Below are 144,179 nucleotides of genomic sequence, written 5' to 3' on the forward strand. Positions count from 1 at the left end.
ATTCAATTACGCCACGGTAACCATAGTAGGCACGAAGGCCATTTTTCATATAGGCCGTTTTAAAATAAACAAATAAAACAACAATTTAATAACAGCATTTAAATAAGCAATTGCATAGTAACGACTTAGCAGTAACATCATAGCACTAAAAATGTGGAATAAAGAAATAATATTACATAGTTATGTTACGTGGGGGTTGTTTGTTAACCGATTGGTAGAGAGAGATGGTGATGGAATTATTCTCTCAAATCCGTGCATCCGTGTGGGTCAAGGAGGTTTACCAGACCTGAGCAAAACTAACTACTTCACACTAATACAACATTAATATTAAACTAAAAATAACGAACAAAAAAATTCTGCCGTACGACCCCCCCCCCCCCATTGATATTTAGTGAGATGGTAGAAGAAAGCCCTTGGGTGTTATAAAACTCGGCATATCTGGGAAAACTTCGTAAAGTGGTCGAAACTGACCAGTTGTATTTCCCTATATAGTCTTTGTATTTTATGTTAAAACATGGTAATTTCAACACACATTTTAGGGGATTTAACCTCTGTATATCTGGCTAAATTTTTGCATGCACCTCTATAGATGACCAGGCCGTATGGAAAAAACTCTTGGTCAGACTCAAAGTCCTCGAGGAGGGCTAAAAAAATGACCGCGAGTGAAATTCTCCATATATTAAGATATAAATAAATAAATTGACCAGCGACCCCCATAATATTTTGTGAGGTCGTAGACCGACCCTGGAGGGTAACAAAAAAGATTTATTACCGTCGGAAATAAACCATTATGGTCTTTAAAATTGTAAAATTGTCCACATTCCGTATTTTCTTATATACGCATAGCAACTTTTTGTGAAAAAAAGTAAACAAATACTACTTCATTCGGTCAATTTACAAGGGATGTAACTTTTTAAAATAATAATTTTTATACAATATTTTACTATTTTAAACATAAACAGAAAATTAAGAAGTATTGCATTCATTTGAGTTAAATTTGTGTTATAAATTAATAAATGTATCCTACTTTAATTATAAAAATTTACTTTAAAGGTCAATGTTATATAAATTTTCAGTTATACTATTCAGGGAAACTCTGTAGTACTAATTACCTATCGTTTAATATATTGCGAACATTCCATCAATTACTCTTAAAATATCATTACTGTTTAAACTTAAGCACTCCACATATCAGCTAATCTCTAATTAATTAAGCATTCAAATTCTCAAATTGATGTTTTGTAAACCTAAGCGAAGCTAGGCAGTAAGCCTAGTATATATATATATATATATATATATATATATATATATATATATATATATATATATATATATATCTGTGTGTGTATGTGTGTGTAACAATTGTAGTTACAAAAACGGCGTATTTGGTTGTCTACAAGGACAAGGTCAAGGCCAAAACTGAACTGAGTTATTTATCGTTATTATGTAACTACGATATAACTAGTTGTGACGTAGCTGATTTGACTAAAATAGAATTTGACTTGTCAATTTGAGGACAAACGGACAAGCTAATAATAGAGATTATGCAACTGGTGGTATCAAAATAGAATAGTTTGACATTTTCGACAACACCGGATGTACAGCTTTGCGTCTGGTTTGTATTATATAAGCAGCGTTACTTTTAGGTAGGTGAGATAGAAGATGAGCGCAGAAACGGAGTGGAAAAGTATTGAAATGTAGAAACGAAGATGGAACGATCGAAGGCAGAAAGGCTGAGAGATAGAGAATGGATTGAAGACAGAGACCAGTGTTAGTAGATCGTGAGAGAAACGGATTGAGGGGTCCCCCTCAAGTGTAATCCGCCCCTGGTTCCATATTTGTATGCCCACTAGCTTTGGTGTATTTACGTAAGGCCATCCATAACAAAAAGACTAATTTTGATCTTTACGCACCTAGACTTTGTATCGCAACTCATCCGTTTATATATTGGTTACAGTTAAATTACCTACATGCATCTCTGGTGGTTAGGAGCAAGTAGACTTACTGTTACTGTTACAGTCTGTATTATTGCAATATATACGCTGGCTCGTTCTTTACTTTCATTTCTAAACAACAGTTACAGCAAAACAGAAATGAACCTCGAGTGCGATGAAATCAGGGGCGGAACTACAGTGCAGCCAGACCCATTTAGGGGCCCATAGCCGACTATAGTAAATTTTTTATAGTTAAAAAATAATTTGCTTGCATTTTTGACTTGACGGTAAAAGTTTTTTGTAAATAACAAACATATCCACTACAGTAGTGGTGTTATACAGTAGCTAACACATGTTGTTGTGTAAAAAAAAAATATATGCTTGAACTGTATTGTGAAAGATAGGCAAACGTTCAAAACACTTCCATGACTTATTTCCCTTTTTAAAATGGTTAAATAAGGGTGCTCATAAGCTCCTTTCAATATATTTGTACTAAACAAATTAAAAAGCAATTACTTCTCTTGATTATTATTTTTTTTTAATTACATACTAAAGATTGACATATCATTATAGGAAATATATTTAAAACAAATAATACAAATACAAAAAAAAAATAAAAAAATAAACATAACACGAGAAACCATTACACATACAAACCTTTCACGTTTTATACTATTTATAGTCTTTTGAATGGCTAAAGACTAGAGCACGGGTTCCCCCTGGGGGTCGCGAAGGGCTTTCTGGGGGGGGAGGGGGGGGGGGGGATCGCCAACTGGTATACTAAATCTTATGATGAGAAACAAAACATAAATATTTAGAAGAATATCTGAAATTCGGCTTTACTAACATCACTGGAAATGAGTAGAAGCAATGCGTACTGTACAAAGTTGTTCTCAGTCATAGGGATTTTCTTACAGTTTCTAATACTGTTGACTCTCTACAAGCTCCCTACTAAAACTCAATAGTATTATCTAATCAATAGTAATATAACTTTTACATCTTATGTTAACAATGACCGATAAAAAACTTTTACTTCGGCGCCCCACGTTTTTCATCGCTTATATTAGAGTGATCGCTTGCATTATTGTGATGTATAGCATTTATTTTCTACTTTTTAGTTCAATCAGAAAACGTGGGTTTTTTTTTTAACTTTTTTAATGATAATTATTATTACTTTGTTTTGGTGTTGAGAAAAAAAATAATTACATAATTAGCGGGGGTTGAACAAGTGCAACTGTTGTAGGTATTTTACGGATAAGCTTGGAGTATTATAATTGTTCACTAAATTGAAACAGGCGCGTCCGCCGGCGCCCCACCAGGGTTCGATTTGGCGCCCTGGGCGATTCCGCCCCGGGCTAGACTGTGAGCACTTTGCATTTATGTTCGCGTTAGTGTTTTCTTTGTGCTTAGGTTGGGTTTGCGTTAGTGGTTGCGTTTTGATTTGGTTCGTTTTTGTTCTTTCTTTTTTCGTTTTCGTTTGTGTTTTTTCTTTGGGTTTGTGTCTGTATTTGTGTTTGTGGTTGGTTTTGCGTTTGGATTTGGTTTGTTTTCGTTTGCTTTTTCGTTTGTTTTTTTTCTTTGTGTTCGTATTGGTGTTTGTGGTTGTGGTTGGGTTTGTTGTTAGGTTTTTGTTTTCGTTTGCTTTTTTGTTTGTTTTTTCTTTGTGTTTGTATTAGTGTTTGTGGTTGTGGTTGGGTTTGTTGTTAGGTTTTTGTTTTCGTTTGAATTTGTAAATGTGTTAGCGTTATGTTTGCGTTTTGTTGTTTTGGTTTTGGTTAATTGTGGTTTGGGTGGGCAATGCCGGGTTTATGATCATTACCAAACACACAGGTAATGGTCTTTAACAGAAAGGTTTTTCATAGAAGCCAGAGCAGGGCCGGGACGGCTAGTCTAATATATAAAGTTCAATTCTGTATGTGACAGCCGACAGCCAGCGGACCCGTGATTACAAAGGAATAGAGCAAATAAAAAAAGACTTGATTGCCATAGCTTAATACAGAGGCGTAGCGAGGGGGTACCGCACCGGGTGACACCATTTAGGGGGGTGACACCAAGACAAAAAATAGCTAAATATATACAGAAAAGTGATAATTTCACTTAATTAAATGATTAATTACAGTGAATTAAGTAGTTTTTTTAAGAGCAAAGTGGACAAATCCCGACACGGGTAGAAGGGGGGGGGGTGACACCATGACGTAACCTGCTAACGATAAAGAAAACATGCAACATCCAGCTGAATTTATAACCGAAAATAGTTACAAATCATTTGTATTATCTGAGCACAGTTTAAAGCAATCACCGTAGGGTTGACGGGGGGGGGGGGGGGGGGGGGGGGGGGGTTACATCAAATCAACGTTGCAATATATATGCCTGAGGAAAACGGTTTGGTTGAGAATCGTAATAAGCTATATGTTAATCCATGTATGGGGTGGGGTTAAAAACATTAAATACATCCAGAAGAAAAAAAAATGTTTGAATACATAAACTCATGCGTATACACTGACTTACAAGTGTACATATATACATATCGATGTATCTTTTTTTTCTTACGGGGTGGGGGGATCAGGTGCCACATCGGGTGACACCCGATCTCGCTACGCCACTGGTATACTCAAGTACTCATCGTCTAAATTAATGATGTAAAAGTTAATATTGAAGGTGTTAGGGGTTATCCATAAAGGACGTCACGCTTTTTTGACGATTTTTACCCCCCCCCCCCTTCCCTCCGTCACACGTCACAAAAAAGCCAGACCTCCCACCCCCCCCCCCCCCCCTAAAATGACATCACACCTCAGCGTACAATTCCCCCTCAAAATTGCAGTTTAATTTTTTGTAAAACATCGATATTTTTTCCAAAATCTTGTCTGAACTCTGTCAAAATAGAGTATTTTAATCAATTCCTATTACAATTTATTAAAACAGTTTTCTAAAACGCGAAATAACGTCTAAAATACGTTTTCTAACATTGCTTTTTTATAATGCAAATTTGTGACGTCTCGCCATCTGAACCCCCCCCCCCCCATATCACACACCGTCACAAAACTACGGACCCCCCTCCACCCTACGAGTGTGACGTCATTTATGGACGACCCCTTATAAAACACATTTCATTTTCCAAACTTATAGCGTTGATTGACGGCATGTGAATTAAATAAAATTAAAGAAAATGTATCACCCTTCACAAAAATTCTAATTGTGTATGAACATTATTTTCATTTAGTCCTGTAGCACTCATTACGTCACTTGATAGATATAATTAGGAAAACACAATTACTTCCCTTTAAAAAACCATAACATTTGGGGGAGAAATACTTATTATTATTGTGTTTTTGGTGTTGGCAAAAAATAATTACATAATTAGCGTGGATTCATAAAGTGCAATGTGGTAAGTAAAACACAGATATTTTAAATACTGCCTTTTATTTACTTTTGTAACAACTTGTATATGATCCGTAGTTGTTATTATGGGTTCTTTCATCCAAGAACACGATCAACATTACTTTTTAACTTTCAACTTTATTTACATAGATCAACAAGAATAATGACGATAAATCCATCGTAGAAAAAAACGACTATCAAATTACAATCTAGAACAAAGTGACATAGTGACATCTTACTACACAGACACAGGCAGGCACACATAGTTCACCTTGCGCTCCCCTTTTATACCTTACATTCTCTCCCCTTACGTCAGTGAGCGATCTCACAAAAAGCTTGGAAAAAACATGACTAGTCGCTCATACAGTCCTTCCGTTGGCCAGGTACTCTACATTCACACAACTTCATGTTAAAATACAATATAATAATCATACCCAATAATACAGTCTGTTACAATTTTATACACTGAACCTACTGTTTATTAAATATTATTTTTTAATCAATAACAGTTTAGAAGCTACTCCTAAATGTCCCATACGTTTACTTCTATCATTCCGTTTATGGATAAGCTTTGGGGTATTAAAGTCGTTAAATGAATTGAATTAGGCGTGTCCGCTGGCGCCCCGGCAGGGTTCGATTTGGCGCCCTGGGCCAGTGGCGTAGCGAGGTCGGGTGTCATCCGGTGCGGCACTTAATGGTGTCACCCCCAGTGGCGTAGGCAGGGGGGTTACAACCCCCCCCCCCATGGACCCCTCTGTAATTTTTTTTTACTATCATAATACCACTGTTACTTACTTAAATCTATTTTTGAATCAGTATAGATGTATAATTGTATATGTATGTTTAAAAATATCATCTAAAAACTGACGTTATGTTCACTCTGAGTAGGTTTCCCCCAACCCCCCCCCCCACTTCACCACATAAAACGGGACACACCTAGGTATACGCAGGGTAGGATAATTGACCTAAAGTGACCGGACAGCGGTGAATGAAGTTGAACCCCCCTCCCTAACCCACCACAAACTGATCTGTTGGTACATTTGGGGAACCGCGTAATGACATACCAAAGTAACTTGCTGCCAGAATAATAGCTTTTGAAACAGGTAAAACTCTTTAAATATTATTTTTGCGATTACCAGTAAATAGGTGTGTGTGTGTGCAATTCAGTGATCCAACCCACACCTTATCATTATTTAAAAAAAATGATCTTTAAAGAACATAAAAAACAGTTGCTAATTAGAAAATGTGTGGTCTCAACTGTAAGACCAATGGTTTAGTTACATGTAGGCTTTTATTTAAAATCTTCCGCCAATTAGGTTTAGTTTTAATATGAAATCGAAAAGCGTGTTTTATACCAACTCTGATTTTAAAAACTTAAATTATGCCGTAAGATTTTAGCATTTATGATGACAATATATTTAATTCTGATTGTAGACAATTCTTATATATTTTTACAAGCTTTTATTATTTAACTCACTTCCTCTGTAGACAGTCTGTCGTCAGTCGTCAGTCTAGATCGAAACGCTGGAGTGAAAATTCGGTCACTTCTACTTGACCGATACGATTCACATTTGACACGTGGGTCAAGACATGGAGACAATGCACTCTGAAATTAAATTTGGATGCCGAATTAATTTTTTATGAATTAAGTAAAATTCGGACCGAATTAGTAGGCATGTCTATCCAACCACACCACATGCGTCATCACGTTCAATAGCTGCGCCATCACGTTCAGTAGGCGCGCAATGGTTTTTAGTCATGTAACACTATTGTAAATAAAACATGTAAAGTACTGAAAAAAATTTTCATAAAAAACGTTTTAATAACAAGCTTTTATTTAATAATGCACTAAAAAGTAGAAAATAAATTATAGACTACTATTTAAATAACTAGATAGAAAAACGGGGGTGTCTTCCTTAATATTAGTAAAGGTATCCAATAGATACTAAAGTGACCCACGCTTTTCTTTATAGTTATTTAAATAGTAGTCTATAATTTATTTTCTACTTTTTAGTGCATCATTACATAAAAGCTTGTTATTAAAACGTTTTTTATGAATTTTTTTTTTTTATATTTTTGTAAAAACGAATAAAGTAAAGTTTCTTTACCACATATTAAAGTAATTAGTGATATGTTTTGACATTTACAATTAAATTTGTAGAAATAGATATATTTATATTAAGAGAGTGATTATTTCCCTTAGTTCGTTTGTCTTAATTTTCTAGAAATCATTATGTCAAATTGTTTTTAGCGCAATTTCCATTCTGGAGAATTGCGTTTATTAACCCGTCATTTCTGGATGTATGAATGTATGAATGAATGGATGGATGTGTGTCCGCAGCTTTAAGTCGTATCTCCTCCTCAACGAAGCAATATCGAGGACTAGTTCCAAAAGCAATTATGTTAAGCAAGTTACCAGGATGATAGTGGGCCAAAAAAATTCCGGGTTTCTTTCATGGATTTCCCGGAAAAGCCAAAAAACCTCGAAAAAATGCATTTTTTGGCCCATATCTCGGCAACCAGACCACTTAGCGACTTGAAACATGTACCAATCGATTCCTGCCATAATTTAGAACAATATTGCCGAAGAAAGTTTTCAAAAATATCCTTTCGTTTGGTCACAAAAATATTTTTTTTTAATTAATTAAAATTTGGACCGAATTAGTAGGCATTTTATGCAACCACACCACACGCGTCATCATGTTCAATAGCTGCGCCGTCACGTTCAAAGGCTGCGACATCACGTTCGGTAGCTAGGCGCGCAATGGTTTTTAGTCATGTTACTCTATTGTAAATAAAACATGTAAAATACTATAATTTTTTTTTATAAAAAACGTTTTAATAGCTAACCAATGGTTTTACTAACCCTGCTCTTGATTTACGCTACGAGAGAGCTATTTTTAGATAACATAAGGAAATTGCGCTAAAATTGTCACTAGACTTTTTTTAATTACTTGTTTTTACAAGGATTACAAAAAAATTGTGTTGCGTTAATAATGTGTATCTTTTTTTTTTTTTTTTAAATTTAGAGTGATACATTCTTTTATTTTGTCGGCCAACATTGTGTGTTTTTTTTTCTTATTTCTCCAGAGTACTTTCAGAGTACTTTCAATTTATTTTACATCATAGTGAAGCAATGACATATATATATATATATATATATATATATATATATATATATATATATATATATATATATATATATATATATATATATATATATATATATATATATATATATATATATATAATTATATATTTATAAAATGCTGGAAGAAATTTATTTCAACCCCCCCCATTAGCTATCCTGGCTATGCCACTGGTCACCCCCAGAGGCGTAGCGACCCTTCCCGGGGACAAACTTTCAATTGTCAATTTGCACCCCCCCCCCCTTCAAACTTTCGATTTGCAACCCCACTCAAACTTTCGATTTACACCCCCACCCCCCCTCCTCAAACTTTCGATTTGTACCTCTTAAAACACTATTTAACACTCGAATTAATAACCTAATTAAGTGGAATTATCATTTTTCTCTATATATTTTGCTATTTTTTGCCTTGGTGTCATCCCCTAAATGGTGACACCCGGTGCGGTCCGCACCCCCCCCCCCCCCCCCCGCTAAGCCTCTGCCCTAGGCTATCCTATGAGCGCTATGGTACATATTTCGTTTTAAACAGTGCGATAGAATATGGACAAGAAAGATTAGTACAGTCTTTAACTAACCCTGGGCTATCATGTGAGCGCTATGGTGCATAATTTCGTTTTAAATCTAACCGGGCGCGTCCGCCGGCGCCCCGGCAGGGTTCGATTTAGGAAATATATTACTTTTCGAATTAACCCTCACAGCCAATCAACAACAACAAAAAATCGCAAACATAACACAGAAGCAAACACAAATACAAACACAAAGGAAAACACAAAGAAAACACAAAATCAAACGCAAACAAAAAAGCAAACGAAAACAAATCCAAACGAAAATCTTGAATAGAAGTTCACGAAAAGAGCATAACCAGGGAAAACTAAGGCTATACACATTGGGGAAGTCCTTTCATTTGTAGTGTGTTACTGTAGTGTAGTAGAACCACGACAGCAATGTTTCAAAGTACCCATTCATAAGAGGTATACAGTTTCTACGCTGCGTATGTTTAACTTCGTTGTAGCCTAACGGCTGACGAAGGGGTCCATTGATAATTTTTTGCATAGGGGTCCGAAAATCCTAGCTACGCCACTGAACTAAACAATAGTTTTCATGAATTTTACAAGTGAGTCTACATCTCCTTCCATGTCCGTATGTTTAGTTTGTGATATTCTATTATTTGTGCATGGATATTTAGAGAAGAGAAACATGTGTCAGTAAAAATAGTAAAATGACCCAGGCTAAAAAAATAATTATTTTGGTCCATATATGGCATATAGGCCTAGTGCCTGATGTTGCGAATTCGCGATAATGTCGTAATAACATAAAAAAATATGTCCAAATTTTAAAATAGCTATAGTTTGATGAGAGAAAATCAGCACAAATAATTTTTTTCACGCTTGGAACATAATCCAGGCATTAGCCTAAGGGGCTAAGTAAATACATACACGAATGGAATAGAAATGAAAGGGAAGCTACTCTAAACAATATTTTCTTAAGATGGCTGCTGTTTTAAATAGCAAATTTACTCTCTCGAATAGGGTTAGATTAGTTTTAAAAATTCTGTGGATTTGCTAGATCTAGTAGGTATTATTTTGTTGTGGGTTTTTTTTTTGTAAAATAATTCTGTGGATTTGCTAGATCTAGAATCTAGACTAGATCAAGATCTAGATCTAGAGTCGATCGAGATTAGTCTCAGATTGTAATGTTGGGTAATCTATCGTTTTGGTAGGGTTGTCGGCATCCGCCGAGTTCGCGGTAAAAACATGACCCGAAATCGCCCATTACTTTCTGATACCGGACCCACGAGATTTGGTTTTGCATACTAATAAGTTTTTAATTTATGGTAATTAATTAAGTTTAAAAGGTCATTTCCTAAGGTTAATTAAAAAGTAGAGTGGTTGTCCCTTAGTTTTAATGGCTTTGCGACCTGATTGCATGCTGTCTCTGCTTTGGTCTTCCCCCTGTATCAAGGTTAGTTTCAAATACGTTGGAATCTCGATTTTTTAAAAGATTCCTCTAGATGAGAGTAGATTACTGATCAGACATATCTTAAGTAATTGGAAATGAAATTTGTTTTTGGATATTTTGACTCCGACATTAGTTATACCCCTCCGAACGTAGTCACTGTATGTAGGTCACGATGCCACCATTGTTATATTTTTTCATCCCGATCTTCCTGCCTTTAAGTTTGATCAACTAATAACAGCAATCTTATGGCATGTGCAAACAAATCTAATTTTTTATTTCAAAATATATTTACATACCCATCTTTAATTTTTTCAGCTCTAGTTCTAGTTTTCTAGAATATGTTTTTCCTAAAAATCCAATTTTGTCAGACTAGACTCTACTCTAGACTGACAAGAGTCAGACCTAGATCTAGGTTACCTGTCTGTTGCTATACACTAACATTGTGCTAACTGTAATTTTAAGTATTCAAGTTCTACTTACCCTTAGATATAGTTATATGCTGAAAATCAGAATCCATACACAATTCACACATAAAAACATTGATCTGATAACTTCATTTCACTTATTACAAAATGGCTTTTATATGGACTCTACTTCACCTGCCCAAAATAACAAGGCAGTTATAGACACATTACAGTGTTCATGTCATTTACTTTAGATTTCTGACTATGGAGTTCTTTCATTCACTGTATTTATATAAAATATTGCTTTAGAAACATTTTCATATTTGCGCAGCAGTTTTATAACAAAATGGCTTAAAGATGGACTCTACTTCACCTGCCCAAAATAATGAGGCAATTATATGCACATAACAGTGTTCAAGTCATTTACTTTAGATTTCTAACTTTGTAGTTCTTTCATTTGCTGTATTTATATAAAATATGGCTTTAGAAACATTTTCATATTTGCGCAGCACACAGTTTTTTGGGGTTATGGGAGGAAGCCAACACAAAAATATAAGTTCTGTATTATTTTTATTAATTTCAACAGCATTTACAAGTTCTATATATCATTCTAGTTAAACTCTGCAAATATGAACAAAATACAACTGCAAGTAAAATAACTATGCTCAATTTATTCAGGTATACCATGACTTGTCACAATTGGCCAATGCAAAAGCAAGGGGATTCCACCCCTCACAAAAAAATTCGCCAAAAAAAAACTATTTGAGCTAGACAGAAAATCTTTTTTGTTTTGTTTTCATATTGTTGAGCTCTACAAGAATATGTAATTTTTATTTTTATATGATGATTAGTGTTTTTTTACCTAAATCCCTAGTTTTGGGTAGGCCCTACGTAAAATCGCCCGCGGCTATTAATGTACGAAAACGTTACCTCATTGTCAAGGCTTTAATAGAGGTATATTGTGATATGTTTGTGTCAAATATTATAGATAAATGGATAATAAACCTAAATCAATGGCTAAATATATCAATATAGGCCAGAAATTAACTTTAAACAGCAGTGTCTGCAGCAAGATTTGCTATATATAATATATAAACAGCAGCCATGTGTAAAATAGAGTGGCTTCCCCCTGAATCTTATAAAAATAAACCTTAAACAAGATGGCTGCTATAGTAAATGAGCATGGTTGCATCTTTTGGAAACATCGCTAGTCTTCAATTATTACGGAAAAGTTTTAATTCAATTGTTTAAAAACAGATACATAAATGAAACAAGGAAACATTTTTGTATTTTAAAAAACATAAATCCTCCTCAAAATGTGAAATAATTATTAAAATTTAAGGAGTCACCTGTTTTTCACATTACAAGTCGCGGGCGATTTTACGTACCTAAAACGATAGATTACCTAATGTTGAGATTATTATATTTAATATATTAATATTATCAGGTAAAACTCCATTTTAGCGTATTTTATTTCTCCGCTGCTTGTTTACCTCCAGTTGAGCGTATTTTATTAGGGTAAAGGAGGGCGTTAAGAGCCACACTTTTTAGCACCTGTACATTTTTAAAGATTTCTACTAATCTAAGAATTTTTTAGTATTGAAAATATGGCAAAATTATTCTAACATATCTTACACAATATAAAAATAATAACAAAGTGTATTAAATATACTTTAAATGGGTTTAATTGAACATTTATTGTCATACCCCCAAAATCAGCATTTGGGGTGAAAGGAGCCGGGCAATGGGGCAATAAGTATTATCTCCTAGTTTAGACTAACTCCGCAATAAAAATAATTAATTTTTAACCCCAAAATAGTTAATGCTGTGTACACACACTTTAACTGATACTAGCTATCACTAGGCCCCAATGGGCCCAGTCTACAATTGATACAATGGCAGGTGTACATAGGGCCTAAGCCCTAAAGTCTACTAGTTTACAGTAGGCACATTAGTATGCCTGTAGCTAGTATACTAGTGTGTAGCTGTCCAGAGTTAACATTCTTGTATGTAAAAAAGGGTGGTACTAACTAATCTGCCTTAATGCTTTCCCCTGATAAGCCATGTGTGCTATACATTACATAACATGACATGGAGGTGAGAAATGTTGAGGGGAAAGCAGTTGTACTGGTTTCCCCTTTGTTCTCCTTGCTGGACCCTGAGGGCCATAAATTACATAAGGAGATGATATCTCTGGTTGGCTGAGATCTAAGAACTAAGTCCATGCTACCTACAAAGAGATAAGTTTTATGCTGGGTTAGATACAGGTGGGGGCTGGGTATCATGGGGGTGAGAAATTGTGAGGGGAGAGCAGTGGTACTGGTTTCCCCTTTTTTCTCCTTGCTGGACCCTGAGGGCCATAAATTACATAAGGAGATGCTATCTCTGGTTGGCTGAGATCTAAGAACTAAGTCCATGCTACCTACAAAGAGATAAGTTTTATGGTGGGTTAGATACAGGTGGGGGCTGGGTATCATGGGGGTGAGAAATTGTGAGGGGAGAGCAGTGGTACTGGTTTCCCCTTTGTTCTCCTTGCTGGACCCTGAGGGCCATAAATTACATAAGGAGATGCTATCTCTGGTTGCCTGAGATCTAAGAACTTAGTCCATGTTACCTACAAAGAGATGAAGTTTTATGGTGGGTTAGATACAGGTGGGGTCTGGGTATCATAGGGGTGAGAAATTGTGAGGGGAGAGCAGTGGTACTGATTCCTCTTTGGTCTCCACCCTGCTAGACCATGAAGGTCTTATATTACATAACATGCCACCCCAGATTGTCTGAGATCTGTAACTGTAATCCTTGTTACCTACAAAGAGATAAAGTTTTATAGTGGGCCAGAAACTGGTGGGGGCTGGGTATCATGGGGGTAAGAAATTGTAAGGGGGGAGCAGTGGTATTAATGTGTCTGTTTACTTCCCTGCTGGACCATGAGGGTCATAAATTACATAACATACCACCCCAGATTGGCTGAGACCTAAGAGCATTTATTCCTGTTACCTACAAAGAGATTAGAAGTTTTATGGTTGATTAGAAACAGGTGGGGGCTGAGTCGGCTGTATTGCCCCTTAGGGGTAATAAGTACATGTACCATTTTAAAATTACCTGGCTAACATCAGATGGCTGAATTTTTACTTTTTAGCAGGTTAGAATTGTATTTCTATCATTTAGACACAAGTCTGTTTAACAATTAATACATTTTGTGTTAACTATTCCTATACAAGTGTCATATTCAGTGGTCTAATAAATGAGAAACTTGCACTTAGGGTTTCAAGAGCCACATAACAGTATCTGTTATAACTTTTCTAAACAGGCAAGCTAGTGGACAAAATTAATGTATTCATGTAGATTTAGTTATTATCTAACAAATAAAACCATTATGGTAATAATCAGTCAAGTTTTACTCTGATAATGATAAAAACTTTATAGCATGGTAAAATGGGACAAATGTCGGCCATTTTGTTTTGGCACCAATAATCACTGTGCAAAAAAAATTCACCAAAATAAAACTATTCTAGCCATAGCTATAAAAATAGTGTTAAAATGTACAACAACCAATGCTCTAATACAGGAACAAAGAATGGGCTTGAAAAACTCATTTGGTTTATTACAAAGTAAAGTTTCCCAAGTTATGTCTATTTGGAAAAAAAGTTCACAAAATGGTTTTATGGAGATGAGAAATTTTAGGGAAAGAGCAGTGGGATTAAATCCTGTCTCATCCTCTCCTTATTGGACCAAATGGGTCATAAATTACATAAAATGAATCCTCTGCTTCTCTGTTATCAAAGAACAGCAGTGGTTGTTACCTCAGAAGTAGATTAGCAGTGTTATTGGGGGTTTTGTGGGGGTGGGGTGTTGATTGGGGCTTAATACCACACGGCTCTTAACGCCCTCCTTTACCCTATAACAACAGAAACACACCAAAACATTAAGAAAACACGATTCATTTATTTGTATTGTATTTTTGTTTTAACAAATTAATAAAAATGAATTAAAAAAACAAAGAGACTGACTTTTTTTTTAGATTTTGATAATTTAGTTTTGTTAAAGTTAAAACTTGAGAAAAATCCAAATTTAGAATATTGAATGTGCAATGTTCGTGTGTCAGAATTTTCATGGCAATGGGTGAAGTACGTAAACGTAACTCACAATTGCAAGGCGGTTAAGTTTGTATTGTTACAAGTATCTCCCAGGCATGATACTATAAATAAACATTAATGAACTTACAATGACCCCAAAACTGAGGCCAACACAATTTCAAATAGCAATTGCCCGAGCTATGACGTATGCTGATAATTATAGTCAATGTGAACTCACGGTGAACCCGCGACCGTGTAAGGATTTTTCTCCCGCTGACGATTACACGAGATTCGATATTTAATTGGAACAGTTCTAATGCTTTTTATTTTTTATGTTTGTTTTTTTACCTTTTCTAATTAAAAATCACATTCATTAAAAAAATTAGTAGATCTAGTGTTTTCCTGACGTTTTTGTGTGTTTCGGTTGTGTTTGTAATAAAATACGCTCAACTGGAGGTGAACGTGAAGCGGGGAATAAAATACGCTAAAATGGAGGTTTACCTATTATCATACATTTTAGGGCTTAGCATTTTTTACAAATGGCTGCTGTAGGGGGGGAGATGGGTCCGTAATTTTGTGACGATGTGTGATGAGGGGGAGGGTGGGGGTTCAGATGTTGCGACGTCACACTTTTGCATTATAAAAAAGCAATGTTAGAAAACGAATTTTAGACGTTATTTCGCGTTTTAGATAACTGTTTTATAACGTCATTTATGGATGACCCTCTAGATGTTAAAAGTATTAGATCTAGTATTACTAATATTTTTAACATCTAGGTTTAAATTTAAAATTTTTTAAATTCTAAATGTTAAAAGTATTAGATCTAGTATTACTAATATTTTTAACTGAACAAGTTGATCAGTCAGGAGTGTTGTATGTTTTTTTTATAGGCCTAATATCTTTCTATATTTAGATTTTTTAAAAATATCCAAGAAATTTGCTAATTTTTAACGTCTTTGCTCTTAAGATCGCCTGCTCATGTTTTCTTGTCAGCGGAAGAAAAATCTTGACATTGTTAGGGGCCTATAGCATACATTATAGCAAGTACATTGATTTTTTTTTAGCTATCAGTAGGCCTATTGCATACATTATTTATAGCAAGTACATTGATTTAGCTATCAGTAGGCCTATAGCATACATTATAGCAAGTACATTGATTTAGCTATCAGTAGGCCTATAGCATACATTATAGCAAGTACATTGATTTAGCTATCAGTAGGCCTATTGCATACATTATTTATAGCAAGTACATTGATTTAACTATCAGTAGGCCTATAGCATACATTATAGCAAGTACATTGATTTAGCTATCAGTAGGCCTATTGCATACATTATTTATAGCAAGTACATTGATTTAACTATCAGTAGGCCTATAGCATACATTATAGCAAGTACATTGATTTAGCTATCAGTAGGCCTATAGCATACATTATAGCAAGTAGGCCTACATTGATTTAGCTATCAAAGGCCTATAGCATACATTATAGCAAGTACATTGATTTAGCTATCAGTAGGCCTATAGCATACATTATAGCAAGTACATTGATTTAGCTATCAGTAGGCCTATAGCATACATTATAGCAAGTACATTGATTTAGCTATCAGTATGCCTATAGCATACATTATAGCAAGTACATTGATTTAGCTATCAGGAGGCCTATAGCATACATTATAGCAAGTACATTGATTTAGCTATCAGTAGGCATATAGCATACATTATAGCAAGTACATTGATTTAGCTATCAGGAGGCCTATAGCATACATTATAGCAAGTACATTGATTTAGCTATCAGTAGGCATATAGCATACATTATAGCAAGTACATTGATTTAGCTATCAGTAGGCATATAGCATACATTATAGCAAGTACATTGATTTAGCTATCAGTAGGCCTATTGCATACATTATTTATAGCAAGTACATTGATTTAGCTATCAGTAGGCCTATAGCATACATTATAGCAAGTACATTGATTTAGCTATCAGTAAGCCTATAGCATACATTATAGCAAGTACATTGATTTAGCTATCAGGAGGCCTATAGCATACATTATAGCAAGTACATTGATTTAGCTATCAGTAGGCCTATAGCATACATTATAGCAAGTACATTGATTTAGCTATCAGTAGGCCTATAGCATACATTATAGAGTCCTTTCATATGACGTCACGTCCTCTCGTGATACCTACGCCCGCCGCCACAGTGGTGTACACCAGACGTAAACACAATCAGCTGTTCGCCAGCGCTGGACGTGTTCACCAGCGCTGGACGTGTTCGGCGTATGTAAAGAATCGCGTCCGCGGAAAAGGAAAAATATGTTAAAAAACTTGAACTCTTAGGAATTGAAGATCCTTATACTGTTATTGACAGTTTCGTAGATAATATAAATATGTGGACAAAATTTCTAAATAAAAATAAATAAAAATACTGTTAGTAATACTGATTGCGTTTAGAGTTAAAGTAGCCGAATCTGATCAAATGCAGTTCTCGATACTTTGTTTCAGGTAAGGACAGTAAAATAATAAACTTCATTTTAATTATAAAAGATAACTATTAATAAAACAAATATGCTCGACCTTCACAAATACTAATAGTAAAAGACAAAGTCAAAAGTAATAATAAGAATAATAAGATCTAATAGTAGGCCTAATACCTGGCTCCGCTGGGTAGATTCTAGAATCTACTTCTTTACTTAAATTTAATTACTTTAGATCTACATTCGATTCAAAATACACCCATAATAAATCAAAAGTAGTCATAATAGGCCTAATAAAGCATTTAATTGTCTCTAAGATCTAAAATCTCGCTCTATTATCTAATCATTTTTTTAGCAAACAAAATTTTCTGAAATTGAAATAGATTGTATGACTAGACTTAGATCTAGAATCTGCTACTTAAATTAAATTGTAAAAGCTTTATACAAGCATGTAGTTGATATTATTGTAGTAGAAGGCTTTAATAAATTACTAAGGCCTACCTACTTTGTTGTCTTTTTACAGCAATATGTATCTGATATTGGACTGAGTTTAATTAAATTCAAATTAAATTCAAATTCATATCTAGTAGGCCTAATTGGTCTACTAAGTTTTTGTAGCCTAGTAGTACAATCTAGATCATACCAGCCAACAACAAATTACCACATTATTATTATTTGGTTAATGATTAGGCTAATTTTTTTTTAAATCCACTGTTTATAAAAGAAACAAATCAAGCTAGAAACATTATAAGTGAGATGGTTTAGAATAATAACAATGGACCCAGTCTACAATTGATACAATTGCAGGTCTACATAGGGCCTACAGTCTAGTAGTTTACAGTAGGCACCTAGTGTGTAGCTAGTATACTAGTGTGTAGCTGTCCAGAGTTAAGATTCTTAATGCCTTAATGCTTTCCCCTGATAAGCCATGTGTGCTATAAATGACATAACATGACATCGAGGTGAGAAATGTTGATGGGAGAGCAGTGGGACTTTCCCCTTTGTTCTCCCTGCTGGGCCCTGAGGGTCAAATTATATAAGAAATACTATCTCTGTGGGGCTGGGTATCACGGAGGTGAGACATTTTCAGGGGAGGGCAGGGCAGACTCCTCTTTGGTTTTATTGTGGGCTAGATACAGGTGGGGGCAGACATCATGAGGGTTGAACGTCAGTATTAATGTGTCTGATTACTTCCCTGCTGGATTATAAGGGTCTTAAATTGTATAGCATGCTACCCAGATTGGTTATTACCCATGGATTATATTAGCCGTTGTAGTGTGGGTTTTGTAGGAGTTAAGTGGTCTCACGTTTGCTACAGTAGATAACCTATAATATATTACTGCATTTGATCAGCTTCGTCTACTTAAACTCCAAACGCAAACGGTATTACTAACAGTATTTTTATTTAGAAATTTCGGCCACATATTTATATTATCCACGAAACTGTCAATAACTGTATAAGGATCTTCAATTCCTAAGAGTTCACGTTTTTTAACATATTTTTCCTTTTCCACGGGCGCGATTCTTTACATACGGTGAATACGTTCAGCGCTGGTGAACACGTCCAGCGCTGGCGAACAGCTGATTGTGTTTACGTCTGATGTACACCACTGTGGCGGCGGGCGTAGGTATCACGTGATTTAGGTCACGTGTTTGCAAGGACTCTATAGCAAGTACATTGATTTAGCTATCAGGAGGCCTATAGCATACATTATAGCAAGTACATTGTGTGCACACTTGTCACCCTTTTTCCATTTTTCCGACATTTCGACAAGTCTAACAAAATTACAACAGTAACTTTTTTCTTAATAAAATTTTTCACAAAACACACTAAAATAAAAGTCTAACCGTTTCCAAATACAAAAAAACATATGCAGTGTATTAAATAGTTATTACACTTTTGCAACTTTTTTTGCAAGTGTCCCATAAGTTATGGGTTAACTTTAGCTGATGTGGTGGCCTAACTACAAGTAGACTTCTCAAAACTGTACATATAAACATGAAATCCCTTCTTAGTTCAAGTTTTCCTTGTATACCAAATAAATAGAGGTTTTATTTACATTATGTTTAACATCAGTTACTGAGAATGTATTTAAGCACTTTCCTGTTGTTTTTTTTAACCTTTAAACAAAATTAATTTTGAGAATAAAAGAGCTCCAATCTCTTTGTGTAGGTTGTGTGCTGAGAGAAATGAGGAAAAAGAAAACTTGCTGCCCTGCCCTGCTGTTTGTGTCCAGTCCAAGTGAGCAGCCTGTTCCTGTGGTGCCACCTGATGGTGTAGGGGACAAACCCATGTCTGTTAAAGCTATCAGCATTGGAGAAGTCTGTCAGCCTTTGTGGGTCAGTACATTTCTCACTAGACACTTTTCCTTTATTAAATGGCCACCAATTATCCCTATTATACCACCATTTTCCCAATAATGTCCCATAGTGCAGAAAAAATGACATCGAAAATGAAGTGACCTGTTGTATTCACCAAAACTTGGTTGTAGAGAGTATTGATTGGGTATTTTCAAGGGTACGTTTGGTGCTAATTGTTGCCTGTGAACACTCCAATGCCTAGTTAGTTTTAAAGAGTGCGTTACACTATGTACATGATTGGCTGTTCTAATTGTTGACTAAATGGAGGCGTATACTCCAGCACCTTGGCTGCAGCTACCTGGGCACTATTGTGTTTACATTCATTTTAAAGAGCACTCTACAATATGGATTGGACATTTGATGATTCAACTGAACCAGGGGTCATTGCTAGCACCCCTGCTGTAGTGTGTTATCGCTGACTTCTGAGAGTCCCTGCAATTTCCTTGACGCCTGGCCATTTGTTGTGGTGTGTTGTAACACACCATTACAGTGAGTAATTGATGTCAATTTACAATTTGTATATAAAATATATACTTTAACTAGTGTCATAGAAAATATAAACATTATATACGTTATTACTTTATTTATATATATATATATATATATATATATATATATATATATATATATGTATATATATATATATATATATATATATATAAGCAAAGTCTGCGATGTTTGTTTGTTACACCTATTAGTATTAGATCGGGTACTAGTGCAGGTACATTGCAGGGTAATTGTTCTTGCCAGATTTTGCTGTTCAATCTCTTTTTACCTGGCACATAGAGTCATTTCAATAATCCTGTTTGAAGTGACCTGAAGCTGATCTAGAGTGACCACGGTCTTATATAAACTATACATTACACGGTCTTATATAAACTATACATTACACGGTCTTATATAAACTATACATTACACGGTCTTATATAAACTATACATTACACGGTCTTATATAAACTATACATTACACGGTCTTATATAAACTATACATTACACGGTCTTATATAAACTATACATTATTTAAAGTGCTTGAATTAAATTGGCCACCTGCAGCTTATACAGCTCAATCATACCTAAACAAAGTGAGGAATTTCAACATTTAATTTATCTAGTTCTTTGATTACACACAAAAACAAAGGATAAAATGTGGATAAAAGAAAAAATGCTTAAAAGTTTTTTACACAATTTTTAGATATAGGGTGAAATTTAAACCGTCTCTAATAACTTATATTTGAGAAGGCCAAATGCAAAACTTGCTAAGTTCATTATTTGAAAAAAACAACTTGTTCTTATAGCAAATTTAGCAATTTAAGTAGTGCACAATTTTTGTTCATAAAGGTATACAGCAATCACCCTTCATGTCATGTACATGTTCCATCATCAGGTAAAATTATATCCGACCTTTATTATCAAACTGACTTCATTTTGTACATTGAGAATGCCTTAATTGAAAAATTTATAAATTCCCAAACACCAAGCATGCAAAGTATATGATGCTTAATGAGCACATAGGTCATGGCTGTTTACAAATAACTTGTACATCAAATGCCGTTGCAAGACTTGGCCAGTACGGCTAGTGTATGTATAAATAAATATATATATATATATATATATATATATATATATATATATATATATATATATATATATATATATATATATAGTGTGTGTGTATATATACAGCCAACCATAATCATTTTTTTTATTGTTAGAAAATTTATTTTCTTGCATTTTTGACATGATGGATGTTTTGTAAAAAGAATACTGTAGCTACAATTGGATTAACTTTTTTCTATAGACACCACCCGACGCTCTTGTATATTCTTTTTCCCTTTGTTTTTAAACCATCGTGACAGCCTAGTCCTCTTTCTTCTACAATCAAACACACAATCTGTTGAAAAGAGGTCGCTGGATATTAAGACAGCTTTTCTTTATAGCGTTGGTTAGGGGCCCACAATCCATTGTGATTTTACAATGTAAAATGTACTTATTGGTGGAACTACTATTCTGTACAGAGGGGTAGCGAGGGCAGGGCGGGGGGTGCGGACCGCACCGGGTAACATCATTTAGGGGGGTGACACCAAGGCATAAAATTGCAAAACGTACAGAAGAAAAATTCCTTTTTACCAGTTCCATTAGTGATCAGTTAAAGTTAAATAGTCTTTTAAGTAAAAATCTACAATTATTACAAGAGGGTGGGGGCGACACCATGACGTAATCGTGCTAACTATAAAGAAAACAATGCTATATCCAACTGTATTATTAACAGACTATATATTAACATCGTTACTATTAAGTCTGGAGTGATTAAAGCTTATACACATACATGTACCCGTATGTGGCACATGTTTAAATTATAGGCCTATGTAGGCCAACACACACACAACACGAAGTGCCGCACCAGGTGACACTAGACCTAGCAACACTACTGATTTTGTACTATCCTGTATTCTACAAATAATCAGAAAGAATATAGATCTAATAACAATAATTTCGGTTGTATGTACATTTACTTATTTTTATTTTGGGGTCATCCATAAATGACGTCACGCTTTTTTTGACGATTTTTACCTCCTCCCCTCCCCTTTGTCACAAAAAGCCAGACCCCCCCCCCCTCCCTATTTTGTAAAAAACAAAGAGATCTACTACAGTAGTGATTTATATAGTAGCTAACACATGTTGTTGTGGAAAAAAAATATATGCATGAGCTGTAGTGTGAAAACACTTCCATGACTTATTTCCCTTTTTTAAATAGTTAAATAGGGGTGCTCATAAGCTCCTTTTAATAGATTTGTACTAACAAATTAAAAAGCAATTATAATTTTAGAAAAATAGCATTTAAAGGAAAAGTATCTAAAATTAATAATATAAATAAAAAAAAATATAAAAATAAACATAACATGAGAAACCATTACACATAGATCTACACAGCTTTCACATTTTATTTTATTTTGACTGGCTGAGGATTGGAAGTGTTACGGCAAACATAAAATGAAGCGGAGATTTTCAAAACAGACTAATGCACTCACACACACGACATGTTGTTGTAAATTGTTTAAATTAAAAAAATACAAAGACATTTTTTTGTCAAAACCAGATCAGGCCAGAAATGATTATCCTATGTCAGGGGTCGGCAACCTTTTTGGACGGAAGAGCCAAAAGTTATAATTTACCATATATCCCAGTTTACAAAGAGCCACTAACACTTTTATTTTAGGATTATGATATTTTATATTATGATTTATATATATATATATATATATATATATATATATATATATATATATATATATATATATATATATATATATATATATATATATATAGCTTTAAATATAAAATAATATTTATTCAAATTAAAACATAAACTAAACATAGAATAATAAAATCAGTAATTAAATTATATATCTATAATTAGTGAATACTATTTACAACAGTTTCGCCTTGCATGCCTTTTGAAAGTTTGTTTAAACCTGGCTCATAACTTGTTTTCAGTTTCAAGCACGCCTATAGATTTTTATTAGTTGGCTTTTATACTTGGTATTATATTAATGCAAGAAAACTCTTGCTCGCATGAATATGTTGACCCAAAGATCGTCAGCACTCCAAATCAGCCAAATTCTTCACCTCACCGTAGCATCTTCCAAGACTATTCCATGCGTCACATAATAGGGCCTCAACTCGCGGCATTTTTTTAGAGCTGTCCAGTTGTACAGTGAAACGTTCATGTTTTACTGGACCTCCAAATCATCTAACTTGCTCTTGAGATCAGTAAATTTACCGCTCCACAAATGTTTGGTTTTCAAATCTTAATTTGAAGCGAACCAGCATCAATTCCGAATAGCTTAACGTTGATCTCATTTGTTTTTGTGTTGAGAGAATCTACTTTGACTATGAACTTTGATTTGCTCAAATCTCTCAGTGAACCCATCCTTCATTTTGTTTATAGTAATGCTGAAGTGATTCATGTTAATAGTAGCGTTGGTTTTATCATGATATTTTTTTCAGATTTTTCAAAATAATTTACCGTGCTCCGGGTTTTCAACAAAATGAAGTAATTTTTTTTCGAAACAATCATATTCTTCAAGCAAGGCATAGGCTGGGTTTTCCTTTCCATGCAGTTTTTTAGATTTAGCTCGTTTAGTTTCTTTTTGATCTCCACCATGAAGTTGAATGTTGCAGTTTGAGATAGACAAGTTAAAAGGAAGTACATAGAAATAGGACGTAACTAAATATTTTAATAGAATAGCGAGTGTTTATTGTTTATGTTTATTATTTTATTGTTCATTACCGAGTGTTGCAGAACAATATTTTTATGAGTTTTGAAAATAAAAATAAACAAATATTAATATTTGTGCACGGAGCTGAAGAGCCACATCTTGACATTAAAAGAGCCGCGGGGTGGCCCTTTTTTTCTACTTCTGCCACTGCTTGATCTCCATAGTGTAATACACCTAAAGTGTTTATTATCTAAATTAATGATTAAAAAATTTCCCAAACGTATAATTTTAATTTAAGTCATGTGGAAATAACAAAAGTCAAAGAATATATATCATCCTTCACAACAATTTTAACAGTTTACAGATTACTTCACTTTGTTTGATCACTAAGTTTTTTTTTTACTTCCCTTTAAGAAAAACATTACATCAGTGGAAAAAATACATTTTATTTGTTTGTTTTGGTGTTGGAAAAAAAAATTATATAATTTGCAGGGATTGATAAAATGCAATTTGGTAGGTAAAACATGGATGTTTTAAATATTGCCTTTTTAAAATTTTTATAGACTGAACGTACTGTTTACTAATTATTATTTTAATCAATAACAGTTTAGAAGATGCTCCTAAATGTCTGCTATGTTTATTTCTATCTTTCTGTTTGCTTGGGGTATTATAGTCGTTCACTAAATTAAATCAGACGTGTTCGCTGGCGCCCTGGGCTATCCTGTGAGCCCTATGGTGCAATCGCTCGTTTTTACAAATTCGATAGGCTGTGAATAAACATTGTTACTATAGTCATACACTAAATCGAATACAGGGGGACCTCTGGTGCACCATCAAGGTGCGATTTGGCACCCCGGGCCTTCCCGTGAGCGCTATGGCACTTAAGTTCGTTTTAAACAGTGCAATAGACTATGGATAAGAAGGGTTACTACAGTCCTTAACTAAATTGTTACCGGGCATCCTTTGGCATCCCGACAGGGGGCTATGTTGCCCCCCAGGTTTTCCCATGATGTTCAGTTATAACTGTGTGATAGCTTATGGATAAAATGGGGTATTTTAGTCGTTTACTAAGTTGAATCAGGTGGTTCCGCTGGTGCCCTTGCAGGGGTGCGGTTAATTAGAAAAGTATTATATTTCCTAAACCCAGGTAAAGCAGGGTAAATGCTGCTTAAAAAACATGGAAGTCATGTTCCTTTACATCTAGGTTTTTCTCAGAGCCCAGTGCAGGGCGGTTAGTATATGTATATGTGTATATATATATATATATACAAATACACATACAAGTATATATATATGTACACCTACACATATACAGTTACATACACACATCTATACATACACATATATATATACATACATACATGTATATGTATACATGTATAGACATGTATACATTTATAGACATATTTATAGAGTGATTAGGCTGTGGATAAAAGTTTGACCATAGTTCACAAAATCAACTTCAGGGCAACCCCTGGTGCCCCAGCAGGTTTTTAACAGATGCCAGTGCGGGCCTGGCCGTGGGTGATGGCTATATATATATATATATGTGTGTATATATATATGTATGTCTATAAGTATTTATATATATATATGTATATATATACGTGTGTGTATATATATACACACATATATACATCAAATACACATGTGTCCATACATATATATAAAAAGAGATTGATGGATACATGAAAAGATTTTTTCTATTTTAGGTATCTCCACAGTTTTCTGGAGAAGGTGGCTTGGGTGAAATCTTGACTTCCAGTCATGAAAACAAGTCAAGGAATGAAGGTTTGAAGAATTGGAGGTTTAAACCTCTCAAGTTTCTAACACTTGCCCCACGTGGCTTGATACATCCCACACAAACTCAGCAGACCACTGGTGTGGCTGGCCAATGGCTAGACATTGCCACCCCATCTTTGTGGTGTGCAAACACCAGTCATGGTGATACACCACCAAACACCAGCCATGGTGAGACACCACCAAACACCAGCCATGGTGAGACACCACCAAACACCAGCCATGGTGAGACACCAACAAACACCAGTCATGGTGAGACACCACCAAACACCAGTCCTGGTGAGATTACACCAACAAAATCATCTGGCTTGCCAAAGATTTTGGTGGCTGACACCCCCGAGCTAGACTATGGGTTAAAAATGAGAGAAAGACAATTAAAATATAAGGATGGGAGCTGATACAAAGACAATTAAAATATAAGGATGGGAGCTGATACAAAGACATTTAAAATATAAGGATGGGAGCTGATACAAAGACATTTAAAATATAAGGATGGGAGCTGATACAAAGACATTTAAAATATAAGGATGGGAGCTGATATAAAGACATTTAAAATATAAGGATGGGAGCTGATACAAAGACATTTAAAATATAAGGATGGGAGCTGATACAAAGACATTTAAAATATAAGGATGGGAGCTGATATAAAGACATTTAAAATATAAGGATGGGAGCTGATACAAAGACATTTAAAATATAAGGATGGGAGCTGATACAAAGACATTTAAAATATAAGGATGGGAGCTGATATAAAGACATTTAAAATATAAGGATGGGAGCTGATACAAAGACATTTAAAATATAAGGATGGGAGCTGATATAAAGACATTTAAAATATAAGGATGGGAGCTGATACAAAGACATTTAAAATATAAGGATGGGAGCTGATACAAAGACATTTAAAATATAAGGATGGGAGCTGATATAAAGACATTTAAAATATAAGGATGGGAGCTGATACAAAGACATTTAAAATATAAGGATGGGAGCTGATACAAAGACATTTAAAATATAAGGATGGGAGCTGATACAAAGACATTTAAAATATAAGGATGGGAGCTGATACAAAGACATTTAAAATATAAGGATGGGAGCTGATATAAAGACATTTAAAATATAAGGATGGGAGCTGATATAAAGACATTTAAAATATAAGGATGGGAGCTGATATAAAGACAATTAAAATATAAGGATGGGAGCTGATACAAAGACATTTAAAATATAAGGATGGGAGCTGATACAAAGACATTTAAAATATAAGGATGGGAGCTGATACAAAGACATTTAAAATATAAGGATGGGAGCTGATACAAAGATCTTGTTGAGCCAAGCTGGGATCATCATAATTAACACAAAACAATTTTTTGGAAATTAACAAAAAAGTTAATAGTTAAAAAGTTGTAAAATTATTTATTGAAAAATATTGTACATAAAGTATCCAAAACAAAAGTGCACATGAAAACATTTTCTTGGGCCTATGTGCTAGATCCTATAATCTGAGCATTGAACACTGAACTAATCTAAACATCTTCCTTCAAAGTTTCTCTCTGTAGACTTGTTCAACATGGAAGCTTGATGGCAATGAGATCAGCTGTTATTTCTGCTCCTCCAACAGGATTTGGCTGTCATGCTAGTTGAGTTCCATCAATCTAATACTCATGGCCTCTCAACTTGGCGCTCATTAGTAGAAAATATCACAAGTATTGATAGATAACAAATAAATAACAGCAGATGACCTAATGATGTTACAAAAGATGATTTTACAAAAAACTTGGTTTTAAAAACAAATATATTTAAAAGTGTGTGCTAAACAAAATGAAAATTCAATTGTCCTTTTTATTGTAAATTCCATTAGTGTGATGCCCATTAAGATGCCCATTGGTTTTGGGACCTTTCTCCCCTCTGGTCTGAAATTATAGAAAAACATTTATAAGAAACAGAGAACATTTCTACAGGTAGTTGTCACTTGTAAGTCTGGGTAGTTAGTTGGGTAACTCTAGGTAGGTAATTGGGTAACTCTGGGTAGTTAAATGTGTAAGTTTGTGACACGCAAGTCTGGGTAGGTGATGGTTGTATCATATTTGTAATTAAAAAACTGACCTTGGTTCTTCCTGTCTTGATGTAAGCGTGTACATAAAAGTTAAGGAAGAGAAGGAGAATGGTAAAAGCATAAATGATGAGAGCCCAATGCATCCATTCAGGAAAACCACAGTGAGCTATGAAGAGGGACTGACAGGCGTGAAGTATTCCCGCCACAAACTGTACCTATGATGGAAGACAAAACAAAAGATTACCTTGGCCGGCTGAGACAAGTGGTCCTGTCTGTGCGATGGTTTCATGTAGGCCTGCACATAAAAGTTGATGAAAAGACTGACGATACTAATGCCGTATAGGATGCCAGCCCACTCCATCCACAGGGGGTAATCACATTGGATGTAAATAGAATGGCTGCAGTAGATCAGACCCACAAAAAACTGAAGCTATGGAGAAAAGAGAAGGTGTGGCTCTCATCAGCACAACATGACAGCCTGACTGTACAAGTTAAGACAGCCTGACTATACAAGTTAAGACAGTCTACAAGCTAAGACAGCCTGACTATACAAGCTAAGACAGTCTACAAGTTAAGACAGCCTGACTGTACAAGCTAAGACAGCCTGACTATACAAGCTAAGACAGTCTACAAGCTAAGACAGCCTACAAGCTAAGACAGCCTGACTATAAATACAAGTTAAGACAGCCTGACTATACAAGCTAAGACAGCCTGACTATACAAGTTAAGACAGCCTACAAGCTAAGACAGCCTCACTATACAAGCTAAGACAGCCTACAAGCTAAGACAGCCTGACTATACAAGTTAAGACAGTCTACAAGCTAAGACAGCCTGACTATACAAGCTAAGACAGCCTACAAGCTAAGACAGCCTCACTATACAAGCTAAGACAGCCTACAAGCTAAGACAGCCTGACTATACAAGTTAAGACAGCCTACAAGCTAAGACAGCTTGACTATACAAGCTAAGACAGCCTGACTATACAAGCTAAGACAGTCTACAAGCTAAGACAGCCTACAAGCTAAGACAGCCTGACTATACAAGTTAAGACAGCCTGACTATACAAGCTAAGACAGCCTGACTATACAAGTTAAGACAGCTTGACTATACAAGTTAAGACAGCCTACAAGTTAAGACAGCCTGACTGTACAAGCTAAGACAGCCTGACTATACAAGCTAAGACAGCCTACAAGCTAAGACAGCCTGACTATACAAGCTAAGACAGCCTGACTGTACAACTAAGACAGCCTGACTATACAAGCTAAGACAGCCTACAAGCTAAGACAGCCTGACTATACAAGTTAAGACAGCCTACAAGCTAAGACAGCCTGACTATACAAGTTAAGACAGCCTGACTATACAAGTTAAGACAGCCTGACTATACAAGCTAAGACAGCTTGACTGTACAACTAAGACAGCCTGACTATACAAGTTAAGACAGCCTGACTATACAAGCTAAGACAGCTTGACTGTACAACTAAGACAGCCTGACTATACAAGTTAAGACAGCCTGACTATACAAGCTAAGACAGCTTGACTGTACAACTAAGACAGCCTGACTATACAAGTTAAGACAGCCTACAAGCTAAGACAGCCTGACTATACAAGCTAAGACAGCTTGACTGTACAACTAAGACAGCCTGACTATACAAGTTAAGACAGCCTGACTATACAAGCTAAGACAGCTTGACTGTACAACTAAGACAGCCTACAAGCTAAGACAGCCTAACTATACAAGTTAAGACAGCCTGACTATACAAGTTAAGACAGCCTGACTATACAAGCTAAGACAGCCTGACTGTACAAGCTAAGACAGCCTGACTGTACAACTAAGACAGCCTGACTGTACAACTAAGACAGCCTGACTATACAAGTTAAGACAGTCTACAAGCTAAGACAGCCTACAAGCTAAGACAGCCTGACTATACAAGTTAAGACAGCCTACAAGCTAAGACAGCCTGACTATACAAGTTAAGACAGCCTGACTATACAAGCTAAGACAGCCTAACTATACAAGCTAAGACAGCCTCACTATACAAGTTAAGACAGCCTACAAGCTAAGACAGCCTGACTATACAAGCTAAGACAGCTTGACTATACAAGTTAAGACAGCCTGACTATACAAGCTAAGACAGCCTAACTATACAAGCTAAGACAGCTTGACTATACAAGTTAAGACAGCCTAACTATACAAGCTAAGACAGCCTAACTATACAAGCTAAGACAGCTTGACTGTACAACTAAGACAGCCTGACTATACAAGCTAAGACAGCCTAACTATACAAGCTAAGACAACTTGACTGTACAACTAAGACAGCCTGACTATACAAGTAAAGACAGCCTGACTATACAAGCTAAGACAGCCTGACTGTACAAGTTAAGACAGCCTGACTATACAAGCTAAGACAGCCTAACTATACAAGCTAAGACAGCTTGACTGTACAACTAAGACAGCCTGACTATACAAGCTAAGACAGCCTAACTATACAAGCTAAGACAGCTTGACTGTACAACTAAGACAGCCTGACTATACAAGCTAAGACAGCCTAACTATACAAGCTAAGACAGCTTGACTGTACAACTAAGACAGCCTGACTATACAAGTTAAGACAACCTGACTATACAAGTTAAGACAGCCTGACTATACAAGCTAAGACAGCCTACAAGTTAAGACAGCCTGACTATACAAGCTAAGACAGCTTGACTATACAAGTTAAGACAGCTTGACTATACAAGTTAAGACAGCCTGACTATACAAGTTAAGACAACCTGACTATACAAGTTAAGACAGCCTGACTATACAAGTTAAGACAGCCTGACTATACAAGCTAAGACAGCCTGACTATACAAGCTAAGACAGCTTGACTATACAAGCTAAGACAGCCTACAAGCTAAGACAGCCTACAAGCTAAGACAGCCTACAAGCTAAGACAGCCTGACTATACAAGTTAAGACAGCCTGACTATACAAGCTAAGACAGCTTGACTGTACAACTAAGACTATAGAAGAAGCTCTTATGTTATGCAATAGAAGAGTTTTTACTTGTACAAAAATAATTTCCAACAGAAGAAACATTTATTTACATCCTACGTAGAATGGATTGAAATCAACAAGCCAAATATATTAGTTGTAAATGAAAAATTTTAAGATAAATAACCAATTCAGATGTAAAAAATAATCAAATTTGTTAAAAACAAAATAATATAATTAGTAGAAGCTGACAAATATTTTTTAAATTAGAAAAGTCAGTTCAAAATGAAATTGTAAAAACTCAATTTTGTAGTCAAGTACCCTGCTGATTTCTAATGGCTGGCTTCAAGAACTAAAAATTTGATTATAAGTAAGTGATTAAGTTTTGTCAAACATTAAGCAAATGCTAATTAATTGGTTATCAATCTTCAGATTAGAATGTAAAAAGTTTAGCCTCTTTAAGTAGCATACACAAAGAATTTTTCTGATCCGAAGACAATAGAGCTGGAGCTGGACATTGGATAGTTTTTAAATTATTTGCTTTCTATGTGCAGGCCTCACAAACCATCTGCTACTTGGTACACAACTGACCAACCAATGTAAATAAAGAGATGACTGGGTGTGTACACAACTGACCAACCAATGTAAATAAAAAGATGACTGGGTGTGTACACAACTAACCAACCCATGTAAATAAAGAGATGACTGGGTGTGTACACAACTGACCAACCCATGTAAATAAAGAGCTGACTGGATGTGTACACAACTGACCAACCCATGTAAATAAAGAGCTGACTGGGTGTGTACACAACTGACCAACCCATGTAAAGAGATGACTGGGTGTGTACACAACTGACCAACCCATGTAAATAAAGAGATGACTGGGTGTGTACACAACTGACCAACCCATGTAAATAAAGAGCTGACTGGGTGTGTACACAACTGACCAACCCATGTAAATAAAGAGCTGACTGGATGTGTACACAACTGACCAACCCATGTAAAGAGATGACTGGGTGTGTACACAACTGACCAACCCATGTAAATAAAGAGCTGACTGGGTGTGTACACAACTGACCAACCCATGTAAATAAAGAGATGACTGGGTGTGTACACAACTGACCAACCCATGTAAAGAGATGACTGGGTGTGTACACAACTGACCAACCCATGTAAATAAAGAGCTGACTGGATGTGTACACAACTGACCAACCCATGTAAATAAAGAGCTGACTGGGTGTGTACACAACTGACCAACCCATGTAAATAAAGAGATGACTGGGTGTGTACACAACTGACCAACCCATGTAAAGAGATGACTGGGTGTGTACACAACTGACCAACCCATGTAAATAAAGAGCTGATGGGGTGTGTATACAACTGACCAACCCATGTAAATAAAGAGATGACTGGGTGTGTACACAACTGACCAACCCATGTAAAGAGATGACTGGGTGTGTACACAACTGACCAACCCATGTAAATAAAGAGCTGACTGGATGTGTACACAACTGACCAACCCATGTAAATAAAGAGATGACTGGATGTGTACACAACTGACCAACCCATGTAAATAAAGAGCTGACTGGGTGTGTACACAACTGACCAACCCATGTAAAGAGATGACTGGGTGTGTACACAACTGACCAACCCATGTAAATAAAGAGATGACTGGGTGTGTACACAACTGACCAACCCATGTAAATAAAGAGCTGATGGGGTGTGTACACAACTGACCAACCCATGTAAATAAAGAGCTAACTGGATGTGTACACAACTGACCAACCCATGTAAATAAAGAGATGAATGGATGTGTACACAACTGACCAACCCATGTAAATAAAGAGCTAACTGGATGTGTACACAACTGACCAACCCATGTAAAGAGATGACTGGGTGTGTACACAACTGACCAACCCATGTAAATAAAGAGATGACTGGGTGTGTACACAACTGACCAACCCATGTAAATAAAGAGCTGATGGGGTGTGTACACAACTGACCAACCCATGTAAATAAAGAGCTAACTGGATGTGTACACAACTGACCAACCCATGTAAAGAGATGACTGGGTGTGTACACAACTGACCAACCCATGTAAATAAAGAGATGACTGGGTGTGTACACAACTGACCAACCCATGTAAATAAAGAGCTGACTGGATGTGTACACAACTGACCAACCCATGTAAATAAAGAGCTGACTGGGTGTGTACACAACTGACCAACCCATGTAAATAAAGAGCTGATGGGGTGTGTACACAACTGACCAACCCATGTAAATAAAGAGCTGATGGGGTGTGTACACAACTGACCAACCCATGTAAATAAAGAGCTGACTGGATGTGTACACAACTGACCAACCCATGTAAATAAAGAGCTGACTGGGTGTGTACACAACTGACCAACCCATGTAAAGAGCTGACTGGGTGTGTACACAACTGACCAACCCATGTAAAGAGATGACTGGGTGTGTACACAACTGACCAACCCATGTAAAGAGATGACTGGGTGTGTACACAACTGACCAACCCATGTAAATAAAGAGCTGATGGGGTGTGTACACAACTGACCAACCCATGTAAATAAAGAGCTGACTGGGTGTGTACACAACTGACCAACCCATGTAAATAAAGAGCTGATGGGGTGTGTACACAACTGACCAACCCATGTAAATAAAGAGCTGACTGGATGTGTACACAACTGACCAACCCATGTAAATAAAGAGCTGATGGGGTGTGTACACAACTGACCAACCCATGTAAAGAGATGACTGGGTGTGTACACAACTGACCAACCCATGTAAAGAGATGACTGGGTGTGTACACAACTGACCAACCCATGTAAATAAAGAGCTGATGGGGTGTGTACACAACTGACCAACCCATGTAAATAAAGAGCTGACTGGATGTGTACACAACTGACCAACCCATGTAAATAAAGAGCTGATGGGGTGTGTACACAACTGACCAACCCATGTAAATAAAGAGCTGACTGGGTGTGTACACAACTGACCAACCCATGTAAATAAAGAGCTGATGGGGTGTGTACACAACTGACCAACCCATGTAAATAAAGAGCTGACTGGATGTGTACACAACTGACCAACCCATGTAAATAAAGAGCTGATGGGGTGTGTACACAACTGACCAACCCATGTAAATAAAGAGCTGACTGGATGTGTACACAACTGACCAACCCATGTAAAGAGCTGATGGGGTGTGTACACAACTGACCAACCCATGTAAATAAAGAGCTGACTGGATGTGTACACAACTGACCAACCCATGTAAATAAAGAGCTGATGGGGTGTGTACACAACTGACCAACCCATGTAAATAAAGAGATGACTGGGTGTGTACACAACTGACCAACCCATGTAAATAAAGAGATGACTGGGTGTGTACACAACTGACCAACCCATGTAAATAAAGAGTTGACTGGGTGTGTACACAACTGACCAACCCATGTAAAGAGCTGACTGGGTGTGTACACAACTGACCAACCCATGTAAAGAGCTGACATGTCAAAATGAGCCTTGGACACTAAAGGGAATAGAGGCTGCTAGAGATAACTGTTCTGCCCAGTGTCTTGAGCTGCTCTGTCTACAGAGATGTACTCACCAGTTGCAGGCGTGTCAGGTACCGCTTCCACCACAAATATTTCTGAAACTCTGGTCCCAGAGCTGCTACCCCATAGTAGGTGTACATGATTACATGGATGAAAGAGTTAATCATAGCTCCAAAAAATGCTGAAATACAAGTGTAGAAAGTGTACATGATTACATGGATGAAAGAGTTAATCATAGCTCCAAAAAACGCTGAAATACAAGTGTAGAAAGTGTACATGATTACATGGATGAAAGAGTTAATCATAGCTCCAAAAAATGCTGAAATACAAGTGTAGAAAGTGTACATGATTACATGGATGAAAGAGTTAATCATAGCTCCAAAAAACGCTGAAATACAAGTGTAGAAAGTGTACATGATTACATGGATGAAAGAGTTAATCATAGCTCCAAAAAATGCTGAAATACAAGTGTAGAAAGTGTACATGATTACATGGATGAAAGAGTTAATCATAGCTCCAAAAAATGCTGAAATACAAGTGTAGAAAGTGTACATGATTACATGGATGAAAGAGTTAATCATAGCTCCAAAAAATGCTGAAATACAAGTGTAGAAAGTGTACATGATTACATGGATGAAAGAGTTAATCATAGCTCCAAAAAATGCTGAAATACAAGTGTAGAAAGTGTACATGATTACATGGATGAAAGAGTTAATCATAGCTCCAAAAAATGCTGAAATACAAGTGTAGAAAGTGTACATGATTACATGGATGAAAGAGTTAATCATAGCTCCAAAAAATGCTGAAATACAAGTGTAGAAAGTGTACATGATTACATGGATGAAAGAGTTGATCATAGCTTCAAATAAGCCGCGAGTAATCTCTCCAAAACTTTCTTGTATATTCTTAAATAAAAATGATGTTGGACGTGACACTGCCAACATAAGGGTTGGACATCAAATGCGGCTCTGAATGGGGTCAAATAGATGACACTTTACAGTTACATGAAAGTAGGTCCTTCCATTACAGTTACATGAAAGTAGGTCCTTCCATTACAGTTACATGAAAGTAGGTCCTTCCATTACAGTTACATGAAAGTAGGTGCTTCCATTAGAGTTACATGAAAGTAGGTGCTTCCATTAGAGTTACATGAAAGTAGGTCCTTTTATTACAGTTACATGAAAGTAGGTCCTTCCATTAGAGTTACATGAAAGTAGGTCCTTCCATTAGAGTTACATGAAAGTAGGTGCTTCCTCCCCCCCCCCCCCCCATCATTCTGTATACTATAAATTAGGGAGGTGCAAAATAGCAAAAACTGTTGAAATACAATACTTCTTCCATAGATACAACAGATACTACTGACCAATAGATACAACTGACCAACATATACCACTGACCAACAGATACTTACACTGCCCTCCGGCCACCCACTTGACGCCAATATACCAGATGGGGAACATGGTTGCATGATGGTAGACGTGGAGGAAGCTGACTTGGTTGTTTTTTTTTCTCAGAATGAAAAAAATGGTGTCCAGCATCTCAATGCACTTAGAGAAATAGAACCACCACAGCGCTTTAGCTATCTGAAATAGAGAAATAGAACCACAACTAACTTCTAAGATGTCCAGACGAAATACCCTCAGTGACAAAAACACATATGTGAAATAACCCCTCCCCATGAGAAAAACAAAATATGGGCACATATCTCAGGCACGTGTATTATGTAGCCTAGAGTCAAAATGCATATCTAAAAACAAGTTAATAAAAAGTCTAGTGGCAATTAAAGCGCAATTTCCTCATGTTATCCATAACAATTTTAAATCGAGATAAATCATATATTCAGCAAATAAATAATGCAACACAAGTAGTTTTAATAATTCAAATCAAAATAGAAAAAATATTTATTAACGAGAGTTTTAAAAATGTGTGGACGTGTAGGGGGTATTTAGTTGTCGCGCTCTCTATATTGCTATATAGTACTGTAGTGTATTATGTATAATGTAATTTTTAAAAAAATTTTGTGACCGAACGAAAGGATATTTTTGAAAACTTTCTTCGGCAATATTGTTCTAAATTATGGCAGGAATCGATTGGTAAATGTTTCAAGTCGCTAAGTGGTCTGGTTGCCGAGATATGGGCCAAAAAATGCATTTTTTCGAGGTTTTTTGGCTTTTCCGGGAAATCCATGAAAGAAACCCGGAATTTTTTTGGCCCACTATCATCCTGGTAACTTGCTTAACATAATTGCTTTTGGAACTAGTCCTCGATATTGCTTCGTTGAGGAGGAGATACGACTTAAAGCTGCGGACACATCCAGAAATGACAAATTAATAATCGCAATTCCAGTATGGAAATTGCGCTAAAAAAACAAAAGAATCATGTCCATGAGCCATGAGACTTACTCTCATTTCATGTGGGTCATGTGTGTAGGTGACACTCTCTCTCATTTCATGTGGGTCATGTGTGTAGGTGGCACTCACATTTCATGTGGGTCATGTGGGGGTCATGTGTGTAGGTGAGACTTACTCTCATTTCATGGGGGTCATGTGGATAGGTGAGACTTACTCTCATTTCATGGGGGTCATGTGGGTAGGTGAGACTTACTCTCATTTCATGTGTGTAGGTGACACTCTCATTTCATGTGGGTCATGTGGGGGTCATGTGTGTAGGTGGCACTCTCATTTCATGGGGGTCATGTGGGGGTCATGTGTGTAGGTGAGACTTACTCTCATTTCATGGGGGTCATGTGTGTAGGTGACACTCTCATTTCATGTGGGTCATGTGGGTAGGTGAGACTTACTCTCATTTCATGTGGGTCATGTGGGTAGGTGAGACTTACTCTCATTTCATGTGGGTCATGTGTGTAGGTGACACTCTCATTTCATGTGGGTCATGTGGGGGTCATGTGGGTAGGTGAGACTTACTCTCATTTCATGTGTGTAGGTGAGACTTACTCTCATTTCATGTGGGTCCTGTGTGTAACTGACTGGCTGACAGGAGTAACTGTAGCCCAGGGCTGTAGAACACAGAAGCAGCTGGAGAGAAAAACAAAACATTTCAAGGGAAATAATCTTAGTTTACTAGTTTATTAAGGGCAATAATTGTAGTTTATTAGTCTTTAGTCTTATTATGGGAAATAATGAGTAAGTAAAATATTAAGTAAGTTGGTGACACAACTGCTTAACCCTTTGAGCCTGCCAGGCCGGTAAACCGGCTTCAACATTAGGCATAAATGTCAGAAAAGCCCGTTTTTCGGCCCGATGATCTAGCGTCATATTCCTATTAGCCGGTATACCGTCTAATTAAATATAATTAGCGGAAGACTGACTAAAACTGCGCATATGTCTTTTGAGTGAGGGATTATGATTTTAAAAATTGATTTTTAGGAAAAGTGAAAGTGTTTACATTTCGTAGCAATGCCGCCGAAACGAAAAGCTGAGCCACAGCCGTCGACTTCATCACATAAAGTTGGTGCAAAAGATGAAGCAAAAGACCGAAATATCAACAAAAGAAGTAGAATGACTGCATCTCAGGCAATACAACTACTTATTGATTCTGATGAAGAAGATAATATTCCTGGTCTATATTGTGATGATAGTGACGTTGAATTTGAGACTGAACACAGTGACATTGAAATAGACAGTGACAATGAAACTGTTCAAGTACGTTCTGATGCGTGTGGTGTCAAAGACTTGCCAAAACGAAAAAAAAAAAATGTTTACTGGTACAAAACATGCGAAGTTTTTCTTTGCATCGGGTCCGGCAGTGATAACTGTTTTGAAAGTTATGACACAAATGTGGACCTCTGGCGTTGAACTAGTATAGCCAGGTCTCAATAATAACAAAACAATCACTTAATGTAAATTGGTTTCTTCTATAGTCTATCAAAACAATAATTATGTGTTCGTTTTATATACATTGTTCTGTTCATACATTGTAAAAAATAAAGAATTTTAGAATCTTGCTGCATTGTTGATTGATCCTGAGTCTGGATACCAAATTTGGCTTGATTATCTCCAACGGTTCAAAAGTTATAGGCAAAGTAAGAAGCAGATAAGTGAAAATTGGTTTGACCCTGGGAGCTCAGGAAATGGGAGAAATTAGGTCAGGGAGGCCAGGGCTCAAAGGGTTAATTAAAAAAAAAATACATGTGAAAATACCTAAGAAAAAGCTGCCTTATACTAATATGATGTAAAAATATTCAAATTATTAAGTTTTTTTATAGAGAAATTATAAAAGTAAAGTACAACTTCCAGTTCTTAATTGTGAAATGTAGGCGAAATATTAGGAGTGAAATTTCATCCAGATTAAACTTCACACTTAGATCGCATTACTCACACCTAGTTGCTTTAATATGAATTTTATATTTTAATAAGATCTTTTACTTTAATGTTTTTTTTTTTAATTCAGTATAATGACATTTGTCTCAATTATAGACCTAATTATTTTATATTTTAAAACGTTTTACAATGTTATTTATTTTGCTTTTGCATTTTTATGTAATTCTTATTTGCCTTTTGGTATTTATATACACACAATTCAAGTTAGACAAATTATTAATCTATAATGTTGGTATCTTGATTATCAATTATGTCATTATCAATGTGTACCCTTTTCATTCTTTGTATGTACTTTTCCGGAGTTTCAAGTTTATAAGTTTCATTTGAAGTCACGGGAGTTTCAAGTTTATAAGAGAGATAAGATGATAGATTAGATAGATAGATAGATTAGATAGATAGATTAGATAGATAGATTAGATAGATAGATAGATAGGTAGGTAGGTAGGTAGGTAGGTAGGTAGGTAGGTAGGTAGGTAGGTAGGTAGGTAGGTAGATAGATAGATAGATAGATAGACAGACAGGATAGTAGAATCTAATATATAAAGCTCAATTCTGTATGTAATAAGTTTGTCGTTGACATACTTGGATGGATTTAAGTGTTAGATAATTAAAGTCCTTATGGTCTAAATTTATGAGTTAAAAAATTAATATTGAAAGTTTTGGGAAATAATTTTCATTTATCAAACTGAAAGTAATAATTTTCGGCATGTTCACTAAACACAAGTTTTAAAAAAATATCATCTTTTACAAATATTCTAATTATGTCTTTATTTAGTCCTATAGCACTTACTTCCTTTTGATAAATTAGGAAAACACAATTACTTCCCTTTATAAAACCATTGCATTAGTGGAAAAGAATTTACTTTTTATTACTTTGTTTTGGTGTTGGGAAAAAAAATAACTACATAATTAGCGGGGATTGATCAAGTGCAAATGTTGTAGGTATTTTACGGATAAGCTGGGAGTATTATAATTGTTCATTAAATTGAAACAGGCGCGTTCGTTTAAGTGAGTGCAAAAGACTATGAATAAGTTGGGGTACTATAGTCGTTTATTAAGCTAAAACAGGCGATTCCGCCCCGGGCTAGACTGTGAGCAATTTGCGTTTATGTTAGCGTTAGTGTTTTCTTTGTGTTTAGGTTGGGTTTGCGTTAGTGGTTGCGGTTTGATTTGGTTAGTTTTTGTTCTTTCTTTTTTCGTTTTTGTTTGTTTTTTTCTTTGGGTTTGTATTTGTGTTTTTGGTTGGTTTTGCGTTTGGATTTGGTTTGTTTTTGTTTGCTTTTTGCGTTTGTTTTTTTGTTGTTATTGGTTGGTATTGGTGTTTGTGGTTGGGTTTGTTGTTAGGTTTTTGTTTTCGTTTGCTTGTTTGTTTGTTTTTTCTTTGTGTTTGTATTGGTGTTTGTGGTTGTGGTTGGGTTTTTGTTAGGTTTTTGTTTTTGTTTGTATTTGTAATTGTGTTAGCGTTATGTTTGCGTTTTGTTGTTTTGGTTGGTTGTGGTTTGGGTGGGCAATGCCGGGTTTATGATGATTACTAAACACACAGGTGATGGACTTTAACAGAAAGGTTTTTCACAGAAGCCAGAGCAGGGCCTGGCCGGGACGGCTAGTTATTATATAAATGGTACAGCCTAAATAAAAGCCAATTGAACAGAGAAGACACCGTGTGAGTACTGGTGTAGCTCATGACATGAGTGGCATCAGGAGTGAACTCATTCATGACATGAGTGGCATCAGGAGTGAACTCATTCATGACATGAGTGGCATCCGGAGTGAACTCATTCATGACATGAGTGGCATCAGGAGTGAACTCATTCATGACATGAGTGGCATCCGGAGTGAACTCATTCATGACATGAGTGGCATCAGGAGTAAACTCATTCATGACATGAGTGGCATCAGGAGTGAACACATTCATGACATGAGTGGCATCCGGAGTGAACTCATTCATGACATGAGTGGCATCCGGAGTGAACTCATTCATGACATGAGTGGCATCCGGAGTGAACTCATTCATGACATGAGTGGCATCCGGAGTGAACTCATTCATGACATGAGTGGCATCAGGAGTAAACTCATTCATGACATGAGTGGCATCAGGAGTGAACACATTCATGACATGAGTGGCATCAGGAGTAAACTCATTCAAAGTATGACAAACCTCTGAGCAAATGTGGAAGTTGATGATAACACAGACAAAGTTGTAGATGATAAGGGGCACTTTCAGCTGCAGGGCTGGTCTTTTCTCCATCATCTTGGGCAAGACCCAAACAGCCAACAGATAGGCAGCAGTGATGGCTAGTGTGGGGGTGTAGCCCCACATCAGAGGCCAGTCTGACACACGCTCATCTGGCAGGGAAACATCAGAAATCTCTCATTGCTACATCAACTCTAATCCATACTACTACATGTACCAAGGCACCACCCACAGACACATGACACCAACATCCACAGAAACATGACACCAACACCACCACCCACAGACACATGACACCAACACCACCACCCACAGAAACATGACACCAACACCACCACCCACAGAAACATGACACCACCACCACCACCCACAGACACATGACACCAACACCACCACCCACAGACACATGACACCAACACCACCACCCACAGAAACATGACACCAACACCACCACCCACAGACACATGACACCAACATCCACAGAAACATGACACCAACACCACCACCCACAGAAACATGACACCAACACCACCACCCACAGACACATGACACCACCACCACCACCCACAGACACATGACACCAACACCACCACCCACAGACACATGACACCAACATCCACAGAAACATGACACCAACACCACCACCCACAGAAACATGACACCAACACCACCACCCACAGACACATGACACCACCACCACCACCCACAGACACATGACACCAACACCACCACCCACAGACACATGACACCAACACCACCACCCACAGACACATGACACCAACACCACCACCCACAGACACATGACACCAACACCACCATCCACATGACACCAACACCACCACCCACAGACACATGACACCAACACCACCACCCACAGAAACATGACACCAACACCACCACCCACAGAAACATGACACCAACACCACCACCCACAGAAACATGACACCAACACCACCACCCACAGACACATGACACCAACACCACCACCCACAGAAACATGACACCAACACCACCACCCACAGAAACATGACACCAACACCACCATCCACAGAAACATGACACCAACACCACCACCCACAGACACATGACACCAACACCACCACCCACAGAAACATGACACCAACACCACCATCCACAGAAACATGACACCAACACCACCACCCACAGAAACATGACACCAACACCACCACCCACAGAAACATGACACCAACACCACCACCCACAGACACATGACACCAACATCCACAGAAACATGACACCAACACCACCACCCACAGAAACATGACACCAACACCACCACCCACAGAAACATGACACCAACACCACCTCCCAGAGACACATGACACCAACATCCACAGAAACATGACACCAACACCACCTCCCAGAGACACATGACACCAACACCACCACCCACAGAAACATGACACCAACACCACCACCCACAGACACATGACACCAACACCACCACCCACAGAAACATGACACCAACACCACCACCCACAGAAACATGACACCAACACCACCACCCACAGAAACATGACACCAACACCACCACCCACAGAAACATGACACCAACACCACCACCCACAGAAACATGACACCAACACCACCACCCACAGACACATGACACCAACACCACCACCCACAGAAACATGACACCAACACCACCACCCACAGAAACATGACACCAACACCACCACCCACAGAAACATGACACCAACACCACCACCCACAGAAACATGACACCAACACCACCTCCCAGAGACACATGACACCAACACCACCTCCCAGAGACACATGACACCAACACCACCATCCACATGACACCACCACCACCACCACCCACAGAAACATGACACCAACACCACCACCCACAGACACATGACACCACCACCACCCACAGACACATGACACCAACACCACCACCCACATGACACCAACACCACCACCCACATGACACCACCACCACCTCCCAGAGACACATGACACCACCACCACCACCCACAGAAACATGACACCAACACCACCACCCACAGACACATGACACCACCACCACCCACAGACACATGACACCAACACCACCACCCACATGACACCAACACCACCACCTACATGACACCAACACCACCTCCCAGAGACACATGACACCAACACCACCACCCACAGACACATGACACCAACACCACCACCCACAGAAACATGACACCAACACCACCTCCCAGAGACACATGACACCACCACCACCACCTCCCAGAGACACATGACACCAACACCACCATCCACATGACACCAACACCACCACCCACAGAAACATGACACCAACACCACCACCACCCACAGACACATGACACCACCACCACCTCCCAGAGACACCAACACCACCATCCACAGACACCACCACCACCACCATCCACAGACACCACCACCCAGACACATGACACCAACACCACCACAAACCACAGAAACATGACACCACCACCACCACCCACAGACACATGACACCACCACCCACTGACACATGACACCACCACCACCCACAGACACATGACACCAACACCACCATTCACAGACACCACCACCACCCACATACACAAGTGAACCACTTTACCTGCCACTGAGAAAGCCCAGTCATAGAACTGTTGGAACTGAGAAATTTTGTCTACAACCAACTCCATCATGTAGGACAATCAATACTTGTTAGACCACTGACAAAAATACATAAATACTTGTTAGACCACTGACAAAAATACATCAACACTTGTTAGACCACTGACAAAAATACATCAACACTTGTTAGACCACTGACAAAAATACATCAACACTTGTTAGACCACTGACAAAAATACATCAATATTTGTTAGACCACTGACAAAAATACATCAGCACTTGTTAGACCACTGACAAAAGTACATCAATACTTGTTAGACCACTGACAAAAATACATCAACACTTGTTAGACCACTGACAAAAATACATCAACACTTGTTAGACCACTGACAAAAATACATCAACACTTGTTAGACCACTGACAAAAATACATCAATATTTGTTAGACCACTGACAAAAATACATCAGCACTTGTTAGACCACTGACAAAAGTACATCAATACTTGTTAGACCACTGACAAAAATACATCAACAATTGTTAGACCATATAAAGAAATAATAAAATAAAATGGCCACGAAGTGACGTCAGTAGAATGTTCTGTGTGTGGAAAAAAAAATGGTTTGACCTACTCTAAGTAGGCTACACTGTCTAAATATAGAAAGTCCACTTCAAGTCATTCTAAAGTCTTTCAAATTTGGATCAATAGAGACCTGGTTACCTAGTGTTGTGGAAACCATTGATTGGTTTAAACACTTGAGTTCAACTAGATCAAACTCTCACAAACATCTTGCTGCTAAATAGTTCTCTTAGTTTTATAGCTAAAAATTTCTCTTAGTTTTATAGCTAAACATTTCTCTCAGTTTTATAGCTAAACATTTCTCTCAGTTTTATAGCTAAACATTTCTCTTAGTTTTATAGCTAAACATTTCTCTCAGTTTTATAGCTAAACATTTCTCTTAGTTTTATAGCTAAACATTTCTCTTAGTTTTATAGCTAAACATTTCTCTTAGTTTTATTGCTAAATATTTCTCTTAGTTTTATAGATAAATAGTTCTCTTAGTTTATAGCTAATCATTTCTCTGCGAAAGAAAACTCCAAAATCAAAAACTGCTGCCTTTTAGTTTGTTCTTGGTTGGACAAAAGCTATGGAAGTTAATTTTTAAAAAAGAGGGCTGAAATCAGAGTCAACTGCCTGTATGGTGCGTAACAAGTTGACACGCATAACAAGTTGACACGCATAACAAGTTGACACACATAACAAGTTGTTGACACACATTAACACACAATTCTTAATTGTGTTGGAGGAAATCCCTTCCAACTTTAAAATTAAGATCAAAGAATAAGAAAAAAATTAATAAAAGTAGAAAATTAAAAAAATATATAAAACATTTATAATTAAAAAATTGTTAATGCACTGAACATTTTTTTTAATTAATAAAAAAATTGCTAAGTTTAGTGAAAATATTGGTTGTTTATGGAATCTCTTACTAAGACAATCTGATACTAGAACTAGATTCTAGAACTAGATTCTAGTAGGCCTACAAGATGATTGGGACTACTTCAAGTTTAGACTTAGGGGTCATGCATTTTTTAATTTTATTTTATGATTTTTACTTCCTACCCCTACCCACTATCACACATAAAGCTCCCTAAATTGACATTACACCACAGCCTACAACCCCAACGCCCCCACCCACCCCATCTAAATTGCAGTTAATTTTATTTAAAAGCATCAATTTCTTTCTAAACTACAGAATGAGCTGAGAGTAGTATATTAATCAATTTCTATTACAAAAACAGTTTCAATTTTCAAAATTTAAATTCTAGTATTACTATCTCAACCCCTCCCCACAGGAATGTAACATTTTTATGGACAACTGTTTAGAGTCTTAGTCTAGAATCTAGATCAGGTAATCTATTGTTTTAGGTACGTAAAATCCCCCGCGACTAGTAAAGTGAAAAACAGGTGACTCCTTAAATTTTATTAAAATTATTTCACATTTTAAGGAGGATTTATGTTTTGAAAAATACAAAAATGTTTCCTTGTTTCATATATCATTTTATATGTACATGTTTTTAAACAATTGAATTAAAACTTTTCCGTAATAAATGAAGACTAGCAATGTTTCCAACAGATGCAACCATGCTCATTTACTATAGCAGCCATCTTGTTTAAGTTTTATTTTTATAAGCTTATAGCACGAGATTCAGGGGAAGCCACTCTATTTTACAAATGGCTGCTGTTTACATAGCCAATCTTGCTCTCAGACACTGGTGTTAAAAGTTAATTTCTGGCCTATATCGATATATTAAATATATTATTAATTATATATTTAGCCATTGATTTAGGTTTATTATTCATATAATATTTGACACAAACATATGACAATATACCTCTATTAAAGCCTTGACAATGAGGTAACGTATTTGTACATTAATAGCTGCGGGCGATTTTTACGTACCCAAAACGATAGATTACCCTAGATCAATATATTAATTATTAATTAGTATAATAACTTAATAAGAGTAGAATCAATTAATAGCATACTATATTTAATTTTAAGATTATATTAGGTTATAGAACACTAATAGATTGTAATAGATGTCTATTCTATAACCTATTCCTATTATGTCTACTACTTAGAAACTCCATCAAATTGTTTTGAGTTATTAAAATTTATTAAGATTATTCTCAATTTAGTTAGGAGAATTTACTAAGTAATAATTTTATTAGTGCCAAACTATCAAGAAGTTATTGCACTAGCATAACAGGGCATAACTTTAATAGTAATAGTTAATACTAGATCTAGATTTCTAGATCTAGATTCTAAATCTAGTCTCTAATATTAGAGACGACATCTTTTCCCCAAATGAACGGAAGTAGGCACCTGAGATCTAGATCTATAAAATCTCTAGATCTAGATCTAGATTTCTAAATCTAGAATTCTAGAATCTAGATCTAGATCTTAGTCTACACTCAACACTGTATCTAGAATCTAAATCTGTTCATGGAAATCTAGATCAAGAATCTAGAATAGATCAAGAATCTAGACTAGATAAAATTTCTAGATTCTAGATCTAGATCTACTTTTATCTGAAATAGCTGCCGCCATCCCAGGCTAAGTCAGAGAGCCTTAAAAAAAGCTTGATCTAGAAATCTAGGTAGGTCTAGATCTAGAAACAAGGCAAAAGGCTAAGGGTTTTTCTAGATCTAGATCTACAAAGTTATATTCACTGTGCAGTCTTTTAAAATAAAAATCACAAAATCAAAGGTTAACTTACCTAGACAAAGATGACTGAAGGAGTTTGATCTAGAGTAGACTATGTACAACGATCCGTTCATAACTAAGATAAAGCCCTGCCGGTAACAGGAAACGACATGTTAAGCGTTGCCCCGAACAACTGCAAAGCATAACAAAGTAACAAAATGCTGTTTGGTTAAGGTTAGACTCGAATACAAATTTAAAAGATTCTAAAAATATCAAAGAAGCCAAAACGGTAATTCACAATAGTTTTTCTTTTCAGTGGCCATTGGGGGCCTACTTTAAAAATTAAAATATTAAAATCTACACTTCTGTATGACTCTTCTCTACTAATCTCTATTCAGTAGTGACGGTAGCATAGATCTACTTCCGTCCCTTAACCTTAATCCTCAGGGCTTCCTTAAATTTAAATCCTAAATATTTTCTAGATCTAGATTAGATCTAGATCTAGATTTTTAAGCTCTACTTATCTGATCTAGAATATAGTCTAGATCTAGACTACATAATCTACATAAATAACATAATAATGTTCTCATGTTAGGCTACATTTTTGACTAATACTCAGTGCCGGCGCTAGGTTATTTAGATCTAGATCTAGTAATATTTAGCGCCCTAGGCCAGTGGCGGATTAAGGGGGGTGCTGAGGGGGCTGCAGCCAGGGGCCCCCGATTTTTAGGGGCCCCCAAATTTCCTTTTTCAATCATAGTAAATTTCCTTTAAAGTGAAAACTTTGTTTTTTTTTTTGCTTTTTTACTATAAAAGTAAAAGCCAATGTTTTAATATCTGAATGACAAATTTATTTCAATTTTTGATCAAAATATCAAACTCGAGCACACACTTTAGTATAAATACCAGCCCGGACAGCGTTTGCTTATAACAATAAATTGGGTTAATTTTAGCGTTAAAAACACAAACAGAGGTCAAATTCTGACACATAAATGACATGCATCTGGTGTGAATACTGTATGATTTAAACTTTTAAAAACATTTATAGGCCTTTACTTTTAGTGAACGTTAATATCGGGTTTACAGGCCAGGGATGACGTTCTTTGAATGGACGCCTGTGGAAATCCAACTTTTTGTGGGCCTCATAAATGAATGACACCTAAGAGGATGGAGGTGTGGGTTTTTTTAACGCTTATACCGTGCTTACTGTTTTAGTTGGGCCTAGTTTAACCTCTGTATGTTATTGATAATTTCCTACATAGTGTGGTTTGATATTCTTTGTTTTCTTTTTGCGTCTATAATCAAATAAGTGCCAATAAGTCTGCAAATAAGTCTGCTCTGTAACGACATTATAATATTCTCATGGATATTTACGTTTATTCAAGGTTAGTATGCATTTCCAGCTTTCTCATGCCCAATATAAAAACTTGAATTACAGTTCAATAACTATCGTGACACGGATATACAGGCTCAGGAGTTTGACTCCCATTAGCCAGGGAGGTCTCGACGTAGTGAACTCCAACTAAATGGCAAATTGTGAACTGAATCAGGCTCACTGAGATGTTGGTTTGAAACACTACATGATGGTCGCTTATCCATCCATAGGCCCTATCCAGGCTTTACTTCCCCCACCGCCAGACGCGGGAAATCGTCTTACCGTCTGGTACCCGGCTAGATCGCGGGGCAGAGGTCGGAAACTTCTACAGGCCTAAACTAAACAGTCATATATTTAGTGCTACTGACGTAGCGGATGGATCTCGCCTGTGTTTTGTGAGTGTGTGTGTCGTGGTAGTGGGTGGGGACAACATATAATCATGCTAAAAATGAGTACATATTGGTTAGATGTTAGGGGATCGGCGTGGTCGAGTCGGTAAAGCTCGTGGATGGTTAACCGAAATGTCTCGAGTTCAAATCCTCGGACAGATGAGGCTCGTTAGCTGGGGATAGCCACTCTTCTAGGAGAGACAACTCCAAAGTCAAACATCTGCTGTTGTAACTTGTTTGTTCTAGGTTGGGCAAAGGCTATGGAAACACATTAAAATAAACCGGGAGTGATCTCCCCTAATCTTTCTCGAATATTCTTATATAAAACAACAGGGGATGGGAACTCCATTTTAAATACTTAAAGTTTTTAAACTAGAATAAAATCTCGTAGAAAAAAAGGATTGCACACCAAGTGAACGCCAAATGAAATGTGCATAATAGTGCGCAATATTATTAGTACTTTATAAATTTACATGCGTTTTTTGAGAAATCGGAAATAGCGTAAATTACTACTTCGGTCAACGGAAATTACTCAAAATTTGATAGAAGGTAGAGAATTAGATCTTTTACTTACGTGTGAAATTTCATTTATCTGTCTGAAATAGTACTCAAGTTATAGGCTTTTGAAAAATTCAAAATAGAAAAAGTACCACTTCTGGATGTCGGAAATCGCTCAAAAATTGATAGGGATCTACGATTTTGATAAAATACTTATATATAAAATTTCATCAACCTAGCTGTAACGGACACACATTATCGTGTTTACACACACACACACAGACATGCGGACAAGCTTGCGATTACAAGACTTTTTCTATACTTCATATATACGAGAAAGTAAAAAGAAAAGCAGGCTGAAATCAGAGTCAATGGTCTCAATGGTGCCTAACCAGTTGACACGTATACTTAACTGTATTGGAGGGGATCCCTTCCAACACTAAAATTAAGATCAAAGAAGAAGAAGAAGGTTAGATGTTTGTATCCAATTTACCGCTCATTGAACACAATTGACAGCTTTTTAAATTAGCAGTTTTGTAAATATCGGTGTCGAATATTCCTATAAGTTATAAATAATCCATTAATATCTTGAATGGTATGCTGATTAGGATATATATATATATATATATATATATATATATATATATATATATATATATATATATATATATATATATATATATATATATATATATACATATATATATAATCAGGGGCCCCCAAAGTGTTTCAGCCCGGGGCCCCGCCCAAGCTTAATCCGCCCCTGCCCTAGGCATATATATATATATAAATTACATTATATATATATATATATATATATATATATATATATATATATATATATATATATATATATATATAATAGGCCTATATATATGCCTGTATGAATATGTATATATTTATATATATATATATATATATATATATATATATATATATATATATATATATATATATATATATAGGGTCATCCATAAATAACGTCACACTCGTAGGGGGGATGGGGTTCCGTAATTTTGTGACGGTGTGTGATATGGGGGGGGGGGGGGTTCAGACGGTGGGACGTCACACTTTTGCATTATAAAAAAGCATTTTTAGAAAACGTATTTTAGACGTTATTTCGCGTTTTAGAAAACTGTTTTAATAAAATGTAAAAGGAATTGATTAAAATACTTTATTTTCACAGAGTTCAGACAAGATTTTGGAAAAATATCGATGTTTTGAAAAGCTTCAACTGAAATTTTGAGGGGGGGGGGGGGGTTGTGGGCTGAAGTGTGACGTCTTTTTAGGGATGAGGCTGGCTTTTTGTGACGATGTGTGACGGAGGGGAGGGGGGAGGTAAAAATCGTCAAAAAAGCGTGACGTCATTTATGGATGACCCCCCATACAGGCTATATTATATATAGACCAATACATAATATATATAAATATATAAATGTGTGTATATATATATATATATATATATATATATATATATATATATATATATATATATATATATATATAGGCCTATTTGTAGGCCCATATATTTATCTACATACTATTAAAACTCAAGTTTGTTTACATGTTTGAATATTAATTTTTTTGTTGGTCCGTTTGGTTACAAAGGAGAATCTGCACTATGTGTAGAGCTGTAAAATAGTATGTAGGTAGAGAACAATTTTCTTTTTTAGACAGACTGTTAATCACACATTAATTTAAAGACGTTAATTAATTAATTGATTTATTCATTGGTAGATTAACCACATTAATTATAAAAGTTCAGAACAATGACTTTACTTACAGTGAATAGTTACGTTACGTGATTTATTTACTTTTTACTACAATAATGGCGGCTTCCATCTAGAGTTACGGCAAAATCTCGACTTAATCAAGCCGCCAACTCTATATACTTAACTTACTTACTTACTTAATCCTCATCACTCCCTGTGGAGTATAGGGCAGCAACAAATCTCCGCCATTCCACCCTGTCCTGGGCGAACCACTTTAGTTCATGCCAGGTTTTGCCAGTAGCCTGTACTTCTTCTTCCATCTCCCTCCTCCATGTTCCCAGTGGTCTTCCTCTATTTCTCTTTCCGGGTGGGTTCCACTTCAGCGCCATGTTGGGGAGTCTTTTTTTACTCATGCGTAGGACATGGCCCAGCCATCTCCATCTCCTCGTTCGAACTTCTGAGACAATGTCGTTTAATCCTGTCCTTCGCCATATTTCCTTGTTCGGGACTTTGTCGTCCCACTTTATCCTGAGGATGCGTTGGAGGGATCTTCTTTCAAAGCCTCTGAGTCGGCTCTCTCCTTTCTTGTTTAGTTTCCATGACTCTGCAGCATAGAGGAGTACAGAACGTACATTTGACTTATAGATCCTTATTTTAGTTCTCTGCTGCAGTGAGGATGATTTCCAGATCTTAGCGAGTCTGCCAACTCTATATAGATCTAGATAATAAAGTGTCTATACTAAACTATTTCAGACCATCATTATTTTATATAAATCTTTGTTTGTTTAGCTATGGATTTGGCTAATTTAAGATACAATTTAATTTGAAATATAGGTCTAGGTTATGTATGGTTTTCGCAAAATAATGCAAATAATATCATGCTATTTTGGCATTAAATCAAAAGTCAAAGCCCACCTTTGGGGTCATCTATTTATGAAGTCCGCAAATTTTTTGGATTTTGGACCCCCCCCCCCTCCCGTCCACAAACGCCCACTTTTGACGAACCCCTCCACACTGACTATAAGTTTTTGCCTTATCCTCTCCCACTATTACTCGAACTACTGCATTAAGTGTGTATATACATTGTGTGTATATACATTGTGTGTATTTAATATTACAAATATTGGTAAAAATATGTTTTATTAATCTTCGTGTCTAGATTTAGAATGGTCTGTGTTTACAAAAATAAATGATGAAAGCTTGTTTTATTGTAATAGCTTTTATTTTGAATTAAACCAATACAGATTCATTGCTAGGTTTTAAATTGTAATAAATTTTAAGTCTTTTAGATAAATTAAAGCTATATATTTATAGAAAAGTATATTATATTTTAATTTACAAGATTTACCAATCAAACGGTCACGTGTATCAATTTCTGATACGTTTTAAAAATATGTAGGAAATAATGCCCAACATCACACCAGTGGCGTAGCGAGGTCGGGTGTCACCCCCCCCCCAACCCCCCGTTAGAAAAATTTATATATATATATATATATATATATATATATATATATATATATATATATATATATATATATATATATATATATATATATATATATATATATATATATATATATATATATATATATATATATATTTGTTTATTTATTTATTTATTTATTTATTTATTTTTTATTTTTATATATATATATATTCCATATGCACTTGAAAGTATGTGTATATGTATTCAAATATTTTTCTGCTCGATGTATTTTATTTTTTTACCCCCCCCCCCCCCCCCCCACACACACACATGGATTAACATATAGCTTATTAAGATTCTCAACCAAACCGTTTTCCTCATGCATATATATTGAGTTGATGTAAACCTCCCCCCCCTTGTCACCCCACGGTGATTGCTTTAAACTGCGGTAAGATAATACTAAAGATTTGTATCTATATTCGGTTATAAATTCAGCTGGATGTTGCATGTTTTCTTTATAATTAGCAGGTTTACGTCATGGTGTCACCACCCCCCACCCCTCAACTAGTGTCGAGTTTAGTCCACTTTGCTCTTAAAAGACTATTTAATTCACTCCAATTAATCAAGTGAAATAATCATTTTTCTGTATATATTTTGCTATTTTTTGCCTTGGTGTCACCCCCTTAAATGGTGTCACCCGGTGCGGTCCGCACCCCCTGTCCCCCCCCCCCTCGCTACGTCTCTGCATCACACACCCTACAAGGAATGAGGGTCATGGAATACTAGCACTATAAAAGATGCTTGTAAGTCACACATAGAAAAATAAGCAACAGTCTTACGAAAGGACAGCGCTGGCCCTAGAATAACAATTACTTTTAAATCGATTCTTTGATAATAACATAATATATAATTTTAAAATTCAAATAAGACAAAGTATAGCTGATCCTTTATTAAAGAATAAATTGAAATCAAAATTGGATTTCACAATGTATTTACAACAAGAAATATTTTTTCTATTAGGTAGTGTTGAACAATTAATTATGTTATTTTACACGGCTTTTATTATTAGGAAATAAGGAATGTATTCATATGTTTGGTTATCCCACCGTTTTTAAAAAATAAAAGGTGTCTAAGAAAATATGCCAAAGCTGAAAATAACGAAATAATTTTTTATACATTATTTTTTAAAAGAAGTTTAGCAATCCCCCCCCCCCCCCCCCGAGCAGTTGAGAGTGTCAAAAATGTTGTTATAGACTACAGGGCATTAGTCATCCTGCTGGTGCGTTGAACTGCTTTCTGTCTGCGCAAGCTCAAGTTCCGTGGATGTTGTTTCTGTTCCACAGCAGCCAACATGTTCAGTATGACGTGTTACAGCAACTTTTGATGGCGTGTACACATTACACGATTTGCAAATGCATTTGCTCATCTCTTTAGTGAGAGTTGGGCAGAACAGATCAAAAGGAGCTTCTGTTTTGTAAGCTGCTGCTGGTCTCAGCTTGGTGGCCAGTCTCTGGGTCATGACCCTGTCAGTTGGCTGTACACAAGGGGTCATGAACCTGTCTTTTGGCTGTACACAAGGGGTCATGACCCTGTCTTTTGGCTGTACACAAGGGGTCATGAGCCTGTCTTTTGGCTGTACACAAGGGGTCATGAGCCTGTCAGTTGGCTGTACACAAGGAGTCATGAGCCTGTCAGTTGGCTGTACACAAGGGGTCATGAGCCTGTCAGTTGGCTGTACACAAGGGGTCATGACCCTGTCAGTTGGCTGTACACAAGGAGTCATGAGCCTGTCTTTTGGCTGTACACAAGGGGTCATGACCCTGTCTTTTGGCTGTACACAAGGGGTCATGACCCTGTCAGTTGGCTGTACACAAGGGGTCATGAGCCTGTCTTTTGGCTGTACACAAGGGGTCATGACCCTGTCAGTTGGCTGTACACAAGGGGTCATGAGCCTGTCTTTTAGCTGTACACAAGGGGTCATGAGCCTGTCAGTTGGCTGTACACAAGGGGTCATGAACCTGTCAGTTGGCTGTACACAAGGGGTCATGAGCCTGTCTTTTGGCTGTACACAAGGGGTCATGAGCCTGTCAGTTGGCTGTACACAAGGGGTCATGAGCCTGTCAGTTGGCTGTACACAAGGGGTCATCAGCCTGTCAGTTGGCTGTACACAAGGGGTCATGACCCTGTCTTTTGGCTGTACACAAGGAGTCATGAGCCTGTCAGTTGGCTGTACACAAGGGGTCATGAGCCTGTCAGTTGGCTGTACACAAGGGGTCATCAGCCTGTCAGTTGGCTGTACACAAGGGGTCATGACCCTGTCAGTTGGCTGTACACAAGCTGGTTCGGGAACTACTGGACCTTCAGCTGTGATTCTCATTGGACATGGAGCCGGCGAAAAACGATTGGGAAATACTTCCATCCAAGATGTGCGAAATGCACCGCAACATGACCGACTAGTGCACTTGACGCTCTGCAATGTGTACTGGGAAATTCGACAATGTTGAACAATCCAACATTCATCTACATTTTGATCTATGGCCAATGTTTCATTGGAAACAAATTCTGAATCGACCGGATAACCATCAAACTTGATATTGCTCCAGATCTCAGCCAACACCTCTCCTGCTTTTTTTCTAATTCTGGATCTACAGTTCTTTTAGAAGCATTTAAATGGTTACCGAATGAATCATGTGGCAATATCAAGCCCGCCAGTTCCCTGCCCAGTGGGGCCATTCTTCTTTCAACATAATTGTAGGCAGACATTCCCGGTGCATGTGTCATAGCTATGTACACATCTAAATTGTACTGTCGGAACCTGTCTGTACCCACAACTAGTCTTTTAGGAAAGCGTGGGTTCTCATTAGGTCCCCCATCCACGAAAGCAAGGAATATTGGCTTAATGTTGCCTTCAAGGGTAGATACCTCTTTAAAAGAATCAAGATGTAGCAAATGATCCACATCTCTCCCATGTGTAAACGCTGTGCTGCTGTCATGCTTGGTATTTATGGTGGCTATATACGTTGGCCCAGAGTGTGTTATTGCAAGCTCAGAATGCTCTGATGCTGCTTTAATTGTTCAAGCTGCATAGACAGAGGGTGTAAGCTTGTATAGACAGAGGGTGTAAGCTTGTATAGACAGAGGATGTAAGCTTGTATAGACAGAGGGTGCAAGCTTGTATAGACAGAGGGTGTAAGCTTGTATAGACAGAGGGTGCAAGCTTGTATAGACAGAGGGTGTAAGCTTGTATAGACAGAGGGTGTAAGCTTGTATAGACAGAAGGTGTAAGCTTGTATAGACAGAGGGTGTAAGCTTGTATAGACAGAGGGTGTAAGCTTGTATAGACAGAGGGTGTAAGCTTGTATAGACAGAGGGTGTAAGCTTGTATAGACAGAGGGTGTAAGCTTGTATAGACAGAGGGTGTAAGCTTGTATAGACAGAGGGTGTAAGCTTGTATAGACAGAGGGTGTAAGCTTGTATAGACAGAGGGTGTAAGCTTGTATAGACAGAGGGTGTAAGCTTGCATAGACAAAGGGTGTAAGCTTGTATAAACAGAGGGTGTAAGCTTGTATAGACAGAGGGTGTAAGCTTGTATAGACAGAGGGTGTAAGCTTGTATAGACAGAGGGTGTAAGCTTGTATAGACAGAGGGTGTAAGCTTGTATAGACAGAGGGTGTAAGCTTGTATAGACAGAGGGTGTAAGCTTGTATAGACAGAGGGTGTAAGCTTGTATAGACAGAGGGTGTAAGCTTGTATAGACAGAGGGTGTAAGCTTGTATAGACAGAGGGTGTAAGCTTGTATAGACAGAGGGTGTAAGCTTGTATAGACAGAGGGTGTAAGCTTGTATAGACAGAGGGTGTAAGCTTGTGTTTAGCAGCTATAACAAAGTCATGATCTGGAAGTCTGACTTTGTATTCCAGACACATCAGCAGTGGTGCTTGTTTGTTGGCTGCGGCCAGACCGATAGGGACTTTAGCCTTATCGTCAACTGACAAACACAGCCTGTGGCCCAAACATAGAGGAAATACTTTTTTAGGTATTCCTTTGTGGAAAATGCAAAGTTTGCATTTTCATGCAACTTTCGCTCACTGTTTTCCGGTCTCCGTAGCTTTACCGGTACTGTCTGGATATGTTTTTTGCCTTCAGTGGTGTCTAGCCTGCGGGGAATCAGTCTCAAGTACAATGCTGACCTGCTTGGAGAGAAATCTAGATTTTTTAGCTCAGCTGCTTGCTAAGTCATCCAGAGTTAAACAGGCATGCAATACTTCCGCCCTTTGCCTTTGATCTGCTGCAGCACCTCTGGTGACAATTGCAATGATTGTCTGAGGCAGATCACTCTGTTCTTCTTCCAGAGATGGACGCCCAAATCTCAGCCGGGCAAATTTTTCTAGACTCTCGTCATCTTTTCCAATATCCATAAGGAGTTATTTTAAATTTGATTGGTTTTCATTTTGTCGCTCAGCATCTTTCTGCATACGACTCAACTTTTGTTCACACTTTTCAACCAAATTTTTGGAACATTTTAGCTGCTTCAAATTTTCTGCCGTCGCCAAACCACAGTCTTTAAGCTCTTGTAATTTGACAATTCGAACTCTTTCTAGGTTCATGTTTTCTTTTCATTTTTCTTCCGTTGGTGCATTTTTTAGGGAAGCATCCACATCTAGTTTTTCTTTTTTTGCTTCTGAAACTGATAGTCCATACTCACTTGTAGAAGTGGTTAGTTTTTGTTCAGACTCTCATGGGCCAGGAGCTTGAGTTTTACCAGTTCGCTCAGTGGCAATACTTTCATCGGTCCCTCTTGATTCTAGACAATCAAGATAAAAAAAAAAAACTTAAATCAGATCTAATTAATTTTTTTATCATTTTCATACTTCAAACAAACCGAAAAATCCCATTTAAAAATAAATGAAATGCAATTCTTACCTGTATCCTTTTTGGGTAGCCTGGCCCAAAATGATAAAGATTGGGACTGATTTATCCTGATGGCGTCCTGCTGTTCAACTAATTTTTAAATTAAGCCATAGGCTATTAAACTCTTTTTGAAGTTGAATTTTCGATTTGGAATGATAAGCATTTTGATATAAATCATTTAATTTAGCGAATTTCGCTGTGTTTTGACTAGTCATTATTTTGTACACTTGTAGTCAGCATAGACACAAAAATTGCCAACATCCTGTTACAACCTCGTCGTTTTTTAAATTCGTTTTCAGTAAATTTGTCTGAAAATCATAACTCATATTCATATGACAATATATATTATTTGTAATTTGTCTAATAGTACACTACATGAAGCTGTAGTATTTTCGTAACTGCGAGGAAGTGAAATGCAAGCAAGTCTCACTAAATTAAATATATTTAACGAGCGGCCCGCGGCATATCATACGCCGCTATTTAGTTGTTGCTTTTTCTACTTTTCAGTAATTCATAATTTGTGAATTCGACAGTACCAACGCTGCCACTGAAAATATTTCTTTAAAACACTATAAGTAGCTCGTTAAGGACGATAACCCCCCCCCCCTCCTTTAAAGTAAACTCCACTTAGTTACCCCCCCCCCTACGTTTAAAATCGTTTCAAACTAAATTATCTGTCCCTAATAGTCGTCACTAAACCCGGCTCTGCTTGTAAACATTTAGCGTGAACCACAGCTCACCAGACCATGTAGGGGTGGGGCTGGTAAGGAGCGCGCTTACAGCTTGTTTTCTAGCGTCTCACAGAAGAGTATTATATATATAGATTATTTAGGTGTTTAAAAAGGGGAGACAACCAACAAATAGTGAACTTAAGAAGAGTTACGGGCAAAATATTTTTGCTTTCACACTACAAAACTAATGTTAGATTTAATGTGTGGACATCCACATTGGGCCAACCCCACCCCCTCCCCCTGTCCACACGCGTCCGCAAAAGTCATTTTGCGGACTTCATAAATGGATAACACCTTTCATTAAAACAGCCATACTAACTAATCTAGATCTAGATAGATCTAGACTAATCTAGATCTAGATAGATCTAGATTCCATCAATGAAAACGTCCCTGACAGAAGTTTCGTCCGTCTCCATATATTTATATAAGGCTACACTCCTTTTATAACTGAGTTAATTTTTAGATTAGGTCTTGGCTAAGAAATAATAACGCTAGAAGTTGTTTTTTTTTTTTCACAACTTTTATTGAACTTGTTTTCTCCTCCTTTTGTCGTCCGTAGCCAAATTTGAGCACTTCTTTGAAACGTTGCATGTGGGTAAATTTTACTTAATTGGATGCTTAATACATTTTAAAGATTTGATTAAAATTTCTTATCTAAAGTATTAGCCGGCCAGGCCGTGCATTGGCCTTATAGAAAAACTTATCTGTAAAGGACATTAACTTGTGTGTTTATCCAAATACCAGGCCGTGCATTGGCCTTATAACTCAGACGTTTTCGTCTTTTAAAAACAATTCGGCTGATCATGGGCATGACCACACTATCCCTTCATATGCTGACGTCACAGGTGAACTCTACACCTACCCAACTCTACTTCACCTGCCCTGTATACAGCTAAGTTCCGATAGGCAACTTTATCTTTCACATCTAAAAAAAAATTGAAAAAAAAAAATTAACAAAGACATGGTGTGTCTGGAACCCGTGCCACCAGCATGGGAACTTAATATACTAACATCTTAGCTATCTAGGCTCGTAGAAAATGGACGTAAATAGTGGTATATTCTACTTTTATTCTAGATCTATAACTTTTCCGTCGACAGCTGACTTGTAGTTTCTAGATCTAGAGAATTTTTTTTTGTATACTAAAATAACGTCTTTAAATTAACTTGTGATTAACAGTTTGTTTAAAAAAAGAAAATTGTTCTCTACCTAATTACGTATTGTACAGCTCTACACATAGTGCAGATTCTCGCCTGCAACCTAACGGACAAACAAATTTGAATGCAAATTTTCAGACGTGTAAGAGGACATTATTGTTGGAATATTATAATTAGCATGGATTGATAAAAGGCAATATTTTATTTATTTTATTTACTAAACGTACTGTTTACTAATTATAATTTTTATTCAACTATTCCGCACTATTATACACGCGTCATCACGTTTATTAGTATATTAGGTGCGCAATGGTTTTAGTCATGCAACGCTATTATACATTTTCAAAATTTAAAGTACTGACAAAAATATTCAAAAAACGTTATGTGAATGCATAGATTGATAAAGTGCAACATGGTAGATGAAACACAAATATTTTATATATTGCCTTTTATTTATTTTAGACACTGAACGTACTGTTTACTAATTATTGTTTATATCTTTCGGTTTGCGGATAAGCTGTGGGTTTTAAAGTCATCAGTAAATTGAATCAGGCACGTCCGTCGGCGCTCGGACAGGGTGCGATTTTGGCGCTACGGGCTTGACAGTGAGTACTATGCGTTTATGTTTGCATTTAAGTAGTGTTTATGTTATGAGTTTTGTGTTTGTGTTTTCGTTTTTTTTGCGTTTGCATTTGTGTTTGCATTGTGTTTGTGTTTCCAGTTGTGTTTTTATTTGCGTTTGTTTTTTCTTTTATGTTTGTGTGGTATCGTTTATGTTTTCTTTTGTGTTTGCATTGTGTTTGTTTGCATTGCATTTGTGTTTTCTTTTATGTTGTGTTTTCTTTTGTATTTGTGTTGTGTTTGTGTTTTCTTTTGTGTTGTGTTTATGTTGAGTTTTTTTTTGTTCTCTTCCCAAGATGGTACATTTAAAAAAGATTTACCGTGGCGGAGCACGCGTATGCAGCTAGTATATATATATATATATATATATATATATATATATATATATATATATATATATATATATATATATATATATATATATATATATATATATATATATATATATGTATATATATATATATATATATATATATATATATATATATATATATATATATATATATATATATATATATATATATATATATATATATATATATATAATAGTTGTGGGGGTTGACACCACGAAGTGACGCATCTGGTGACACCCAACCTAGCGACACCACTGGTTTAAAGTAGAAAACCCCGCCAAGTTCATGGATGGGTTGGGTTTAAGCGACGATTTTAAACTAAGTAGTACTTGGTGTGTAGCTTGAAATACTTACATTACCAAAAAAAACAAACAAAAAAAAAACAACGTGGTGGATTATTTGAACTTAAACTCGATCTAGGCGTTGTGTTATGTTAATACCTCCAACTAGTGGCGTAGCGAGGTCGGGTGTCAGCCGGTGAGGCGCAGCTACCCTTCCCGGGGACAAATTTTCGATTTGCACCCCCCTCAAACTTTCGATTTGCACCCCCCCCCTCAAAGTTTTCTCTACATATTTTGCTATTTTTTGCCTTGGTGTCACCCCTCTAAATGGTGTCACCCGGTGCGGTCCGCGCCCCCCGCTACGCCTCTGCCTCCAACCTCCAACACTCACCTTGAATAAGATCTTTTAAAGATCAAGTACCCACTAGGGTCGTCCTTTAAACCTACGACCAGTCGAGAAGGTAGATCTCGAGGATCGGCTTCGTGCACCACGTCTCTGTTTGTTAGGGTTTTTTTTTTAGATGTTTAATATGACTAGGGGTAGATTGTGGTGTATTTCTTGGTTCTTTTTTAAAATTGTAGTTCCACTTATATTGTTATAATCTTTGATTATTTTTTGTTTTTCTGTTTTGAGACTAAGGTTTGGGTTTAACGAGTCTGGGTTTAGCCTGACTTGCACCGACGCCCCAATAGTTGATTAGTCTGGGGGTGGATTTAGAGAATTTGGGTTTTAGACACCCAACCCCACTCGTGCTACCAATGTGTAAGCCCAGACAGGACATAATGTAATGAAGTGTAATGTATAGATAGATATATAGATATATAGATAGACAGAGAGACAGATTGATTGACTGAATTATTGATTGATTGATAAAACATGTCCTCAGTCATTTATTTTTACATGTATTGTTCTAAGCGATGGACGAATTTCTTAACCACTTGTTTTGACACGGCAGTCAAAGCAGTACATCAACCAGAACATGTCTGACATAGAATTACATCAACCAAAACACGTCTGACATAGAATTACATCAACCAAAACACGTCTGACATAGAATTACATCAACCAGAACACGTCTGTCATAGACCTCCATGGACTCCTTAGTGGACCTACAAGCAGGTACCAAACATGCATACTGTTCCGCCAATTCGCTTTCGTTGAAGTTTGTTCTTCTTTTTAAAAAAATAATAATTCAAAGTAAAAATATAGTATTAAAGCTTGTATAAACTAATAAATCGAATTGAAAAAAAAAGAGCAGGGAAAAGCGATTATTTCTATTTGCCACGTTTGTATTGAAGGAAATACCATTAAATCACGACTAGCACTGGATTTAGCTAGGTAGGCCGTAACGTTAGAGTCATTACATGCACCTAAAGCGCTTCAGTAATAAAACTAAAAGCCTACTATACCTATACAGTATAATAATAAAACTAGAAGCCTACGTGCTAGATTAAAGCTACATCAATCACGTCATGTGCTAGATTAGAGCTACATCCATCATGTCATGTGCTAGATTAGAGCTACATCCATCACGTCATGTGCTAGATTAGAGCTACATCCATTACGTCATGTGCTAGATTAGAGCTACATCAATCACGTCATGTGCTAGATTAGAGCTACATCAATCACGTCATGTGCTAGATTAGAGCTACATCAATCACGTCATGTGCTAGATTAGAGCTACATCAATCACGTCATGTGCTAGATTAGAGCTACATCAATCACGTCATGTGCTAGATTAGAGCTACATCAATCACGTCATGTGCTAGATTAGAGCTACATCAATCACGTCATGTGCTAGATTAGAGCTACATCCATCACGTCATGTGCTAGATTAGAGCTACATCCATTACATCATGTGCTAGATTAGAGCTACATCAATCACGTCATGTGCTAGATTAGAGCTACATCAATCACGTCATGTGCTAGATTAGAGCTACATCAATCACGTCATGTGCTAGATTAGAGCTACATCAATCACGTTATGTGCTAGATTAGAGCTACATCAATCACGCCATGTCCTAGATTAGAGCTACATCAATAACGTCATGTGCTAGATTAGAGCTACATCCATCACGTCATGTGCTAGATTAGAGCTACATCCATCACGTCATGTGCTAGATTAGAGCTACATCCATCACGTCATGTGCTAGATTAGAGCTACATCCATCACGTCATGTGCTAGATTAGAGCTACATCAATCACGTCATGTGCTAGATTAGAGCTACATCCATTACGTCATGTGCTAGATTAGAACTACATCAATCACGTCATGTGCTAGATTAGAGCTACATCCATCACGTCATGTGCTAGATTAGAGCTACATCAATCACGTCATGTGCTAGATTAGAGCTACATCCATCACGTCATGTGCTAGATTAGAGCTACATCCATTACATCATGTGCTAGATTAGAGCTACATTAATCACGTCATGTGCTAGATTAGAGCTACATCCATCACGTCATGTGCTAGATTAGAGCTACATCCATCACGTCATGTGCTAGATTAGAGCTACATCCATCACGTCATGTGCTAGATTAGAGCTACATCCATCACGTCATGTGCTAGATTAGAGCTACATCCATTACGTCATGTGCTAGATTAGAGTTACATCAATCACGTCATGTGCTAGATTAGAGCTACATCAATCACGTCATGTGCTAGATTAGAGCTACATCAATCACGTCATGTGCTAGATTAGAGCTACATCAATCACGTCATGTGCTAGATTATAGCTACATCAATCACGTCATGTGCTAAATCAGAGCTACATCAATCACGTCATGTGCTAGATTAGAGCTACATCCATCACGTCATGTGCTAGATTAGAGCTACATCCATCACGTCATGTGCTAGATTAGAGCTACATCCATTACGTCATGTGCTAGATTAGAGCTACATCCATTACGTCATGTGCTAGATTAGAGCTACATCAATCACGTCATGTGCTAGATTAGAGCTACATCCATCACGTCATGTGCTAGATTAGAGCTACATCAATCACGTCATGTGCTAGATTAGAGCTACATCAATCACGTCATGTGCTAGATTAGAGCTACATCAATCACGTCATGTGCTAGATTAGAGCTACATCCATCACGTCATGTGCTAGATTAGAGCTACATCCATCATGTCATGTGCTAGATTAGAGCTACAACCATTACGTCATGTGCTAGATTAGAGCTACATCAATCACGTCATGTGCTAGATTAGAGCTACATACATCACGTCATGTGCTAGATTAGAGCTACATCAATTACGTCATGTGCTAGATTAGAGCTACATCAATCACGTCATGTGCTAGATTAGAGCTACATCAATCACGTCATGTGCTAGATTAGAGCTACATTCATCACGTTATGTGCTAGATTAGAGCTACATCAATCACGTCATGTGCTAGATTAGAGCTACATCAATCACGTCATGTGCTAGATTAGAGCTACATCCATTACGTCATGTGCTAGATTAGAGCTACATCCATCACGTCATGTGCTAGATTAGAGCTACATCAATCACGTCATGTGCTAGATTAGAGGTACATCAATTACGTCATGTGCTAGATTAGAGCTACATCCATTACGTCATGTGCTAGATTAGAGCTACATCCATTACGTCATGTGCTAGATTAGAGCTACATCAATCACGTCATGTGCTAGATTAAAGCTACATCAATCACGTCATGTGCTAGATTAGAGCTACATCAATCACGTCATGTGCTAGATTAGAGCTACATCCATTACATCATGTGCTAGATTAGAGCTACATCCATTACGTCATGTGCTAGATTAGAGCTACATCAATCACGTCATGTGCTAGATTAGAGCTACATCCATTACGTCATGTGCTAGATTAGAGCTACATCCATTACGTCATGTGCTAGATTAGAGCTACATCCATCACGTCATGTGCTAGATTAGAGCTACATCAATCACGTCATGTGCTAGATTAGAGCTACATCCATCACGTCATGTGCTAGATTAGAGCTACATCCATCACGCCATGTGCTAGATTAGAGCTACATCCATCACGTCATGTGCTAGATTAGAGCTACATCCATCACGTCATGTGCTAGATTAGAGCTACATCCATCACGTCATGTGCTAGATTAGAGCTAAATCCATCACGTCATGTGCTAGATTAGAGCTACATCCATCACGTCATGTGCTAGATTAGAGCTACATCAATCACGTCATGTGCTAGATTAGAGCTACATCCATCACGTCATGTGCTAGATTAGAGCTACATCCATCACGTCATGTGCTAGACTAGAGATACATCCATTACGTCATGTGCTAGATTAGAGCTACATCCATCACGTCATGTGCTAGATTAGAGCTACATCCATCACGTCATGTGCTAGACTAGAGCTACATCCATTACGTCATGTGCTAGATTAGAGCTACATCCATCACGTCATGTGCTAGATTAGAGCTACATCCATTACATTATGTGCTAGATTAGAGCTACATCCATCACGTCATGTGCTAGATTAGAGCTACATCCATTACGTCATGTGCTAGATTAGAGCTACATCAATCACGTCATGTGCTAGATTAGAGCTACATCAATCACGTCATGTGCTAGATTAGAGCTACATCCATCACGTCATGTGCTAGATTAGAGCTACATCCATCACGTCATGTGCTAGATTAGAGCTACATCCATCACGTCATGTGCTAGATTAGAGCTACATCCATCACGTCATGTGCTAGATTAGAGCTACATCCATCACGTCATGTGCTAGATTAGAGCTACATCCATCACGTCATGTGCTAGATTAGAGCTACATCCATCACGTCATGTGCTAGATTAGAGCTACATCCATCACGTCATGTGCTAGATTAGAGCTACATCCATCACGTCATGTGCTAGATTAGAGCTACATCAATTACGTCATGTGCTAGATTAGAGCTACATCCATTACGTCATGGGCTAGATTAGAGCTACATCCATCACGTCATGTGCTAGATTAGAGCTACATCCATTACGTCATGTGCTAGATTAGAGCTACATCCATCACGTCATGTGCTAGATTAGAGCTACATCAATTACGTCATGTGCTAGATTAGAGCTACATCCATTACGTCATGTGCTAGATTAGAGCCATCAGATCTTTTGTTTTAGATGTGAGAGTCAGCCAGTGGTTTTTAATGAGCTCGCCTCTCCCCACCCTGGTTGTTGTGGCGGTTTACCTGATGGTCGCAACTCTGGGGCCGCGAGTCATGAGGAACTTCCACAGCCTGGACCTCAAGTCGGCCATGATCTTCTACAACCTCTCCCTCGTGCTTCTGTCCGCCTATATTTTGTACGAGGTACTAGTTTTAGCAGAGCTCTGTACAAAGTTCTACTGTACTCGTTTTGTTGCTGCCATCTCAGATGAGATCAAACTCGTTATGGTAACACATCATTGTTACCAAAGATGGATTCTTATACACGTCACCTTATTTTCTGAGGAGCGCTTTCGGGTCGCGGCGATCTGGATATACACACCAGAGTGACGAAATATTTATAAGGGTTTCATCAGCAGATAACCAATCGTGCATTTTGAGACGAGTGACCTAGTTTTTCCCACGTTTTCTTTAACTTGCTTTCTCTGTTTGTTTGTTTGTTTTTCCAATCAAATCTTGCGATCGAAATTTCTGGCACTTCCCAGTTAGCTAGCGCGCTGAAATTTTCAGGGAAGCTTTCTTTTGGATGACCATAGAATATTCAATTGTTATTATTACTAAATTGATCAATGGAAACATTTTATTGAGCATTTTAGACCGCTATATAATCTATATATATAATTCTCCTCTGCGAGCCATTAGAAAAAAAACGAGCGACGCGTAGCTCGCCTCTCTCTTGCCGCGCGCAGTGACGCGAAACGATCCCACGTCGCGACAGGCTTAGGGGCAGATAATTTAGTTTGAACCGACTTTAAACTTACAGGAGGTAACTATTACCACTGGTGGCCCTTTGAGACGTTATGGTCGAGTGGTTGGGCACACGATTGCTATCCCACTCGACACGGGTTCAAATCTATGTGTTCTAGTCAGTAACCAGCCCTCGTCCTAACCGCTATCAACTAACCTCTGACAATCATTCACTTGCGATTGAGACCGAAGAAGAAAGGGTCTCTCGTTTTTTACGAGTTGTCTTTTTACGAGTTGTCTTCGTTTACCCAAAAAAAAGTGAAAAGATAAAATCGATAGCAAGATTTCAATGCAAACAAACAGACAAAGACTAAAAAGTAGAAAATAATAATCATTAAAAAAGTTTAAAAAAACCCCACGTTTTCTGATTGAACTAAAAAGTAGAAAATAAATACTATACATCACAATAATGCAAGCGATCACTCTACTATAAGCGATGAAAAACGTGGGGCGCCGTGATTTTCTTACAGTTTCTAATACTGTTGACTCTCTACAAGCTCCCTAATAAAAGTCAATAGTATTATCTAATCAATAGTAATATAACTTTTACTTCGGCGCCCCACGTTTTTCATCGCTTATAGTAGAGTGATCGCTTGCATTATTGTGATGTATAGTATTTATTTTCTACTTTTTAGTTCAATCAGAAAACGTGGGTTTTTAAAAACTTTTTTAATGATTATTATTTCTGAAACTGAATCATTTCAATGAGGTCTTGGATGTTGGGGTGCGGGTGTGTTCACATTCCAGCCCAAACGCACCTGGGTGTGCTGTATGAAAATCTTGAGTGAACTAGAATCTCCCTCCGTAATAGGGCTGGTAAGTATGTCACCAATCAGTTCTATGGCCCATGTAGGTTTTATTTAGCCGTAGAACTGGTGACCTACTTACCAGCCCTATAGTGTCCCTATCATAGGGTGCTCTTTAAAACTAAAGAAGGCGCCATAGTGCTCACATGTGCTAAGATGGCCGCTAGCGAACTCAAGGCACCAAACCCTGAACTAGTGACGCAACAACCCTCCGAAATTTAATTCTTTTTCGCAAAAACCTTCTCTGGAGTATTAGATCGCATAAAAGGTGTAGTAATGCATTAAACACACACAGACACGCAAAAATACTTTCACTTTATATGTGTCGACTATTTTTAGTAGAGTTCATTATGAGTTCTACAAGTTTAGTCTCCCTAACAAGTGTTGAAACGAATCATTTGTGTAATTCGTCATTGTGGGCTTCAGATGTTTCCATCTTCTGACAAAAGTAAATACCAATGGATTAGTCAAGCAAATACCAATGGATTAGTCAAGCAAATACCAATGGATTAGTCAGTTTAAAGGAAGAAGACCACAAGAAGAAGAATACAAAGGATGAATACATTAATAATCTGTATCAACTAATGAATGAATCTTTTGCTTTTTAATCCAGTTCCTAATGTCAACATGGAGGAACCCAAAGTTTGAGCTCCTCTGTTTGCAGTTTGACAGCAGCACGCAGGATCTGCCCATGAGGGTAATAAGACGCAACACCGCTCAATAACACGACATGCCTTAGGATTCCATCACACCAGAGTTTCTTCCAGGCATCTCTTCGGGGGGGGGGGGGGGGGGGCTTTGCCTGAAGAAAGTCTACCATTCCCCCCCCCCCCCCCCCGAAACGAGAAGGAATTTATATAGAAAATATAAAATTTTATCAGTGTCCGCCCCCCCCCCTGGAAAATGTAGTCCTTCCCCTCCCCCTTCAAAGTGCCCCCTCCCCCTGAGAAAAAAGTCTGGAAGAAACACTGCACCACATGTGTTAGGATTACCAAACATCAGAGACACCACAGTAGACATGTGTTTCTGTAGCTTTATTTGTGTCTTCGATTAATGTGTTTCTGTAGCTTTATTTGTGTCTTCGATTAATGTGTTTCTGTAGCTTTATTTGTGTCTTCGATTAATGAGTTTCTATAGATTTATTTGTGTCTTCGATTAATGTGTTTCTGTAGCTTTATTTGTGTCTTCGATTAATGTGTTTCTGTAGCTTTATTTGTGTCTTCGATTAATGTGTTTATGTAGCTTTATTTGTGTCTTCGATTAATGTGTTTCTGTAGCTTTATTTGTGTCTTCGATTAATGTGTTTCTGTAGCTTTATTTGTGTCTTCGATTAATGTGTTTCTGTAGCTTTATTTGTGTCTTCGATTACATAAGATATTACATTTGCAGAGCTATTTTTTCTATGTGCTATAGATTTCTTAATGTGTTCCAAATTTCGGACAACAATCACCACATGAGACAATCAACACATCAGGCAATCAACACATCAGACAACCAAATTGTTGAAAATTGAAAGAATATTTGACCATGTTTACTTTGAAAGAATATTTGACCATGTTTACTTTCAGTTGCTTGGAGCTTGTTGGTGGTTTTATTTTTCTAAATTAATCGAATTGATTGATACGGTAAGTCAAACATCGGCAATTAGAATCAATCGTATCCTTTTAAACTTGTCCAACTTTTCTAGTAGTCCCAAATAGTTAAATCGACCAGTAACATTAAATTCAAACCGATCTGACTCGCCAGATGTAATTTAAAAAAAAAAATACAATTACGAGCCGACCCGCGGCGTATCATACGCCGCTATTTAGTTGTTTTATTTTCTACTTTTCAGTAATTCATAATTTGTAAATTTGACAGTACCAATGCTGCCACTGAAAATATTTGCTTTAAAACACTAACCCCCCCCCTTTTCCCCAACCCCTACCCTACACCCCCCCCCCCCCCCGTGAAAGCAGCCTCCTCTTAGTTACCTCCTGTAAGTTTAAAATCGTTTCAAACTAAATTATCTGCCCTTAATAGCCGTCACTAAACCCGCCTCTACGATTTGTAAACATTTAGCTTAAACAATAAAAAACTACATTTATTTTCCTTTAATTTGATACCAATTTAATTATCAAATTTAATCGGTAGCCTAGGAAATAGTGTTTCTTCCAGACTTTTTTCTCCGGGGGGGGGGGGGGGGGCACTTGAAATTTTTGTGGAGGGGGCGGTCAACATTTTTCGGGGGCGGGTGGGGGCGGACACTAATAAAAGTGCATGCTTACTATATAAAATCCATCTCGTTCGGGGGGGGGGGGGGGGGGGGTAGACTTTCTTCGGGGGAGGGGGGGGGGCTAGAAAATGATTAGTAAAAAAAAAAACGCGTTTGTTTTTAAATGGCTACAATTATACTACGGTGGGTTAGTTTTTAAGGAGTGTTGTTGTGACGCGATTGACTGTTCACTGCCGTTCAGCAGAAATGTGACGTCTGCTAGACATCTTCCCATACAAATACACAGCGGGTAAAATGGCCGGGCTCAGTTAGCTGTTGCCTAGACCAGGGGTCTCCAAACTTTTCAGACCGAGGGCCGCATTAACTAACAAATTTCAGTTCGGGGGCCAGTTTCTTCCAGTTTCTTTGATTTTTCTGGGCAAAGTTCCTCAGCCATCACTGTAACGATCGCCGTCTGACAGACGCAGAACAGGCGAACGCCCCGGGTTCGTTTAATGTAGTTAGACAGAAATACCCATGGACAGTATGAGCACACCTGCATCTACGTGGGCTTGTTACAACAGTCTAGGGGAACTAAAACGTAGGAAAGATGAAACTCAACTTAGGTTAAACTGACAACTACTATTTTAATTTGTGAAAAAGTATGTACAATAGACACTAAGTCAACACCAAAGTATAATTCATTAAGAGCAATAAATAAACTACAAAAATCACTTACATATAACTCAAAGATACTGAAATATATCTAACAATTAGATATCAAAGTCACAGGTAAGGCCTTGGTGAAATAACACACCTAAACAATATCTCATAATCACTGGAGTGGCCAACAACTCCTATGGTGGGGAATTAAAATATATCACCACGAACTGAACAATTCAAATAAGACCTCACACACACACACAGCACTGTGTCTCCCGGGGTCTAGGTCAAAGTCCACTAGAGACGTCTAGTTTATATCTAGGATCAAAACCAAGGGAGGTTACTGTAATGTTGTAAGGCTATTGGTCGAGGATCGGTTAAGGATCTTCAATGCCATAAGACCATTGGCCGAGGATCTGATAAGGATTAAAATCCAAGTCACATGACGTGACAGTGTTCAGTTGACCGAGGAGATCAGGTGAACTAACAACTCTCCCAAGGTCAATTACATAACTCAAGCAAACTAAATAATATAAATAAAGAAAAGACCTAAGTAGGTCACATCACCAATAAACGGTTTTTTCCGTGGACAAAAAGATCTCCGCGGGCCGGATGAGAAGACATCGCGGGCCGCATCCGGCCCGCGGGCCGTAGTTTGGAGACCCCTGGTTTAAGTCATCTTGAACAATGGTGAAATTTAAAATCTTAGGTTTCACCATACTAATTGTACTGACACAAGTCCACCGTCACCCCAAGATGTAGCCTAACGTCAAACAGTTGCTATTTTGGGGGTCCAACCCAAACCTCTCACTTCCCCTGCAACTTTTCTCGAGTGCAGTGACAAAATCTAGTTTGTTTTAAACATCTGAGTATATATTTTTTCAATGATTTTTCTGATTTAATAACCAAAATCCCACGCAAAACATTTAATTTTTTGTGTGTTTGAAAGATGAACGTTGTCTGTACTCGTCTGATGTTAGTTTGAATGAGGCGAGACTAGTTTGAATGAGGCGAGACTAGTTTGAATGAAGTGAGACTAGTTTGAATGAGGCGAGACTAGTTTGAATGAAGTGAGACTAGTTTGAATGAGGCGAGACTAGTTTGAATGAAGTGAGACTAGTTTGAATGAGGCGAGACTAGTTTGAATGAAGTGAGACTAGTTTGAATGAGGCGAGACTAGTTTGAATGAAGTGAGACTAGTTTGAATGAGGCGAGACTAGTTTGAATGAAGTGAGACTAGTTTGAATGAAGTGAGACTAGTTTGAATGAAGTGAGACTAGTTTGAATGAGGCGAGACTAGTTTGAATGAGGCGAGACTAGTTTGAATGAAGTGAGACTAGTTTGAATGAGGCGAGACTAGTTTGAATGAGGCGAGACTAGTTTGAATGAAGTGAGACTAGTTTGAATGAGGCGAGACTAGTTTGAATGAGGCGAGACTAGTTTGAATGAAGTGAGACTAGTTTGAATGAGGCGAGACTAGTTTGAATGAAGTGAGACTAGTTTGAATGAGGCGAGACTAGTTTGAATGAAGTGAGACTAGTTTGAATGAGGCGAGACTAGTTTGAATGAAGTGAGACTAGTTTGAATGAGGCGAGACTAGTTTGAATGAAGTGAGACTAGTTTGAATGAAGTGAGACTAGTTTGAATGAAGTGAGACTAGTTTGAATGAGGCGAGACTAGTTTGAATGAAGTGAGACTAGTTTGAATGAAGTGAGACTAGTTTGAATGAGGCGAGACTAGTTTGAATGAGGCGAGACTAGTTTGAATGAAGTGAGACTAGTTTGAATGAAGTGAGACTAGTTTGAATGAGGCGAGACTAGTTTGAATGAAGTGAGACTAGTTTGAATGAAGTGAGACTAGTTTGAATGAAGTGAGACTAGTTTGAATGTGGCGAGACTAGTTTGAATGAAGTGAGACTAGTTTGAATGAAGTGAGACTAGTTTGAATGAAGTGAGACTAGTTTGAATGAGGCGAGACTAGTTTGAATGAAGTGAGACTAGTTTGAATGAAGTGAGACTAAAAAGTTTTTATCGGATGTATGCCTTCACTGCTCGCGTACTCAGGCCCAGTGTCACCTATAAGGCGAACTAGGCGGTCGCCATAGAGGGGCGCTAAAATGGGTAATCGCTATTATTAAAAAGTTCTTAATAACTAATAACTTTGATCATGTTATATAAACTAAAGGTTAATCTTCAAAGGCGATCTATTCCGGTGGCCAAGACGAACTTTCAATTTTGCGCCCCCTCTTCGAGTTTGTGAAAATGCCCCCCCCCCCTCATTTGGAAAGGTCGGGGCGCTTTTTACCATTTAATTTGCCCGTTTCTTTTTGGTAATACACATTTTGGCGCCCCCCTTTCGGTCGGGGCCTGTGACGACCGCCCCATCCGCCCTCCCCTAGCCACGTCTCTGTTACTATAATGAGATAATTATTGTATTTACTCTAAATATTTTAATGATTATCTAATTTAATGTTGATTTAGTGATAATAGGGCTTGTAAGTCTCGGTTTCTCTTACTTTGAAATTCATAATTTTCCGCGGGCATAAATGAGATATTAAAATTGGATTATTTCAGACCAGAAATGAGTTTCAGCCTATCATGAAATAGGTTAAGTGGTTTAATTTAAAATTTAGAGTCTACTTACATTATATATATATATATATATATATATATATATATATATATATATATATATATATATATATATATATATATATATATATATATATATATATATATATATATATATATATATGACATATATATATATTTGGGGCCCGAAAAAATCGCTCGGGGGGGGGGGCGGTCAAATAAGTTTTGCCTAAGGCGCTAAATAACCTGGCGCCGGCACTCCGCGTATCGAAGAGTTATTAATCAATGACGTCATTACAGGGAGAGATTCGAACATTTTCTGCAATGTGAAACGTGGAGGGGGGAGGGTTCTGGAAGTTACGATACGCTGAAGTGTAAACTGTTGAATCACAAACATAGGTCTGCTCAACTTAGTTATAGTGAAGGGATAGTGGTGAGATGGTGGTGAGATGGTGGTGAGATTGTGGTGAGATGGTGGTGAGATTGTGGTGAGATGGTGGTTATATTGTGGTGAGATGGTGGTGAGATGGTGGTTAGATGGTGGTGAGATGGTGGTGAGATGGTGGTTATATTGTGGTGAGATGGTGGTGAGATGGTGGTGAGATAGTGGTGAGATTAATTTTAGGTGTTGGGTGGTCCTGCATTGATGACGATGCTTGAAGATGCGGATGGGGGATGGAGGGGGGGGGGGGGTAATGAAGCTAAAAGCTTTCTTAATAGTGTAAGCCCTGCTAGGGGGGGATACCTAAAATCTACCCTTCTAGGCTTATCTAACTACTGTCCGGTCAGTGCAAGTCCGGCTAAACCCAGACTGGTTAATAACCTAACCTTAGTCTAAATTAAAAACAAAAAAACTTAACAATAATATAAAATTTATTTAACAAAATATGGAACCAAAAGTTATAAAAAAAGAATAGATAAAAACTGACACAAAACAGAACCAAACGAAACAAACTTTTTACATCAAACAAAACACCCAATTTCGGACTTCGTCCAGGACTATGACGAACACAAACACAAAATAAATACGGCTGGATGGTGCGAATTTGCTATTCTTTTCACTCGATGACCAGAGAGACTTCCTGCTCTCTTCACCGCTGCTTTCCACACACCAAAAAGACAGAGTTGAACAAGCCGGAAACCGACTTCCACACACCTCACACACTACACGTAAACAAATAGTCCCCAATTCACGGATAACAAACCAAACACCACGAAACATGCAACAGAATATTATAAAAAGACACTTAATATAAACAATGACAACAATATAAACGAAATATATATAAACTAGCTATAACCAGGGACATAAACAGTGAGACAGCGGCGCCATAATACGGGACTACACAACTAAAAACTACGAACAATTTACGACATGAAACGAAACGATACATTCGCCTTCTAAGTTACAAATAATAAAAATACACTCCAGCCGCTCACAATAGTAAAGCTTTCAGGGTTTTTACAAGCTTTTATTACAAGCTTTTTTTTAACTCACTTCCTCTGTCGTCAGTCTGTCGTCAGTCTAGATCGAAACGCAGGAGTGAAAATGCGGACAGTTCTACTTGACCGATACGATTCACAGTTAGCACGTGGGTCAAGACATGAAGACAATGCAATCTAAAACTAAATTTGACCTTATTGGGTGCCTAATTAATTTTTTATGAATTAATTAAAATTCGGACCAAATTAGTAGGCATGTCTATCCAACCACACCACACGCGTCATCAGGTTCAATAGCTGCGCCATCACGTTCAATAGCTGCGCCATCACGTTCAATAGACGCGCAATGGTTTTTAGTTATGTGACACTATTGTAAATAAAACATGTAAAGTACTGAAAAAAATTTCATAAAAAAACCTTTTAATAACAAGCTTTTATGTACTAATGCGCTAAAAAGTAGAAAATAAATTATACACTACTATTTAAATTACTATAAAGAAAAGCGTGGGTCTCTTCTCAAATATTAGTAAAGGTATCCAATAGGTACTAAAGTACTAAAGTGACCCACGCTTTTCTTTATAGTAATTTAAATAGTAGTGTATAATTTATGTTCTACTTTTTAGTGCATTAGTACATAAAAGCTTGTTATTAAAACGTTTTTTTATGAAATTTTTAAAATTGTTGTTTTCCCACTAGCGCTTTTGTCTTTAGTTTTCTTTTTTACATGCAGGATACCAGTTTTTAATGTTTGTTTTAAAATGTGTGTGTGGTGGGGTGGGGGGGGGGGGGGGGGGGGCATATTTAAACTTTTTCTACAAGTTTTAAATTTCTGCAAATTATTGTGTTTATAATTTTTCCAACTGTGTTTCCCCAGGTATTTTTTGTTCTAAGAAAGAAGACGAATCAAATCACATTCCTTCACGTGTACCACCACGCAACCATGCCACTACTGTGGTGGCTGGGAGTCAAATACGCGGGGGGCGGGGAAGGTAGGTTGCCGTAGGGGACATCTAGTAGACTGTATTGGTTATAGGTGGTCAACTATATATATGAGGGGTAAACTATAGACATTATATGAGGGGTAAACTATAGACATTATATGAGGGGTAAACTATAGACATTATATGAGGGGTAAACTATAGACATTATATGAGGGGTAAACTATAGACATTATATGAGGGGTAATCTATAGACATTATATTAGGGGTAAACTATAGACATTATATGAGGGGTAAACTATAGACATTATATGAGGGGTAAACTATAGACATTATATGAGGGGTAAACTATAGACATTATATGAGGGGTAAGCTATAGACATTATATGAGGGGTAAACTATAGACATTATATGAGGGGTAAACTATAGACATTATATGAGGGGTAAACTATAGACATTATATGAGGGGTAAACTATAGACATTATATGAGGGGTAAACTATAGACATTATATGAGGGGTAAACTATAGACATTATATGAGGGGTAAACTATAGACATTATATGAGGGGTAAACTATAGACATTATATGAGGGGTAAACTATAGACATTATATGAGGGGTAAGCTATAGACATTATATGAGAGATAAACTTAAACTATAGACATTATACGAGGGGTAAACTATATACATTCTTTGAGGGGTAAACTATAGACATTATATGAGGGGTAAACTATAGACATTATATGAGAGATAAACTTAAACTATAGACATTATACGAGGGGTAAACTATATACATTCTTTGAGGGGTAAACTATAGACATTATATGAGGGGTAAACTATAGACATTATATGAGGGGGAAACTATAGACATTATATGAGGGGTAAACTATAGACATTATATGAGGGGTAAGCTATAGACATTATATGAGAGATAAACTTAAACTATAGACATTATACGAGGGGTAAACTATATACATTCTTTGAGGGGTAAACTATAGACATTATATGAGGGGTAAACTATAGACATTATATGAGGGGTAAACTATAGACATTATATGAGGGGTAAACTATAGACATTATATGGGGGGTAAACTATAGACATTATATGAGGGGTAAACTATAGACATTATATGAGGGGTAAACTATAGACATTATATGAGGGGTAAACTATAGACATTATATGAGGGGTAAACTATAGACATTATATGAGGGGTAAACTATAGACATTATATGAGGGGTAAACTATAGACATTATATGAGGGGTAAGCTATAGACATTATATGAGGGGTAAACTATAGACATTATATGAGGGGTAAACTATAGACATTATATGAGGGGTAAACTATAGACATTATATGAGGGGTAAACTATAGACATTATATGAGGGGTAAACTATAGACATTATATGAGGGGTAAACTATAGACATTATATGAGGGGTAAGCTATAGACATTATATGAGAGATAAACTTAAACTATAGACATTATACGAGGGGTAAACTATATACATTCTTTGAGGGGTAAACTATAGACATTATATGAGGGGTAAACTATAGACATTATATGAGAGATAAACTTAAACTATAGACATTATACGAGGGGTTTCTATATACATTCTTTGAGGGGTAAACTATAGACATTATATGAGGGGTAAACTATAGACATTATATGAGGGGGAAACTATAGACATTATATGAGGGGTAAACTATAGACATTATATGAGGGGTAAGCTATAGACATTATATGAGAGATAAACTTAAACTATAGACATTATACGAGGGGTAAACTATATACATTCTTTGAGGGGTAAACTATAGACATTATATGAGGGGTAAACTATAGACATTATATGAGGGGTAAACTATAGACATTATATGAGGGGTAAACTATAGACATTATATGAGGGGTAAACTATAGACATTATATGAGGGGTAAACTATAGACATTATATGAGGGGTAAACTATAGACATTATATGAGGGGTAAACTATAGACATTATATGAGGGGTAAACTATAGACATTATATGAGGGGTAAACTATAGACATTATATGAGGGGTAAACTATAGACATTATATGAGGGGTAAGCTATAGACATTATATGAGGGGTAAACTATAGACATTATATGAGGGGTAAACTATAGACATTATATGAGGGGTAAACTATAGACATTATATGAGGGGTAAACTATAGACATTATATGAGGGGTAAACTATAGACATTATATGAGGGGTAAGCTATAGACATTATATGAGGGGTAAACTATAGACATTATATGAGGGGTAAACTATAGACATTATATGACGGGTAAACTATAGACATTATATGAGGGGTAAACTTTAGATCTATTTATAAAAACGTTCCTGTTTGTAAAGATGCTATGGGTATATGTGTTAAGTATTTTCTTAAGTCTTTTTAATTGTTGTCAAATATTTACCTTACGTTTAACCTTTTCTTAATTCGAATTTTGTGCTTCAGTATTAAAGCATCTTACCAAACGACAGTGCAATAATATCTCTCTTTTTTTTAAATTTCTTAAAATTGTAATCTTGATACATAGCGAGGGAGGGACGAGGGGTGCGGACCGCCCGGGTGACACCATTTAGGGGGGGTGACACCAAGGCAAAAAATACCAAAATATATAGAGAAAAACTTGAAGGGGGAGGGGTGCAAATCGAAAGTTTGAGGGAGGGGTGCAATCGAAAATTTGAAAGCTTGTCCCCGGTAAGGGTCGCTACGCCTCTGAAGGTGACACCATTAAGTGCCGCACCGGATGACACCCGACCTCGCTACGCCACTGTTTTAATCACTCCTAGCAGCATACTATTTTCTTTCTTTAAGTGTAACAAAAATTGTCGGTCGCTGAATTGTGTTATAAAAACTTTCATGAGCTACCGATGCTTTTTACTTTCTTGTACATCAAGTTTAGAGAACCATTTTGGGATCGTGCAGGAAGTTTACATTTCATTTAGTCAGAAAAACTAACTTGAACTCCGGCGTGCATGTCTTGATGTATCTCTATTATCTACTGGTTTTAGTGTACTTCCCCCCCCCCCCCCATCCTTCAACTCCGGCGTGCATGTCTTGATGTATCTCTATTATCTACTGGTTTTAGTGTAAGCCCTGCTAGGGGGGATACCTAAAATCTATCTAACTGTCCGGGTCAGTGCAACCGTGGTGAAAACCACGGTGGTTATATATTATCCTTAGTCTAAATCAGGGGTCTCCAAACTTTTCAGTCCGAGGGCCGCATTAACTATAAATTTTCGGTTCGGGGGCCAGTTTCTTGCAGGCATGTCTTTGACTTTTTGGGGCAAAGTTGCTCAGCCATCACCAACAAACGTTTTTTCCGTGGACAAAAAGATCTCCGCGGGCCGGATGAGAGGACCTCGCGGGCCGCATCCGGCCCGCGGGCCGTAGTTTGGAGACCCCTGGTCTAAATAAAAAAACTACTAAAATAAAACAAAAACTTTAACAATTAATAAAATTTATTTACCAAAAATATGGAACCAATGAAAAATCACAAAAAAAGAATAGATAAAAACTGCTGACATAAAACAGACAAAACTATTTATATCCAACACAACAAGACAAACCTATGTGCAACAAAACAGAACCAAACAAAACCAAACAAAACCAAACACCCAATTTCGGACCACCGTCCATACACCACATAAATGTGATCAGAAACACTTCAACACACAGGCCTCAACATTCCCGCAGAATGTCCCTCCCTGTTCACACGCCACATTCACGAACTAAAAAACCAATACTACGCACAAGGAAATAGTCCCTAATACAACAATAACTTACATTCAGGATATAAAGCAAAGTGGAGCCACACTCCAAAACAAAGTTTGCATAAATAATAAAATCAAAATATAAGCAAGACACAATAACCAGGCTATCAATCATTTTAAAATAAAAATCATATCAGCGCCATAATAGCGGACTAATTAACTAAAAACCACAACAATCCTCAAAGGATAAAATAATAATTAAATAACTCCCCAGCCCCTTACATTAGTGTACTTCTCCTATCCTTCAACTCCGGCGTGCATGTCTTGATGTATCTCTATTATCTACGGGTTTTAGTGTACTTCCCCCCATCCTTCAACTCCGGCGTGCATGTCTTGATGTATCTCTATTATCTACGGGTTTTAGTGTACTTCCCCCCATCCTTCAACTCCGGCGTGCATGTATTGATGTATCTCTATTATCTACTGGTTTTAGTGTACTTCCCCCCCCCCCCCATCCTTCAACTCTGGCGTGCATGTCTTGATGTATCTCTATTATCTACTGGTTTTAGTGTACTTCCCCCCATCCTTCAACTCTGGCGTGCATGTCTTGATGTATCTCTATTATCTACGGGTTTTAGTGTACTTCCCCCCATCCTTCAACTCCGGCGTGCATGTATTGATGTATCTCTATTATCTACTGGCGGCTCTGGGACCAGCTCTGCGTCCATACTTGTGGTGGAAGAGGTATCTCACCTCATTACAACTGGTAAGTTGATATCACACCATTATAAGTGGAAAGGTAACATCACCTCATCAAATGTGGTAAACGGACATTACCTTGTATAAAATGGGTGTGGACATGAATTACCAATGGCAAGAAGATATTTACGGCTGGTAACGGTACAAGTAAGTTGGGCATTCGCAGAATTCACTCAGCTCTGATGGGTACCTGGCTTAGGTTAAGAAGGTTAAGGCAGCTGTGTATAATTCTGACCACACACATCTCTCGCTAAGGTCCCAGACATTGCTGACCACCAATCTCGGCAGGGAGAGTTCATTCACTTTATTTAAAGAGGACATTGACACTTGCCTCCACTCATTTGACACTTGCCTCCACTCATTTGATACTTGCCTCCACTCATTTGATACTTGCCTCCACTCATTTGATACTTGCCTTCACTCATTTGATACAAGCCTCCACTCATTTGACACTTGCCTCCACTCATTTGATACTTGCCTCCACTCATTTGATACTTGCCTCCACTCATTTGATACTTGCCTCCACTCATTTGATACTTGCCTCCACTCATTTGATACTTGCCTCCACTCATTTGATACTTGCCTCCACTCATTTGATACTTGCCTCCACTTATGTGATACTTGCCTCCACTCATTTGATACTTGCCTCCACTCATTTGACACTTGCCTCCACTCATTTGATACTTGCCTCCACTCATTTGATACTTGCCTCCACTCATTGCCTGAAACATCATTCACCCACAATTGATGTGATGAGTAGTTCACGTTTTTATTTTTGCCGGCATGTGCTGTTGTGTTGACATTTTAAAACTGTGATCTATATATAGGTGCAGTTCTGTTTGGTGATCCTCAAAATCATCGCTTCGATGTGTGTGGGATGTGGTTACCCACCAATCTTCCAGTACGTCACAATCAGCTACATGACGTCACACATCGTTCTCTTTACCAAGTTCTACTATCAGACTTATAAAATGCCAGCTAATGATTTGAGAGTAGGGGAAACTCCAGCTAGAAGTAAAGATGACTGACTAGCGCTAAAAGTATCTGCTTTGTATCTGTCTCATTGAATGTCTGTCAGAGTTTCTTCCAGGCATCTCTTCGGGGAGAGGGGGGAGTGGGGCTCAAGAAAGTCTAGCCCCCGCCCCAAATGAAATGGAATTTATATAGAGAATATATCCTTTTACCAGTGTAAGCCCCCGGAAAATCTAGTCCGCTCCCCCCTCCTGGAGAAAAAAGTCTGAAAGAAACACTGACGTCTGTCTACTTCAATGAACTGTCAGCGAAAAAGAAAACAATCGGCACAAAAATTCTAACCATTTCCATTCTCCCAGTAACACTCACGGGCACAGAGGCAACAATGATCAAGCAATGTCACAATTTGAAAAGTTTTTATGACGTCATTAAACCTAACATAAGCACAATTAGTCATTTTATTATTTCAAATACGGCTTTGACTGTCAACCTTTACAACAAGGACGACGTGTGACCTTGAACTTTAGACTGTACAAGTGCAAGGATGACGTGTGGCCATGACCTTTAGACTGTGTAACTGCAAGGATGACGTGTGGCCATGACCTTTAGACTGTACAACTGCAAGGATGACGTGTGGCCATGCGAGTTGCCAACAAAAGTAAGGTGTCAACAAGCTCCAGTAGTACGCTCCTCACCATCTCCCCCTCCCTCCTCACCTGTACAAAAAACTGATCTGTAGTCAAATGTGTATGTACATCTAAAGCACTATAAAAATAACAAAAACGTATATGTAGTCAAATATTTACATCTATAGCACTATAAATATAAAACAAAAAAACGCATTACCTCCTGTAGTCAAATATTTATGTACATCTATAACATTATAAAAGTAACATAAAATAAACCGGGAGTGATCTCCCCTAAACTTTCTCGAATATTCTTATATAAAACAACAGGGGATGGGAACTCGGGATATAGACATGATTTTTAATCCATTTTAAATACTTAAAGTTTTAAAAATAGAATAAAATCTCGTAGACAAAAGAATGGCACACCAAGTGAACTTAAAATAAAAAAGTGCATAATAGTACTTTAAAAATTTACATTAGTTTTTTGAGAAATCGGAAGTTGCGTAAATTACCACTTCCGGTCAACAGAAATTACTCAAAATTTAACAGAAGGTACAAAATAAGATCTTTTACTCACATGTGAAATTTCATTTATCTATCTGAAATAGTACTCAAGTTATAGGCTTTTGAAAAATTCAAAGTAGAAAAAGTACCACTTCCGGTTATCGGAAATCGCTCAAAAGTTGATACGGATCTACGATTTTGATAAAATACTTATATATGAAATTTCATCAACCTAGTTGTAACGGTACTCAAGTTATCGTGTTTACACACACACACACACAGACACACAGACATACGGACAAGATTGCAAAATTATGTTTTTCCGTATCAGTGAGATGTAAAACGTCGAGATTTGTAAAAATCTGGATTTTTTTTTTTTGCACGATTACAAGACTTTCTCTATACTTCGTATATACGAGAAAGTAAAAACGTATATGTAGTCAAATATTTATGTACATCTATAGCTCTATAAATATAACACAAAGAACGCCTTACCTCAGCCCTTAACGCTTCCGTTTCTAAACTCTGTTTCATTATAAGCTTTCGCAGACTTGAGCGACAGTTGTCGTTACTAGCATCCTCGTAAGTGTCTTGTTGTATGGTTGGCTGGCTGGACACCAACACAAAATTCACAGTTAAAAGAAGAATCCAATTCATGTGATATACCATGATGGCGCTTGCCGAACGGCGTCTGTCTTAACTTAAGCGAGAGGTGCTTGCTAAATGTTTTGAGTAGTTCTAGCCATCAGGTCACCGGTGTCTGCTTTCTACCAAGCGCAGAACAATACAGTGGCCGGGAGATAAACGTAGAACAATAGCTGTCTCTGGCCATCGTTCGCACAACCGAGAGGTTAGTGGCGGGATCGGGTGGCGCCCCCTTGATACGGTTGGACATTTCAATGAAAAGAATATATATGCACACACACACACACACACACACACCTTACAGAGGGAGACTATTCTACGTCCCTAGGCTTAGATAAATTAACTATCAGGTCAATGCAAGCCTGGTCGAACGCCTTCTGGATAAAATCCTAACCTTAGTCTTAACTAAAATAAAACACAAAAGCCAAAAATGTATAGATCTAGAGCTTACTTAACATTTAACAAATAAAATGGAACCGAATGTCAAAAGAAAATGAAAAGACTAAAAGTGACAAAACAGACTAAACACCCACTCGGACTGCAACTAGACTTTAAGAACAGAATAAAAATTCACAACTTTCGATGGACTATATTAGCTTTTCGATGCCTTGGATGGTCTATGAGTCTGAACTGCAGACAACCTTCCTCATCCCACAGCACTCGAAAAAAAAAAGGAATTCAAAAGCTGCGTACAAAACTGACACACCTTACACACTACACCTCAACAAAAAGTACCTAAATCACTGATAATAAACAACACATCACGAAACAATAGACAGAATTATACAAAAAAAGAAACTTAATATAATCACCAATATAAACCAAATATACACAGCCTAGCAGTAGACAGAGACATACACTTAGCACTGGCTCCGGTCAACCGGTGAACGGGAAAAAAGTCTCAGGAAAAAAGTCACAATGGAAAAAAAATTATCGGAAAATAAGTCACAGAAATAAAGTCACAGAAATAAAGTCACAGAAAAAAGTCACAAAAATCTTTTTATAAATAATTTGATTTATTTGTTAAGAATTGTAAAAATTTGTTTATTTATTGTTGTGGGTTGTATTTTTTATAGCATAAATTATTTATAGACGTTAAAAGCGTTATGGTTTATAACAATTGTAAGTTTAGTAAAAATACTCTAAGATAATTTACACAACAATCTCAACTTTTGTTACGTATTTAGTTAAATACGCAGTAGAAAAATTAATTATAAAAAAAATTAGGCACATCATTGTGTTTTGCATGTTTTGCTGTAGGCTATTCTCTGGTTGGCCTCTCCTCAGTAGGCATTGTCAGAACATATTTTGTGTTGTTGGCGTTTTGCGTCAATGACAGCCTTTGAACCTTGTCGGCTTTCTGTTTTGATCATAACTTTTGTTATGTAAAAAGCGTGATAATTGTGGGCAGTAAAGGTGGTTGAGCTAGTCATAACTATTGTTGCGATGAGTTGAGGGCAGTAAGTCATAGGAACTTACCATTGCACGGTAATTTAATGTTGGTATTTAAAAAATAAACACGATGAAAACCGTGAAATTCGGAGCATTCTATTTAATGCTATTAATCTTGTATAACATAATTACAATCTACGTACTTCATACTAAATATTCTTAGATGAATTATAAAAAAAACCTATACACATTACATTACATTTAACTAATCCTAAGTTAATTTGCACTCTCTAAATAATTAATACATAAAATTATTAACACATTTCATGCAAATATATATAAGTGACTTTTTTTCCTGTGACTTTTTTTTGTGTTTTTTACTTTCTCGTATATACGAAGTATAGAGAAAGTCTTGTAATCGTGCAAAAAAAAAAATCGAGATTTTTACAAATCTCGACGTTTTACACCTCACTGATACGGAAAAACATAATTTTGCAATCTTGTCCGTATGTCTGTGTGTCTGTGTGTCTGTCTGTCCGTATGTAAACACGATAACTTGAGTACCGTTACAGCTAGGTTGATGAAATTTCATATATAAGTATTTTATCAAAATCGTAGATCCGTATCAACTTTTGAGCGATTTCCGATAACCGGAAGTGGTACTTTTCCTACTTTTAATTTTTCAAAAGCCTATAACTTGAGTACTATTTCAGATAGATAAATGAAATTTCACATGTAAGTAAAAGATCTAATTCTCTACCTTCTGTTAAATTTTGAATAATTTCCGTTGACTGGAAGTAGTACTTTACGCTACTTCCGATTTCTCAAAAAACTAATGTAAATTTTAAAAGTACTAATAATATTGCGCACTATTATGCGCTTTTTTATTTGGCGTTCACTTGGTGTGCAATTAATTTGTCTACGAGATTTTATTCTATTTTTAAAACTTTAAGTATTTAAAATGGATTAAAAATCATGTTTATAGCCCGAGTTCCCATCCCCTGTTATTTTATATAAGAATATTCGAGAAAGTTTAGGGGAGATCACTCCCGGTTTATTTTTCCTGTGTTTTTGTTTCCTGTGACTTTTTTTCCTACAATCGGTCAACCTAAGGTGTAAGCCTCGGGTCAGCATCTTGGGGCTGCAAACCGCGGGCATCTTCGTGCGTACCTACTTTGTGCCTTTTTTACAGTAATATGTATCTGATACTGGACTGAGTTTAATTAAATTCAAATGCATATCTAGTAATTAGTCTACTAAGTTTATGTAGCCTAGATACCAGCCAACAACAAATAACCACATTATTATTATTTGGTTAATGATTAGGCAAATTTTTTTTTTAATCCACTGTTTATAAAAGAAACAAATCAAGCTAGAAACATAAGTGAGGTGGTTTAGAATAATAACAATGGACCCAGTCTACAATTGATACAATTGCAGGTCTACATAGGGCATACAGTCTAGTAGTTTACAGTAGGCACCTAGTGTGTAGCTAGTATACTAGTATGTAGCTGTCCAGAGTTAAGATTCTTGGATGCAAAAAAGGGATGGTACTAACTAATCTGCCTTAATGCTTTTCCCTGATAAGCCATGTGTGCTATAAATGACATAACATGACATGGAGGTGAGAAATGTTGAGGGGAGAGCAGTGGGACTTCCCCTTTGTTCTCCCTGCTGGGCCCTGATGGTCATAATATATATATAAGAGATGCTATCTCTGGTTGGCTGAGGGTCATAAATTATATAAGAGATGCTATCTCTGGTTGGCTGAGGGTCATAAATTATATAAGAGATGCTATCTCTGGTTGGCTGAGGGTCATAAATTATATAAGAGATGCTATCTCTGGTTGGCTGAGGGTCATAAATTATATAAGAGATGCTATCTCTGGTTGGCTGAGGGTCATAAATTATATAAGAGATGCTATCTCTGGTTGGCTGAGGGTCATAAATTATATAAGAGATGCTATCTCTGGTTGGCTGAGGGTCATAAATTATATAAGAGATGCTATCTCTGGTTGGCTGAGGGTCATAAATTATATAAGAGATGCTATCTCTGGTTGGCTGAGGGTCATAAATTATATAAGAGATGCTATCTCTGGTTGGCTGAGGGTCATAAATTATATAAGAGATGCTATCTCTGGTTGGCTGAGACCTAAGAACAGTAATCCCTGTGGGGCCTTGGTATCACAGAGGTGAGAAATTTTCAGGGGAGGGCAGTGGTACTGACTCCTCTTTGGTCTCAACCCTGCTGAACCATGATGGTCATAAATTACATAACACAGAGCTGGCGTTAGGGGGTGGCGAACGGGGCGGTCGCCATAGGCCCCGCGCTCGAAGGGGTCCCGCGCTTCAGCACTGTCATTGTTATCTGAATTAGTTCGTAAACTTAAAAAAAAAATTGTTGCTGAATTCAATTGGGAAAAACTAAATGGTCGAATGCCGACGTTGTTGATTGTTATAACTGAGGCCACGGTTGATGTTGGTGAGTCCCACCTGAACTGGGACAGGCCGTAATTCGATACAAAAATAGTGTCACACCTCCCCTTTGTGTAGGGTACGGTCGCCTGGCATTTGACCTGAGCTGACTGGAGATGGCGGTCGAGAATTAGCCCACGACGTAAAGAGATACCCTATTGTATGCGGACCGATGAAGACGTCCTTTTAGTGAGCAGACGGGATGTCTATAGTAGACAGTTAGTGACCTGATGAACTGAAGTCCTGACTTTCTTGTTGTAGATGTCGTATAATGTCGTATATGTACAGTGTTTCTTACAGACTTTTTTTCTCCGGGGGGGGGGGGGGAGGGGCACTTGAAATTTTCGGGGGGGCGGTAGACTTTCTTCCCCGGGGGGGGGGGGGACACTGTTAAAAGTATATATTTTCTCTATAAATTATATTAATTTCATTTCGTTTTCGGGGGGGGGGGGGGGGGGGAAGGTGGGGGGTGCTTGCCCCCCCCCCCCGAAGAGATGCCTGGAAGAAACTCTATATGTAGGCCTACTTGTCTTGGTATAACAAAATTAACATTCAGTTGCGTGCAGAGGGGTGGGAGGAGGGCGACGAGGAGGGGAGAGCTTAGGATCTATACCAGGCGGCATTAAACAGAGTGATTTATTATTATTTTTTGGAAGAAAGTTAAAACTGTTGTTATGTTGTGTCACCTTAAGGATTCACCCGTTCAATAATTAAGACAATAATGATTTTGGTTTTAAAATATTGTATGAATTCTAAACAAATTTTGAAGTCTATACTGTTTTGATACATCAGGCCGAGTTCGCTGTTGTAAACTTTATTTTCCTAATTTTTCGGCACGTGATTAAATTTTCTTAAGTGATTTGGTATGAATTACATAACTGTCAAAAGTGATTTAATATCTTAGCAAGGAAAAAAAAACTACGAACATTGGGTTAATACATGGGAGAGATAAAAATCTGTTATTATAGTGGAAAGTTTGACATTAGCTTATAAACTCCAAAACATTTGTGTTATTATGTGTACATCACATTATATAGGCCTTTATACATACACATATATATATATATATATATATATATATATATATATATATATATATATATATATATATATATATATATATATATATATATATATATATATATATATATATATATATATATATATATATATATAATGGAAAGGCCCCGCGCGGATGGTTGGCCCTAGGCCCCGCGTATTCCTAACGCCGGCTCTGAAACATACTATCTCTGCTGGACTAGGTTCTAAGAACAGTAATCCATGTTACCTATAAAGAGATGAAGTTTTATGGTTCGCTAGAAAGAGGTGGGGGCTGGCCAGTATAAGGGTTGAACATCAGTATTAATGTGTCTGATCACTTCCTTGCCGGATTATAAGGGTTTTAAATTATATAACATGCTACCCAGATTGGCTGAGATCTAAGAACAGCAGTGGTTATTACCCATGAATTATATTAGCCGTTTTAGTGTGGGTTTTGTAGGAGTTAAGTGGTCTCACGTTTTTTACAGTAGTATTTTATAATTAAAATGAAGTTTATTATTTTACTGTCCTTACCTGAAACAAAGTATCGAGAACTGCATTTGATCAGATTCGGCTACTTTAACTCTAAACGCAAACAGTATTACTAACAGTATTTTTATTTAGAAATTTTGTCCACATATTTATTTATACGAAACTGTCAATAACAGTATAAGGATCTTCAATTCCTAAGAGTTCAAGTTTTTTAACGTATTTTTCCTTTTCCGCGGGTGCGGTTCTTTACATACAGTGAACGCGTCCAGCGCTGGTGAACACGTCCAGCGCTGGCGAACAGCTGATTGTGTTTACGTCTTGTGTACACCACTGTGGCGGCGGGCGTATGTATCACGAACGGACGTGACGTCATATGAAAGGACTCTATTAACAGTCCGTCCTGCCCAGGTCATATTGACCTGTGGATTTTTCCCGCTGGTCCGTCATTTGATACCCGTGTACTGTCGAGGTCACAACACCCCCACACCCCCCCTGAAACGACGTCACACCTCAGCCTTAAAATTGCTGTTGAATTTTCTTAAAACATCGATATTTTTCTAAAACTTGTCAGAACTCTAACAACATAGAGTATTTTGATCAATTCCTAATATAATTTATTAAAACCGTTTTCTAAAACGCGAAATAACGGCTTAAACTAGTTTTCTGACATTGCCTTTTATAATGCAAAAAAGTGACGTCACACCATCTGACCCCCCCCCCCTCACCTACACCGTCATAAAATTAAAGAACCCCCCTCCTCCCTACGAGTGTGACGTCATTTATGGACGACCCATATCAACCACAGCGTGTTAGTTACTGTAAAACAATCACTGCTTTTTTTTTTTTTTACAAAACTGCTATCAAAATGCACGAAAAGAAATTTGGAATAAAAATATATATTTTATTCGGAATTTGCACTGCACCCCCCCCCCCCCCTTCCATTTGCAAAAGTTTTGAATTTAGGTAGTTCATGAATGGTTCATTCATCTGTTAGCTACTCGTGAGGCTAAGGTGTGGGGGGGGGGGCTAAGGTGGGGGTTGAAAGGAATTTAAAGGGGACGACAAAGCTGTTGTATGACATCAATAGTGCCGACCTTCCCCCCCCCCCCCCATTGAAAACATTCATTTTTACAATGGATTGTGGACCCTTAATCGAAGCTCCAAATAGGTAGTCCAAACTGGCGAAAAAGTGCGTTTTAGGGTCAGTTTTTGCGGTTTTCAAAAATAAAATTTCACTACTTCTAGTTGTCCTATAAGAATAAAAATTATATGTCAATAAAGTTTAAGCCTTTATTTGTCGTAATCTGGTATTTTTATATCTGTAACACATGTTTGAATGTGTTTTATATTTGTTTGAAAAGTATCAGTTACGTCAACAAATTTCACCGTTTTGCGTGTACCGATCGACCCCACACTGTTTCATTTGGTTGCGGCTTCGCGACGAAGCATCGTAGAAGCATAATCTTAATGTCATTTTAAAGAGCGAATGCTAGTCTATCGTTTGATGTATAAATTGAAAAAATAACTTGCTTATTTCATTTTAAAAAATCAGTTTTTAAACTTTAAATGACGATATATACACGAAAACAAAATAATTCTGTTTCAATCTTTACACCGATGTGTGAGCGGGTGAATGGATTTTTTTGTATTATTTTATTTGTTGCGAATCTGGGAGTGCATGGTGGTCCAATGGGGAACGGCACGGAGTCCCCTTCCGTCCGAAGCGGTCACTATAAATTGACCGCTCGGAGTGATTTTCTTCCTTTTTTTGACCCGCGGCGAGATGTAGGTCGGGTCAGGTTTCTGCGTGGCGCACCGCACGCGTGGAGGTATTTGTTTTTTTATACTTTATCTTTATGTGATTTGTATGAATGCGACTGTCGATGTTTCTCGTTTTCTTTCATTTTCGTCTAAAACGAGATAGTGAGCATCGGCATGTCTGGTATGCACGTGGTGTGTTATTCTGTTATTTTGAATTAAAATGTATTTTTGGTGTTTTCTAAACCCGTGGCGTGTGTTTCGGACCACGTGGTTTAGGCCAGTATGTTTCCTCAACTAGTGTGAATGCGTGTGTGCATTTACTTGATTGTTTTATGATGTGTTATTGACTAGGATTGGCTTAGTCAATAGTCAGCTGTTTTAGACAGTAATTAGATTGGTATATTTTAGTTGCCTCGAGTTTTAGGTTGTTTAAAATTAATGTGTGTGCTGTTTCGTGCAACGTCATGTTGAGTATCGCTTGCTTTGTGTCTGCCTTCATTGGGGCCTTAGCGGAGTGTGTTAACTTAATGTTATCAATATAGATGTTGTTTATGTAAACCAATGGCTTCGGGCTTCCTTGTGTAGGAAAGATTGGTTCTACGATGAATTTGTTTACACGTTATTTTTAAGTTGCTAGTTCTTCTTTAGACAGTGGTTAGTTGTTTTTGAGAATTGCTTTTAGAATTGTATAGTAAGGATTAGTTTTACTCGAGGCTTTAGCTAGATAGTATTAGTAGGTAGCATTTTGAACTTGTGTATATATTTATGTATATATCTGCCATTACCATGCATTTTTCTTATGTTTCCCTTTTCTTTTTCTCTTCCCCCCCCCCCCCCTTCCAGTGAGGTTGCTTGGGCAACTTGGCTGGGTGTTTTGTTATATATGAATTGTTTTGTTTGTAAAAAGTTTGTTGTGTACGTATTGTGTTCTACGTAATGTATTGTACGTAACGTATTGTACGTAGTGGTTTTACGTAGTGTTTTGTTAGGTGTGGACTTTTGGATGTCGAGAATGGATGAAGGGAGGTTTCTGTGTGTCAGGGCCTGGACCATCCTAGACATCATAAGTCGGTGCAACACCAGCAAATGGTCGAACGTAATGTTTTGTTGTATATAAACTGTGTTGTTTGGTTTTGTTTTGTCTGTTTTGTGTATTCAGTAGTTTTTCCATTTTTTTATTTTCATTGGTTCCATGAAATAAATTTTATTAAATTGTAAAAGTTTTTCTGTTTTATTATTTAGACTAAGGTTAGGGTTTAACCACTGTGGGTTCTACCACGGTTGCACTGACCGGACAGATTAGTTAGATAAGCCTAGAAGGGTAGATATTAGGTATCCCCCCCTAGCAGGGCTTACAAATTGGTAGCACGAGTGGGGTCAGTGCTTTAGTCTAGTTAAATTTTTGTTTTTTTTGCTAGGGCTAGGTGTAGCATGGTTAAATTTTTTTGTTTTGATAGGCCCTTGATGGAACCATATGTGTTTAGTTTTTGTTTAGTGTAGGAGTTGTTTGTTGTTTAAACACCCAGTCAGGTTGGCGGAGAGACGTGCCTCGACGAGCCTTCAGTGTGCGTGGCTGGACAAGGCACGGTGTGTGGCACTGGACCTGGCGTGTGATGAAGATGGCGGCCTCGTGTGGTCTAGACTGGACAACACACACGGGCGTGGCGCGGATCTGGTGTGTACGGCAGACCGGTGAACAACGAGAGGCCTATGACGTCAATTCCTTGACCCACAAAGAGGGCTACTGGACACCCGCCCCACAGGTGTGTCGAAGCGGAGGCACGATCATTGGGGGCGGGTAACAGTCGGAGAGCCAGTGGGGCAAGGCGGTTGCGTCACCACCTGGCCCAACCAAGCGGACGCTCCCCACCAACGAGAGGCCAGTGACGTCAATTCCTTGACCCACAAAGAGGGCTACTGGACACCCGCCCCACAGGTGTGTCGAAGCGGAGGCACGATCATTGGGGGCGGGTAACAGTCGGAGAGCCAGTGGGGCAAGGCGGTTGCGTCACCACCTGGCCCAACCAAGCGGACGCTCCCCACCAACGAGAGGCCAGTGACGTCAATTCCTTGACCCACAAAGAGGGCTACTGGACACCCGCCCCACAGGTGTGTCGAAGCGGAGGCACGATCGTTGGGGGCGGGTAACAGTCGGAGAGCCAGTGGGTCAAGGCGGTTGCATCATCTCCGGACCAAACAAGCGGACGTTTTACCGGTGGTCTTACGCTGAGGCCAGAACCAGAACACGGTGTGTTGTGTAGTGGACCCAGGTGGACGGGATGGACAGGCAATGTGTGCCATTAGTAGCGGGCGGGTCTAGCCTGACCCTCCCCCCTTGCCCTTCCGGATGAATGACCGACAGGACTAGTAGCGCGAATCAGCCTCAGTGAAGAGAGCACTATCTTGGTGCCTTGAGTTTTTTTAGGGAACACAGAGACGCAAGATTAATGTTAATGGAAATTGTTTTTTTCTTGCATTGTAGGCTTGATGTAAGAGATGGGTGCATGTTTTATTTTAAGATTGTTATATGCATTTTTTTGTCTTACAGGGACTGTAAGATTTTTAAAAGGGGTGAATGTGAGCGGGTGAATGGATTTTTTTGTATTATTTTATTTGTTGCGAATCTGGGAGTGCATGGTGGTCCAATGGGGAACGGCACGGAGTCCCCTTCCGTCCGAAGCGGTCACTATAAATTGACCGCTCGGAGTGATTTTCTTCCTTTTTTTGACCCGCGGCGAGATGTAGGTCGGGTCAGGTTTCTGCGTGGCGCACCGCACGCGTGGAGGTATTTGTTTTTTTATACTTTATCTTTATGTGATTTGTATGAATGCGACTGTCGATGTTTCTCGTTTTCTTTCATTTTCGTCTAAAACGAGATAGTGAGCATCGGCATGTCTGGTATGCACGTGGTGTGTTATTCTGTTATTTTGAATTAAAATGTATTTTTGGTGTTTTCTAAACCCGTGGCGTGTGTTTCGGACCACGTGGTTTAGGCCAGTATGTTTCCTCAACTAGTGTGAATGCGTGTGTGCATTTACTTGATTGTTTTATGATGTGTTATTGACTAGGATTGGCTTAGTCAATAGTCAGCTGTTTTAGACAGTAATTAGATTGGTATATTTTAGTTGCCTCGAGTTTTAGGTTGTTTAAAATTAATGTGTGTGCTGTTTCGTGCAACGTCATGTTGAGTATCGCTTGCTTTGTGTCTGCCTTCATTGGGGCCTTAGCGGAGTGTGTTAACTTAATGTTATCAATATAGATGTTGTTTATGTAAACCAATGGCTTCGGGCTTCCTTGTGTAGGAAAGATTGGTTCTACGATGAATTTGTTTACACGTTATTTTTAAGTTGCTAGTTCTTCTTTAGACAGTGGTTAGTTGTTTTTGAGAATTGCTTTTAGAATTGTATAGTAAGGATTAGTTTTACTCGAGGCTTTAGCTAGATAGTATTAGTAGGTAGCATTTTGAACTTGTGTATATATTTATGTATATATCTGCCATTACCATGCATTTTTCTTATGTTTCCCTTTTCTTTTTCTCTTCCCCCCCCCCCCTTCCAGTGAGGTTGCTTGGGCAACTTGGCTGGGTGTTTTGTTATATATGAATTGTTTTGTTTGTAAAAAGTTTGTTGTGTACGTATTGTGTTCTACGTAATGTATTGTACGTAACGTATTGTACGTAGTGGTTTTACGTAGTGTTTTGTTAGGTGTGGACTTTTGGATGTCGAGAATGGATGAAGGGAGGTTTCTGTGTGTCAGGGCCTGGACCATCCTAGACATCATAAGTCGGTGCAACACCAGCAAATGGTCGAACGTAATGTTTTGTTGTATATAAACTGTGTTGTTTGGTTTTGTTTTGTCTGTTTTGTGTATTCAGTAGTTTTTCCATTTTTTTATTTTCATTGGTTCCATGAAATAAATTTTATTAAATTGTAAAAGTTTTTCTGTTTTATTATTTAGACTAAGGTTAGGGTTTAACCACTGTGGGTTCTACCACGGTTGCACTGACCGGACAGATTAGTTAGATAAGCCTAGAAGGGTAGATATTAGGTATCCCCCCCTAGCAGGGCTTACAAATTGGTAGCACGAGTGGGGTCAGTGCTTTAGTCTAGTTAAATTTTTGTTTTTTTGCTAGGGCTAGGTGTAGCATGGTTAAATTTTTTTGTTTTGATAGGCCCTTGATGGAACCATATGTGTTTAGTTTTTGTTTAGTGTAGGAGTTGTTTGTTGTTTAAACACCCAGTCAGGTTGGCGGAGAGACGTGCCTCGACGAGCCTTCAGTGTGCGTGGCTGGACAAGGCACGGTGTGTGGCACTGGACCTGGCGTGTGATGAAGATGGCGGCCTCGTGTGGTCTAGACTGGACAACACACACGGGCGTGGCGCGGATCTGGTGTGTACGGCAGACCGGTGAACAACGAGAGGCCTATGACGTCAATTCCTTGACCCACAAAGAGGGCTACTGGACACCCGCCCCACAGGTGTGTCGAAGCGGAGGCACGATCATTGGGGGCGGGTAACAGTCGGAGAGCCAGTGGGGCAAGGCGGTTGCGTCACCACCTGGCCCAACCAAGCGGACGCTCCCCACCAACGAGAGGCCAGTGACGTCAATTCCTTGACCCACAAAGAGGGCTACTGGACACCCGCCCCACAGGTGTGTCGAAGCGGAGGCACGATCGTTGGGGGCGGGTAACAGTCGGAGAGCCAGTGGGTCAAGGCGGTTGCATCATCTCCGGACCAAACAAGCGGACGTTTTACCGGTGGTCTTACGCTGAGGCCAGAACCAGAACACGGTGTGTTGTGTAGTGGACCCAGGTGGACGGGATGGACAGGCAATGTGTGCCATTAGTAGCGGGCGGGTCTAGCCTGACCCTCCCCCCTTGCCCTTCCGGATGAATGACCGACAGGACTAGTAGCGCGAATCAGCCTCAGTGAAGAGAGCACTATCTTGGTGCCTTGAGTTTTTTTAGGGAACACAGAGACGCAAGATTAATGTTAATGGAAATTGTTTTTTTCTTGCATTGTAGGCTTGATGTAAGAGATGGGTGCATGTTTTATTTTAAGATTGTTATATGCATTTTTTTGTCTTACAGGGACTGTAAGATTTTTAAAAGGGGTGAATGTGAGCGGGTGAATGGATTTTTTTGTATTATTTTATTTGTTGCGAATCTGGGAGTGCATGGTGGTCCAATGGGGAACGGCACGGAGTCCCCTTCCGTCCGAAGCGGTCACTATAAATTGACCGCTCGGAGTGATTTTCTTCCTTTTTTTGACCCGCGGCGAGATGTAGGTCGGGTCAGGTTTCTGCGTGGCGCACCGCACGCGTGGAGGTATTTGTTTTTTTATACTTTATCTTTATGTGATTTGTATGAATGCGACTGTCGATGTTTCTCGTTTTCTTTCATTTTCGTCTAAAACGAGATAGTGAGCATCGGCATGTCTGGTATGCACGTGGTGTGTTATTCTGTTATTTTGAATTAAAATGTATTTTTGGTGTTTTCTAAACCCGTGGCGTGTGTTTCGGACCACGTGGTTTAGGCCAGTATGTTTCCTAAACTAGTGTGAATGCGTGTGTGCATTTACTTGATTGTTTTATGATGTGTTATTGACTAGGATTGGCTTAGTCAATAGTCAGCTGTTTTAGACAGTAATTAGATTGGTATATTTTAGTTGCCTCGAGTTTTAGGTTGTTTAAAATTAATGTGTGTGCTGTTTCGTGCAACGTCATGTTGAGTATCGCTTGCTTTGTGTCTGCCTTCATTGGGGCCTTAGCGGAGTGTGTTAACTTAATGTTATCAATATAGATGTTGTTTATGTAAACCAATGGCTTCGGGCTTCCTTGTGTAGGAAAGATTGGTTCTACGATGAATTTGTTTACACGTTATTTTTAAGTTGCTAGTTCTTCTTTAGACAGTGGTTAGTTGTTTTTGAGAATTGCTTTTAGAATTGTATAGTAAGGATTAGTTTTACTCGAGGCTTTAGCTAGATAGTATTAGTAGGTAGCATTTTGAACTTGTGTATATATTTATGTATATATCTGCCATTACCATGCATTTTTCTTATGTTTCCCTTTTCTTTTTCTCTTCCCCCCCCCCTCCTTCCAGTGAGGTTGCTTGGGCAACTTGGCTGGGTGTTTTGTTATATATGAATTGTTTTGTTTGTAAAAAGTTTGTTGTGTACGTATTGTGTTCTACGTAATGTATTGTACGTAACGTATTGTACGTAGTGGTTTTACGTAGTGTTTTGTTAGGTGTGGACTTTTGGATGTCGAGAATGGATGAAGGGAGGTTTCTGTGTGTCAGGGCCTGGACCATCCTAGACATCATAAGTCGGTGCAACACCAGCAAATGGTCGAACGTAATGTTTTGTTGTATATAAACTGTGTTGTTTGGTTTTGTTTTGTCTGTTTTGTGTATTCAGTAGTTTTTCCATTTTTTTATTTTCATTGGTTCCATGAAATAAATTTTATTAAATTGTAAAAGTTTTTCTGTTTTATTATTTAGACTAAGGTTAGGGTTTAACCACTGTGGGTTCTACCACGGTTGCACTGACCGGACAGATTAGTTAGATAAGCCTAGAAGGGTAGATATTAGGTATCCCCCCCTAGCAGGGCTTACAGATGTAAAGCTCACTTTTATAACTACTTTGTGTTGTAAATTCAAGTATTTCTGATTTACGGTCGCGAAGCCGTACCCTCAATAAGCATATAACCCTCGAGTCAACTTTCAGCCCCGAGTCAGTTGCTCGCCGTACGGTTTTAAAGGTTGACGACCGATGATGCTAAACGGATTTTACCCTTGCTAGAGCCTTCAAACAAGTTGTAAGTATCATTTTTAAAGTTTCATTTCCATTTTAATAAATGAATTTTAAGTTTGAATGTCAGTTTGGTTTAATTAGTACACGTTATTAATGTAAATTTGAACCCTACTAGTCCACGGTTTTAGCGTGTGATTTACGCTTGTACACATGGTGTGTTTAAACGTGAAGCTATTTAATTCAGGACATTCTAGGGACTTAAAATATGGATGCACTTAACTATTAGATGCTAGTGTTTACTAATTCTTTAAAATCTATCGAATGGGATTAATGATAGGGTCGTATTACTACAGTTTATCTGGACTATCGCGTCAAAATTATGAATCGACAAATTCAAAATGGCCACCAGACATTCTTGGTTACTATGTGGACGAACTCAATTATTTACAGGGAACGAAGGTTAAATACTTATAAAATATTATTGAAACACAAAAGAAACTTATAATTGTAATAACTATACATTTTTATCAATTTATTTAAAACAAAAGACACTAAATTTTAAGGACTAATGTGATTAATTTTTAATTTTCTGTTGTGCACTTTGATTTGATTCCCCTGCTGAATAATGTGAAATGGTCTGCGCCAGTCTCCTTAATAAAATGTACCAGATCAATTTTTAGATGGTGGTGCAATTTAATAAGATTGTACATGTTGTGACTTAGTTTTAAATGTTATATTAGTTGTAAGTGTAAGTAGTACTAGTAGTATTTCTCATTATTTATTTATTTTATATGCATATAGTAACACTGAAGGACAGTTAAGTTGTCCTATATGATGTTGAGAACCACAGTATGGCATCTTCATCATTGGATATCTCAACCATTGTGGCACAAACAACGAATATTTCATTCAATAGAATTAATGTTCAAAATATACTATCAAGTATAAATTTCTTTAAACAAAAAGGTGTTTTCAGGCTTTTTCATGTTTCCAGCTACAGTCACAGGATAAATAGTAGACCTACACAATAGGCTAGTAGTAAATCTAATTATATTTTATTAATCACTAAATCAATTATTTATTCCATATCTGGAGACATTTATCCAGAACTTTCCTTACAAGGGAAGGGAAGAAGACCAAGCCCCCCCCCCCCCAACTACAGTTCCCAAAACATATCACTTACTCTTGATGCTCCACAAGATCAAGGATGGGGGAAACAAGACATACAAAGATGTGGAGTTGTCGTTTTAAAAACTGTTCCCCTAAAGCAGTTATCAACCCAATAGGTTTGAATGTAGCAGCAACTGCTGCATTACTTGTAGTGTAGGCATCACGTCTTTATTAGATTACATTACATTACTCCACTAAATTTTGATTCTGTTTCTCCTGCTCTAGATAACTGTGGCATTTTTTAAAAATAATATTTTAACTCATGTGATTTTTGAAAATAATGAACACATTATTCCTGTTAATGTTACCAACAAAATAGTTTTAGAGTTATTCTATGTCCAAAGCAAAAAAAAAAAAAAAAAAAAATTATGAAAATAAAAGTGACCAAAACGCATTTTTGTCATTTTCAATTATTTTTTTTACCTTAGAAAGACTCATTTTAGATGACTGAAAAAAATTGGGCATATATATTACAAACTGTGCAGTAACTTTACCAATTTTTACACTTCTAAGTTATTTAGTTTAGAAAATATGGGTTCTCAAAAATGGCACTTTTTGAAAATCAGTTTTTACCAAATTTTGCTTTTTTAATAATCGCATAACTTTTTTATTTATTAAGATATTTTTATAAAATTTGTGGCATAGAGCTTACAATTAAAAGTTCTTTCATGACATACTTACTCCAGAAGTCTGCAATCAATAGTTAATTTCAGTTTGGACTACCTACTCCAAAGACGCAGCACACATCATGAAGTCGTCTAAATGTCGAGTGGCCCCTTCAGCTATGGTCTTGGATTACCGACCACAGCGTGTTTTTAATTAGAAGAGAAAAAGAATTCGGCCTTCACCATGGGTAAATAAAAAATATGTGCCGACAAGTTGCTGCAATCTTACAGACAGAACAAACTAAACCAGATTCTCTAGCCCAACTATGTGCTTGACATGCCACAAGAATAATGATTTAAATGATACACACAAGCTTTATTCAATTTTACATTACAATTTTATAAATAAACAGAGCTTCTCTACAAGACAAAGTTACACAAAGTTACACAAAGTTACACTGTCCAATGATACAACAAGACAAATGATAAAGTGCTCCTGTTTTAAGGAGGGAAAAAAAATGTATTTGTCTGATCACATAGTCTCCTCCCCCCCCCCCCCCACCCTCTTTACACACACACACAATCTGCCAGCCACTCAGAGAATTTAATGGCTAATACAAAAAATACTCCATCACAGACACGTATCCATCAAATGTACAATGTATTTATACAAATTCTTGATTACTTGGATCTCTTGGGAGTAAAATATTAGTACCCGAGTTACTGAAAACTGAACTTTCTTCAATGTCTGCTACATTAGGAGGTCTCATAACTCTGCCTGGCATTCAGCCTTTGTTGGATGAAAGCGAATATGAAGAGCAGGACATAAATGCCAGCAGCGATCCAACAATTGATGGCGTTGTCCTGGTAAACCACCTGGATGAACTCTCTAGAGTAGTTTTGGGCTGCCCACTCATGTTCATCCACCTTCAGATCTTCAAACAGGGCAACACTCCGGATCTGGAAGAAGATTCCCATCAGAGCCTGAAATAGATCAAATACTTGTCTTTAGCGCTATCATATTTGCCCATTACCCTTTGAACAAAATTACTCATATGGTAATAGCCCAAAGGTCTCAAGTTAGGATTTGTGACTTTAGGACATCCCTGAGTCCACCCAGCTCTGAAGGAAACCTAACTTACATAAGAGAAAGTATACACTGCTGGACACTGTGCTGACCGCATTATCCCTTCATATGCATATTCCTTTGTGGCCCCTGGGGAGCCACACCTCCAAGTTTGTAACTTACTTTTTCACATACCATTTATGCTTTCTAAATTAACTAATGGGCAGCAGTAGAACATTTCTTTATAATTGAATACATTATATGTATCACTGTAATCTAAGTAGGAAGAGTTTAATTGAATATGCATATATATATATATATATATATATATATATATATATATATATACACACACACACACATACAGAGAGATGTTTTTTTAGAAAATTTGAGAATCAAATCATTCGAAGAAGTATTAGTTTTTATGATTACAGTACAAACAATCATGAAACTAATATTAGCTGGTCTTTAAATGTTTAATTAATTACGTTTATCATGTTAACATATTACATTGCAAAGTATAACCATTACAAGCTAACAAATCACAAAATTTACAGACCAAAATAAATTTGCTTAAAAAAATATAACATCATTTAACCAAACATGTTTTTCCTATGGTTTCTGAAGGTTTTTTCATTTGTTTGATGTATTTATATTGAACTATCTTGCCTGTTGCTTCGTCTCAAATTGTTTTATAAATTATTTGTATTCTGAGCATTGCGGAAGCGTGACACCTATAAAAATATCAAGAACTAAAATAATTATTTTCACATGATTAAATTCACATATCTTTTGTGCCTTATGTATGTTGTTCTAGAGAGCATAAAAAAGGTTAGACATACAATTGACATTAGATAAGGAAAATTCCCCACAACTTTTTTTTTGCTAAAGGAGTTTATATAGTTTTTATAAGTGTTATAAAGGCCCTAATTTTTTTCTAACCAAAGAAAGATATTGGTCAAATATAGACCAATCTTTTAGCCTTGTGTAAAAAAGGTCAAGGCTATTCCCAGTCGGCAATCATTTCATGCCAAATATGACTGGGCAAATTATCCTACAATAAGATAAAAAAAAAATTCATAAAAAAAAACGTTTTAATAACAAGCTTTTATGTACTAATGCACTAAAAAGTAGAAAATAAATTATAGACTACTATTTAAATAACTATAAAGAAAAGCGTGGGCCACTTTAGTACCAATTGGATACCTTTACTAATATTTAGGAAGAGACCCACGCTTTTCTTTATAGTTATTTAAATAGTAGTGTATAATTTATTTTCTACTTTTTAGTGCATTAGTACATAAAAGCTTGTTATTAAAACATTTTTTTATGAATTTTTTTTTTTCAGTACTTTACATGTTTTATTTACAATAGTGTTACATGACTAAAAACCATTGCGCGTCTATTGAACGTGATGGCGCAGCTATTGAACGTGATGGCGCAGCTATTGAACGTGATGACGCGTGTGGTGTGGTTGGATAGACATGCCTACTAATTCGGTCTAAATTTTAATTAATTATTAAAAAATTAATTAGGCATCCAATTAAGTCAAATTTAGTTTCAGATTGCATTGTCTTCATGTCTTGACCCACGTGCCAACTGTGAATCGTATTGGTCAAGTAGAACTGTCAGAATTTTCACTCCGGTGTTGCGATCTAGACTGACGACAGACAAAGTAAGTGAGTTAAAAAAAAGCTTGTAAAAAGCATTTACCATGTCAGGGGAGTGAGGTATAGAGTAATAACAGAGCAGGGTTATTTTTGTTTTGTTTTCTTTGTACAAGAAAACTTTAGTTTTTAGGTTTAAGTTCAGGTTCATAGTTCCTGCTATGGTTTAAGTTCAGGTTCATATTTCCTGCTATGGTTTAAGTTCAGGTTCATATTTCCTGCTATGGTTTAAGTTCAGGTTCATATTTCCTGCTATGGTTTAAGTTCAGGTTCATATTTCCTGCTATGGTTTAAGTTCAGGTTCATATTTCCTGCTATGGTTTAAGTTCAGGTTCATATTTCCTGCTATGGTTTAAGTTCAGGTTCATATTTCCTGCTATGGTTTAAGTTCAGGTTCATATTTCCTGCTATGGTTTAAGTTCAGGTTCATATTTCCTGCTATGGTTTAAGTTCAGGTTCATATTTCCTGCTATGGTTTAAGTTCAGGTTCATATTTCCTGCTATGGTTTAAGTTCAGGTTCATATTTCCTGCTATGGTTTAAGTTCAGGTTCATATTTCCTGCTATGGTTTAAGTTCAGGTTCATATTTCCTGCTATGGTTTAAGTTCAGGTTCATATTTCCTGCTATGGTTTAAGTTCAGGTTCATATTTCCTGCTATGGTTTAAGTTCAGGTTCATATTTCCTGCTATGGTTTAAGTTCAGGTTCATATTTCCTGCTATGGTTTAAGTTCAGGTTCATATTTCCTGCTATGGTTTAAGTTCAGGTTCATATTTCCTGCTATGGTTTAAGTTCAGGTTCATATTTCCTGCTATGGTTTAAGTTCAGGTTCATATTTCCTGCTATGGTTTAAGTTCAGGTTCATATTTCCTGCTATGGTTTAAGTTCAGGTTCATATTTCCTGCTATGGTTTAAGTTCAGGTTCATATTTCCTGCTATGGTTTAAGTTCAGGTTCATATTTCCTGCTATGGTTTAAGTTCAGGTTCATATTTCCTGCTATGGTTTAAGTTCAGGTTCATATTTCCTGCTATGGTTTAAGTTCAGGTTCATATTTCCTGCTATGGTTTAAGTTCAGGTTCATATTTCCTGCTATGGTTTAAGTTCAGGTTCATATTTCCTGCTATGGTTTAAGTTCAGGTTCATATTTCCTGCTATGGTTTAAGTTCAGGTTCATATTTCCGGCTATGGTTTAAGTTCAGGTTCATATTTCCTGCTATGGTTTAAGTTCAGGTTCATATTTCCTGCTATGGTTTAAGTTCAGGTTCATATTTCCTGCTATGGTTTAAGTTCAGGTTCATATTTCCTGCTATGGTTTAAGTTCAGGTTCATATTTCCTGCTATGGTTTAAGTTCAGGTTCATATTTCCTGCTATGGTTTAAGTTCAGGTTCATATTTCCTGCTATGGTTTAAGTTCAGGTTCATATTTCCTGCTATGGTTTAAGTTCAGGTTCATATTTCCTGCTATGGTTTAAGTTCAGGTTCATATTTCCTGCTATGGTTTAAGTTCAGGTTCATATTTCCTGCTATGGTTTAAGTTCAGGTTCATATTTCCTGCTATGGTTTAAGTTCAGGTTCATATTTCCTGCTATGGTTTAAGTTCAGGTTCATATTTCCTGCTATGGTTTAAGTTCAGGTTCATATTTCCTGCTATGGTTTAAGTTCAGGTTCATATTTCCTGCTATGGTTTAAGTTCAGGTTCATATTTCCTGCTATGGTTTAAGTTCAGGTTCATATTTCCTGCTATGGTTTAAGTTCAGGTTCATATTTCCTGCTATGGTTTAAGTTCAGGTTCATATTTCCTGCTATGGTTTAAGTTCAGGTTCATATTTCCTGCTATGGTTTAAGTTCAGGTTCATATTTCCTGCTATGGTTTATGTTCAGGTTCATATTTCCTGCTATGGTTTAAGTTCAGGTTCATATTTCCTGCTATGGTTTAAGTTCAGGTTCATATTTCCTGCTATGGTTTAAGTTCAGGTTCATATTTCCTGCTATGGTTTAAGTTCAGGTTCATATTTCCTGCTATGGTTTAAGTTCAGGTTCATATTTCCTGCTATGGTTTAAGTTCAGGTTCATATTTCCTGCTATGGTTTAAGTTCAGGTTCATATTTCCTGCTATGGTTTAAGTTCAGGTTCATATTTCCTGCTATGGTTTAAGTTCAGGTTCATATTTCCTGCTATGGTTTAAGTTCAGGTTCATATTTCCTGCTATGGTTTAAGTTCAGGTTCATATTTCCTGCTATGGTTTAAGTTCAGGTTCATATTTCCTGCTATGGTTTAAGTTCAGGTTCATATTTCCTGCTATGGTTTAAGTTCAGGTTCATATTTCCTGCTATGGTTTAAGTTCAGGTTCATATTTCCTGCTATGGTTTAAGTTCAGGTTCATATTTCCTGCTATGGTTTAAGTTCAGGTTCATATTTCCTGCTATGGTTTAAGTTCAGGTTCATATTTCCTGCTATGGTTTATGTTCAGGTTCATATTTCCTGCTATGGTTTAAGTTCAGGTTCATATTTCCTGCTATGGTTTAAGTTCAGGTTCATATTTCCTGCTATGGTTTAAGTTCAGGTTCATATTTCCTGCTATGGTTTAAGTTCAGGTTCATATTTCCTGCTATGGTTTAAGTTCAGGTTCATATTTCCTGCTATGGTTTAAGTTCAGGTTCATATTTCCTGCTATGGTTTAAGTTCAGGTTCATATTTCCTGCTATGGTTTATGTTCAGGTTCATATTTCCTGCTATGGTTTAAGTTCAGGTTCATATTTCCTGCTATGGTTTAAGTTCAGGTTCATATTTCCTGCTATGGTTTAAGTTCAGGTTCATATTTCCTGCTATGGTTTAAGTTCAGGTTCATATTTCCTGCTATGGTTTAAGTTCAGGTTCATATTTCCTGCTATGGTTTAAGTTCAGGTTCATATTTCCTGCTATGGTTTAAGTTCAGGTTCATATTTCCTGCTATGGTTTAATTTCAGGTTCATATTTCCTGCTATGGTTTAAGTTCAGGTTCATATTTCCTGCTTTTGTTTAAGTTCAGGGTCATTTCTCCTGCTAAGTAGATTTTTATAATGCCAGCCAAGCATTGTTCAGACGATTTTACTGTTGTCAGACAATGGATTCATCCAGCAAATGGTTTGTCAGACAATGGATTCATCCAGCAAATGGTTTGTCAGACAATGGATTCATCCAGCAAATGTTATACACTCAAGGCTGGTGGCGATTAACATTAAAACATAAACTTACTTTATTATGATTAGTACTACTTAATCAATTAGCTTAATTAAAATGTTAATTATGCTAATTACTTTATTTATTCCCTTTTGGCTTGACTTTGTTTTCTGTTTGGTTTATTTTTAGGGAGTATTTTTTAAACAATTCTTTCTTGTAAAGTTTTCTTGAAATATTCCTCAGAGCAAATTAATAATATTACTAAATTGGCATAATTAATTTGACCTCCTTGAATGCTTTTTTAAAAAGATGACACCATGTCTAGTAAGTAAATGCTTCATGTTCACATGTAGATCCTTTTACTCAGAACAATAACATAGCCAAATCGCCAATAGGCCTATGAGAGATATCTGAACTGACTTTTGAGACCTTATATTCCCACTTTGTCCGCTTTCCATTGGTGGTCTGTTACACCACTAAAAAAAGTAGATTACTTTCTCCAATTTAATGTCAGTCCTAGGCTAACTTAAAAATCTTATGTCTTAAGTTTAATAAATAATCACACTTTATCTCTTTAACTTTAACTCCTTTATTTATTTGGGAGGCGCTTGTATCTCTCAAAACTTGTTATAAGAGCGCCCATCAGGGTTCTAGTCCGCCATGATGGAGACTAACAGGTTTGAAGAGTACCTAGTGAGGACGGTTATGTAGCGAACAGCCCCATTGTGTCTGACGTACAGCTCCTGGAGAGTTCGGTCAGCCGCTAACATCAGAACAGGAGCAGAATAGTGAACGATGGAGCGAATCATCATGAGGTTAAAGGTAGTTTAAATCTATTACGACACAACACTATGCGTGTGTGGTATCTGGCCAGACCTATTAAATATAGGCCTAAATCATTGCTTTGAGTTCATATTTAACTCAACGCAACAAACCCGCCTATTGGTTGAGACTACACCGGGGTTCGATTGTTTGCAACAATAAAAAAATATGTTTGTGGCGGCAGACAGCCACGGTGTACCACACAAAAGACATAAGTTGATCTATCGTCTGCGGTATTTCGGGCGGTTTTGAACAAGGTGGTATTTTAAGTCGACACAAAAGATGGTGAAGTGTTGACAAATCATCAGAATGTCTAGCGACAGAAAAATCTGAAGTTTTAACAATGTAAACAAAAAGTCTTTGAAGTCTGCATCTGCATCAAACATTGTTGTAAATCGGTCGCGGTAAAATTTCCCAGACAGCTTTGCATCCTACCACCACCCTGCATAAGTAACAGGTGGTGGTAAAATGCGAGGCAAAAATATCACGTGAGCAACAGTTTTCGCGCTCTTGTCGCAGTTTACCGCCTTGCCATTTCGCTTTTCACATTCACAATTTCCGACACCTGTATTGATTAGGCGCCTAAAGTGCAGCTATATCTATGTGGAGTATGTATAAACTACTAACTTTAGTTTTTTAAAGCACTAGCCATAAGCCAAATACTTTTAACTTTAATAAAAAATTACTAGATCTAGGCCTAATTACTGTAAACTATATGCCTAAACTATAGGGCCCTAGGCCTTAAATTAAATACTAACTATAGAGCAGTATAGTAGCGAGGCTCACTAACTTTAAAGCGTCCTTGGTTGCTAACCAGAACATGGCTACCTCACCTGGGCATACGATTGGGCAATTTTTTCTGCTTTGTTCGAGAGACCACCTTAACATTAAGTTTAAAAATAATTATCACGCGAAAAATGGCGTTTTTTTCGCGTATTTTAAGCTATCTGAAGATGACAAAGCTATTTTTGGCAGATTTTTTTTTTTTAAATTTGCTTCCGACCATGGAGGTCAAGCGGAAACATGGGTATAGTTTGAGTTGTTTAAAAACTTTAAATAAAGGACTGTTACGTGTCTAAATGGCACTGTAAGGTAGAGTATTATTAGATTGATCGTTTAGTGAAAAAATATTGTAATTATTTTGAATCCATTTTAAGAAATCGGCAGCCAAAAAAGGTCACTGAAAGCACGTAATTTTTTATTGTGACGTCATCGCTATTGTTACGGAAGCTGTACAGTAGTATCCTCTCGCTGCTTATATATTATATAATTGTATTCTTTTCACTTGACACTCTTTTTCAGCTTATTTTGCTAGCGTAATTAGACTAATTAAGCCTAATTATGGATATTTCACCTGGCTTTTGGATTTTACTAAGACTCTAAAAGCCCTTAGCCTTAAACCACAACGATCTGTTGTTTTTTTTTAAATTTTGTGTTGATCCCTGGAATTTGTAGTGAGCGTTGGTCTTTGTGTGCTTATTTAGGCCTAATTATTTGTTTTCAAATTTGTTATAGCTTAATTAATTTGTCTTAATTCTTATTGATTTCATAAATTTTAATTAGGTTAATTATAATATTATTTTCACTGGTCTTCGTTGATACATTTATTAGGCTTAGTAATGTTTATATTATATAAATATATTTATCAGGGGCGTAGCGAGGGGGCGGGGGTGCGGACCGCACCGGGTGACACCATTTAGGGGGGGGGGGTGACACCAAGGCAAAAAATAGCAAAATATATAGGGAAAAACTTGAGGGGGGATGCAAATCGAAAGTTTGAGGGGGGGGGGTGCTAATCGAAAATTTGTCCCCGGGAAGGGTCGCTACGCCTCTGGGGGGGTGACACCATTAAGTGCCGCACCGGGTAACACCCGACCTCGCTACGCCACTGATATTTATATATTTTATTATATATTATTAAGATTTTAGAGGCCTGATAAATTAAATGATTTTAGCGTTGAGTCTAGGTTTACATTACTAATTAGTACTTAGTAAACCAAGTACGCATGGACTAGGACATGTGTGTGCTGTGCCGGCGGCGTTGTGGCGGGCGATGCCTCTCGCGCTGACAAACCAGCGCGAGCGAGCGAGTCGTGTGTCACACTTGGCCTGTGTCGATGTTTGGAATGCATAGGCATAGGCCTAATTCTCGCTCTCGGGTGATTAATTTTTATGCGCTGACATTTGAAAAATCAAATAGACACACATCTTAATTAAATACATTTAATTTGAACTTTATATTAATCTAGACCTATAATACTAATTAGGGCCTATAACTTGGGATAACAAAGTACTTGGAATAGATTTAGCGCATGCGCACACTGTGCTGTGAGTTTTCTCTCGCTGGTTGACAAAAGAACGCAGGCGGGCTAGCGATGTTTGTAATTTGCATATATCTTCGCTCACAGGCGATCATTTTAATGCGATTGGCCTATTTTTATTTTATAGGCCTAATTAATTGTATTTGATAGGCTAACTTTTCTGGTTGACAAAACTAAGCGAGCGAGATGTCTGTCACGCGCACTGCCCGTGACGCTGTTTAGAATGTATTTCTCGCTAACTTGATGAATTTGAATGCTATGCTATTGCAGTGTTTTTTAAAATAAATCAAATACTTACAAATCTTTACATTTTAAACTGAGCATAGACAAAACTTTGTAAATAACACACCTGTCCCAAGTGAAGTGAGAGAAGAGGGTTAGATTAATTTTACAATGACATCGCTATATTTTATGAATTGCCCTAATTAAGCATTGCTAAAACACTTACACTAGTTAATAAAACATGCATGGGATTGAATATCTTTAAAAAGATTAGATCTATACTATATATTCTTGAACATGTTGTTCATTAATTTGAATTTAGTTTTCCTTTTTAAACACCCTTCCATTTAAAAAAAATTAAATAAAAATATTTAAAAATTCTAGATCTAGATCTAATTCCATTATGTGATTTTTTATTCTGACGAAGACAGTGTCCATACGAATAGAAATGTGGTAATAAAATCAAATGTACTGTGCATATTCTGCTAAAATCAAATCAGCTGCAAGGTCAACCCTGCAGAGTTCGTCTCTTCAGAAAAGTAATGGCGATCTGGTTGTCACGGATTATTTGGCTTGCAATGCTTGGAGTGGCCAATTAATAAAAATCAGTAATTAAGCTCCAAATGAGTTTATTTTCAACAAATTAAGTATTTGATTGATTAGAGATTGATCTCTAGTTTCCATTGGTAATGTTTAAATCGAAAAATAACGAAATTTAAAATTAGTGAGTATCTCTACAGTATAGGCCATAGGTAGGGGCCTATAGTAAATAATTATAATAACTAGGAGAATACTAGCCTTTACTAGGGCCTAGCTAGCTAGTACTAGATCTAGTAGCTAGGCCTAATAAAGTGTAATAATTAATATTTAATTGTTCAATTTAAATTACTTACAAGCATTATTATTCCCCATATACTTATAATCATATAGTAGATAGAACATTTAGGTCCTAGGCATGCCATTTTTAATTTTCAGTAAGTTTTTAAAATAAATGATCTATTTTCTCTGAAGGATTTAGATTAGTGCCTATTGAAATCACAAAAACTTATCATATGACATAAACAGAAGACTTCCGGACAAAGGGGAGGTGACTCTAAAAATAAAGATTAATTTTAAAAACAGAGTGATTATCCCTAGATTGTCGAATAAAGATCTAGAATCTAGATCTAGATCTAGATCTAGTAGACAAAACCGATTTCAAATCACCTCATCATAAAATTCGTCCAAAAAAAAAAATATTTTTACAAATCTCGACGTTTTACAGCTCCTTGAGTCGGAAAAACATACTTTTTTTTTTAGCTTTGTCCGTTTCTGTGAACACGATATATATTATAACATAAGTACTAGATCTAATCTAGATCTAAGTACCGTTACAACTAGGTTGATGAAATTTCATACAAACTTGTAGTTATGTAATAATGTATCAACTATCAACTATTCAGCTCTTTCCGGTGACTGGAAATGAAACTTCTTCTACTTTCTATTTTTCAAAAGCCGATAATTTGAGTACTGTTTCAGATAGATAAATGCAATTTCACATGTAAAAGATCTAATTCTCTGCCTTCTGTCAATTTTTGAGTAATTTTCAGTAATTTCCGTTGACCGGAAGTAGGGTTTATGCCATTTCCTATAGCTCAAAAAAAAAAAAACTCATGTGAATTTATAAAGTACTAATAATATTGCGCACCATTATACACATATTGTTTGGCGTTCACTTGGTGCGCAATTCTGTATTTTTCTACGAGATTCTATTTTTAAAAAGTTTAAAGTAATTAAAAATTGATTAAAAATCATGTCTGTATCCTGAGTTGCCATCCCCAGAGGCGTAGCGAGGGCGGGGGGGGGGGGGTGACTCCAAGGCAAAAAAAATTCAAAATGTACAAAAGTTTCATTAATGATTAATTAAAGTTAAATATTCTTTTAAGTAGAAATCGACAATTATATATATATATATATATATATATATATATATATATATATATATATATATATATATATATATATATATATATATATAAACTCACGAAGTGCCGCACCGGGTGACACCCGACCAAGCGACGCCACTGGCCATCCCCCGTTGTTATATATATGTTACGGTCAAAGCCCGAAGTCGGCAAATGCGCGCATTGGCCAATATCGCCTCCCATCGACCGGCAAAAGTCCGAAACTTTACTTCATTTCGGCCTTTGGCCCTTGATTTCGGCCTTTGGCCGGCCAGTCCGCGGACTGGCCATGGTGGACTGACCATTCCCAACTAGAAGATTATCTGGCTAGGGACGACCGGCCAAAGTCCGAATTAGAAGATTATGAGCAATTTTTTTTTTACCGTAAGGATCATAAAAATTAAGTCTTTGTTGATTGTTATTTAGATTTACATTGTTATTTTTAAACTTGCAGCGATTGGTGGTGCACTAGGTTGTGCAGTTGCAGCAAATGTTGCCTTGACCGCCGGTCAGTGAATGTGAAGATGCGATGGTTCGTAGGGATTTTCCTCAGTGCCAACGAGCGACAATGAGAGCAGTTTTTCGTGGAGAATTGAAAACTCACTTCTAGTATGCCGTTGTTTTGGAATACCATGTTCCGTTCCTAGCTTGTTCTTAGCGCTCTCGACGCTCATGACAACTGCAATGACGCTCCGAGGATCACTGCGACCTCTGTCAACATCTGGTATACGGATGCGACCAGTATCTCCCACTTCAGCTTGTTTAAATTTTGTTAGCATCTTGGCACCTTGAGATTGCAAGGTAGTATGAGCTGCTGACCTGTTGTCCATGGTTTCTTGTTTATTGTGTCATATTCTGCGAGTATTGTTCCCTACATAACCTTCGTCTGCTTCATTGGCTATTCCACATATTGCATGGACATCGTTGCCACAGGATCCACAAGAATGGACTGCAAATACAATATTTTTCACAAACTACACAGAATCTGTTGGCCTTATTATTGTCACGCAGCTGGTCTGGACGTTGCGCCACGGCAGGAGATATGTTAGCTGAGGATGTCGTTGCATTTATGGCAACCTCCATTTCTTCAATGTTCTCAAGATCTTCCTCAGTAGCTAAATTATCGAGAGCCTCTTTCGGTAGATTTGAAGTGCTAAGTCCCACTTTTGCTTTGCATCCAAATATGGTTTCGTATGGCGATTGTTGGATTCCTTGATGAAAATTACGGTTTTTCATAAATTGAATGAAGACTCTCAGCCCAATATTCCTTTGTCTGCATCCTTGTCATCATCATGTTTTGAACATCTTAGTTGGCACGTTCTATTGAACATTCGCCTTGACTCTGCCTTGATTTTCTGTGAACTAGTTTAAGTTCATGCCACATGTTCTTTAGTTCAGAAATAACTTGATTCAAAAATTCTTTTCCATTAGGATTTGGATTATTTTTATTTTGGCAGCCATCTGGTATGTCTGTCTCTTGATCTGACCGCCCTTTTGGTCCATGTCGCATTGCATATAGAATGCTATACAAACAAGAGCCAAACAGTACGTTAATCACTATGAAACCGCACCCATATTAATGAAAACACTATCACTACTTAGCCACACTTCGCCATATATATATATATATATATATATATATATATATATATATATATATATATATATATATATATATATATATATATATATTTGAGAAAGGTTATGGGAGATCACTCCCGGTTTATTTGTACTAATGTTAATTTGAACATAACTACGCAGTATGAGTTTTTTCTTATTGTTTGAAAGTTTGCTATTTTCATTTCAGGTTGTTAAGGGTTTCTTTCTTTAATTAGTGATTCGATCGTAAATTATGTCAGATTTTTTTTTACTTCTCCTTACCCTAATTGAACCCAACCTCCATCATGTCACAAAAAGTCATAATGTAAACAAATACCATTTTCGCTCTGCCTTAACTAAGATCTCTAGCCAAAATTTTGACAAAAAAAGGTTTTTCATCATTTTTATATACATGGAGAGACAAAATGCAATATCTACCAGCTTTTCTCGTAAAACATCATCTAAAAAATCAGCACATTTTGGTTATACTTTTTGTCAAAATGTAAATATCAAATACTCAGCGATTCTTACAGGCATATCTTCGGGGGAGTCCCCCCCCACCCCCCCCCCTCCCCCCAGCCCCCTCGGTAACTTTATCACTTGTAGGTATAATGAAAGGAGGTGAACGGGGAAATATCCTAGGTCATTGATGGAGACCCTATATATGATGGAGACCCTATATAATGCTATGTTCAATCAAAATAACGATAAATAAGCATTTGTATACGTATACCATTGCTCATAACGAATGCTTATAAATGTTTGGCAAAACGGCCTCAACTCATTACCCCCGTCAAAAAGGCTTGCCACCAAATGCCTGCCGACGAATATGCCACGTCTAATTGTGCTTTTTATAAAGCGCGGAGCAGCTTCAAAATCGGACGGCTTCTCCTTTGTCACCAAGAGCATCTTAATAACAAGTTGGAGCTTAATGGGTAGCAACCTTCCGGAGTTTAATATGGGTAGTCTAGTTCTATACGGTGGGAGTTTAATACATTTTTAAAGGGCCGAAAGTCTCAAGACAGCAAGCTTGCAGAAATAACCACGTACGTTTAAATGGACGAGTGAATGGTGGGACGGGGGTAGGAGGAGGAGGGGGGGGGGGGGGACTGTTTAATTGAACACCAACAAAAGTAATCAAATTAAACATAACTGTCGAAACAGCAGTGCTTGTTTTTTTTTTTTTTATATATAAAGTTAACCTAACGGTCGGTAGTATCGGTACATGACGTCACGCGTGAGAGTTAAGTTGGTGACGATGTGCTAAGTGGGGTAAGACTAAGGTTTTACCCTAGACTCTATTTCTAGAAATCTAGATCTAATAATTATTAATTTGTGTTGGGCCCATTATGTGAAAAATTTAATAAAAAACGTTTTAATAACAAGCTTTTATGTAATAATGCACTAAAAAAGAGAAAATAAATTATAGACTACTATTTATGAAAATAACTATAAAGTCACTTTAGTATCTATTGGATACCTTTACTAATATTTAGGAAGAGACCCACGCTTACCTACTACACTACTAAGAAAGGTATGAAAGATGCTTTACATTTTTGTTATTAGAAGTGAGGTTTCGGATATTCATTTTTTTTAGTTAGGTACAGTTTTATGAAGTCATCAGTATGGTTGGTATAATTTGATGTCGTTGATGACTGCAGTGAGGGTTGAGGTGTAAAGTCAACAGTTTAAGCCCTGATTGAGTAACACTAACACACGTACAATTTTAAGAGTTTTAATACACTTGGGAGATGGAAATAAACTAACACTGAGTTCTGCCACGGAGCACAAGACACACACTTACACACGATAAAAAGTCTAGCATTCAACTAACTTAATTAATTCACGCGGCCTCAACTTCACCCTTAGTAACCCAACCCCTGCCTAACCCCAGCAGTCCCGCGAGGGGCGGGGCGCTTGACCTGTGCATGCATTAACTCGAACTTTTTACGACTGGGACAACTACAGGCTATTCAGACTTGTATCTAGTGGGGGACGTTTAATCAAATACACTAAGGACTATTCCTATTACAGCTATTATGATCTATCTAATCTACAATTAAACAATATAATAGTGTGGACATAAATACTATTAAGGTTTAAATGATATTCTATCCCAGTTTTCTATCCTATGCTAATCCCAGTTATAACATACAGGATATCTAGATCTAGTTATCTTTAATTTTAGGTACAGTTTAACCTCTGTATGTTATTAATAATTTCCTACATAGAGTGGTTTCAAAAATTATTAGTTTTCTTTTGCCGTCTGTAATTAACAACCAGAGCCGTAGCTAAGGGGGGGGGGGGGGCAGACCAGTGCGCCGACCCTAGGGGGCGCCAAAAGGGGTGGAATTTTTTTTTAAATCTGATTTTATTCTGCCGTTTTTAATTATAAACAGTCTAAATTAAGAAATGTAAAGGCTACACGACTTTACATACTGATTAAACTGTTTTCTACCTTGATTATTAACTGTAAAACAAGAAACAGTGACCGGCAAAACTGCTTTCCAGCTTTTTATAGATGGACTAGGCATGCTGCCCAGCTTCGCTTAGGCTTTCGAAAACATTGAGAATTTGAATGCTTAATTAATTCGCCCATATAAGCATTATAAGGCGCCGGTCAGTCGAGGTCAGTTTTTACCCCCTCATCGTAGACTTTTCGGCCAACCGGCCCCCGTGTTCTGTCGCCCCAAGGCAAGATCCTGTCAAATTCGAAGCGCCTGCGGCGCCGGACCCGACAACTTAGCTTTATATATTATAGAGATTAGCAAATGCATAGATAAGCAAAGATTTCAATAAAGTAATTAAGGCCTGAAATAATTTAGTATAGAAATGTATTATTTGAATAGATTCTAGATCTAGGTAGGGTCTACATCTCTAGATCTAGAATACAAATAGATAAAATAATTTTTAGCGCAATTTCCATTCTGGAGAATTGCGTTTATTAACCCGTCATTTCTGGATGTATGAATGTATGAATAAATGGATGTGTGTCCGCAGCTTTAAGTCGTATCTCCTCCTCAACGAAGCAATATCGAGGACTAGTTCCAAAAGCAATTATGTTAAGCAAGTTACGAGGATGAACATAGGACAAAAAAATTCCGGGTTTCTTTCATGGATTTCCCGGAAAAGCCAAAAAAAAATTGGAAAAAAATGCAGTTTTTAGCCCATATCTCGGCAACCAGACCACTTAGTGACTTGAAACATGTACCAATCGATTCCTGCCATAATTTAGAACAATGTTGCCGAAGAAAGTTTTCAAAAATATCCTTTCGTTCGGTCACAAAAATATTTTTTAATTAATTAAAATTTGGACCGAATTAGTAGGCATTTTTATCCAACCACACCACACGCGTCATCACGTTCAATAGCTGCGCCATCACGTTCAATGGCTGCGACATCACGTTCGGTAGCTAGGCGCGCAATGGTTTTTAGTCATGTAACTCTATTGTAAATAAAACATGTAAAATACTGAAAAAATAATTAATAAAAAACGTTTTAATAACTAACCAATGGTTTTACTAACCCCGCTCTTGATTTACGCTACGACAGAGCTCTTTTTAGATAACATAAGGAAATTGCGCTAAAATTGTCACTAGACTTTTTAATTACCTTGTTTTAAGTTTAGGCCGAGAAAATCGTATTGTATACATTTCATAGCGTAGGGCCTACATAGCTCTAAATCATATTTGAATGAAATAGTTCATTTCTTTTTATTCTAAACTCGGAAGATGACGTCATCAGTTTCGTGCTCTTTTTTTAAGTGTAAACAATAAGCGACGTCATTGTTAAATGCGTTCTTGTCCCAAGTTTAAACACTTTCCAGTTGCATAATAAAAATTGTTTTTCTACATTCGAATACGCCTTTATTTTTTATTTTTCTTCTTTAAATAAAATTGTGGTTATACATTTAAAACATCTAACATATTATTTTCAACAAAAGTCCGTATAAAGTTCTTCATATATCGCTGCCGTTTCTGATGTGATGTCCGGCGAAAATATTTTGCGGGCAGACAGAGAGAGAGAGAAGTGCGCACGGGGGCCATTATATATTAGGATAGTGTGTTTAGTAATCAGCATTTACCCGGCATTGCCCACCCTAACCACAACCAACCAAAACACAAAAAACGCAAACATAACACTAACACAAAACAAACACAAACGAAAACACAAAAACAAATGCAAAGACAAACACAACCACAAAACCAAAGAAAACAAACACTAACGCAAACAAAAAGCAAACGAAAACAAATCCAAACGCAAATACAAACCCAACCACAACCAAACAAAACCAAAACCCACAAAAAAAATACGCAAACTTAACACAAACACAAACACAAACAAAAACAAAAAAAACAGACACAACCACAAACACAAAGAAAACAAAAACGCAAAGAACAAAGCAAACGAAAACACAAACGCAAAGAAAAAAGTAAACGAAAACAAACCCAAATCCAAACACAACCACAAACGCAAACCCAAACTCAAACACAAAGAAAACACAAACCCAAAGATAAACTCAAAGTGTCCACAGTCTAGCCCAGGGCGCCAAATCGCACCATGACGACGTGCGGCGTAACCGCCTGATTCAACTTAGTAAACGACTATAGTACCCAACTTATTCATAGTCTTTTGAACTCACTTACGCGAACGTAGGTACCATAGCGAACACAGGAAGGCCCGGGGCGCCAAATAGCACCCTGTCGGGGTGCCGGAGGACGCCCGGATTTGATTCACTTAAAGACTATAGAAACCTTTCTTATCTATAGTCTATCGCACTGTTTAAAACGAAATTATGCAGCATAGCGCTCACATGATAGCCCAGGGCGCCAAATCGAAAAGTGCAGGGACGCCGGCGGACGGTTCTGTTTCAATTTAGTGAACAAAATTATAATACTCCAAGCTTATCCGTAAATGGAAAGAAATAAACATATAGGATTTGTAGGACCTGGCTTATTAAATGTTATTGATTTAAAAAATAATAATTAGTAAACAGTATGTTCAGTGTATAGAATAAATAAAAGGCCGTATTAAAAATACCAACGACATTGCACTTAATCAATTCCCGCTAATTATGTAATTATTTTTTTTCCTAGCACCAAAAAAAAAGTAATAAAAAGTAAATTCTTCCCCCCCCCCCTATTTAATGGGATTTTTTTTAAAGGGAAGTAACTGTGTTTTCCAAATCAAGGGACGTTATGAGAACTAAATGACAAAATGCAAAAACATTTCAGACACAATGTTTAGAAATTTTATAAACGTTGATACACTTTTTTTTAGAATTTTATGTAATGTTCGTAATTGAAAAATATTATTCTAAGTATATAAATTGAAGATTGTTTTGAAAGACTTTCAATAGTAATTTTTTAACTCTTAGATTTAGACCATGAGCACTTTAATAATCTAACACTTGAATCCATGGAGGTTTCGTTTTTTTTTTTCGTTTTTCCTTATATTCCTTTGTAATACTCGATTACAAACATACGCCAAATTGAAAGTTCGCCCCGGGTACAGGTACGGGTCGCTACGCCTCTGCAAAATATAATCTTGCTAAAAAAAACGTCATTAAAAAAAACGTTTTAATAACAAGCTTTTATGTAATAATGCACTTAAAAGTAGAAAATAAATAGTACACTACTATTTAAATAACTATAAAGAAAAGCGTAGGTCACTTTAGTACCTATTGGATACCTTTACTAACATTTGAGAAGAGACCCACAGTTTTCTTTATAGTTATTTAAATAGTAGTGTATAATTTCTTTTCTACTTTTTAGTGCATTATTACATAAAAGCTTGTTATTAAAACGTTTTTACAAGCTTTTATTACAAGCTTTTATTATTACAAGCTTTTATTGAACTCGCTTCCTCTGTCGTCAGTCTGTCTAGGTCGAAACGCCGGAGTGAAAATTCGGACACTTCTACTTGACCGATACGATTCACAGTTGGCACGTGGGTCAAGACATAAAGACAATGCAATCTGAAACTAAATTTGACTTTATTGGATGCCTAATAAATTTTTTATGAATTAATTAAAATTTGGACCGAATTAGTAGGCATGTTTATCCAACCACACCACACGCGTCATCACGTTCAATAGCCGCGCCATCACGTTCAATAGCTGCGCCATCACGTTCAGTAAGCGCGCAATGGTTTTTAGTCATGTAACTCTATTGTAAATAAAACATGTAAAGTACTGAAAAAAAAATTCATAAAAAACGTTTTAATAACAAGCTTTTATGTAATAATGCACTAAAAAGTAGAAAATAAATTATATATATATATATATATATATATATATATATATATATATATATATATATATATATATATATATATATATATATATATATATATATATATATATATATATATATATATATATACTAGCGTACCCGTCCCCCCGCGCGTTGCCGCGGGGATAGATTAAAGTAAACAATGCCTGCGCTTGGGTCATAATTATCGGGATACGGGTTTACCTACACTACCAAATGAAATCTGTATATGTTCGTTAATCACTCACCGAATAATAATGAGGTAGAACACACTTCGTGACCACCCATGTAAAAGAAACATAGAGAGGCACTCTCGTGAGCCCCCCCCCCCCCAATAACACTACCGCAGAGGCGCATCGTAGGGTTGTTGGCTCTTTAAAAATAACAAAGTGGCTATGTGCTAACAGGATAACTTAGAGCGACACATAAATAATGATGCAGATTGCATCATTCGCTAAAGTTACACAAATCAAAAGGGATTTTAACATATACAATTTTTGTGTGTGTTGAAGTGTTATAAACATCAGTGTGACTGATGCAATTTGTTAGCGTTACTAATGGTATATTATTAAAAGCTCGATCTCAATTTCTGATTGGATCGTCTTAAAATAGATGCTTATTGCATCATTCGCAAAGTGACGAAACTCTCAGTAGGCTCCTCATTTTCAAAAAGTTATTTTTTTTATCTTTCGCAAGGTGACAAAACTGTACAGAAGGATTTTCTTCGCGTTACAAAGTTATTTTTAGAAGCCTGTTTTAGTTTTACCGCTAAATATAGAAGTACCCCTTACTCGCTATGCAGGACGCTCGATTAACGGATGCCAAATGCCAACATAGTCGCTCTAAAACTCTGGGCGCCAAACCGTGTGTTGAAGAAAATTGTACCCTCCATGGCGCCGCACATATGAAATTTTAGTTTTTTTTCACATAAATATTCTCGGAAGTATTCTCATCTACTTTCCAAAGTTTTATGGCACTCGGATGAACCGCATTCCACTTTTATTTTTTATATACCGTGTATAGCGAAAACATCGCCACCCTCCCCCCCCCCTCTAAGGCCGCCGCCCTTGCAAAATTTTAAAACATATTTTTTTACAGAACCCTCAGAGTTATAATCAACTCACCAAAGTTTGATGGCGATAGGATGAATTGTGTCAAACCAAAATGGACTTTTATTTTATATACTGTATATAGAGAAAAATCGCACCCTCCAGTAAGGCCGCCCATGCGAAAAAAAAAGTTTGCAGAACCCTTCCAGGTAGTGTTCTAATCATCTCCCAAAAGATTCATGCCTATCGGATGAACGGTGTCAAATCTAAATCGACTTTTATTTTTATATACCGTTATAAAGAAAAAACAAAATCGCGCCCAGTCGGGGCACCACCCCTGCAAATTTGAAAATATTTTTAGCGCAGAAACCTCCCCAGGAATATCTCAACATCTTCCCAAAGTTTCATGGCGATCGAGTGAACGGTGTCACCGCAATTCACTTTTATTATTTTTATATACCATATAAAGAGAAAAAAAAAACGCACCCTCTCGTGGCGCCGCCCTTGCGAAATTAAAAATGATTTTTTACAGAACCCTTCCCTAAAGTGTTATAATGAACTCACCAAAGTGTGATCGCGATCGGATGAATGGTGTCAAACCAAAATCGACTTTTATTTGTATATACCATATACAGAGAAAAAACAAAACGCGCCCTGCCGGGGCGCCACCCCTGCTTGAAATTTTTTTTTTCGCAGAAACCTCCCCAGGAATATTCACAACTTCCCAAAGCAAAGTTTCACGGCGATGTGATAAGAGGTGTGGTAATGCATAAAAGACACACACACACACACACACAGACACACACACACACACATACATTGCTTTATATATATATATCGATAGATATATGAAAACCAAAAACTTATAGAATTAGTATGTCTTAAACCCCTGTTTTAGGTGTTTAGGTGTTTAGGTGGGTTTCATAAACTGGTGAGAATGTTTGTGTGTTTCAATATTATTATTTTACTTACTTTGTATTAAGATTAATGTTACCGTGGGTTCCCCACGATGACTAATTTTGGTTTAGTCTCAAGTTGATTTTTGTAGCGTTAGGTTTAGTATATAAATTTGCATCGAGGGATTGCGTTAGGGTTAGGTTCAGTATATTTATTAGCCTCGAGGGTTAGTTAGTCGCTTTAAAACTAAAGTGTAGATTTTTGCCTCGTAATGTTGGGTATCACGTGCTTTGTGTCTACCTTTATTGGGGCTTTAGCGAGGTGTGTTAGCTTAATTGTTTCCCTGTGTGTTGGTTGTTTAGGTAGACCAAAGGCTTCCGGCTATTCCTTGTGTAAGGTACGTTGGTAACAGGATATTTTTGTTTGCGTATACATTTGTTAATACTATTGATTACTACTTATTTTACCCTGTTTGGGTCCCAATGTGTGGTCTTGGTAAGAATGATATTAGATTAGTTGTAAGAATTGATTTTAGTGTATTAGGATCAGGGGCGGAACTACAGTGCCGCCAGACCCCGCAATGCGGGGGGGCCCAGACCATTTGGGGGCCCAAAAATCCTGGCTAAATTATTTTAAAAAAATAATTTAAAAAAAAATGTTAAATAAAAAATTTTAAAAAATTAAAAAAAAAATAATTAAAAAATGAGGTGGATGTCGAGTTATCTTTCTTCCACAGTTACAAAAAAAACACGATAGTCGGCAAACGTCTTTGAGAAAAATGCACAGACTATAGCTCGAGAGACCGCCAGACATATAGACAACTTCAAAGACGTAGCCTACCGTTCTTTTTAGTGGCGTCGATTAGGAGAACAAAAAAGCATTGTTATATTGTTTACACTATTAAATACATACATATGATTGTGTGTTTAAACTAATGGCCGGAACTCTACAAAAAATATAATTATTTATTTCGATCTCATACATTTATAATTGCGTTCATTTTTACTTTAACATCTGTATCAATAAATTTATAAAAGTTTAAGTTATCTCCCTTTAGCGAAGCATCTGAAATTTTTGCCCGCACGCTTTGAAATCGGGCTGGGGAAATGTTGCGAAGACTATCCTGGTCTTCTAGACGACCGGAAAAAGTGGGCACTATTGATGTAGATGTTTATCGGCACTTTCTTATCCCCTTCCCTTGAACCTTCCCAACTCTCTCCCCTCCCCCTCCCCCCTACCCCTCACCCCTACCCCTCACCACACCCTTACTGTGACAATAAGATGTAATGCATAGATTAACGAACCGTTTATGAACTACTGAACTGTAAACTGACCACTTCTGCATATTTTGTTAAAGACACTAGTCAGTAGTTGTTCATTTACCTGATGAAGTATTTTGTTGACGAATCTAATTCACACATCAAGGAAGGTAAGACTCGTCTTTATATTATTAATCGTTTTATAATTAGTACACGTATTAATTGAACATTAGTTATTAACACTAAATACATTAAAGTTAATCAAATTTAGGATACAATGATCTAGCTTGCAGTGTTTCTTCCAGACTTTTTTCTCCGGGGGGGGGGGGGCACTTGAAATTTTCGTTTGGGGGGGGGGGCGGTAGACTTTCTTCGGGGGGGGGGCGGACACTGTTAAAAGTATATATTTTCTATATAAATTATATAAATTTAATTTCGTTCGGGGAGGGGCGGTAAAAAATTTTCGGGGGGGGGGGGGGGGGGGGGGCTTCAGCCTGGAAGAAACTCTGGTCTTTGGTGTAGCAACGAAAGTGGGTTGTGATTGGGTTAAATATTAAAGTATTAAAGCTTCAGTGTACAGTACACATATTTCCAAGCACATAGGTGGATGAGTTGTACTGTTGTAAGGGTGAACTACGTATGGTGGGAGGGGGGTGGGGTGGAGCTTAAAGTGATGTGACGTAGAATATATTTTGTATTATTGTGAAAATAAAAATAAAACATGCATTGGATTTTAGTTGCAGTAAAATGTGTGGGATGGAGGGCAGTGGCGGAACTAGAAAAAAAAGGCCCCCCCGCAGATTTTTTTTGGGCCCATATATATATATATATATATATATATATATATATATATATATATATATATATATATATATATATATATATATATATATATATATATATATATATATATATATATATATATATATATATATATATATATATATATATATATATATATATGTATATATATATATATGTATATATATATTTATATATATGTATATATATATATATATATATATATATATATATATATATATATATATATATATATATATATATATATATATATATATATATATATATATATATATATATATATATATATATATATATATATATATATATATATATATATATATATATATGTATATATGTATATATATATGTATATATTTATATATATATATATATATATATATATATATATATATATATATATATATATATATATATATATATATATATATATATATATATATATATAAAAAACAAGGGTCGCTCTAAATTTTAAAAAAAAAAATTCCATCTGGTACACGAATAAATCAGAGGTTTTCCAACACACGAGCTGGCCCCTTTCTAAATCTAGTCCAACACACCAAACTGAGGCTTTCATCAAAACGTTACCAACCGTGTGCCCTGTTTTCCAGAAGTTGAATTAAATGTTAACAATGTCGGCAGTTCATTTCTTGGATCTTAGGGCGCGGGTTTGTCCACACTACCAACTAGACACGCCAAGGCATGCGTAAGTCCCTCGGCGACGGCCCAGGTGTCAGGGGAGTCACGGGGCTCTTGGAGCTACCGGTTACATTACTGCACGGGTGAAAGGTGCGACACATTGTCTCTTCCGGCACAGCTCCCCCCCCCCCCCCTCCTCCTAAAACAGTCTACCCTGGAAGAAACATTGGTGCGACACCTAATTAGATTTAGTCATCGAGTGTTGTAGCGAGACTTATTCCTAGTGTTGTGGGAACTTTTAAACGACTGTCTGTGGGGGCCAACTTGCTCATATGTGATGCGCTCAGGATGACACTGCCGCCGGTTGTATTCAAGTAGTAACCTCATCCGCTTATGCAAGATCACGGGGCGCTAAATCACATTTAGGAGTCCCCACTCAAATATGTACAAATGTTAGGCCTATGACAGAAACCTTTGCGGGGCTGTACTCAACAGCTTCCCAAGTTTTCATGGCGATTGGGTGAATGATGCAGTAATGCATAATAATAATAGAGAGAAAAATGTTTTTCACATGTACAACTGTCTGTGGCCAGGTCACGCGTTGGATAACCTTCTGATTTAGGGGAGGGGGGGGGGGTGGCCTAACAAAAAGCCAGACCCTCACACACCCCCACCTCAATGACGTCATTTACAAATACTAATTGACTATTAATAATGTTCAATTAATTCTAAACGTTCTAATTAATTTCTAAATAATTATATAAAAAATAATCTTACCTGCCCTGTTTTGTGCATTAGATGTGCCTAATAGGCTAATACTATGAAAGTAAACTAATATCTGTTGACTAGATCTAGTGCTGTCTAGTGTCTGACAAAATGTGCTGAAGTGGTGAATCGTACGGTTAGGAAGTAGTTCATAAACGATACATTTATCTCCTCGATACTTGTGAGGTTGAGAAAGAGGGATGGGATAGGGGTCGGCTCGGGAAAAAACTTGAAAGAGACAACAAAACGCCTTGATCTATGTACGTCAGCATCGCCCATTGTAAAACTTACTCGGGGGAGATAATTTGAAGTATAGGCCTTAAAAGTTTGCTATGATATTTCTTGTAAAAGCAAAAACAAGTAAACGTATATAAAACTGAAGTTTCTAGTATTATATTTTTTTTATTATTTGTAGGGTACAAGATAGTACAGGATACAAATTCAAACAATATTAACATTGAAAAATGTACAATGGATTTCAGGTCCCTTACCAATGCCGCAAATAAGAACCGCGCATCATGAAAGGCCACTTCATATGTAGCGGCTTTTGTTGCTATGGACTTTGTAGTTTTTTAAAAAGAATTTTGCCGGCGACAGCGTGTGTTTGATTGTAGAGAAATAGAACTCGGCCTTGACGATGGTTAAAAAATGCAACTATAAATAACTGTTTTAAATATGTAAAAAATTTGTCGACAATTTTTGAACCCCCTTTTTGGTCCCCATCCCCTGCCCCATCCACCACAGTACACTTTGGAGGATGGGTCAAACAGTTACGTGTCCTCTATTTAGCTATCAAAGGGGGGGGGGGCAACGAGTCAAAGAAGTCATTCAAATTTGAAGAGTTGCCTATATTTTACACTGTAGTTTGTGTAATGGATTTTATCTTTTGCGGAAGAGCGTGGTATAGTGACTGTAAAATAAAGATAATCGTACCGCAGCTACAGTGTTTTTCTTTTACAAACCAAATATTAAGGCAAAAATGCACGAAAATTAAATTCAAAATAAAAAAAAAAATTAATTTTGGTCAGCCGTGGGCCCCTAAACGGCCTGCCCCCCCCCCGCGCATTGCGGGGTCTGGCGGGACTGTAGTTCCGCCCCTGTTCATCAGGTAAATGAACAACTACTGACTAGAGTCTTTAACAAAATGTGCAGAAGTGTCAGTTTACAGTTCAGTAGTTCATAGACGGTTCGTTAATCTATGCATTACATCTTATCGTAAGAGTAAGGGTGTGGTGAGGGGTAGAGGTGAGGGGTAGGGGGAGGGGGGGAGGGTAGAGAGTTGGGAAGGGAAGGGGACAAGAAAGCGCCGATAAACATCTACATCAATAGTGCCGACTTTTTCCGGTGGTCTTGAAGACCAGGATAGTCGCCGCAACATTTCCCCAGCCCGATTTCAAAGCGTGCCGGCACAGTCAAATTTCAGATGCTTCGCTGAAGGGAGATAACTTAAACTTTTACAAGTTTATTGATACAGTTGTTAAAGTAAAAATGAACGCAATTATAAATGTATGAGATCGAAATAAATAATTATATTTTTTGTAGAATTCAGGCCAGTAGTTTAAACACACAATCATAGATATGTATTTTAATAATGTAAACAATATAACAATGCTTTTTGTTCTTTTAATGGACGCCACTAAAAAAGAACGGTAGGCTACGTCTTTGAAGTTGTCCTTATGTCTGGCGGTCTCTCGAGCTATAGTCTGTGCATTTTGCTCAAAGACGTTTGCTGACTATCGTGTTTGTTTGTAGCTGGAGATGAAAGATAACTCGACCTCCACCTAATTTTTTTTTTGTTATTTTTTTTTTAATAATTTAGCCAGGATTTTTGGGCCCCCAATCGGTCTGGGCCCCCCCGCATTGCGGGGTCTGGCGGCACTGTAGTTCCGCCCCTGATGGAGGGGGTAGGGCTATAAAGCTTGATATCATTTATTGACCTCTCTCATGATTCGTGTCTTTGATTAACATAATTTAATGTTAATGAGCTATATTTTTAAGCTATTTACTTTTAAAATGTTCAAAGGGCTAAAATGGAAAAACAGCAAAGCTCTAGTAGCGGTGCAGCGACAAAAAGAAAGCTAAAGAGGCTACAAGAGAGTTTGTCTAAAATACAGAGAATGACAGTTTCTTAAGCCTGCTGTAAATAAAGAGGGCATTCAAAGTACATCTAGAGGTGTAGAAGAGTCTGAAAACGATGAACAAAATATTTCTGATTCTAGTAATGCTAAGCTGAATTGTATTACTACAGATCAGGGGCGGAACTACAGTGCCGCCAGACCCCGAAATGCGGGGGGGGGGGCACGCCGTTTAGGGGGCCCACAGCCGCCCATAATCATTTTTTTTATAGTTAAAATTAATTTTCTTGCATTTTTGACCTGATGGTTGTTTTGTAAAAAGAATACTGTAGCTGTGGTTGGAGTATCTTTATTCTATAGACACCATCCCACGCTCTTGTATATTCTTTTTCCTACAATCAAACACACGCTATTGTCGGCAAAAATCTCTTGAAAAAACATCAATTGCGCGAGAGGCCGCTAGATATTGAGACGGCTTTTTGAGACAATCCCAAATTTGGTACTGATGGATAAAAGCACATCGGTGCTTTGTTGTCCCTTTTAAGTTCCTTTCTCCGACCTCCCCTCCCGCTCTTAGCCTTACAAGAAGCGAATAGATAGCGCCTCAATAACTAAGCTGGCTCGTAGCGGTGGTAGTGTTGACAAACTAGCGCTCCAACAACTAAGATCTAAGAAATAAAGTGCCGACATTGTTACGTTTAATAACAACTGTTCTAGAAAAGAAGGCAAACGTCTAAAATAAATACACGATTAATAGCGTGTTTTATATATATATATATATATATATATATATATATATATATATATATATATATATATATATATATATATATATATATATATATATATATTAGTTTTATCACTGGCACCTTGATAGTGGTTTTGTAAATAACAAACAGATAACAGATCTAATACTGTAGTGATGTTATATAGTAGCTAAGACATTATGTTGCGTAAAAAATTTAAAAATATACACATGAGCTGTAGTGTGAAAGATAGGCAAACGTTCAAATCACTTCCATAAATTATTTCCCTTTTTCAAATAGTCAAATAGAGGTGCTCATAAGCTCCTTTTAATAGATTTGTAATAATCAAATTAAACAGCAATTATTTATCTTAATTATAATTTTTTTTTTAAAATAAGTACTATAGAATCGTATAGTATAAAAATGAAATGTAGTTAAAATTAATAATATAAATACAAAAAATCATAAACATAACACGAGAAACCATTACTTATACAAAGCTTTATGTTTTAAACATAAGTGAAAACAGATATTTTCAAAACAGACCAATGCACTCACACACATGTGAGTTGTTGTGATTAGATTTGTTTTTTTTTTTTTTTTCAAAACCCGATCAGGCCAGAAATGAGTATCCTATGTTCGTATTGTGTGTTTGTATATATATATATATATATATATATATATATATATATATATATATATATATATATATATTTATATATATATATATATATATATATATATATATATATATATATATATATAATATATAAAGCTCAGTTCTGTATGTAACGCATATGTTTGTCGTTGGTCTTGGATGGATTTAAGTGTTAGATAATTAAAGTTCTTACGGTCTACATTTATGAGTTTAAAAATTAATATTGAAAGTTTTGGGAAATAATTTTCATTTATCAAACTGAAAGTAACAATTGCCGGCATGTTTATTAAAAACAAATTTTTAAAAAATATCATCTTTTACAACAATTCTAATTATGTCTTTATTTAGTCCTATAGCACTTACTTCCCTTTGATAAATTAGGAAAACACAATTACTTCCCTTTATAAAACCATTGCATTTATGGAAAAGAATTTACTTTTTAATTACTTTATTTTGGTGTTTTTACTTTTTATTACTTTGTTTTGGTGTTGGGAAAAAAATAATTACATAATTAGCGGGGATTGATCAAGTGCAAATGTTGTAGGTATTTTACGGATAAGCTTGGAGTATTATAATTGTTCATTTGGTTTGGTTTGGCACCTACGTTCGTTTAAGTGAGTGCAAAAGACTATGAATAAGTTGGGGTACTATAGTCGTTTATTAAGCTGAAACAGACGATTCTGCCCGGGCTAGACTGTGAGCACTTTGCGTTTATGTTCGCGTTTGTGTTTTCTTTGTGTTTAGGTAGGGTTTGCGTTAGTGGTTGCGTTTTGATTTGGTTCGTTTTTGTTCTTTCTTTTTTCGTTTTCGTTTGTGTTTTTTTCTTTGGGTTTGTGTTTGTATTTGTGGTTGGTTTTGCGTTTGGATTTGGTTTGTTTTCGTTTGCTTTTTCGTTTGTGTTTTTTTTTGGTTTGTGTTTGTGGTTGGTTTTGCGTTTGGATTTGGTTTGTTTTCGTTTGCTTTTTCGTTTTTTTCTCCTTGTGTTCGTATTGGTGTTTGTGGTTGGGTTTGTTGTTAGGTTTTGGTTTTCGTTTGCTTTTTTGTTTGTTTTTCTTTGTGTTTGTATTGGTGTTTGTGGTTGGGTTTGTTGTTAGGTTTTTGTTTTCGTTTGTATTTGTAATTGTGTTAGCGTTATGTTTGCGTTTTGTTGTTTAGGTTTTGGTTGGTTGTGGTTTGGGTGGGCAATGCCGGGTTTATGATGATTACTATACACACAGGTAATGGTCTTTAACAGAAAGGTTTTTCAAAGAAGCCAGCGCAGGGCCTGGCCGGGACAACTAGTTATTATATAAAATCCTCTTTTAAAAAATTTCCTTTTCTTTACCTATTTATAAGTTTTTATTTAGTTTACAAAACCTGTTTCTGGTTTGTGTTAAATTTCGTAACTCAATTTAAACTATTTTCTAATTCAGCGACTTTGTTCATTTTTTCAGTGCATCGAAAAGCTATTATAATTGTTTTTATATTTGTTTTATTATAAGCTTTTATCTTGTTCACTAATTTCGTAGCAATTTTGAACCCCTTCTAATAAACCTTTTTTTAACTTTGCATATATCTAATGTCTAGCTAGAATAAAATAGATATTCTTGCATAGTCATCGGAGGCTAATATATATATATATATATATATATATATATATATATATATATATATATATATATATATATATATATATATTAGCCTCCGATGACTATGCAAGAATATCTATTTTATTCTAGCTAGACATTAGATTAGTCATTTACATTTTAATTTAAATTCAATTAATAGAAGGGGAGATGGCATTATTAAATAAATACTAGCAATTGCTTTATCAACTAGCAATCGACGGGTAACGGTTTGGTTACGGTCAGAGACGTAGAGAATCCAACGGAGTACCCTGCTGCAGGAACAAAAATAAATACCATATTATATATGGGAGGCCCTTAGTGTATTGTATGTGTTTCTGTGATTCGTTCTCCTCTCTCAGTCTCTATTTAATATATCTCAGGAAAATATTACAATGTGAAAGTTTAATCATTTCAATAGGAAAAAAGATAACTGGTTGACACTAGACAATAGGGTAGCTGGCCATTGTGGCGATACCACACTGGTTCTTCTTATTTCTGGACATGAGAATGTATCCTTCTTGGCCCCATGACTTGCCCCAACTGAAATGGTTAAAAAATGAGATTATAAATACCGATCACAAACACAATATTCCCCTATTAGTTTTAGTGGGAACATTTTCCTCGCCATAACTTATCCTTTATCCACAATATCTTTGTAATCCACTTGAGCAGTAGAAAAACAAACAGACCTGTTTTTGACGATCCAGTAGTCCTTGTTGTTCTCTGAGCCATATCCAACTGCCAGCACACCGTGGTCGAGCTGGGTGGAGCTGCACTGTTTCTCGTCGTACACGCCGCCTGCGTACAGCTGGAAGGAGTTGTGGCTGGCATCAATGGCCACGCTGATGGGTCCGATCTGTCAAGACAGAGGATATGCTTAAGGCTGATGGAGAACCGTAACACAAATCGCTATAAGTAATAAATTTCATTGGCGAGAAAATAGTCACTCGATAGAAATTGATCTAGTTACCGTGGCGACAGCTTCTTGCAGAGCGTCTTCACTTCCGCTTGTAACGTCCTTGTAAGACTTGTCTGTGGCACCAATAGTTTCCTTCTTGAAGCGGCATTTCCTGTCCTGGAAGTTTGATAAAAACGTTTTAAAATCTCGTCTTGTTGATAAACCAGCCCATACCAAACGTATAATATACATGTCTTATATTTTTTTTTATTCTTAACGCTTTTCTACCTTTCTTTCAATTGTTTCCAAATTATGTTGATGTATAATATCTATTAAAAAATAGCATACTTTTTTAAAAGCGAAATGACCACAAAGAAGAGTTAGGCTGCCTTTAAAAAAATTCTTTTATCTTCATTATTAGTTTTAAATAAATATGCTACCCTAAATTTGCTACTCTCAAAATTATTGGGTTTAAATTAAAAGAATCACAATCATAGCAATTTATGAAAACAACATGGAAAGACAATATTAAGAAAGAAAAAAAAATTGTGGGCCTAATGATTTTTAAAATATTTAAACCACGCCGGTGGTTTGATAGACTTTCAGCATTGTTGAAAAGGTCTGGCATATTCAAATAAATCTTTACACGTGAAAGTATCTCTTTCGGTTATAGAAAATAAAACGGGAGTGATCTCCCCTAAACTTTCTCGAATATTCTTATATAAAATAACAGGGGATGGAAACTCGGGCTATAGACATGATTTTTAATCCATTTTAAATACTTAAAGTTTTAAAAATAGAATAAAATCTCGTAGACAAATTAATTGCACACCAAGTGAACGCAAATAAAAAAAGCGCATAATAGTGCGCAATATTATTAGTACTTTTAAAATTTACATTAGTTTTTTGAGAAATCGGAAGTAGCGTAAATTACTACTTCCAGTCAACGGAAATTACTCAAAATTTAACAGAAGGTAGAGAATTAGATCTTTTACTTACATGTGAAATTTCATTTATCTATCTGAAATAGTACTCAAGTTATAGGCTTTTAAAAAATTCAAAGTAGGAAAAGTACCACTTCCGGTTATCGGAAATCGCTCAAAAGTTGATACGGATCTACGATTTTGATTAAATACTTATATATGAAATTTCATCAACCTAGCTGTAACGGTACTCAAGTTATCGTGTTTACACACGGACAGACACACACACAGACACACACACACACAGACATACGGACAAGATTGCAAAATTATGTTTTTCCGTATCAGTGAGGTGTAAAACGTCGAGATTTGTAAAAATCTCGATTTTTTTTTTTTTGCACGATTACAATACTTTCTCTATACTACGTATATACGAGAAAGTAAAAATTGCGTTAAAACTGGGGATAAAAACTTTTTTTTATTTAACACCGAATCCATTCTATTCATTGGAAAACATCGAAATATTAACAATGAAAAGTAACTTGACGTCAACCCCCAAATAACCCTAATCCAAAAACTCACATTTATTATATACTTTACTCTTCATGCACACTTCTAAAATTAAACAAATTAATAAAGCTTTTAAACTTTTGTCTCGATTTTCAATGACCTCCTTATAGTTAATGACGTCATTCTTTTATGTGTACTTTGGGAAAGTTTACATTTTATACTTTATTTTATATAGATCTAAGTTTTGTTTCGTTTGACTGGATTAGATCAATTTCTATTCGTTTAATGTGACGTCATTCAAATTGTCTGTAATCGTTTAAATTTTCTGTTCTCCACAGAGCGTTCTTGTCAGACAGAGTGACAGAATAGTCAAACTATTATATAGAAGGAATATATATATATATATATATATATATATATATATATATATATATATATATATATATATATATAAAGAGAGAGAGAAGAGGCCGGGAGTCCCGCATAATCCGCTCTTGGATGAGAGAATGGTTCATGTGAACTATGTATGTGGGACATACATGTGAACTATGTATGTGGAACATACATGTGAACTAGTGCAACTAATACAATTCTTGGAGAAAACTCGAGATAAATATGCTATTACGATAGATCAACACGTGTTGAGCGATACCATTGAATCAGGGCAACTAAATTTGGGTGAAATATTGATTAATTTGTCACTCCATGTTGTTACCATAAAATTAGATATTGTAACGGTAGAAACTGACCTAGACAAGTGAAAATCTAACAAAGCGTAATTTAAAAAAAAAAATGGCCCGTCTTCCGACGGGTTTGCAGCTAGCTATTCACTCACTTCTGGTTTGTATGGATAGCTCTGCTCGGTATCGATACCTTTATTGTCGATGACGTATTGGAAGGCTTGATCCATCAGACCTCCATTACAACCTTGGTTTCCTGTGGGACATACATTTTAGAAAGCCATCAGCAGGACATAGACAAGGCCATCAGCAGGACATTAAGAGCTGGCCAGTCCGCTCTTTGTATTTGTATTTGTGTGTGCGTATGTTTGTGTTTAAAAATTGTGACCATCCTCAAAACATTTCTAGCCCACGACGCGAAACTTAAAACAGAAAAAAATTCATAAAAAACGTTTTAGTAACAAGCTTTTATGTAATAATGCACTAAAAAGTAGAAAATAAATTATAGACTACTATTTAAATAACTATAAAGAAAAGCGTGGGTCACTTTAGTATCTATTGGATACCTTTACTAATGTTAAGGAAGACACCCACGCTTTTCTTTATAGTTATTTAAATTGTAGTCTATAATTTATTTTCTACTTTTTTAGTGCATTATTACATAAAAGCTAGTTATTAAAACGTTTTTTATTAATTTTATTGTCAGTACTTTACATGTTTTATTTACAATAGAGTTACATGGTTAAAAACCATTGCGCGCCTACTGAACGTGATGTCGCAGCCATTGAACGTGATGGCGCAGCTATTGAACGTGATGACGCGTGTGGTGTGGTTGGATAAGCATGCCTACTAATTCGGTCCAAATTTTAATTAATTCATAAAAACTTAATTAGGCATCCAATTAAGTCAAATTTAATTTCAGATTGCATTGTCTTCATGTCTTGACCCACGTGCCAACTGTGAATCGTATCGGTCAAGTAGAAGTTTCCGAATTTTCACTCCTGCGTTTCGATCTAGACTGACGACAGACTGTCGACAGAGGAAGTGAGATAAATAAAAGCTTGTAAAAATAGAAAAAAATTCTAACCCTGCTTTTGAGAGCAGTCTACCAGATTGGACTCTGACAGGCTGACTAGACTTTTTGTGGCCTTGAAGTGTTGACCTTCGAGTGAGCCTGTTGTGGAGAAAGCCCAGCATGAGCCACATTGACCTTGATCCTTGATGTCTGTGACGTAGCCTTCTTTTCGCCAATCGACTGAGTCTGGCAACACAGCTCTGAGGGCGCCACTCTCGTAGTTTCCCGGGGTCAAAGGGCGATTCACACGAAGGCCGTTCATTGTGCGAACGAATTCCTCGGAAGTCTGTAGAAAGAGTTCTTGTAAGGTATTTGTGGTTATCGTCCAGCTAGGTTTAAGAATAAGGGTTTACATCTAGTGTATAAATGTGGTCTATATATCCTATACCTTAATTGTGGAGCAGACGATCGCAACCTTATTAAGCGACGAAAAAAATGAAAAGACTATGAATCCCAAAAAGTGTAAACATCTGGCGGAACTTACCATATCAGCGTATTTGTTCTCGCCCAGATAGAAGGACGACAAGCCCTTGGCGTAAAGCTCGTTGTGGGCTTCAATTGTAGCCAAGTTCGACAACCAGATCTGTCGTCTGACGACATCTTCAGCGCCGGAGTAGGTTTTGTTGTGTTTGCTTTTAAAGACGACCCAGTTGGCCTCGCTGCTGGCCAGGGCTACCGTAACGGTCAGTGCGAAAATAGCGAGTTTTAGCATCTGAAATTAGAAAAACGTAAGGTCTAGAAAGTAGCGAGTTTTAGCATCTGAAATTTTAAAAAGTTAGGTCCAGAAAATAGCGAGTTTTAGCATCTGAAATTTTAAAAAGTTAGGTCCAGAAAGTAGCGAGTTTTAGCATCTGAAATTTAAAAAAGTTAGGTCCAGAAAATAGCGAGTTTTAGCATCTGAAATTTAAAAAAGTTAGGTCCAGAAAATAGCGAGTTTTAGCATCTGAAATTAGAAAAACGTAAGGTCTAGAAAGTAGCGAGTTTTAGCATCTGAAATTTTAAAAAGTTAGGTTCAGAAAATAGCGAGTTTTAGCATCTGAAATTTAAAAAAGTTAGGTCCAGAAAATAGCGAGTTTTAGCATCTGAAATTAGAAAAACGTAAGGTCTAGAAAGTAGCGAGTTTTAGCATCTGAAATTTTAAAAAGTTAGGTCCAGAAAATAGCGAGTTTTAGCATCTGAAATTAGAAAAACGTAAGGTCTAGAAAGTAGCGAGTTTTAGCATCTGAAATTTTAAAAAGTTAGGTCCAGAAAATAGCGAGTTTTAGCATCTGAAATTTTAAAAAGTTAGGTCCAGAAAGTAGCGAGTTTTAGCATCTGAAATTTTAAAAAGTTAGGTCCAGAAAGTAGCGAGTTTTAGCATCTGAAATTTTAAAAAGTTAGGTCCAGAAAATTGCGAGTTTTAGCATCTGAAATTTTAAAACGTTAGGTCCAGAAAATAGCGAGTTTTAGCATCTGAAATTTAAAAAAGTTAGGTCCAGAAAATAGCGAGTTTTAGCATCTGAAATTTTAAAAAGTTAGGTCCAGAAAATAGCGAGTTTTAGCATCTGAAATTTTAAAAAGTTAGGTCCAGAAAATAGCGAGTTTTAGCATCTGAATTTTTAAAAAATTTAGGTCCAGAAAATAGCGAGTTTTAGCATCTGAAATTTAAAAAAAGTTAGGTCCAGAAAATAGCGAGTTTTAGCATCTGAATTTTTAAAAAGTTAGGTCCAGAAAATAGCGAGTTTTAGCATCTGAAATTAGAAAAACGTAAGGTCCAGAAAGTAGCGAGTTTTAGCATCTGAAATTTTAAAAAGTTAGGTCCAGAAAATAGCGAGTTTTAGCATCTGAAATTAGAAAAACGTAAGGTCTAGAAAGTAGCGAGTTTTAGCATCTGAAATTAGAAAAACGTAAGGTCTAGAAAGTAGCGAGTTTTAGCATCTGAAATTAGAAAAACGTAAGGTCTAGAAAGTAGCGAGTTTTAGCATCTGAAATTAGAAAAAGTAAGGTCTAGAAAGTAGCGAGTTTTAGCATCTGAAATTAGAAAAACGTAAGGTCCAGAAAGTAGCGAGTTTTAGCATCTGAAATTAGAAAAAGTTAGGTCCAGAAAATAGCGAGTTGACTTACATTAAATATTGTCTGTTGTTCACTTACATTGAATGTCAGTCGAAGAAAATCTGCTTTGATTTTATAGTCGCGCAACTTGGGCGCGTGAAAAGTCATGTGGAGATAAGATAAAACTTTTTCTCGGCCAATCCTCTAACGCGGTGTTAAAACAAGTCCATCCCAGTCTCAATCAAATAGAAGTCAAACAGCTTATCAATAGGTCACACACCAGCCTGACTCAACTTGTCACTACCTAATTATCGAAGTCACATTGCACAATTACTGTAAACACTAGTTTTATAACGTGCATTACTACCGTTAACACTAAACACTATATAAAGTGCATGATGCTAATGTTTATAGGCCTTTTACTAACCTTTAGAACATTGCAGTTCAAAGATGTACAGGTCTTGATGTTCAGTTGGGATCATCTATGTCTTGATGTTCAGTTGGGATCATCTATGTCTTGATGTTCAGTTGGGATCATCTATGTCTTGATGTTCAGTTGGGATCATCTATGTCTTGATGGTTAGTTGGGATCATCTATGCAATGTGATCCTAAGTTTTAAATGTAGTTTATGGTTTATGTATATTTCTTTTTTTTTTTACCTTCTCGTATACAGAGTATGGAGGAAGTATTGTAATCGTGCGCAAAAATAACATGAAATTTTGACAGTTTTCATCGTTTTACACCTCATTACTTTATCCTATACGGAGTATAGGCGACTTATTTTAATCGGGCAAAAATAATAAATGCAGATGTTTCAGTGTTCTATGCGTAATCAAGTCGTCGGAAAAATGAGCTTTGCAATTCTGAGTACTGTTTCATAATAGATAATCAAAATTTCGCATTTAGTACAAAATCTAATATATCTGCCTTCTATTAAATTTTGAGTAATTTCCGTTGACCGGAAGTAGTAATTTACGCTATTTCCGAGTACTCAAAAACGCGTATGAATTTATACAGTCGTAATACTATTCCCTACTATTATACACATATTGTTTGCCGTTCATTTGTTGCGCAATTCTTTTTACTACGAGATTCTATTTTATTTTTTAAAAAGTTTAATTATGTAAAAACTCGAGTTGCCATTCCCGTAGTGTTATATCAGAATATTCCAGAAAGATTAGGGGAGATCATCACCGGTTTAATTGCTAGGAAAAAATAGCCTAAAAAAAAAGAAACAGAAATAAAGTCACAGAAAAAAGTCACAAAAATCCAAGAAATATTTTAATGTAATTGTAAAGAAATGTAAAATTTTGGGTGTTTTCTTTTTTTTTTAAAGTAAAAATACTATAAGATAATTTTCACACAATATTAGAAACTTATTATAAAAGAAATGTAGGGGCATCCTTGTGTTTTGCATGTTTTTTTTGCCGTAGGCCTTTCTTTGTGGGCTTCTCCTCAGTTGGCCTCGCCCTTCCTTATTGTGTGTTGTTTAAACCGTGTTGGCTTTCAGTTTTGATCCTATTGTTGTTATGTCTTTACACAACACATCCTCTTGTCTAGCCGCTACCAGCTAGCCCCTTACAATCATTCACTCTGGCTTTTATACCCACACAGTGGCGTGAGGAGCTATTTTGATGTATGTATGTATATATATATATATATATATATATATATATATATATATATATATATATATATATATATATATATATATATATATATATCATACGGTGTTAAAAGTGTTAATAGCCGTACATTTGAAGATAAATTACAACAATATGCATTATGTTATTAAACAGAATACACTTGATAAATCGAAAGGAATGGCTGACTCAACAAATGTATTAGTGGGTGGAATTTCGGGTAGTGGAGACATTTTGAAGACATGTCGGAAATGGGGGGGGGGGACTATTTGTCATACCCTACAAAAGAGCTTCCAGTTTTACATTGCCCTAGCGGACTGGGCTGCGCTCACATAGGTAAGGTATTCTTTGTTGAATTAAATTGGGGGAAAAACTAAAGGTCAAATTCGCCATTGTTGATTGTTACAACTGAGTCCATAAAGCGTCTCGTCTTGTTAAAAGAAAAACGAAACTCAATACATTGAGAAAATATCGATACTAGTCATAGAGAACAGCGATCTCTGCTTGTGCGCTTTGTCGATGTTTCACGTTGTGACTTTTAACCTGTGGAATGTTTCATTGAACTTTTGTATCGCTCAAGACACAACAGGCAAAGATATTTAGCTTGACTGCCAGCAGCACTCGAAAAATATGGCTTAGAGATTGGTGAATGTCGAGGTCAGAGATATCATAATGAAGCTAATTTGAAAGGAAAACAATTTGCTTATATCGTCGTCATAATAAAATTCGCTTTGAGAAGAAAAAAACACTACTTTTCCAAATTGGAGGAAAAGGTTTCGAACACTTAGAACATTAAATTCGTACACTATTTCCCTGAATTGATACAGCCTTACTGTACACGTTGAAGACACCAATGGTAAACCTTGGTCCCCGCGCTATGGTCGGTCCTAAGCCCCTAGGCTCCACGTATAACGGCTACCAGGGCCGTTATAACTCCCACAATTCATTAAATCAACGTGGGCTCACTTACTCTACAGATGGTTCTACTATTTATAAAATCAGTTCTATGTAAGCGCCCGTTTACTTTACAGCTCTACTTTGCATTAAAGTATTTTAACTTTAGCGCAACTTTTAACATGCCCTATAATCAGAGGCGTAGCTAAGGGGGGGGGGGGGGCGGGGAGGACGGCCTCCCCGGGCGCCGACACTAGAGGGGCGCCAAAAGGGGTAGAAAAAAAAATTAAAAGCTCATTTGAAGCTTCAGTTTTGAATTATAAACAGTCAAAGTTAAGAAATTTAACGGCTAAGAGCTTTGCATACTGATTTTACTGTTTTCTACCTTGATTTTGTAACTGTAAAACATATACCCTTAAGAAACAATGACCAGAAAAAAAACACTTTTTAGCTTCCTAGAGGGGGGGGGGGGGGGCGCTTTTTTGAAGACTAAAATCAGAAAAAATTTCATTGGATTAGTGAGTTCATAAACTTTACCACTTATAAAAGAAACCAATTGTAATAAAGCGTATAGTAAGATTGTGTGACATTAAAAAAAAAGAGTTAGTGACGTTCAAACCCCGCTCTTCCAACTTTGTCAAGATGGTGGGGGGGGGGGGCTTTTTCGCCAATTAAAATAGCAATGATTTACACTGGATTGGTGAGTAGATAACTCTTTTAACAGTAAGAAAAGAAATGGACTTTGCTAACGCTTAATGTACAATTTCACTAGCCAGTTTTGTTAAGAAATGACGCGATTAGTATTTTGTACGATTCTTACGATTCTCTCAACTTCAACGTGAGAGATCACATACTTTTACTTGATTGCATTACATTTTACCTGGATCACTGCATTAAAGAGAAATAAATATCACGGATTCTTGTATTGTTATCCTATCAGTAAAATATAAGACTGTCGGAGCGGGTGGGTGGAAAGCGACACTCTTTGCAAAAAAATGTATGAGAAGAAAATTAGTATATTGTACTGAAAAGATCTTGTTTTTATTGCTTTTTTTTATCACACTTTGTTACTTTTTCAACCTAACATAATTTTAAACTGTAATACACTATTATCGAAATTGTTCTAAAAACACGACCAAAAGTAGACCTGCACCTTCTACAAAGTACACTCTAAAGCAGTGATTCATAACTTTTTTGAGGTACCAAACCCCAACAGTTTCATATGCGCATTCACCAGACCCATCTTAATAGTTGTACAGTCCACCCTGAAAAAATTCGATCGTGAATCATGAATCAGCTCTGTGTCTTGACCTCCGCGGAAGCTCTGAGACTGACTTACCGAACCTCTTGGGTTCGATGTAACTCACTGTTCTAAACTCTTTAGATTTTCTTCCTTTTTATTCATTTCGGCTTCCTAAGGAACATAGGCGGAGGAAACACTTCGTATGACCTTAATCTAACAAATTTATAATCCAACTATGTACTATGTCATAATAGAGACTGCTCCAAAGATGGAACAGAAAAAGACGGTCCTAAACGAATTAGCACCTGCTACAAACTGCCCTCTAAACTCAGATGAGGTTTATTTTTTTTCTGACATTAATAATCATTTTTAAGGGACAATGCATCTTAAGGAAAATCATACAATCATACATCGTAATTATTAAAACTTTTCCGACTTTTCCGGACTGTCGAACTCTCTCTCTCTCTCTCTCTCTCTCTCACACACACACACACACACACACACACACACACACATATATATATATATATATATATATATATATATATATATATATATATATATATATATATATATATATATATATATATATATATATATATATATATATATATATATATATATATATATATATATATATATATATATATATATATATATATATATATATATATATATTTATATAATATATATATATATATTGGGGGGGGGGGCGCCAAACTGAAAGTTCGCCCCGGGCGCCGGTTGGGGTCGCTACGCCTCTGCCTACAATTCATTTAAGACAATATGGGCTCAATTAATTTAAAATGATACTAGACCGGTCATGCCTTGGATAACTGTGGGTTTTGGGGGTCACCCATAAATGACATCACGTCTGTCACTCATCATCACAAAATAACCAGACCACACATTCAAAAAGACGTTTTTTTATCTTTTAAAAACACCGATTTCGGCTGAGCATAAGTCCGACCACACTATCCCTTCATATACTGACGTCACAGGTGACCTACTCAACTCTACTTCACCTGCCCAGTGTCCCGCCAAGTCTCAGACAACATGTTTTAATCGTTTAAAAAACTATTCCGGCCTAGCATGTCTCTGACCACACTATCCCTTCATATGCTAGGATAAAGAAACAGATGAACTCTATTTCCCCTGCCCTGTATCCCGCCACTTTCAGATAGGTAACTTTATCATTCAAAACATTGACGTCATGTGTCTAGAACCCGTGCCACCCGCATGAAAGCCTATTACACTATCAACTTAGCTATTTTTTGTGTTATATAATAATACATTGAGTCTCGTTATGCAACTTGATTTACGCGCATAGGCCCTATCTCTAGCTAGATCTAGATCTAATTTTATCTTAAAGTAGCCAATTCCATAGCTAAACAAAGGTTATATAAAATAATAATGGTCTGAAATAGTTTAGTAAATACAAACTCATTATTATCTAAATCTAGATAGAATTATCTATATTCTACGACTGGTTTGCTTAAGTCTAGTTTTTGCGTAGCTCTTGCTAGATCAAGATTAGACATATTCTAGATCTAGATAGATAAATCACAAAGATTTATATCAAGTATTTAAGAACTAAAGTAGTTTATTAAAGAAACTCATAAATGTATTATGGTTTTAAAATGGATTGTATTTTTAACTAATTAATCCAGAGGCGGAACTAGAAAAAAAGGGTCACCCCGCTAAAAAAAAAATTAAATCAGTTTTAATTAATTTTTTATAGAAGCCATCTTAACATCCAGTCGGTCAAAAAAATACTTAAAAAAAAACTTTTTAAAAAACCACGTTTTTCTTGTGGACTAAAAAGTAGAAAATAACTATTTACATACATTTGATGACAAAAAACGTGGGTACGTTCACCATCAAATTTCCCGACCCATCTGCCCGACCCACGTTTTTTGTCATCAAATGTATGTAAATAGTTATTTTCTACTTTTTAGTCCACAAGAAAAACGTGGTTTTTTAAAAAGTTTTTTTTTAAGTATTTTATTTTCTCCTTTTTAGTCCGTTGCTACACATGAAAAACGTGTTTTTTAAAAAGTTTTTTATATAGTTTATTTTCTACTTTATCTAATCATTTGATTAAGTATGACTTGACTAAGTGTTTTTAAATACACGGACTAAAAAAATCTTGAGCGACCGATACGCTTTAAACAGAGAAAGGGTGTAATTTACGTTGCTGGCGTGGAGATCTACTCACGAATCACGTGATCAAATCTCCCATAAACAAACAAATAAACGCGAAGCTGAGTTAAGGAAAAACGTGTTTATGTGTATTTTAGCATGCCCAGCGTACCAACCGTGTCACCGTTAACAATGTGTTACCGTGTCCGTTCTCCTTTTTAGTCCGTTGCTACACATAAAAAACGTGGTTTTTTAAAAAGTTTTTTTTAAGTATTTTATTTTCTCCTTTTTAGTCCGTTGCTACACATGAAAAACGTGGTTTTTAAAAAAGTGTTTATAAATACACGGACTAAAAATCTTGAGCGACCAGGATTCGAACCTGGGTTGTCGCGGCCACAACGCGAAGTACTAACCACTATACGATCACGGCCAGCGCGCTCACATCGATTGGGGCCGAAGTAACTGTGTCAATAGGACTGCAGTCTTGTCGGTATCTTTAGAAATCATGTCCTCAATTTTATGGTCCTTGGGGCGTAATTAAATTACGCTAATTACGGTCACTAATTGCTAGTTTTTATGATTGCATCTGAAATTGTTAGGCGAAAGTAGCATGCATGCCAAATTTCAGGTCTCTAGAGCAATCAGAAGTGGGCTAATTTTCGATGTCAATTTTAACAACAAACATCCAAACAAACAAACGCGAAGCTGAGTTAAGAATAAAATACTTAAAAAAAACTTTTTAAAAAACCACGTTTTTCTTGTGGACTAAAAAGTAGAAAATAAAATTTTCTTTTGTGCTTCCTCGAGCTGTGCAGGTTCTTGTGATGACTGACAAAAAACGTGGGTCGGGCAGATGGGTCGGGAAATTTGATGGTGAACGTACCCACGTTTTTTGTCAGTCATCACAAGAACCTGCACAGCTCGAGGAAGCACAAAAGAAAATTTTATTTTCTACTTTTTAGTCCACAAGAAAAACGTGGTTTTTTAAAAAGTTTTTTTTAAGTATTTTATTAGTCCGTTGCTACACATGAAAAACGTGGTTTTTAAAAAGTTTTTTATATAGTTTATTTTCTACTTTATCTAATCACTTGATTAAGTATGACTTGACTAAGTGTTTTTAAATACACGGACTAAAAAAATCTTGAGCGACCGATACGCTTTAAACAGAGAAAGGGTGTAATTTACGTTGCTGGCGTGGAGATCTACTCACGAATCACGTGATCAAATCTCCCATAAACAAACAAATAAACGCGAAGCTGAGTTAAGGAAAAACGTGTTTATGTGTATTTTAGCATGCCCAGCGTACCAACCGTGTCACCGTTAACAATGTGTTACCGTGTCCGTTCTCCTTTTTAGTCCGTTGCTACACATAAAAAACGTGTTTTTTTTTAAAGTTTTTTTTAAGTATTTTATTTTCTCCTTTTTAGTCCGTTGCTACACATGAAAAACGTGGTTTTTAAAAAAGTGTTTATAAATACACGGACTAAAAATCTTGAGCGACCAGGATTCGAACCTGGGTTGTCGCGGCCACAACGCGAAGTACTAACCACTATACGATCACGGCCAGCGCGCTCACATCGATTGGGGCCGAAGTAACTGTGTCAATAGGCCTCAAGTCTTGTCGGTATCTTTAGAAATCATGTCCTCAATTTTATGGTCCTTGGGGCGTAATTAAATTAAGCTAATTACGGTCACTAATTGCTAGTTTTTATGATTGCATCTGAAATTGTTAGGCGAAAGTAGCATGCATGCCAAATTTCAGGTCTCTAGAGCAATCAGAAGTGGGCTAATTTTCGATGTCAATTTTAACAACAAACATCCAAACAACCAAACAAACAAACAAACGCGAAGCTGAGTTAAGAAAAACGTTTTAAAAACGTTTTAAAATAATATAAAACATTAAAGCTTTGTATAAGTAATGGTGTCTCGTGTAATGTTTATTTTTATGTTTTTTTTTGTATTTATATTATTAATTTTTTAAATATTATTGATTTAATACATTTCCTTTTTATACAATGTCACTCTTTAGTAATTGCTTATTAAAAAAATAATAATTAAGAGAAGTAAATGGTTTTTAATTTGTTTAGTACAAATCTATTAAAAGGAGCTTATGATCACCTATCTGAAATAGTACTCAGGTTATAGGCTTTTGAAAAATTCAAAGTAGAAAAAGTACCACTTTCGGTTATCGGAAATCCAACTATGTACTAAATCATAACAGAGACTGCCCCAAAGATAAAACAAAAAAGACTGTCCTAAACGAATTAACACCTGCTACAAACATCCCTCTAAACGCAGATGAGGTTTATTTGTTTTTGACAATACTAATAATTTTTAAGTGGAATTTAATTTGCGTCGAGTAAAGTTTTAGGGTAGCGACAATCATACATCGTAATTATTTAATTTTTGTCGCACACACACATACACACCACACAAATATATATATATATATATATATATATATATATATATATATATATATATATATATATATATATATATATATATATATATATATATATATACGTGGGGGGGGGGCGCCAAAATGAAAGTTCGCCCCGGGCGCCGGGACAGGTCGCTACGCCTCTGGATTAGAGATAAATTAGATCAACAAACAAATTGTGATTAAGGCTAAAACTAGAAAAACATTGACTTTTCTTCTTAGCTTGTTGTGAAAACACTGTCCACGGCTGTTATTTTTTTTTTAAATGGCTTAATTATTTGTAATCCTGGACGGATGGAATATTGGTGAGGACAGAGAATCGAGGGGGGAGGGGTGCAGGTTTGTGGCGGTGGGGTAGAGAGTTTTTAGAGATGCTTTTAAATTTGCGGGTGCTGGATGCCAATCTCACAAAAGCTTCAATGTTGAAGTTTATTTATAGGCTAATTCTCTCAACGGTGTGCCCGACAATACAACAATGCCTATAGTGTTATTAATACCGATGGGTCATGTACAACATCCCCCCCCCCTTCCCTCCCCAGTAAGAAAGGTTTGGGGGCCTCTTTGGATTTTTTAAATTACTTCTACAGTAGAAAAGAAACTGGATTTCCGTTTTCTGTTTAAAATTATTTTTAAAATACAAATATTAAAATTCCAATGTAAAAGTTTTTAAAAAATTAAAGAGGGAAAAGGGCCCCTATTTGCCTTAGGCCCCTATGCCTTGCTTACGCTAGCTTTACGGTAGCTACGCCACTAATGCGGATGTATTTTAATAAAGCTGTAAAAAAAATAACTGTTTTCTAACGAGTTTTAAAAAAGTTTTTTTACTGGAGCCTCCCTCCTTAAAACAAACATAAAACTCGTATCCTGAATGTAAAACTTAAAATTAAGTCGGCAGTGCTCGCGATTTAAAAAAAAAAAACCAAAATTTGCAGCTGGTAAATAAAGCACCGGATTTATACCTACACCGGGGTCATCTATTACCGAAGTAACGTCAAGATATTTAACGATGTTTACCTCCACTCCCTCCCAAACGTCCTTTATCTTCTTTAAAAACAAGAACCTAAAACCTAAAATGACGTCACACTTCAACCTACCACAATTCCTAAAAAATGTAAAAAAAATAAATAATTAATTTGCATCTTTTCAAAAATATTTATTTATCGATTGGTTTTCATTGACATTTTTACTTTCTCGTTTATACGAAGTATAGAGAAAGTCTTGTAATAGTGCAAAAAAAAATAGAGATTTTTACAAATCTTGAAGTTTTACACCTAATTGATACGGAAAAACATAGTTTTGCAATCTTGTCCGTATGTCTGTGTGTCTGTGTGTGTGCCTGTAAACACGATAACTTGAGTACCGTTGCAGCTAGGTTAATGACATTTCATATATAAGTATTATATCAAAATCGTAGATCCGTTTCAACTGTTGAGCGATTTCCGATAACCGGAAGTGGTACTTTTTCTACTTTGAATTTTTCAAAAGCCTATAACTTGAGTACTATTTCAGATAGATAAATGAAATTTCACATGTAAGTAAAAGATCTAATTCTCTGTCTTTTATCAAATTTTGAGTAATTTCTATTGACCGGAAGTAGTAATTTACGCTATTTCCATTTTCTCAACAAACAAAAAACGCATGTGAATTTATAAAGTACTAATAGTATTCCGCACTATTATGCACATTTTTTGGCGTTCACTTGGTGTGCAATAGTATGATACGCTGCGGTTCGGCTCGTTTTTATATAAAACAACAGGGGATGGCAACTCAGGATATAGACATTATTTTTAATCCATTTTAAATACCTAAACTTTTTAAAATATAATAAAATCTCGTAGAAAAAACTATTGTGAATTCGACAGTACCAATGCTGCCACTGAAAATATTTGCTTTAAAACACAAACCCTCCCTTTTCCCCTAACCCCGACCATCCGTTCCCCCCCCCCCCCCCCCCGTGAAAGTAGCCTCCTCTTAGTTATTTCTTAGTTACCTCCTCTAAGTTTAAAATCGAACTAAATTATCTGCCCCTAATAGAAACCCGGCTCTACGGCTCTACAATTTGTAAACGATTAGCTTTGTAAACATTTAGAGTGAACACCGCTCACCAGATAATGTGGGGGTGGGGTGGGGGTGGTAGTGATAGTGATAGAGAGAAAGAGAGGGGACTGCAAGGAGGCGCTTGCAGCTTGTTTTCTAACGGCTCCCAGAAGAGAATTATATATTTAGATAGATATTCGAGAAAGTTTAGGGGAGATCACTCCCGGTTTATTTATTTTTTTGTACGGCAAGAGGAATCCTGTCAATTTTTGGCAGAGTATTGTTTCACTGACCTGATTGAAAAGATTGGCGCCTCTTATCTCGGTATTTCCCGCTGATAACATCATGTTACAATTGGAACAGCTAGTGAAGAAATCGAGAGAGTTGCTCTTCAAGCTGCCTTAAAAATAAAACAAAACTTTACCGAAAGATAAAAAAGA

General features: G+C 36.8%; 5 protein-coding genes across 14 annotated transcripts; 2 read left to right on the forward strand and 3 right to left on the reverse strand.

The window, feature by feature from the left end:
- Positions 1–9,928: 9,928 nt before the first annotated feature.
- Positions 9,929–27,070, forward strand: LOC131941276 (uncharacterized). Of its 5 annotated transcripts, none has more exons than XM_059300441.1 (3): positions 9,929–10,035; positions 19,549–19,715; positions 25,669–27,070. In XM_059300441.1, the coding sequence occupies exons 2-3, from the start codon at positions 19,566–19,568 to the stop codon at positions 26,152–26,154; spliced, it is 636 nt and encodes a 211-aa protein (XP_059156424.1). In that variant the 5' UTR covers positions 9,929–10,035; positions 19,549–19,565; the 3' UTR covers positions 26,155–27,070. The 5 variants fall into 5 exon arrangements, with proteins under 5 accessions (XP_059156424.1, XP_059156423.1, XP_059156425.1 ...); XM_059300440.1 differs by having other exon boundaries at positions 9,929–10,031; XM_059300442.1 differs by having other exon boundaries at positions 9,931–9,990.
- An 89-nt stretch (positions 27,071–27,159) lies between these two features.
- On the reverse strand, positions 27,160–46,885 carry LOC131941274 (elongation of very long chain fatty acids protein 4). Of its 3 annotated transcripts, none has more exons than XM_059300433.1 (8): positions 45,558–45,761; positions 43,488–43,584; positions 40,844–41,031; positions 37,300–37,380; positions 35,757–35,928; positions 34,399–34,526; positions 28,051–28,236; positions 27,160–27,663 (listed from the first exon to the last, which is right to left on the reverse strand). In XM_059300433.1, exons 2-8 carry the CDS (start codon positions 43,555–43,557, stop codon positions 27,580–27,582), a joined length of 909 nt encoding a protein of 302 aa, XP_059156416.1. In that variant the 5' UTR covers positions 43,558–43,584; positions 45,558–45,761; the 3' UTR covers positions 27,160–27,579. The 3 variants fall into 3 exon arrangements, with proteins under 3 accessions (XP_059156416.1, XP_059156417.1, XP_059156415.1); XM_059300434.1 differs by lacking the exons at positions 28,051–28,236; positions 45,558–45,761 and adding exons at positions 27,857–28,021; positions 46,770–46,885 and having other exon boundaries at positions 27,162–27,663; XM_059300432.1 differs by lacking the exon at positions 45,558–45,761 and adding an exon at positions 46,770–46,885 and having other exon boundaries at positions 27,162–27,663.
- LOC131941275 (elongation of very long chain fatty acids protein 7) lies at positions 46,485–80,610 on the forward strand. 4 transcript variants are annotated; one of them, XM_059300437.1, is made up of 9 exons: positions 46,485–46,649; positions 59,409–59,496; positions 61,063–61,266; positions 65,273–65,460; positions 67,483–67,566; positions 68,438–68,494; positions 74,635–74,749; positions 79,073–79,200; positions 80,021–80,610. In XM_059300437.1, the coding sequence occupies exons 3-9, from the start codon at positions 61,239–61,241 to the stop codon at positions 80,219–80,221; spliced, it is 801 nt and encodes a 266-aa protein (XP_059156420.1). In that variant the 5' UTR covers positions 46,485–46,649; positions 59,409–59,496; positions 61,063–61,238; the 3' UTR covers positions 80,222–80,610. The 4 variants fall into 4 exon arrangements, with proteins under 4 accessions (XP_059156420.1, XP_059156418.1, XP_059156422.1 ...); XM_059300435.1 differs by lacking the exon at positions 46,485–46,649 and adding an exon at positions 46,872–46,985; XM_059300439.1 differs by lacking the exon at positions 46,485–46,649 and adding an exon at positions 46,872–46,985 and having other exon boundaries at positions 61,103–61,266.
- Positions 80,611–97,986: 17,376 nt separating this feature from the next.
- On the reverse strand, positions 97,987–107,962 carry LOC131941277 (ribonuclease kappa-B). The gene is made up of 2 exons (XM_059300445.1): positions 107,782–107,962; positions 97,987–98,615 (listed from the first exon to the last, which is right to left on the reverse strand). The coding sequence occupies exons 1-2, from the start codon at positions 107,848–107,850 to the stop codon at positions 98,388–98,390; spliced, it is 297 nt and encodes a 98-aa protein (XP_059156428.1). The 5' UTR covers positions 107,851–107,962; the 3' UTR covers positions 97,987–98,387.
- A 19,644-nt stretch (positions 107,963–127,606) lies between these two features.
- On the reverse strand, positions 127,607–133,551 carry LOC131941273 (procathepsin L). The gene is made up of 7 exons (XM_059300431.1): positions 133,409–133,551; positions 131,790–132,017; positions 131,318–131,591; positions 130,386–130,486; positions 128,190–128,294; positions 127,909–128,075; positions 127,607–127,759 (listed from the first exon to the last, which is right to left on the reverse strand). The coding sequence occupies exons 1-7, from the start codon at positions 133,502–133,504 to the stop codon at positions 127,660–127,662; spliced, it is 1,071 nt and encodes a 356-aa protein (XP_059156414.1). The 5' UTR covers positions 133,505–133,551; the 3' UTR covers positions 127,607–127,659.
- Positions 133,552–144,179: the final 10,628 nt, after the last annotated feature.

Source organism: Physella acuta, unplaced genomic scaffold (assembly GCF_028476545.2).
Source record: "Physella acuta isolate Inbredline_101_S28 unplaced genomic scaffold, ASM2847654v3 ptg000355l, whole genome shotgun sequence".
Taxonomy (NCBI): domain Eukaryota; kingdom Metazoa; phylum Mollusca; class Gastropoda; family Physidae; genus Physella; species Physella acuta.

What these genes read in the sequence shown, in the direction of transcription:
- LOC131941276 (XM_059300441.1), top strand. Translation starts at nt 19,566, where the DNA reads ATGAGGAAAAAGAAAACTTGCTGCCCTGCCCTGCTGTTTGTGTCCAGT. An exon ending in AAGTCTGTCAGCCTTTGTGG is followed by an intron (nt 19,716 to 25,668) that starts GTCAGTACATTT and finishes TTTCTATTTTAG; the next exon opens with GTATCTCCACAGTTTTCTGG.
- LOC131941274 (XM_059300433.1), bottom strand. Translation starts at nt 43,557, where the DNA reads ATGATGGAGTTGGTTGTAGACAAAATTTCTCAGTTCCAACAGTTCTAT. An exon ending in ACCTGACACGCCTGCAACTG is followed by an intron (nt 28,237 to 34,398) that starts GTGAGTACATCT and finishes TTTTCTCCATAG; the next exon opens with CTTCAGTTTTTTGTGGGTCT. An exon ending in ACTTGTCTCAGCCGGCCAAG is followed by an intron (nt 27,664 to 28,050) that starts GTAATCTTTTGT and finishes CTATAATTTCAG; the next exon opens with ACCAGAGGGGAGAAAGGTCC.
- LOC131941275 (XM_059300437.1), top strand. Translation starts at nt 61,239, where the DNA reads ATGGACTCCTTAGTGGACCTACAAGCAG. An exon ending in CCGCCTATATTTTGTACGAG is followed by an intron (nt 65,461 to 67,482) that starts GTACTAGTTTTA and finishes TTTTTAATCCAG; the next exon opens with TTCCTAATGTCAACATGGAG. An exon ending in ATCTCACCTCATTACAACTG is followed by an intron (nt 79,201 to 80,020) that starts GTAAGTTGATAT and finishes ATCTATATATAG; the next exon opens with GTGCAGTTCTGTTTGGTGAT.
- LOC131941277 (XM_059300445.1), bottom strand. Translation starts at nt 107,850, where the DNA reads ATGGCATGCCTAGGACCTAAATGTTCTATCTACTATATGATTATAAGT. An exon ending in TATGGGGAATAATAATGCTT is followed by an intron (nt 98,616 to 107,781) that starts GTAAGTAATTTA and finishes GATCTATTTCAG; the next exon opens with GCTCTGATGGGAATCTTCTT.
- LOC131941273 (XM_059300431.1), bottom strand. Translation starts at nt 133,504, where the DNA reads ATGACTTTTCACGCGCCCAAGTTGCGCGACTATAAAATCAAAGCAGAT. An exon ending in AACAACAGACAATATTTAAT is followed by an intron (nt 132,018 to 133,408) that starts GTAAGTCAACTC and finishes TTCTAATTTCAG; the next exon opens with ATGCTAAAACTCGCTATTTT. An exon ending in TGCAAGAAGCTGTCGCCACG is followed by an intron (nt 128,076 to 128,189) that starts GTAACTAGATCA and finishes CTGTCTTGACAG; the next exon opens with ATCGGACCCATCAGCGTGGC.